This window comes from Biomphalaria glabrata, chromosome 4 (genome assembly GCF_947242115.1).
Source record: "Biomphalaria glabrata chromosome 4, xgBioGlab47.1, whole genome shotgun sequence".
Classification (NCBI taxonomy): Eukaryota; Metazoa; Mollusca; class Gastropoda; family Planorbidae; genus Biomphalaria; species Biomphalaria glabrata.
The window spans coordinates 33,125,111-33,269,289 of NC_074714.1; the positions used below are offsets into that span (position 1 = coordinate 33,125,111).

Consider the following 144,179-nt stretch of genomic DNA (forward strand, 5'->3'; position numbering starts at 1 on the left):
CAAGAAACAGCTCAAGATGCGCACGACAATGACTTCATTCTCCATGTTGAACATGACTTTTACTTAGATGTACAAGTAGTAGAGAGCATCAACCTTGAGTACTGGGTCACCTTGATCTCTGGTTCTTTTCCTGATTATCTCTTTCTTGATTATCTCTTTCTTGATTATCTCTTTGTTATGCCAGTTTTGAAACGCTTTGTTCCCTCTGACATTTTTTGTTTTAAATTTCTATAAACAGTTCCTTGATGGATGAATTATTTTTTAATTAATTCGTAGGTTCGAACTGGCAACTTTAAATTTTGTTAGTTTCTTACATTTGTTCTACTTTTGAACTGTATTTTGAACAATATTATATCAAATTATTCTTTCTTACTGTCCATCTGTCTGTCTGTCTGGTAAAAGGTTTGATCCCATTCTGGGATCAAGTTGAATCTTTGCACAATTATTCATTGAACCTGACAAGACATGAATCAATAAAAAAATAATAAAAATTAGCTAATTAATTTATTATTTTTTTATATCGAAATAAGGAGAATAAATGCTACTTAACGAGAGATATGAATGTATTTATGGATTTAATCTCCTTATAACGTTGTGACACTTTTTTGTCTCCCATTTCTCATTCTCGAATAGAGCTGAAATTTGGAATATTTATTCCTAGTCCATGACAATAAACAAATCAATCAAAAATGTATCAATTAGTCAATCAATTGGAATTAATTAATTAATTTTGTTTTATGTAGCAGAAAGAGAACAGACACATGACATTTTCAGGTAAATGACACTAATTAGCGGTTCTTTCAGAGCTTTTCCCCCTTTTGCTTATTTGTTGTTGCACTTCAGCCTTCAGTTTGTTTCTAAGCTCCTAAACGTTCAATGTCTGTCTCTGATGACGTAAAACACCAACTTTTGGATGACTGCTTGTTCTGTCTTTTGAGATCACCTGTTATAGTATTTAGAAAAACACACACTTCATTGCCATCTTTGCCAAATAGGCGGTCTGTACGTGTAACCAGGGGATTGTTCTCATAATGTTTAATAGCATCGCATTATGTCTATAAACACCACTCTGTGTTGGCTACTTAAAAAGCAAATGGTAAAGGACTCACCGGGTCTGTAGGGTGATAAGTAATCCGACACCTGGCGAGGTGCTCAAACTGAGGTCACCCATAGAGATTTAGTCCTTTCCACTACTTCAATAATTAATAACACACAATGACCAATAGGAAGTTTCCTTTTAAAAAATTTTTTTTATTGTAAATGACAAAATATTTCAATAGATAAAATACGATGAAAACTTTACATTTATAGCTCTAGGTCGTTAGGGTTAGGTGTCAATATCTCTCACTTTGTCACATTTTTTCTCTCTATCTTTTAACATCTACCACTCACTCACTCACTCACACTCACACACACACGCCAGTATTATTGCATTCGTTCCAGCTTCCTCCTCCAAGATAAAACTAAAACAATTCCCTGTGAGGGACACACAGAGAGTGTCTTCACGTCAGTCAAACTGAAGACGAAATGAAACATTCAGTTTTCTAATACGTTTCAGTCGCCCATTATTACCGCTCCTAACATTTAGCAACTTAGGGCCACCGCCAGGCTTCTTTCAATGCTAGAAATAGTCTTTTGAAAAGTAACAAAACTTAAAAAGTGGCTACAAGTAAAAATTCATTTCATTTTAAGTAGACATTAGCCATGTCTGAAATTTTAAGAAATAATGAATAGTTGTAATGTGCCATGTAACTTTTCAAACGATGAAGTTAAGTATACCCGTCCTTTCCTATTTCCCCCCCTCCCCGATATAGTAATTCCTATAAATTATTTTGATCATTTAAAATCATGGACCCACAGATCCTCCTAACGTGCGGCCTTTCTTTAGAGTTGAATAGAGATTATATTAAGAGTTAGATTCTAAGCTCAATGTACTCACGCCTTCCTATAACGTATGCCTTCTCCTAGAGTCATGTCACCATTAAGGATGCACATCCTAGCACTAGGTGTATACATCTAGAGTCATGTCACCATTAAGGATGCACATCCTAGCACTAGGTGTATACATCTAGGAATACATCACCTAAGTTTATATCAAACTCAAAGTATAGAATGAAACAAACAGGGCAGAAGAAATTACATCACTCATTAGATTACAAAATGAAACAAGGAAACATAACCAATAATAAACTAAATGAATTCATTTTTCACGGTTATCTGTCTTACTTTAAGTAGTTGACAAATAAATCTTATAATAAAACTTATAAATTCGTTTTGCTCGGCAAATATAAACGTATAGACAAAAAAAAAAGGTAGATAAATATTTATAGACAACACTAATAAACATTCAAAATTCGTTTTAACCTATCAATGGTTGGAACATCACATCACTGAGAGTCTGGTGTTTTAACCAAATCATTCTCCAGTTGAAGGTACCTGCTTTAAATTTATTTTCCAACAATTATCTTCGCTTTTCTTCTGACCCCCCCCCCTCTCTCCTCCTCCGGAATGTTTGCCAATCCATGGCTGACCTTTTTTTTGATCAAATCAACTGCTTCCTAATGAACCAGTAGCAGACACTTGAGTCAAATTTCCTGACTAGGATTCAAGGCATCAAATTCAAAGACCGCAGCACAAACCAAGAGATTAGAGACAGGGTTACTGCAGCGATTGGACCCCATGATGACCTGCTAACTATCGTAAAAACAACGCAAGCTAAAAATCTATGGCCATATTACAAGATCTTCAGGGCTCGCTATGATCTTCCTTCAGGGAACAGTACCAGGAAAAAGAAGAAGGGACAGACAGAGAATGCGATGGGAGGACAACATAAAAGAATGAACGGGCATGCCATTGAATGAGGTTCTAACTAAGGCAAGGGACAGGGAGGAACGGAGAAGGACGGTCGACGAATCTTGCGTGGTGCCCCAACGGTCCAGCAGACTAAGGGATAGGCAAACAAAAAAGGTGAAAGTAAAAGGTCAAGGTTGTGCTTTGTTAAACGTAGACTTCCGTTGTTTAAAACAACTGCCAGGAATCAGAAACGATGCAGAGTTCTAGGGAGAAAAGAAATGTCCCCCAGTATTTAGGGTTCGCAGACCAGGTGCTCTACTTTGTAGGCTGCCAGGTTCGCAGACCAGGTGCTCTACTTTGTAGGCTGCCAGGTTCGCAGACCAGGTGCTCTACTTTGTAGGCTGCCAGGTTCGCAGACCAGGTGCTCTACTTTGTAGGCTGCCAGGTTCGCAGACCAGGTGCTCTACTTTGTAGGCTGCCAGGTTCGCAGACCAGGTGCTCTACTTTGTAGGCTGCCAGGTTCGCAGACCAGGTGCTCTACTTTGTGGGCTGCCAGGTTAGCAGACTAGGTGCTCTACTTTGTAGGCTGCCAGGTTCGCAGACCAGGTGCTCTACTTTTGTAGGCTGCAGGTTCTGTTTACTTTGTTATGAGCAGTCATTCAAACGTAATCCATGCATTCTAAACTGTCGTTAGTATGTCCTAGAGTCACTAGTGACATTGATGATCACAATTCAAGTCAATGAAATGAATAATTATCACATATCTTATGCAAATACTTAAAATGAAATAAGATGATTAGTTATGAATACCTCAGACATCCCAAAGGTATATATTGTCAGATATTATTGTACATAATTCATAAATTATCATGTCTTATGATTTCAACATGGAAATAACAGTAACATAATCATACAAAAACATATGCACCCAGTAGCTCAATGTAGTTGTCACATGACATTTAGTTTTTATATCACATGTCATGTAACTTATATATCATATGTCATGTAGCTTACATGTCATGTAGCTCAGAAATCATTGATCATTAAATAGATAGGCGTTATATTTACAAGCAAACTTAAATGTCCCTCATAGTCAACTCAACAAGCAGGAGATATGATTGGAATAGTTTCCTTCCAACTCTACATCTACGGAATGATTGAGACAAATCAGTGTCTCTTCAATCACATAACATTACATCTAAATATTTGCTTAAATCTACTGCTACTAATAGAGCTGCAATGTTTCGAAATTCATTTGCAGTAAATAAAATTCATCATTAGTTGATTACTTTAGCTCAGTGTCTACCTTAACTCAGCTCTTAGAACACACAAAAGATTGTATTTATATGGGGTTTAAAGATGAACTTGATTTGACTTCATTTGACAGTGTATTTTTTTTTACACAGTTGGTATGTTTGCATCAAATCAATCACATCGAAGTCTAGTCTAAATATAAAAATATGTAATAAAATTGCAGTTTTATGTGTTTGTAAGGTGTTCAAAATTTAAGTTTATCTCAATCCAGGAGTTGTGTGTTTGTATTTGTGTGTTTAAGAGCAGGTAACATTATTTATTTTGTGTTTATTTTTGTGTAAAACTCATTGAAAGACAAAATTATAAGTGGGCCATCTCATCGAGAGACAGCCTGTTTGTTCCATAAGGTCAACTTTGACATAAATTAAAGACCGTATCAATTAGCTGTAGCTCAGTTTTAAAGTCTGGTGTCTGTCTTATGAGGTGCTGGGTCGGTTATATCTTTTTCGTAGCCCAAGTTGTCTTTTCCTTTTTTACCTCCCTTGAACAACTGTTCCACTTCTTCCAGAGATTTGTTCTTGGTCTCAGGGACAAAGATGATGGTGAAGAGCATGCCTAGGAAACAAATGCCAGCAAAAAGCCAAAAAGCACCTGCAAATAGAAAAGATGCGAATGAATACAATTGCCATTGAATTATTTTAAAAAAAAGTCCTTATGTCTGTCACATTTAAAAAATGCTGCCACCATGAAATAAGCCATTTCGTTATTCAAATTTCCTTCCAATGTAAAACGTAATCATTATTTTGGTGGTCTAGTCTCCTGACGTGTAAGAAAAAAAGTTCCTCTTTCAAACCTTGCCATCTATAGGGCAGATGGTGTTAAGGTCAACTGTTCTTTGACCAACAGTTAACGAGCAGTGTGTCATGTGACCAGCACAACAATCAACCGCCTTTACTTTCCCCTACTAAAATCAGGTACCCATTAGAGTTGGGCGGACTTAGGGCGCCCTAGAAATTCTGAAATTCAAAATCATAGTTTTCACCAAGATTCAAACCCAGGACCACAGGTTTGAAAGCCAAGCGCTTAACATTCACCTTTGACGTGTAAATATGTCTACACAATTATATTTTAGTTTACTTGATTCTAGCAAACAAACATGTTGCTTTATTTCCTCTAAAGAATGTCTCCACAAACTTACCATATTTTGTAATTGTTTCGGTCAGAGTTAAAAAGAAGAGTGACACAATGAGATTACAGATCCAGTTACATCCGGTGGCTATCGAGTTACACGTACTTCTGGCCCAGTTAGGGTAAATCTCAGAGTTGATAGTCCACGGCATAGGACCCAGGCCTGGAGAAAAGCAGATTCAAACAAAATGAATAGCACATTTTAAGACTACATGAAGTACACTACAGTTGACATTATATATTCAATTTCAAGTTTTGGATCTAGAGGTAGAGTCTAATAATTTTTTTTGTATTGCGTTTTGAAAATGTAGAACTACATCCCAAGAACTTAAGAAGTTGGTTTACAATTGCATGGCGTAGTTGTCCTGAATGATCCAAAAGGTCTGTACTTGGAGAGAAAGTGTAATTTTTACCAGGGAAGTACAGGAAAGCACATTTGCAATAAATAAAATTCCATATTAGTTGACAACTTAATTCAATTCTTAGAATACACATAAAATTTGTGTTTTTTTAGGGTTTAAAGATATACTGAATTTGGCTTCCTTTGGCAAAGTATATTTACTATCAATGTTTACTAGCTAAAGTACTGGAAAGTACAATTGCTACTAGGGAAGTACTTGTTTTTATTTGAGAAAACAGTCCTTGTAATCCCAACAAATTTCCATAAGGATCAACAAACAGTCTTAGACAAAAGTACAATATTGACTAGCAAAGTTCTTAAACGTCCAATGTCTACTGAAGGAATACTAGCAGATAAAATGTCTACTGAAGAAGTACTAGCAGATAAAATGTCTACTGAAGGAGTACTAGCAGATAAAATGTCTACTGAAGGAGTACTAGCAGATAAAATGTCTACTGAAGGAGTACTAGCAGATAAAATGTCTACTGAAGAAGTACTAGCAGATAAAATCTCTACTGAAGAAGTACTAGCAGATAAAATGTCTACTGAAGGAGTACTAGCAGATAAAATGTCTAACTTAGTCAAGTTCTTGAAAATGCCGTGCTTCTAGAGTACTTAAAAGTGCCGTGTTTCTAGAGTACTTAAAAGTGCCGTGTTTCTAGAGTACTTAAAAGTGTCGTGTTTCTAGAGTACTTAAAAGTGCCGTGTTTCTAGAGTACTTAAAAGGGCATTGTCTATTAAAGAAGTATATGGAAGAGACACGTTGGCATATAAATTCTTAGAGAATAACTTTTTCATACATTAAATGATCACATGTGCGTACCTGGGGCAAATGCCAACACGAACAACGCCAGACCAATCACCGCCATGGGCGTGAAGTCTGTAGGGCAGTACCCGTGTGACCAGGTGGTGCTAGAGTTTCGTAGAGTGTCATTGTTTATACACCTTCCATATTCGGCGCCTTCATCGGCCTTGTCCTTGTTTGCTAACACGCAGCTTCCATTGGAACCATGACTGTCCACGAAACAGAAACCACACTCTGTTTTCTCAATGCACTGTTCACAATTACTGGAAAGAGAACAAGTCTCAGATTAGATAACCAGCTGGTATCTTGGTGAAACTGTGACAACAAAACAGACAAAAAAAAGGAGTTTGTGGTGACAGGAAGTTTCCACACCAACATACATGGATAGTTTAGAATGAGACATTTATTTATAAACTGTTGCCAACTGCAAGGACTCATCTTCGCCTTGAACAAAATAAATGGAATGAAATACTGGTATAGAAAGCTCTGTGTAGATAAATTGACTGATTAAAGGTCCAGTTTGAGTTCTGTTAGATGGTCACGGTTTGGTAGGACTTAGGTTAACAAAAGTAGCTCTAACAGTTAAGTTTCAACCTACCGTCAAGAGGTGTAGAGACAAACTTGAGAGAGGACAACTCAGTGATAACACAATATAAACTTACCTGAAGTGGTTGGAGCTGTAGTTGCTACATTGATCCTGAGCTAATGTTGAGTTGGGATAAAACTCTTTCATACTCAAGTCCAAGTCTGGAGAGAAGTTGGCGGACAGTTGAAACCCCACAGCCAGAACTACAAGGGCGGTCACCACACCTGTGGAAACATTGACCAAATATTAATGTACGTTTTACAAAAGACTGGGTAACAAACGCGTGTAGACACAAACAACTTAAGGTTGAAATTGAGACATAAAGGGTAGACACAAACAACTTAAGCTTGAAATTGAGACATAAAGGGTAGACACAAACAACAGTTTGCGGTGGGTTAATAAGGAGAGACACATCGAATTGGGACTTGGAAGAAATTGAGATCTTGATCAGATCCTGTGGGTACAATGGATTTTTTTCTCGAGGCCAACTGTATCATAGCCTTTGAGAAAGCAAATATTTTGTAAGGGAAAACTAAATCATGTTTTGTTATGAAGGAATTAAAATTTCTTGTGCAATGGTGCAACTAATGCTATTCATAACATACTGTTGTAAACTTGTTCCCCCCCCCCCCCCCTCCGACTGACCATTTTTTCCTCGAGAGAACTTTTTGAGTTTTGTTTATGCTTTGAGGAAAAGCTGACCTGAGCGAGTGTGTTGATGTGTGGAGTTATGAGCGACTGTGTTGATGTGCGGAGTTATGAGCAAGTGTGTTGATGTGCGGAGTTATGAGCGAGTGTGTTGATGTGCGGAGTTATGAGCGAGTGTGTTGATGTGCGGAGTTATGAGCGAGTGTGTTGATGTGCGGAGTTATGAGCGAGTGTGTTGATGTGTGGAGTTATGAGCGACTGTGTTGATGTGCGGAGTTATGAGCGAGTGTGTTGATGTGCGGAGTTATGAGCGAGTGTGTTGATGTGCGGAGTTATGAGCGACTGTGTTGATGTGTGGAGTTATGAGCGAGTGTGTTGATGTGCGGAGTTATGAGCGAGTGTGTTGATGTGCGGAGTTATGAGTGAGTGTGTTGATGTGCGGAGTTATGAGTGAGTGTGTTGATGTGCGGAGTTATGAGCGAGTGTGTTGATGTGCGGAGTTATGAGCGACTGTGTTGATGTGCGGAGTTATGAGCGACTGTGTTGATGTGCGGAGTTATGAGCGAGTGTGTTGATGTGCGGAGTTATGAGCGAGTGTGTTGATGTGCGGAGTTATGAGCGAGTGTGTTGATGTGCGGAGTTATGAGCGAGTGTGTTGATGTGCGGAGTTATGAGCGAGTGTGTTGATGTGCGGAGTTATGAGCGAGTGTGTTGATGTGCGGAGTTATGAGCGAGTGTGTTGATGTGCGGAGTTATGAGCGAGTGTGTTGATGTGCGGAGTTATGAGCGAGTGTGTTGATGTGCGGAGTTATGAGCGAGTGTGTTGATGTGCGGAGTTATGAGCGAGTGTGTTGATGTGCGGAGTTATGAGCGAGTGTGTTGATGTGCGGAGTTATGATCGCTGATTTGTCGACGGAGGATTATTTTGTCTTGCATCAGTTTCTATGACTCCAGGGATCTGTACATTGGATCAGGAGAACTGTGAAATGATTTCTGTTACTTGGAGTATTGACTGTTCATAGTGGATTGCGCTTCTGTCTCTTTGTGTTCAATATTCTCATCAATACCGCTATATTTGTTTCATAATGCTGTTCATATGCTGCGTTTTTTGGGTTAAAAAGCCACACTTTATTTATAAAACAAATATGTTGGCTTATTATCATGTTCCAAACAAAAAAAAGTAAAGATCCGTTCACTTTTTTTGTTACATTTTACATTAAAGTGTTAAATGTCGTGGTACCAATCCATTAGAACAAAGAGAGCCCTAACGTAGGTAAAGTTACATTTTTCAACCTTATTTTGGGGGGCAGGAGGTGTGGGTTATTTTCTTAATTTTGTTTTGGCGGGCCGGATAGAACCACGTCGCGGGCCATGGGCCGTACTTTGGGCATCACTGATGTACATAATTAAACCTTACCAACATCGGACAATACGTTTTACTTTTCAAAACTCTTTATATTTAGACAATGGAGATAACTAGTCTAGAGGGTGCTGTTTTGATTCCTAATGGTTTCTTTTTGTTGATACATTATCTCATTAAAGTTCTGAAAATTAGTTTCTGGTAGTAAATTTCAATAAAGTTATCCTCGATAATAAAGAATTCATTGTCTGTCTCCTTAAATAATATCATCCTTTTTAAAATTATTTGCACTTTCTCACTCATAACTATAACAAGGAAAAAAAGAGAGAGCTTTGAACCTTAGCTTACTAATACAAAACATAATGTAGTTATATACTCAAAAAAAAAATAAAATCTACACCTTTTCTTCTTAGTGTATTAGAGCAAAGAGTCAGGCAGTGAAGGTCCCTTCCCACTAGCTTTACACATGGCTATGAGTAGGAGGTAATCATTTTTGTTGAAGAAACATCTTTCAAGTTATGTCTTACAGGCTAAACGGCAATTACCCAAGTAAAGTAAAGTATATAAGTCTATTATCTTGTCAAAAGACTTCCTGCTCTCACCTGCAAAACTGCCAATTAAAAGTTTTTTCCTACCAAGTCGCTCCACTAGTGCCACACCAGCTATTGTAGCTAAAAAGTTGATACCATTAGGTACAAGAACCAACCAGATGGCTACGTCTGCCGGGAAACCCGCCATTCGTAGAATAGTGGCGCTGTAATAGCTGCAAAATGTGAATAAACATTGAGAGCTAAACATAAGATTAACAAACAAACAAAATCAACAAATATCGACATGGCTTTAAAATAGTAATTTCTACTTCTCCCCCTCTCTCTTTCACACTCTCACAGAGTAATTTCACATCATTAAACAAGATACGCCTCTGAAACGTGCGTCCAAACGTACGCATCAAGTCTGCCTCCACAGGTGCGCATTAAAGCTGCTTTAAAAAGGTAGGCATCATAGCTGCTTTTAGATACGCCTATGAAACTTGTGTCCAAAGGTACCTGTAAGTCTGCCTCCACAGGTACGCATCATAGTTGCTTTAAAAGGTACACCTATAAAAGCTACCTACAAAAAGTACACATCAAAACTGCTTATAACAGTACGCCTCTGGAAGCTACCTCCGCTCGATGTTTCTTAGAATACTCCTGGTAGTGGTGGACACATTAGTTGAAAGACTCCCAAGTTCCTCTTGACTTCTCTTTATGTGCTTTCTTTCAAGAGAACACATTTTGTGCTTTCACTGTGTCTCTCTTCAGTATTTAATCCTTGAGTCATCCGTATTAGAGTTCAAAGTTCACAAGTTTTCTGTGTCGATGTTTTGAGGACACTGCGTTTTTTTTTTTTTTTAGAAAGTTGTTTTTATACAAAATGGTCAAATTTGTTTGTTAGTGGTTGCCTTTGCTATAGGAATGTAATCCTCCATGGACAGCATTACCTACCTGGTTCACGTTGTCTAGAAACTAATACAGAGTACCATATACAAAGGACAATAAGAGAAACAGAGGTGATGATTAGAGAGAGATGATAATGGAAAAGAGAGAAAAGAGGAAACAGAAAGAGAAAGCTGTAAAAAGAAGGGGTGTATGAGAATGACAGACAAAATGGTAGAAAAAAAAGATCAAGATCTGGGAGACAGTAAGAGCTTTGTAATGTCTTAAGAGTTCTCACCAAGACTTTTGGAACTCTAGGTCCACAGAAAATCGCCTTCATTGGGAGGTAAATACTTGACAATTCTGAGGATACTTAGAGAACTGTTGGCGGGGAGGAGAGTGGAGATAGAGAGAGAGAGAGAAAGAGAGAGAGAAAACAGTAAAGAACTTACATAACTGTGTTGATACCACACAACTGTTGAAACACTTGAAGACCACATCCTATCAACATGGCTTTCAAGACATGGGGGGTCTGCAAAACACGCATTAAAACAAAACCTGAAAAAAAATCGAATCAAATTAATTAAAATTGTAAAAAAAAAATCTAGTTTATTTTCACGTAAGAGGAAAGTTAATCAGCATTCACTCAGAACTATGACCTAGGGTCAGCCTTGATTGCTGACCTCTGCTTCAGGTCATTGATCCACTAGCAAAGAAATCTCTATTTACCTGACTGTTTCCTACTCTCCTCAAGAGCTTCCTGGATTTCTTTCACCTCTTCGTTGACGTCATCTTTCCCACGGATCTGACGTAACACTTTCCTGGCTTTCTCGTCCTTTCCTTTGGCCACCAGCCAGCGAGGTGACTCCGGCAGGAAGATGAAGCCTACAAACTGAATGATTCCTGGGACACCAGCAAGACCCAACATATACCTGATGGGATAGAACAATGACAGTGTCAGTGACTTCATTAATGTGATAGAGCAATGACAGTGTCAGTGACTTCAGGGATGTGATAGAGCAATGACAGTGTCAGTGACTTCATTAATGTGATAGAGCAATGACAGTGTCAGTGACTTCAGGGATGTGATAGAGCATTGGCAGTGTCAGTGACTTCAGTGATGTGATAGAGCAATGACAGTGTCAGCGTAGAAAATGTCAGTGATGGGACAGGACTAAAGTGTCGATATCAATACAAAGAGTGAACAAAGAATTGCTTTACAACAATGTTTACAATATTACAAGTCTAGATTTAGACTTAAAGATTATATTTATGATTACATGTATAGTATTATATCAATTCTAACGCAATATAAAGAGAAACTAGTAGACACATTAGTTAGAAAATATAGCAATTAGAAAGTATGTCTTAGGGATATCGTAGAAGACTATTAGATTAATTTGAAGAAACCATTCGCTCATTTTTAGCTCTTGAATGCACAGAACATTGAAAGGTCCAAGGACTTACCTCCAGCCCTCAGGTTTCATACTATTGAACCCACCAGCGACGACACTGGAGATCAAAATGCCTATGGTGATGAACAGCTGGTTCAGTGTAACAAGGCGACCTCTGATACTTGACGGTGCAGCTTCTGCTATATACACAGGCACTGTCATGGAGGCGAAGCCTTAGGGTAACAAAACAAAATAATAATAATAATAATAAAATGTATTACATGACTGATCCCAACGAATTGATACAATTACACGAATATAAGCATTAATCCAAACAATGACACGGTTCAAAGGTATTAAACTAATTGTCAACTGAAGCCAGAGACATTTCATTTCCTTGCAAGACAATGTCACATTTTACGTGTCAGCACGTTACAACTAGAGACTCTTCAATGACCGAAGTTTTTAAACCGACTCTTTAGTCACATAGAGCGACATGTTCTGACTCAAGGAGGTTACCAGTGGACTAATCTTGTAGTGTACGAGTTTTCTATCACAGGTGAAACAATAATAAATTCTACAAAGGCAGAAGATGTATATTACTCTTTCCATGGGCGTAGCCAGGATGTTTTTTCGGGAGGGGGGGGGTTTGGTAGGAATCCCCTTCCCCCGCAAAAAAAATTCTTGTGTTTGTGCGTGTGTGTACATAATTAATCCCTTCATTCTTTCGAAAGACGTTTATTTTACCCTAGAATAGGTTCTTCCTGGAGTTAGTGGAAAAATTGTAGACCCCCCGTCATCTCAGCAAGAGGGTCTGGGGGAGCGCCGCCAAGCACTATTTCCAGTATTAAAAGCCAACAAAATTCATATTCTGAGGTATCTACAGTGCATTATCCTGCTATTAACAAGTTTTATTTTAATGTGCTATTCTTACTGACTTAGATACTCCCGCGTCGTTTGGCGCATTGGGCGGTAAGCTGTTTCCACAAAAATCTGTCGCTGGCAATGTCTGAAGCCTCTTCCCACCTGCTTTGAGGACCTCCATGAAAGTGTAGCGCTGAGTTGTACTCAAACTCAACCTCCCTTGGCTTGGCGACGCTCTTAGAATTTTGAGAGTGTAATTTGCTTTTTTTTTTATTTTGAAGAGGTATATTTTTTAGCTTCAAACCCCGCTGGAGGGAGGTTATAACTCAAAACCCCCTATGACTACGATCGTAGCACTTTGAGTGTGTAATTTGATTTTTTTTTAATATGGAAGAGGTATATTTTAGCTTCAAATCCCGCTGAAGTTTAAACTCATAGCCCCTGTTACGTGCGCATGTTAGTGTAAATGTGAAATGGTGCGAATGCGTGTTGAAAGGAGAAGTGGAACCAAAATGGAGGAATATGAACAAGAAAGTGTTTTCAGTGGTTATAAAGATTAAAGTATTTATAAATTGTGATTTAGTCGTTTTTTATGTTGGTGTATCGCTAAAGGGTCTCAGCATATAGGAAGACGTAACAGCCCCTTTGGCTACGCTCATAGATTTTTTAGTGCACTATTCGCTTTATTTCATATTGAAGGGGTAGTTTTTAGCTTAAAACCCCTCCGAAGTATGTAATAGCTTTTTTGTATTGAAGAGGTGGTTTTTTTTTAGCTATAAACCCCTCTGGAGGGGGTTTAAACGCAAACCCCTCTTGGCTACGCTCATCATCACCATCATCATCATCAAACTCCATTTGAGTGAGGGCTTGAGAGGCTTAAATCCTTTCTTGCAAAAGCCCTGGACAGACACACTGCTGTCTTGCGTAGTGCATACACGTCTCCATACAGGAGATCAGCAAGTCTGGGGCAGTCAAACAGAATATGAGGCACGGTTTCCTCTTCTTCCCCGCAGCGGGGGCACCGTGAATCGAAATTAGGCAATAGCCGACTGAAATATGCGCCAACAGGACAGTGGCCTGTCTTGCACTGTGCTATAACAGCCTGCTCAGGCCTAGACAGCCTCCACCACGGGGAAGTGCAGCCAGGGCGCCTCATGCGCTCTCAGACTCCACGGGCTTTTTGGGACTTGTCCCAGAACTCAAACCACTTTTCCATTTCTTTTTTTTGAATTACGCTCATAGAATCTGGTGACTGATGTATGGATAGTGGTATATTGAAGTGGGGGTTTTATCGTAAATTTCGGAGGGGGTTTTTTAAATCAAAATTTTTCTTATCTATGCTCTTGGACATTGGGATTCTCGTTCGCATTCTTTTTTTTAGTTTTGTTTGATAGAAGAGAGAGATTTGACTGCCCCCTGGTAGGTGGTTTTAAATTCAAAATCCTTTTGGCTGCATTGGGGCAAGGGATGGTTAAGTATCAAAATCTCACCTAAAATAAATAGAATCAAAGCAAAAAATCAATTACTTAACTCCGATCCCCTCCTGCGGGGGGGGGGGGGGATTTCATTTCTCCATTTCCACCTAGATCTTTAGCCTAACAAAATCACAGATATATTAGAATTGCATTATGGTTTTCAAGCACTGTTAAATCCTTCAAACTTCTTAAGATTATTTTTACAAGTTCATGTCTGGTTTCGTGTCATGTATCAGTTTTAGAACCCCTGTAATATTTGGTGACTAGTAGTCACTGAACTAGTCCGTGCTAACTGCACGAGATTTTTCTCCTGGTCGGATACTGACTACGAGGTGGACATTTTTCAGTTGATCTTGGACTCTTAGAAAGAGAGGAGCGTTGTTATCTCCTCGAGTAGAAAGTATAAGTAGAAAGTGATTATTATGTAAGTTCTTCCTTTGGATGTATAATTTGTGATGGCTGAAGTCGCCAATATCTTTTGTGATCTATATTTTATATGTGAATAAAAATCATGTCTGCTAAACTGGAGTCTATTAATGATTCTAAATGTTGTGGTCGGTGAGTCCAGCATGTCAGTGTTCTCACGTACCTGCAAATCTAGTGCGTGTGAGAAAGTATTTAGTTAACAAGTCAGAGAACATTATAGCAGTACCAGAAGAGGTATCTACAACACACGACATTCGCGTTATCACGCCTGCAACAGGCTCTACTTATATCATTTACACCATTAACATTACCAATTATTAAATCTTGGGCTGGTGTATCTAAGATAATAACCAGGCTGTGACACTTCGTCTCACCATATCAACATTTTTGTTTGCTTCTGAACTCACCGATGCCAGCTCCAACTACGATTCTGCCAACTAGCAACATTTGTTTGTTACTGAACTCACCGATGCCAGCTCCAACTACGATTCTGCCAACTAGCAACATTTGTTTGTTACTGAACTCACCGATGCCAGCTCCAACTACGATTCTGCCAACTAGCAACATTTGTTTGTTACTGAACTCACCGATGCCAGCTCCAACTACGATTCTGCCAACTAGCAACATTTCTTTGCTCTGCGCAGCTCCCATCACGACTGCACCAGCCACAAACACAAGGGAAGCAATCATGATAGTGATCTGAAAGGATACAAACACAAGGGAAGCAATCATGATAGTGATCTGAAAGGATACAAACACAAGGGAAGCAATCATGATAGTGATCTGAAAGGATACAAACACAAGGGAAGCAATCATGATAGTGATCTGAAAGGATACAAACACAAGGGAAGCAATCATGATAGTGATCTGAAAGGATACAAACACAAGGGAAGCAATCATGATAGTGATCTGAAAGGATACAAACACAAGGGAAGCAATCATGATAGTGATCTGAAAGGATACAAACACAAGGGAAGCAATCATGATAGTGATCTGAAAGGATACAAACACAAGGGAAGCAATCATGATAGTGATCTGAAAGGATACAAACACAAGGGAAGCAATCATGATAGTGATCTGAAAGGATACAAACACAAGGAAGCAATCATGATAGTGATCTGAAGGGATACAAACACAAGGGAAGCAATCATGATAGTGATCTGAAAGGATACAAACACAAGGGAAGCAATCATGATAGTGATCTGAAGGGATACAAACACAAGGGAAGCAATCATGATAGTGATCTGAAAGGATACAAACACAAGGGAAGCAATCATGATAGTGATCTGAAGGGATACAAACACAAGGGAAGCAATCATGATAGTGATCTGAAGGGATACAAACACAAGGGAAGCAATCATGATAGTGATCTGAAAGGATACAAACACAAGGGAAGCAATCATGATAGTGATCTGAAGGGATACAAACACAAGGGAAGCAATCATGATAGTGATCTGAATCTGAAGGGATACAAACACAAGGGAAGCAATCATGATAGTGATCTGAAGGGATACAAACACAAGGGAAGCAATCATGATAGTGATCTGAAAGGATACAAACACAAGGGAAGCAATCATGATAGTGATCTGAAGGGATATAATAAGAATACAACTCTAATAATAATATTAATAAGGTCTTGTTTCAGTTTAAAAATTAAGGATGTGATAACATAAGCATAAACTCAGATGAACAAATAAAATTAAAAGATTTATAAAATGTCCAGTCACCATTCTACAGCTTAATGCATTGGTTAATTCTCTATACAAATATTATATTGAAGAACTGCATGTGGTTATATTCTCTCATTGGACCTTACGAAGACCGGGGCGTAGCTAGAAATTTTCCATCGTTTGGGAGCCCTAGGGCTGGACATCTTTGTGGGCCCCTGCATTTTGCATACTACTTAATTTTTAATGTAAAAAACACTCATTTGGGGGCCCGGGGGCAATTTCAAATTCTCCCCTCCTCCCCCCACCCTAGCTACGCCACTATATGAAGAAGTATTTTATTTCGCTCAAGAACCTGTTTCTAGACACCAGTCATATAAAGAAATAATGATTGTAACGGAAGCTAACTATATAGTCAGATTAATACCAAAGTTTACCTTTCTGCCCAAGTAATCACAGGTGAAGCCAGCAAATAAGGCAAAGATGGCGGCGGCGCCCACAGTTCCACTGACGATCAGCTCCTTCCAGATTGTATTTAAGTTGTAGTAGTCCCCAATCATCAGCATGGCGCCAGACACAATACCTAAAGGGTTGGGGGTTAAGATGGTTGACAATGAGTGATTTGTTGAGGTGAGGGAGATAGCAGAAAACAACTAACATCATAATGCACTGATGCCTCAACCTTTGTTGAACTGACTATCTCAGAACATTTTTACTTGCGTGTCAAGGGCGGCATCATCGCTACAAAATGACGCGGCCTCATTATTCTTGCTAGCAAGAGTTTTAAGAGCTGGACAGCACCGAGCCACGGGCCCAATGTCAGTGGTTGGGACATCACTAACAGAATGAAAGTAGACATCTTGATTGTGTGCTCTCCCCATGCTGAACTTGCACACTTCCAAATGGAATTTATTTACAAAGCTTATAGCAACTCACTCGGTCTGTCTGTCTGTCTGTCTGGTAAAAAGTTTTGTACACGTTATTTCTCCGACATCCAATCTGGGATCAAGCTGAAAATGTGCACATTAATTTCTTTTACCAGACAACACAAGAAAAAAAAGTTAATTAGCTATTGGTAATAAATTATTTTGGTATCTCGAGCAAGGGAGAGAAATGGTACTTGATTGAAGTGGTGGTAGTTACCATTTAGAAAATGTTTCGAAATCCTAGATAGGAAATAATTCACGTCAATTGATTTTAGTCATCTGATGTACATTTCAAGAGATGGATTTTGTTTTTCTTGTTTCTGCTTTTGTCTTTAGTTTTTTTTGTTCGTCTCTTCTCTCACTGGCCAATCCCAGCATTCAAACAGGTCTGTTGACCTCTTCAGATTATTTTTTTTTTTGAGTTGTGAGGTCACAGAAGGAAACATTCCCATTCTTCTGCTTCAAAAATTAGGTCAAGATAAGACTAAAGGTAAAAAGTAAATTAGATCAAGATAAGACTAAAGGTAAAAAGTAAATTAGGTCAAGATAAGACTAAAGGTAAAAAGTAAATACACCGTCATTAAGGTTATAGGAAGAGAAACAAGAATCCCCTCACAAAATACATTTCTGGTTACATTTGACATTATTGGATTAATATTGCATCAAACTAATGCAAATAGTTTCCGGAGTTAAAATTCATTCTAGCTCATTCTCTCTCTCTCTCTCTCTCTCTCTCTCTTACGCCAATACATATGGATACAAACACGAGTAATGCGAACATTTCTAGATTTAATTGAAAAAGGTTTTTTGAACGTTTTTCTAAACTATTTACTACGCAATAGAAAGGGAGAGAATACGTAGAAAGGGGAGAGAAAACAGTATATACTTTGTCATGAAAAGTTTGTTATCTCTCAAGAAAAATAAAGACTTCAACTTTCATTTAAATTTCATTACATTTTGTCTTTCTTGGATACTGCAAATCTTTAAGTTCTATGAAGTTATTGGAAAACTGTTACCATAGAAACCTGAGAAAGCAGCGCAGTAATTGACAGAATGATCCAATGTGATTAGAATGTGGAAATATTAAATTCTAAACCAAGTAATCAGACTAGCTTCAGACCATGTCTCACTAAACTCGTTTTTGATCTTTCAAAGCCTACTGTTGGCATATGTATGCAGACTTACGTAATGGATTGATGTTTAGCAAAATAATAATGTATTCACTGTTGATGGTCCATTTTGTTGATGAGTATATATATGTTACTGGTGCATGCGAGTCCATATGACACAACAACAGAATGAATCAAGAATATACTTAATAACGCAGGCTGATAACTTCAACAATTTAATAAACAATAAAAAGGGCACAGTCCTCTGTCGTCGCTAGCCTAGCGTCGTCCTCTTAGGCGTCTTGTCCGTTATTCTTTTTGTTCATCAACCTACTCTGTTCTTACTCGTCACATTACTTAGGAAAAACCCGATTCACATCAACTTCTACGCATCTTGTGTCATTACATATTTCCTCCCCCCTTTATCAAAAAAAAATTTTGTCAATTTTTTTTTTTTTCAGTCTAAAACACTATCCCTACTGTCATGTCTGTACAATATATATGGCCAAAATTTTGGGGAAAGACAAAACAAACATATATCTTGATCTTGATGGACATCATCATGTTTCCCATCTTCATCAGTTCCTGGTAAAATTGTCCATGTTCCTATGTCACAAAGTTCACACTGTAGTTGAATGTTGACACCAAGAAAACAATATGTACAGTTCCAATACAGTTATTGGTAAGAAAATATCCGGTATACAGTGTTCTAATCATCACTCATGTCATTGACGATGAAATAGTATAGTACAGTGTAATAGTTTCACCAACTAATAGTACTAAGTCCATCAAGACATGTATACAGTCCCCATACGACGATGCCTTTGTCGATTCCACAGACATAAAACAGTTTTTCAGAGTAAATACACATGTATATAGTCCACATACGAAGATGCCTTTGCTGACTCCATAGGCATAAATCAGAGTTTTTCAGAGTAAATACTGTCATTGGCTAGATCTATATGTTCATGGCTGGTCGCCTCACATCACACCAAACCCTACCTGTCAGACAAAATGTAATATTTGTGTCAAAACAGCTTTCCAAATTATTCTACTTAACTTTTTTGTTGGGTACCAATAAGTATATTTTCTCTCCACTTACCATTTCCAAACTGACCTAGCCTTTTACTAATGGATGATAATGATTATATAAAAAAAATAATGACTGTAGATGATCATACTTACTTTAATTTACACCTTTGACTTCAATTATTGAAATTTTATAATTATCTCCCTTGATTTAATAAAATTCCCAATTTATATTTTACTGAGTTATCTTCCTTTAAAGGAAATAAAATATATATAGTCCATATATAAACAACTTATTCATACCCATTGACTAGAACATATACATATATATACATGCATAAACAAATCAAAATGAATAATCATTATTTACAACAGTTTATCTCACTGTAACTCTTGACAACATGTCAGCTACAATATTAATTTCTCCCCTAATAGCCTCCAATTGAAAATTATATTCTTGTAAAATTAGAAACCACCTGTATAATCTACCATTTTTAATACTTTTTTCTTGCATAAACTTAAGAGGCCTGTGATCAGATAACAATATGAATTTGTTTCCCAGTAAATAGCTTTCCAACTTAGTTACAACCCAAACAACAGCTAAAGCCTCCTTCTCTATGACACTGTATCTCTTCTCAGTATCAGATAATTTCCTACTTACATAAATTATTGGGTGTAATTTATCATACTGTTGCATCAAACAACCTCCTATAGCACTACCAGAAGCATCAGTAGTGACATAGAATATTTTAGAAACATCCGGTAATCTCAATATTAAATTTGTAGAAAAAATATGCTTAACTTTCTCTATAGCTTCTACACACTTTCTATTACAAGTCACTTTTCTAGGCTGTCCTTTCTTTAATAACTGGTTTAATGGATCAACTATCTCTGCTAAATTTGGTATGTATTTTCTATAATAGTTTATCATCCCTAGTATTGATTTAATCTGTTTTTGTGTTGTTGGTATTTCTATTTCTAATATCTTCTTTACATTATCTTCAATGGGACTGATAGTATTATTTTTAACTCTATGTCCTAAAAATGTGATTTCTTCTAAGCCTATCTCTACCTTTTCTGCTTGAACTGTTAGACCATTTTGTTTAATTAACTCAAAAATCTCCCTAATTCCTTTTAAATGTTCTTTCCAATCCTCATGAAAAATGCATATATCATCTAAGTAACAGATTACATTTTTTCTATGACCTATAACCGACATCATCATCCTATTAAAGGTAGCTGGAGCATTTATAAGCCCAAAGCTCATAAAGTTCCATTGGAATATTCCATAAGGAGTGATAAATGCAGTATAAGGTTTAGCTCTATTGGTTAAAGGAATTTGCCAATATCCTTTTGTCAGATCGAATTTTGTAAATACTTTAGCATTGGACAATTTGTGTAATATGTCATCAATGTTAGGCATAGGGTAAGGATCAAATTCAGTTATTTTATTTAACTGTCTATAATCTATGCATAACCTTATATCCCCATTCTTTTTCTTTGCTATAACTATTGGTGAAGCATAAGCTGAATTGGATGGTTCTATTATTCCTAGTTTTAATAAGTTGTCTATTTCATCTTTAACTTTTCCCTGTAAGTGTAATGGAATCCTATAAGGCTTCATGAAAATAGGTTTGTCACTAGTTAACTTTATGTCATGCTTTATGATATTTGTTTTTCCTGGCAAACTGGAAAAAATTTCTTTAAAATCACTGATTACATTTATTATGTCTTTTGTTTTTTCTGGAGATAAATTTTCTAAATTCAGTTTTTCCCATGTTTGATTATCTTTAGTTTCTAGTATAGGAATATTTTTAATATCATTTTCATTAGTTTCCTCATTGATTAAAACAATTAAACATTCATCTACTTGATTTTCATTTTCCACAGTTTCTGTATCTAACTTTTGAGTTTGATTTTCATTGTTTACTTCTGTATCCAAATTTTGAAATTGATTTTCATTTCTCTCATTGTATAACTTCAAATTATTTATATGATATGTTTTTATTTTTCCATTCATATTAATCTTATAGTTTACTTCACTTGTTTTATTTGTAACAACAAATGGACCCTTCCACTGTTTTCCTAATTTGTTTTTTAAGTCAATTACCAAAAGTAATACCTTGTCTCCTACCTCCAATGTTCTTAATTTTCTTTTTTCATTTAAGTTCTCATGTACTGTTTCTTTATATTTCATGTTATTCTCAAAAGCTTCCGCCCATATTTGTTTTAAATCTAAAGCTGTTTCATTGTCATTTTCCTTTTCTATTTTATTTAAGATCAAACTTTCTTTAAAAATTTGTATTTCATCCCTAGGTTTCCTTCCATGTACTAACTCATATGGTGAAAATTGAGTTGCCTCATGAATATTATTTCTAATAGAAAATAGAACAAAATTAATATATTGATCCCAGTTTTTCTGATTATTTTCTACAATTTTAGCTAAGGATCTTTTTATAACACCGTTAAGGCGTTCACAAAGCCCGTTGGCTTCCGGGTGGAATGGCGATGATTTAATGTGTTCTATACCATATTTTAATATCCATCTTTTAAATAACTCAGATGTAAACATAGAAGCATTGTCTGATAGTAATGTTTTTGGTATCCCATGTCTGACTATGAACTTTTGATCTAAAGCATTAATAATATTTTCTGTGTCTATATTGGATAATACCACTGCTTCAGGATATCTACTGAACATGTCTACTATTGTCAATATGTACTTATTATTATGTTCTGTTTTAGTTAAAGGTCCTATGATGTCTATTGCTATTTTTTGAAATGGTTTATTTGGTTCATCCATTGACTGTAATGGAGCTTTACCTAATTTACCCTTAAGTCCCCTTCTTTGACACATATCACATGATCTTATGTATTTTGATATGGTTCCTTTCATTTTAGGCCAAAATACTTGAGTTGCTAAATTTCTAAAACATTTCTTTATACCTCTATGTCCACTTAAATTACTGTCATGTGACAAAATCATGACATCCTTCCAATACTTTTGTGGTAAGACTAATTGTTTTATTTCTCTATCATTTATTTTTGTTTTCCTAAATAGTATTCCTTCTTCTATGACATATTTCTCCATTGGGTTATTATTTCTCCTGTCACTAATTCTGTCATATGTTTTCCCAATGATGTTATCTTGTTTTTGTTCTTGAGCCAATTTGTTTATTCCTTTCAATTTTTCTGTTTTCATTTCTTCAGTTCCATCTTTCTGTTTTTCTGCTTGCGTTTCGTCTTGTTTTTGACCTTGTATTTCAACCTCTTTCTCTTTATCTTCTTCACCATTAACTATTTCATCATTCATATCAATAAGTTCCTGAGTTTCTTGTTTTGGCTTGTTCTTAGATCTGGTTATTACCATATTACTAATGTAATTATCTGTTTCAGTATTCCTATTCTGCTGTAACCTTTCATATTTCTTTTCCCATGCTTCAATTTCCTGTCTTGAACATTCCTTCAAACCTGTTAAGTTTCCAATTAACATATCATGTCTCATGTTAGGCATGGCTACTCCCTCACAATGGCCAGTGTAAAAAGGTGTCTCAATAAACACTTTAAATACTTTAAATTCCTTTATACTGCCATCTGCCAACTCCACTTTCCTTGTATATCCCCTATAATATTGCGCCTCAATGAGATCAGCCCGAACCACGAGTGTGTTACAGCCACTATCTCGGATTGCCTTTATTGGAACATTGTTAATAAAAGCTGGGTAGAAAGCAAAATTGTTTTTATTTTCCCTAACAAAAAACACTCTGTCAGAATCTCTATTTTTATATTCCCTGCTTTTACTCCTATTGTATGTGTTATTATTGTAATTGTTGTTGTAATTGCTGTACCTATTCCTACTGTCTGCTCTGTAATTATTTCTACTATCTGTCCTATTGTAATTATGTGTACTACTTGATCTATTATAATTATTCCTACTGTTTGACCTGTTTTGTGTTCCCCTGCATCTCATAGCCATATGTCCTTTTTTCCCACATCTATAACATGTAACCTCCCTGTTGTTTGACCTATCTCTACTATTGCTATATCTAAAATGTTGGCTATCCCTACTTCTATCTCTACTTCTTTCATTGTTTTCCTGTGTATATCCCACTAGATCAATATTTTTTTTATCTTTACATGAAAAAAGGTTGTTGGGATAGGCATTTTTATATGTTCTTATTATCTCAGTAACATCATCCAAAACTTTGGGATTCCTTTCTTTGATAAATGATTGTAATTGAGGGTCACACTTAGCTATAAAATTATCAAGCAATATAAAATTTTTTAATCCCTCAAAGGTACTGTCAATCTTCTCAAATCCCAGCCATTTATTAAAATAGTCTTTTTCCAAATTTATAGTGGTTTGTGGTTCTATCTGATTGGAAGGTGTGTTTTCAAAATATTTTTTTCTGAATGTGCTGGCATTGTGTCCATATGCATTCAGCAATTCCTTTTTTAAAACTTGGTAGCTATTTTGTACGGTATGATTATGGTTTTGACAAATTGTAAGAGCTTGCCCTTGTACAAAGTCTAACAAAATTTGAGACCACTCTTCCTCCCTTATATTACAATTAACCATTTTAATTTCATATCTCTTTAGGTAATCTGAAATGCAATCTCTAGCCTCCTGAAAGGGTTGTAGTTTTTTCCTCAACCAATGGTTGTTATCACTTGAAATATTAGTGTTGTTTGTATGATTATTACTATTATTGGTTTCAATGTGATTGTCTGGGGCACTGGTAGTATTAGTATTAGATCTATCATTAGTATTATTGCTATTAACTTTTTGTTTATTTTGTTCAGCTTCAATTCTCAATTTCTCAAGATCATATTGTAATTTCCTATCTGCTTCTTCTTTTATTAATTGTGCTTCCCTATCTTTTTCTTTCTCCCTTATCTGATCAATTCTATCTCTCTCTATTGTCACCATTTGCTGCACATAGCTAGTTAGGTCCTTTCCTTTAAGTTCTAGCTGTTTAGCCTCAGCAATAATTTGCTGGCGAAAAGTCTCCATATAATCAAAGTTTGGAGCTGTTGCCATTATGTTTATTTTATTTTAAACAATGTCTCAATATAGTTTTGATATGGCCTCCCTATTGGCCTAAATTTAGTCACAATTTAGTTTTCACAAAAACTCACTTTCAAATACTTCTTGTAATATATATATATTTATATATTTAAATACCTTTGCTCAGTGTTATATCAACAAATATTACCTCAGTGGACTTACTCACAACCACAATACTTGAATACAACTCAAAATTTTATATCACCTTAATTCAGTGGACTTACTTTAGACCACATAAACAAATATCAATACCTCAATACTTAATTCAATGGACTTACTTCTTGCCAATAAATACCCCTAGGACTATTCTAGTCACTAGTCTAGATCCAATACAACTTCAATACAACTTCAAATAGATAAATCAATATTATACCTCCAACAGTAAATCACAATCCAGTGATACTGACAAAAAATTTTATTCTGACCAATTAGACTGTGTTTAAACACATCTATAAAATAATGTCAACCGATTAATCGGGACAAAAGATCTATATATAAATAATTACTCCTTAGACTCAGTTGTCCTCAGGATAAAATAGATCTAAGGCTCTCATAGGTATAACAATTTAGTTAATACCTGGAAACAATCTAGAATTTATAATCTAGATTAAACGTGGCTTACCTTATCTACTTAAGATAAAATTACTAATATATAATAAGAATAGTGTAAAATAAACGTAATAAGACACAAAAAAATAAATCTATTCTAATGAGATGAGACTTTTTAGAGGAAGTATACACTGAAAGAGACAAATAAAGATAACTTCACTTGACTTCTAAAAAAAAATAAAATGTACGTGGATACGAACAAAACAAGACAATCTAAACAATCATTGAGACTTTATTAAATGGAGCAGGTCCACTTTCTAATGTGTCCTATAATGACGCCCTTATCAGGCAACCTGCTCTTAACAAAGATCTACTGTCCCTAATAGACTTAATTTAATAATAATGGAGAGAAAAAATAAACTTATCTTTAGTTAGATCCCCTTTGTTCAGTCCACGGAGCTACAACGGTCAGTTCCACACAAGTTCCCCACTGTCTTTGTCTTAGGCAAGGCAAGGTGTGCTCCCACAATGGCTACTCGACAGGCAGTACTGAGTTAGGCCAATCTCTCCTGTTGCTGCCACAGTATGGTACGGTTCTCAGATAAAGTCCTCTGGTAGGGTTCCAAGGTTCCGGTTCCACTTGATGATCTGTTGGTGCTGGCTTCTGTCTTCAGGTCAGGAACATAAGTCAATACTGAGACAAGCTGGTGGTGCTGTCTCAAGAGAGGTAAAAAAAAATGACTAAGTCCAACTCTCTCTTTTGATGAATATAAATTAGTCAACTTTACAAGTTGAATAGATGGTCACGCAGTGTGGTAGTAGGGTATACCATCACTCGTGTGTAGATTAGATTGCAAGCTCAGCAACACTGCAACAGTCAATTAATAGCTTGAAAAACAAACCTGACAAGGTGACTCGATCCAACGGTCAGCTTGTAGATACTAGATATGTAGACTCAGGTGACTTCCCGTACTCATAATAAACAGATAAACCTGACAAAATGAGGTATCTTCACTCTTGAGGTATAGCCTATAGATAGAGGTATACTGACGACGGACTGCCCTAGATCACTTCAACGGACGAAATAGTTCTGGATTCAGACACAATAGATATAGATCTAGTCAATATAGATCCAAGTTCAATCTAAAAATATCCAACATGGCTGACAAAGCTAGACGCTGGTAACGGTTTCGAATTTTCTCTAATAGAAAGTCTAGATCCACTGGAACAAAGATGCCAAAATCCAGCTGCAGTCCAGATAATTAGCACAGACGTAGGGTAGATCTAGTAGAAATAAACGAATGTTAATCCAGTACTTCTCCAGTGTACTTCGCCAAGTGTAGAATTGTAGATAGATATATCCAGAACACGAAGTTAACTAGATTGTAGATCAAAATGACGCCCTGGCCGTCGTGGGTCGCCACATCTGTTGATGGTCTATTTTGTTGATGAGTATATATATGTTACTGGTGCATGCGAGTCCATATGACACAACAACAGAATGAATCAAGAATATACTTAATAACGCAGGCTGATAACTTCAACAATTTAATAAACAATAAAAAGGGCACAGTCCTCTGTCGTCGCTAGCCTAGCGTCGTCCTCTTAGGCGTCTTGTCCGTTATTCTTCTTGTTCATTATCCTACTCTGTTCTTACTCGTCACATTACTTAGGAAAAACCCGATTCACATCAACTTCTACGCATCTTGTGTCATTACACACTACATCTTGGAAAAAGTTATTTAACGCTTACTTTATAGTGTAAGACATTTGAAGCACATTACTGAAGAGAATACATCTCAGCTGTGCAAACAAAATAGAAGATGTTTCTATTCGTGTGAATTGATAAGAAAACATTTTTCTTTTTCAATTCAGAAGCTTATTCTAGTTCAGACCCAAAGCAGTCAAAATAGAGTGTTTTTAAAACGGCAATAAAGTCCTATTTGGGGAAGAGGCTGCAGATATTGGTGAAGACCGATTTCTAAGAGAGCTTGCCATCCTGTAGGCCAAACGGTACACGAGGGTATAAGTTAGAGTAAGTCTTCACATTCTATATTCATATGATTTAGATCACATGTCTGATTTGCATAGAAATCAACGAAAGTATTTAAAACCCTTTGTTCTCTTAGACTTGACAGCAGCTCAACTAATGTGTTGCGCACCCTCTCCGAGTGGACTTGACATCACTGTAGACCCTGTCCAAGTGGACGTGTCATCAGTGCACACCCTTTGTAAACAACTCATGAACTCGAGATGAGCAAACATGGCGGAATAAGTAGTGAAACAAACATGGCGGAATAAGTAGTGAAACAAACAAAGCTTTTTGGTGCATCCGGTGTACAAACTAAGAAAGTGTCTTACAAAACAAAGAAATAGTCTTACAAAACAAAGAAATAGTCTTACAAAACAAAGAAAGTGTCTTACAAAACAAAGAAATAGTCTTACAAAACAAAGAAAGTGTCTTACAAAACAAAGGAAGTGTCTTACAAAACAAAGAAATAGTCTTACAAAACAAAGAAATAGTCTTACAAAACAAAGAAAGTGTCTTACAAAACAAAGAAAGTGTTTTACAAAACAAAGAAAGTGTCTTACAAAACAAAGGAAGTGTCTTACAAAACAAAGGAAGTGTCTTACAAAACAAAGGAAGTGTCTTACAAAACAAAGGAAATGTCTTACAAAACAAAGAAAGTGTCTTACAAAACAAAGGAAGTGTCTTACAAAACAAAGAAAGTGTCTTACAAAACAAAGGAAGTGTCTTACAAAACAAAGGAAGTGTCTTACAAAACAAAGAAAGTGTCTTACAAAACAAAGAAAGTGTCTTACAAAACAAAGAAAGTGTCTTACAAAACAAAGGAAGTGTCTTACAAAACAAAGAAAGTGTCTTACAAAACAAAGAAAGTGTCTTACAAAACAAAGAAAGTGTCTTACAAAACAAAGAAAGTGTCTTACAAAACAAAGGAAGTGTCTTACAAAACAAAGAAAGTGTCTTACAAAACAAAGAAATAGTCTTACAAATCAAAGAAAGTGTCTTACAAAACAAAGAAAGTGTTTTACAAAACAAAGAAAGTGTCTTACAAAACAAAGGAAGTGTCTTACAAAACAAAGAAAGTGTCTTACAAAACAAAGAAATAGTCTTACAAAACAAAGAAAGTGTCTTACCAAACAAAGGAAGTGTCTTACAAAACAAAGAAATAGTCTTACAAAACAAAGAAATAGTCTTACAAAACAAAGAAAGTGTCTTACAAAACAAAGAAAGTGTCTTACAAAACAAAGAAAGTATCTTACAAAATAAAGAAAGTGTCTTACAAAACTAAGAAAGTGTCTTACAAAATAAAGAAAGTGTTTTACAAAACAAAGAAAGTGTCTTACAAAACAAAGAAAGTGTCTTACAAAACAAAGGAAGTGTCTTACAAAACAAAGAAAGTGTCTTACAAAACAAAGAAAGTATCTTACAAAATAAAGAAAGTGTCTTACAAAACTAAGAAAGTGTCTTACAAAATAAAGAAAGTGTTTTACAAAACAAAGAAAGTGTCTTACAAAACAAAGAAAGTGTCTTACAAAACAAAGAAAGTGTTTTACAAAACAAAGAAAGTGTCTTACAAAACAAAGAAAGTGTCTTTCAAAACAAAGAAAGTGTCTTACAAAACAAAGAAAGTGTCTTACAAAATAAAAAAAAGTGTCTTACAAAATAAAGAAAGTGTCTTACAAAATAAAGATAGTGTCTTACAAAATAAAGAAAGTGTCTTACAAAATAATGAAAGTTTCTTACAAAATAAAGAAAGTGTCTTACAAAAGAAAGAAAGTGTCTTACAAAACAAAGAAAGTGTCTTACAAAAGAAAGGAAGTCTCGTACAAAAGAAAGGAAGTGTATTACAAAACAAAGGAAGTGTCGTTAATCTATGTTCTTAAAACGTTCAAACATTTTTCTTTGTGACCATTAAATTTGACACAATCAACATTTGTTCGGCTCTTGTGTTTGTCACTTTGATTTATCTGGCGACATTGAAGGGGACTCTAGCGTCCTAGACATTGGTTCAGTTGATCGCAGACCTCTCCAAAAAGAGAAGACACTAAAAAGCACACCAACGGACTGTTGCAAGTGTAGTCAACCTTTTGTTCAATAGAATTCCTTTTACTTGATAAATAGATGTAACACTTTCAATGTATACTGACAGTTGACAAAGTGCTTTCATTGTTCCATTGATACGAACCTACCCGCTACAATTATACTGTGGAAAAGCGAGTCTCAAACTGTGGAGCAGAGTGCAGAGAAGGAATGGGGGGGGGTGCAAGGACAAAATCTGTTTTAATTTTAGTAATACTAAGGCTTGCCTTCGAGTCCGAAGATTAATGAGGATTGCAGTATTTCCCGCGGCTACACTGCCACATGAGCGACCTACATACTTTGCCACATTCTGCGCAGACGTAACCATTTTCCGCCGGTGGTCGATTTAGATTTTCTTTTCGCTTTCATTGTCACAAGAGAGCAACTGGCTGCAGGCGCTTGGAACGAGAAAACTCGAGATCAATTACAAAGGTCAGGGGATACAAATTTGAGGCCAAAAAGACAAGCCAAGGCCGAGGTCAGATGTAGACGGGGTTTCCATTATAGTGTTATTATGAATCCATGTTTATGTATTGACCAATATAAAACAACAACGTTACTAGTAATCTTTAAAGAAATGAATTATTATATTTAGAGCTATGGTTGTATCTTTTAAGTACCGAAATCATTTTATCCTTTTTTTTATTTCGAAGAGAACATTTCAACAACGTATATCCATTTCTCTTGGTACATTCATTTCTCTTGGTATATTCATTTCTCTTAGTATATCCATTTCAACAAAGTATATCCATTTCTCTTGGTATATCCATTTCAACAAAGTATATCCATTTCTCTTGGTACATTCATTTCTCTTGGTATATTCATTTCTCTTGGTATATCAATTTCAACAAAGTATATCCATTTCTCTTGGTATATTCATTTCTCTTCCTATATTCATTTCTCTTAGTATATCCATTTCAACAACGTATATCCATTTCTCTTGGTATATTCATTTCTCTTAGTATATCCATTTCTCTTAGTATATTCATTTCTCTTAGTATATTCATCTCTCTTGGTATATCCATTTCTCTTAGTATATTCATTTCTCTTAGTATATTCATCTCTCTTAGTATATCCATTTCTCTTAGTATATTCATTTCTCTTAGTATATTCATTTCTCTTAGTATATCCATTTCTCTTAGTATATTCATTTCTCTTAGTATATTCATTTCTCTTAGTATATTCATTTCTCTTGGTATATTCATTTCTCTTGGTATATCAATTTCAACAAAGTATATCCATTTCTCTTGGTATATTCATTTCTCTTCCTATATTCATTTCTCTTAGTATATCCATTTCAACAACGTATATCCATTTCTCTTGGTATATTCATTTCTCTTAGTATATCCATTTCTCTTAGTATATTCATTTCTCTTAGTATATTCATCTCTCTTGGTGTATCCATTTCTCTTAGTATATTCATTTCTCTTAGTATATCCATTTCTCTTAGTATATTCATTTCTCTTAGTATATCCATTTCTCTTAGTATATTCATTTCTCTTAGTATATTCATTTCTCTTCGTATATTCATTTCTCTTAGTATATTCATCTCTCTTAGTATATTCATCTCTCTTAGTATATTCATCTCTCTTAGTATATTCATTTCTCTTAGTATATTCATTTCTCTTAGTATATTCATTTCTCTTAGTATATCCATTTCTCTTAGTATATTCATTTCTCTTAGTATATTCATTTCTCTTAGTATATCCATTTCTCTTAGTATATTCATTTCTCTTAATATATTCATTTCTCTTAGTATATTCATTTCTCTTAGTATATCCATTTCCATTACATCAAAACTTCTTATTTTTTCCAAGTGACCTAGCAGCAGGTCTATTCAACTAGAAAGGGCCGTTAGAGGACGTCTTGCTGTACGCGCGGGTGATCTTATGCCAATCGGGCCCATTACGCACATGCCCTGTCTCGAAAGTCCTATATCGGTCCGTGTTTCTCTATTTATTGAACTTGTTTGAACTGCGCTCCTCTTGTCATGCGAAATGGTGCTTTGTAGACGCCTGGAAAATGAATTTCCGAATCTCGTCATGCAAGAAAACGTTTGGCGGACCACGCTGACTGAGCACACTTCCCCAGACCACTAGCTGGCTAAATGAAGACCTCAATGTTTGCTGAATAGTGATTGTAAATAGTGCTATTTAGATTTTGAGATCCCAGTGAGACAGACAAAAAATGCGGAGCCTTTTCACCATTCACAGGCCGTTAAGAACAACTGCCAAGAAAATAAAATCTAATAAATAGAAACAACAAGAAAAATTCTAATTCATTGGTCGCTGGTCAACACATAAGACTTTTAGACTTAGATATTGGCTTCATTTAATGATTTTTTTTTGTATTTTGTAATAGTTGCTCCTAGTGTTTTCTAATGAGCAAATTATAAATGATGTACATCTATGCTACATGTTTGTGTGTGTGTGTGTGTGTGTGTGCGTGCGAGCGTGTGTGTGTATGTGTAGGGCCATGTTTGGAAATGAATAAAAATTCTTCTTATGTCTTTTGGAGATACTTGACATTCATTTATAATCTATTCTAGACACGTTACATTAGAAAGTGTTTAACTACTTTGTACTCGACACATTCCAAGATGTGGTTTTAAATTTTATTTTTTGTATTGTCATTATTAAAACTTAAAATTAATGAAAATGGCGTCAATGTACCTGTATCATATCCAAATAGTAATCCACCAATCGTCGCAAAGCAAGCCAAGTAGTAGACGAAGGCCGTTGGTTTATCCGGTTCTGCATTGGGATCTTTCTTTTTGCTATGGAAACCGTTAACAGCAGCGTGTTCCATGGTCTCCTGGGTTTGTTTAGGGTACAATGGATCTGATTCACAGTCTGGACCGTCAGTGTGAGCACCAGGTAACAGGAGATGCTTTAATCCCTTCAAGAATCCTGAACCAGAAATACTTTTCTCATGTAACGATGTTTCCTTCTCTGAGATACTTCCTCGGCCTACAGAAGAGTTAGAATTTCCGAGCGCCCCAGGGAGATTTTGTTTGGTGGATAGGGTTAAGCTGTTCTCTTTCTGATCACTTGCATGGCTATCTTCTAATAGCGCCGGACTTTCAGTACGCTCAGAGACGGTAAAGACTTGTGTCTCTGGCTTCCCTGTGATGCTGTCCTGTTGCCCTGGGTTTCTGTCTTGTTGACCTGAAGAGATGAGAATCTCCGACGCCGCCGATGGTGGCGATAGAAAATGGATAGTAGTTGGTGGAGGTGTGGACTTGAACTCTGTAACAAAGAAACAACCATTCAACATTATACATAATGGTTTACTATGCTCAATAAAAGGTAGACATAGTGTCATTGTATATCAAAGTTCTGTTTCAGCAAAAATAATGTGAACAACTATTTTGTTAAGTATCATTCAGTAGAAGTAGTAAATCTAAACAAAACTAACTACTAAGCGTAAATGATAATTATGGACATGCACACTCTAAAAACTATTAAAAAAAAAACTTGAAAGTAACAGTGCATTCAATAAAACTAATAAGACAACTACTTATAAACTTTCAATACACTTTATATTTAGACGAACTTGTAATGTTTTCAATGAGTGCGATTACCATGGACGAAAAACGCATGCACAATAAATTTATTATTTCAAGATTGATCTCAATACACCCCAATAAAACTTTAATGTAGCTCGTCCATATGTACTAACAGTTCACAGATAAGAACGATTCCCTATTTTTGTTTCTGTTCCAAATTAAGGTAATTGTTTTAGATGGAACACTATTTGGTTGAAGTAGAGTTACTAATGTTGTATACTAACAGATGTAAGTTCTGAAGCTAAACATTATTAAAAACAAAAGAAAAGAAAAGAAACAATGAATTAAATTTGACGGTCATGCGCAGTGAACTGAAACAAAGTCATACAAAGTTATAGAGTTACAACTTAAACCGAAGCAATTATTACATAAGCGAGAACTATCACAAGAAAATAGGCTTCCCTCTACATCATATACAAAGCCAGAGATTCCCAGAGCATAGATGTTAAAGCAAGAACTTACTGTTGATAAGTAAGACCTAATGCAATAGCTTAATATAGTACCCTAAGAAGCAGGGGTGCGTTGTGACGTCATGTTCCCCAATCCAATCAGCAAGGACCTCTATACAGTCCTATCTTATCATAAGCCCTAAAAAGATTTCGTTTTTTTTTCTTCTAAGTTTATAAAAGCTCATGACTTGATGTTATATGTATTTAAAATAAAAAGGGAACAAACTCTGTGACAAGCTGGATAGACCCAGTCTCATAGCATGAGAGCGTGGTTCAGATCTCTGTTGATTTACTTACAGATTCACATTCAACCCCCCCCCCCCCCCCATTGTTACGTTTATCTGTTCTCGGGTTATTAGTGTGGAATTTATCAAATGTAAAAAAAAGCAACACGTCACACTACGTCATTGATATTTAAAGATCTATATAAATACAATAATTAAATATTCATAAAACGCATCGAGTGTTAATATTTGTTTTATGTACTCAGACAACCCATTCCATGTTATTACCAAATCTGTATTTAAAAAAAAAATGAAGTATAATTTATGTGAAATTCAAATATACTGTTGCTCACAGTGTCATGCACAGTTTTAACCTATGGAGTACAAGATTCCTGAATGGGCCACGATTAAAAGAAACCTGACACATTGCTAAAGAAATCTGCGCAGACGCACACATACACAATAAAGAAGTATCGGGTAATGAGTGTCCAGTCAACCATAACATGATAACTAAAACCAGCCTCGTTATGACGTTAACATGGCGGAAGGGTTAAACCCATAGACATAAATAAATATAGACTGGCCGAAGGAAGTAACTTTATGTAACTTGAAAACATGTATATCTATTGTATTCGGATTTCCGAATGGTGAAAAATTGCATGATCTTTAGTCTTAGAGATTTAAAACAAAACACTAGTGAAAATAATGTAATACTTATATAGGTTACGGCTGAAATAGATATGAATACTTAATTTTTATACTGCTCATAAATGCTGTATAATAAGGTACACAAAATTGCAAGTCACAAATTTTCATTTCATAAAACTCTTTAATCGGCCAGTCTATATTTATTTATGTCTATGTTTCAACCACAAAGTTCTATAGATCTTTAGACTAGACACAACATTTATATCACGATTTCTTCCCTTTGGAACTCAAAGTCTAAAAATATTTTTGAATTTCCGGGTAGAGCCTATGAAACAAAAAAATCTTGACTCTATAGATCGACTAGTGTTCAAAATGACTGACCTCAAATGTTAACCCTTGAACTTCAAACTTTGACAAGAAATGTTGTCCACTCATTTTCGTACAAGCTTGTGACTAAAATTTAGATTCAACAATCAGAAGCGATGTCGAGACGTCAGCCATATTAGTTTAGGATTTCCGCGGAAGACTTGAACAAAATAAATTAATGATCGCAAAGATTTTATAGCTCCTTTGTGTGTGTGTGTGGTTCAGAAAACCGGAATCTGTGTTGCATTTAGATTCTTTACAAAGAATATCACAGGTGAAGAGCAAGTTCCCCGAATCTTTAAAGACGATTTTGTGTCTCTCACTATCGATTTAAATAAGCCAACAAAAACTGTCTCATTGGTCAGTCTATACACTTCTATGTCTCATTGGTCAGTCTATACACTTCTATGGCTCATTGGTCAGTCTATACACTTTTATGTCTCAATGGTCAGTCTATACACTTCTATGTCTCATTGGTCAGTCTATACACTTCTATGTCTCATTGGTCAGTCTATATACTTCTGTCTCATTGGTCAGTCTATACACGTCTATGTCTCATTGGTCAGTCTATACACTTCTATGTCTCATTGGTCAGTCTATACACTTCTATGTCTCATTGGTCAGTCTATACACTTCTATGTCTCAATGGTCAGTCTATACACTTCTGTCTCATTGGTCAGTCTATACACTTCTATGTCTCATTGGTCAGTCTATACACTTCTATGTCTCATTGGTCAGTCTATATACTTCTGTCTCATTGGTCAGTCTATACACTTCTGTCTCATTGGTCAGTCTATATACTTCTGTCTCATTGGTCAGTCTATACACTTCTGTCTCATTGGTCAGTCTATACACTTCTGTCTCATTGGTCAGTCTATACACTTCTATGTCTCATTGGTCAGTCTATATACTTTTGTCTCATTGGTCAGTCTATACACTTCTGTTTCATTGGTCAGTCTATATACTTCTATGTCTCATTGGTCAGTCTATACACTTCTATGTCTCATTGGTCAATCTATACACTTCTATGTCTCATTGGTCAGTCTATACATTTCTATGTCTCAATGGTCAGTCTATACATTTCTATGTCTCATTGGTCAGTCTATACACTTCTATGTCTCAATAGTCAGTCTATATACTTCTATGTCTCATTGGTCAGTCTATACATTTCTATGTCTCAATGGTCAGTCTATACATTTCTATGTCTCATTGGTCAGTCTATACACTTCTATGTCTCAATAGTCAGTCTATATACTTCTATGTCTCATTGGTCAGTCTATACATTTCTATGTCTCAATGGTCAGTCTATACATTTCTATGTCTCATTGGTCAGTCTATACACTTCTATGTCTCAATAGTCAGTCTATATACTTCTATGTCTCATTGGTAAGTCTATACATTTCTATGTCTCAATGGTCAGTCTATACATTTCTATGTCTCATTGGTCAGTCTATACACTTCTATGTCTCAATAGTCAGTCTATATACTTCTATGTCTCATTGGTAAGTCTATACACTCCTATGTCTCATTCGTCAGTCTATATACTCCTATGTCTCATTGGTCAGTCTATATACTCCTATATCTCATTGGTCAATATATATACTTCTATGTCCATGGGTAAAACAAGTTTGAAAAAAAGTGAGTGCAAGACCCTATCCCAAAGTGAGATGTGATGTTCCTTTGAACTAAAAGCATGACATTTGGCTTAACGTTTATTGGAAAACAAATGATTTAAAACTAAAAAAAAACACAACCATCTTTCTCTTGTTATGCTTAAAAGTACTGTATAATGTAGCTTCTTCCAAAGTACCGTATACCTGATATTAATCAAACTATAATCTATCTACTCTTAGAGTACTGGAGACTTGATATCAATGAAACAATAGTCTAGCTACTCCTAGAGTACTGGAGACTTGATATTAATCAAACTATAGTCTAGCTACTCTGGAGATTACATGCAAAAGCTTTTTGTCTTTCTTGAGACTTCATTTTGTGCTATCACTCCACTGGCAGAGGACCGCGGGGCTTATCTTGAAGTATCTCTCCAAGGACTAGTCAATAACCAAACTGTCAAACGGAGCAGGGGTCTGTGTTATATCTAAAGTTTCAGGCTTCGTCTTTGTTTGCAAGAACACGGACCCTTTAGACAAGAAATGAAGTAAAAGACAGCATTGCCTGAAATGGACATGTACAATGTTTTGTTTGCTCATCTTCAAGATCTTTGGATACATGAAGCGCAGGAACATCAAGTAATGTACACATTAAAACCAAAAATACTTTGGTTTATTTTTAAAGATGAGATTACTCTTGTCAAAGATCGAGGTTGCGTTTGGCTGAATTTTTATGTTATCTTTCCTTGTTAGGGGAGATAAGCCTGTCACCAAAGAAAAGATAACTCTGACAAGTGAGTTGAAATAAGAACATTCAGAAAACATAAAAAATTCGGTGAGATAAATAAAAAAAAAGGTGTAGGATAAATGATATTATTCTTAATGGCACATGGAACTTGTTACCAGAAAATGACTCACACTTAAGCATATATTTAAAATCAAGCTTAATGTACGTGAGACTAGTTGTTGTAAGCCCCCACCCCCTCCCCAACTAGGTAACATTTAGTTGTATGATTAGATCAACCGAGTTCTTGCAGGTATCAATGTTTACAGATCAGTCATATGTGTCAGTACTTTGATCAACATGCTACCAAAGGCCATGCTAGTGCAGAGAGTGCAGCCTCCCAGGCATTCCCCCCCCCCTTCAAAAAAGGGGTGGGACAAGTCCCCATGCTAAAAATAATTTAAATAAAAAATTGCATTCTACACAAGCATTAATTAAATGCATTTTGTAAAACAGTCTTCATAAGAAGGGAGGGCCCTTAACATAATTAAACCGGCATTGATTACTTCCCAATCTAAATACATATGAGGACAAGGAGAACGATATTTGTCTGTTGCAGTTACAATTGTCTTTGGGTGTTTAGATCTATAAAATGTCTGTAATTGTACACGTCTCAACTTTTAAGGATATAGATCTATGCGGATGAAAACACCGGGTGTAGCCAGTAGATAAATGTGTTATATTTCCAGACATATGGACGAGGCAGACATAACAACGTTACGTGATATGTATACACCCACTAGCATGAGTTCGCTGATGATATCATTCTAGAGTTGATTTTGTGTTTGAATGTTATCACTACTTGAACATGTCATTCAGCCGTACAGGTATGTGGTGGTCCTAGAGATCTAATCTCAATGTGTGGGGCAGAGATAGCTGGAGAGTTTCTAGGTAGATCACATAAGATCACTTTTCTCACTTTATCTATCACACACAAACACTAGCACATACACACACTCAAGCACCTGCTCAGGTCATCTTGTGAAACAATGAAATACTTGGGAAAGCTTCACATAGAACTGAGGCGTGAAGCCACGCTAAGAATACATGATAACTTCATGCAATTATGGGTTGAGCCACGCTAAGAATACCTGATAACTTTATGCAATGATGCGTGAAGCCATGCTAAGAATACCTGATAACTTTATGCCATGATGCGTGAAGCCACGCTAAGAATACCTGATAACTTTATGCCATGATGCGTGAAGCCACGCTAAGAATACCTGATAACTTTATGCCATGATGCGTGAAGCCATGCTAAGCATACCTGATAACTTTATGCCATGATGCGTGAAGCCACGCTAAGAATACCTGATAACTTTATGCAATGATGCGTGAAGCCATGCTAAGAATACCTGATAACTTTATGCCATGATGCGTGAAGCCACGCTAAGAATACCTGATAACTTTATGCCATGATGCGTGAAGCCACGCTAAGAATACCTGATAACTTTATGCCATGATGCGTGAAGCCACGCTAAGAATACCTGATAACTTTATGCCATGATGCGTGAAGCCACGCTAAGGATACCTGATAACTTTATGCAATGAACTTGACATTGAAGTAAAGAAATCATGAGCACTTTGAGAAGATAAACTGAGACATTCCTATCTAATAGAACAAATGTTTTTTACTATTCACATCATTTCCGTGAATGTTTAGAGATACTGCTTCCATTGTTTAATCGTCGGAATCCAAAACAAGGCTAAATAGAACAATTATTGAAGGTCTAAGAAAGAAAACATCTTAGAAATGGAGTAATCATTGAAAGTCTAAGATAAAACATCTTAGAAATGGAGTAATCATTGAAAGTCTAAGATAAAACATCTTAGAAATGGAGTAATCATTGAAAGTCTAAGATAAAACATCTTAGAAATGGAGTAATCATTGAAAGTCTAAGATAAAACACCTTAGAAATGGAGTAATCATTGAAAGTCTAAGATAAAACATCTTAGAAATGGAGTAATCATTGAAAGTCTAAGATAAAACATCTTAGAAATGGAGTAATCATTGAAAGTCTAAGATAAAACATCTTAGAAATGGAGTAATCATTGAAAGTCTAAGATAAAACATCTTAGAAATGGAGTAATCATTGAAAGTCTAAGATAAAACATCTTAGAAATGGAGTAATCATTGAAAGTCTAAGATAAAACATCTTAGAAATGGAGTAATCATTGAAAGTCTAAGATAAAACATCTTAGAAATGGAGTAATCATTGAAAGTCTAAGATAAAACATCTTAGAATTGCCTTCGAACAATCATTAAGGGTCTAATTAAAAAAAAAACAAGGTTATAAAGACCATTGGTGTGAAACACAAACTCAAAATTGGCTCCCGGCGTGGTCCACCAAGGCAGGTTTCAATATTTTCAGAAAGAATATCAGAATGAAATTCTATCAAAGGCAAATGACAGAGAAGAATGGAGAAAGAAGGTTGACAGATCTTGTGTGGTGCCCCAACGGTCCAGCAGACCAAGGGATAGGTGAAGATGAAGGTGAAGTAAGATGTGAACCTAGCCTGGACTGACTGATATCATATAATGACTATCTTATTGATTTAATTTTTTTTTTGTATAGGGCCAATCTTTTATTCAAAGCGTCATTAAAAAATAAAATACATTTCGTAATTAGAAAAAAAAAAAAGAAAAATCCTTTGTTGGGTATTCATTATTCATATTTGCAGAGATATGGTTCACGAGATAATGGATAAAACTACTTATTAATTGTTGTTTTAAATTAGTTCCACTTATATGTATATTAAATAGATTTTTTCTCTTTGAAAAAAATGTAACCATTTTTATGTAAATGTAGTAGTTAGTATGACAGAACTTACATAACTTAGCAATACATATGTAATTTTTTTTTTAACAAAAAATCTAAAACCGTTTGCATAAATGTATTAAAGATGCTGCAATTGACTACTTCCCTTACTATATAGTCTCTTGTGTTTGTTACTATTAATAGTTAATAAGTGTATTTGTATGAAATAACTGCTTGCAGAGTTGATTTTAAAAATTAAATTTTTCACTTTTAGAAAAGAAAAAAGTTGCCGTTGCATCAGAACTTTGAAAGGTCTAAAATATCATGATGTCGGATTTTCAATATCTTTTCTTGTTTACGATTAAACGGGACGGACGGACGGACAGACATTCCACACAAAACTAATAACGTCTTTTCCCCTTTCGCGGGCCGATAAAAAAAAAGAATCTTAGTATTGCTATGCAGATAAAGTCAAAGACATATTTTGTTCCAGTTCTGATAAAGGCAAACGAAATAACTATAGAAATACATTTTTAGGTGTATATTTTCCTAAATCTTTATTCGAAACTATTTCTAACAGTTTCCAATTAATTTTATTTCAGATTTTCAAACATTAAGGCAAATTCATAAATACTTTTTTTGGTTAGCCGGTGAATACAACACGAGAAATGATATAAGCGAAGTATTAATAAAACATATACATATTTTTTTCTTCACTTTCCCACTATCGAATCACCAATCTAATCTTGTTCGCTGATAGCACAAAGTCATTGTTATCCTTTAGTTGGCAACAGATTTTGTTTAATGTGAGTCTCGGACATTGTTTAGTTTTGGTTTATTTCTTTGCAAATCATTCCGATCTTCCTCTTTTCATTTTCTAACGTTTTTCTTAAGGTTCATGCATATCGCTACCACATTTGTTCGTATTGCTTACTCTTCTTTTTCTCTATTACTGTATTTTATTTTTTCAAGAACGAAGACGAGGTCTTAAAAACAAAAGTGTAAAAACATAAAGCAGGTTACTGTGACTAAACTTTTAGTAGACAATACTCTAATACTGAACATATATTTGGTCGTCATTCAGTTTCCTGTGTCTATACTGTCAAATGTATTTTCCATATCAATGTGTTGTAAAATTATAATTATGTTGTGAAGATCTCTATGTATTTATTTAGTAGATTTAGTTTTCAATTAAGTTCATAGTGTAAAATTACTCTAATCATTTCAAAATTATTAAGTTACTTTTTTAAAATTCTTCTGAACTACCCAGAAACAGGGTCATGCTTTCATGACAAAACAAAATAAGCTAGACAAATGTCCTTGAACTTATGCAACAAGGTCAATCCTAGCAGATCTTACCCAGACAGCATGAAGCCAATGCGATTATGTCCCGTGTTATCAACAGACACTTGGAAAGGTTTGGTTGAAACATTTATCTGACGCCCTTTGGAAGCTTAGCAGCAACTTTTCGATTAGACAGTACTGTATTGTCAAGTTACTGTATAGTCAAGTTACTGTATTGTCAAGCTACTGTATTGTCAAAGTGCTGCATTGTCAAATTACTGTATTGTCAAGTTACTGTATTGTCAAAGTGCTGTATTGTCAAGTTACTGTATTGTCAAAGTGCTGCATTGTCAAGTTACTGTATTGTCAACGTACTGTTTTGCCATAGAACTGTATTGTCATTTGTCAGGTACTGTATTGTTAAAGTATTGTATTGACAAAGTACTGTGTTGTCAAAGCAATCTATAGTCAAAGTATTATACTGTCAAAGTAATTTGTTGTCAAAGTTATATATGGCCCCCTTAAGTAACTATGGATCATGTCAAAGAAATGAGATGAATTCCTGGGATATAGTTGTGGTCGGAAGATGTCGCCCACACATCAGTTCCCCCCTCTCTTTTCAGATGATGTATCCAAAGAAACGGCAAGTGCCCATACACTTTGGGATTAGGGGCGTCGCAGGCTCTGCCACGATGTCAAAGTACTGTATTGTCAAAATACATAAGTGACTTAAACGCCCATTAAACTTTTATAGCTATATAAATGTGGCCATTAATTTAGGAGATGAAAGCATAGAAATGTATTTAGTCATAACTAAAAAACAATCTCCACCAAGTTATAAAGTCATTACAAATGTTGGATCTAGGATGCACACAATATTTCCATAGATCTGTAGAACGGGGGGCGACACAAATAAAACTAGGAGCTCTGTGTAAGACGAACTAAAACATTCTTCAGTTGTCCATGGACATTGTCCTACATAAAGACAACATTTCTAAACAGATTTTTTAAAACCAATTTGTTGGTGTTTCCGTTTCTATAGAATAGTTGTGTGCACTTTTAATATTATAACTGCCAAGCTCTTTCGACAATTCTTATTTATAGGACTAGTGACACAGTGATATTTCAACATGGTGTTCAAGACTTTGTTTATACATTTCTAAATAAATATCTCTCCCTTTTCATTTTGTTATTTTTCTGTAGGTTCCATTAAATTGCCACCACATTTCTTTATATCGCTTCCTTACTTTTTTTTTTTCTCTCTCTCGATTTCTGCATTGGACAATGCATTTCATTAAAGTTTACAGTTTTAAAATTAAAAAGCAAATTAGTTGGATTCATTTTTAAATCACCAATGAAATTAATCTGAATTTCTTAGAATTTGAACTCACAAAAATATAATCTTGTAATAAAAGTGAATATCACAGTAAATAACAGAGATGAAAGATCCATTGCTAAGTAAACACTGTAAAGTAAACATCGCAAAGTAAACATTGCAATTTAACACTGGTAAACGTAGCAAAGTAAACAATTTAAGGTAAACATTGCAAAGTAAACACTGCAAAGTGAATACTGTAAAGTAAACTCTTTAAAGTACACATTAAATATAAAGTAACCAAAATGAAGAGCGACTTTGAACTCACTGAAGTTTGTAGTGATACTATCCAAAGAACTGATGAATGTTAGGCCCTAAGTAGTTAATGAACTCGGAGATCTAGTTCTTGTTATACACAATGTAACAAGCTCTACTTCGTAGGAGAGACAAGCCAATACAGTTCATTAAAAAAGTAGAAGATTGTTTTCCTCTTATCTCAGACACATTCTGATACTGAAACACGTCATCTATCAGGCGGAGACAACAACATCTGAAAGTTGGATTGTCTTCAGTGTTAATATGATTACACCTTAAATCAAAACAAACTTTTTACAAAGCTTTGTCGGTCTGGTAAAAAGATTGCACAATTATTTCTTTTACCTGATAAGACAAGAATCAATAAAAACAGATTGAACCATTTGTCCATTAACTTTTGGTAATTAATTATTTTTTGTTTGGTATCTCGAACAAGGGCACGGAGTTGTACTTGACTGAAGTGGTGGTATAAGCTGAATTAGTCCCCTTTATAGGTCATCGCTTTAAAATCAGTTTAAAACAAACAAAAGATAACTAATAGATCTTCTATTTTTCATAAGCACCTTACTAGCAGAGCGGTTAGAATGTCGGCTTGAGGAGGCTTCTATTTCCGGTCGCTTCCCCCCCTCATTTTACATTATATGCTTTTAAAAAGCAACCCAGATATTCCTTTCTGTCCCCCCCCCCCCAATCGTCCCAACCGTTCCAGATAAGTGATACATCATAGTGTAGTGAGAAACAGGAACAGGAAACAGGAACAAGATATAAGTTATTTATTATGTTTTTCTCTTCTATTAAATATATTTAATAACAAATTAATAAAAACAATTTACAAATATCGTCAACTTTTTGAGTTGACATTTTGATATCGATGTTAACATTGTATATCTTCCAGTGTTAACATCTTTGTGACGGTGTCAAATATTTCGTCAGTTTTATTTGCTATTAAATCAATCAATGTCTCTATCAATAATAGTAATACCTCAATCAATAATAGTAATGTCTCTATATATCAATGCCTCTGTTAATAGTAATCTATCTACAGAGCCTAATGCTGGGTCAAATGAAGCAGCGATTGCACGAAGGCATCTACATCCGGTTTCGTTCTGAAGGCAATGTGTTCAATCTTCGACGTCTACCATCCCATACAAAAAACAAAACAAAACGAGATGGTCATAACGGAGCTTCTCTATGCTGATGATTAGCCTAGCCTTATTATTATTATTATTATATTATTATTATCTACAGGGCAGATGATGTAAAAAGTTATCGTTTTTTTATGGCCGAACATTTTTCGAGGGTGTCAACGAACAACCGCCTTTGCTTTCCAAAACTAATGTCAGATTCTCATCAGAGAATTAAAATTCTTAAAATTCAAAACCCCAGTGTTCACCAAGATTTGGACACGATACCTTTCGGTTCGGAAGCCAAGCGCTGTGGCGCCCCCTCCCACCCCAATAATGTCGGTTTGGTTTATTTCTTTAACTGTGGCTCAAAGTGTTGTCGTCTGCAAGCAGTATGAACTCGGACCAAAAAGCTCACGTAATAGCGTGTTACATAGTTCAATATCAAACTTACGAATGTTTCTTCTTTAATGGCATTTGTTTGTTAAGTCATTCGATTAATAACTGATGGAACTGACCAGTGTCAAGATTTATATCAAACAATTATTAGTTTAAAGGAAAAACAAGGTTACAAAGACAGTTTGTGTGGAAACACAAACTCAAAATGGGCCCCCGAAGTGGTCTACCTAGAGTCTTGACTAGGATTCGAACTTCTGTTTCCAAATGTTTTATTAAAGCTCTCCATACTCCATATATTCATTTAGCGTACACTTATATTTTTTAAAATAATAATTATTAACCTTATCCCTACATTCAAAATGATTAACCTTATCCCTACATTCAAAATGATTAACCTTATCCCTACATTCAAAATGATTAACCTTATCCCTACATTCAAAATGATTAACCTTATCCCTACATTCAAAATGATTAACCTTATCCCTACATTCAAAATGATTAACCTTATCCCTACATTCAAAATGATTAACCTTATCCCTACATTCAAAATGATTAACCTTATCCCTACATTCAAAATGATTAACCTTATCCCTACATTCAAAATGATTAACCTTATCCCTACATTCAAAATGATTAACATATAAACACAAGGAGAGAAACTCAAACAGATTTTTGTCTTCTGACAAACTTAGAGGCAAGTCGAAAAACAAAATGTCTTGACCTACTTTAGCACTTTAGATAGTGAGCTAGCTACAGAGTACAGATGTATACAAATGTCTTGACCTACTTTAGCACTTTAGATAGTGAGCTAGCTACAGAGTACAGATGTATACAAATGTCTTGACCTACTTTAGCACTTTAGATAGTGAGCTAGCTACAGAGTACAGATGTATACAAATGTCTTGACCTACTTTAGCACTTTAGATAGTCAGCTAGCTACAGAGTACAGATGTATACAAATGTCTTGACCTACTTTAGCACTTTAGATAGTCAGCTAGCTACAGAGTACAGATGTATACAAATGTCTTGACCTACTTTAGCACTTTAGATAGTGAGCTAGCTACAGAGTACAGATGTATACAAATGACTTGACCTACTTTAGCACTTTAGATAGTGAGCTAGCTACAGAGTACAGATGTATACAAATGACTTGACCTACTTTAGCACTTTAGATAGTGAGCTAGCTACAGAGTACAGATGTATACAAATGTCTTGACCTACTTTAGCACTTTAGATAGTCAGCTAGCTACAGAGTACAGATGTATACAAATGTCTTGACCTACTTTAGCACTTTAGATAGTGAGCTAGCTACAGAGTACAGATGTATACAAATGACTTGACCTACTTTAGCACTTTAGATAGTGAGCTAGCTACAGAGTACAGATGTATACAAATGACTTGACCTACTTTAGCACTTTAGATAGTGAGCTAGCTACAGAGTACAGATGTATACAAATGACTTGACCTACTTTAGCACTTTAGATAGTGAGCTAGCTACAGAGTACAGATGTATACAAATGTCTTGACCTACGTTAGCACTTTAGATAGTGAGCTAGCTACAGAGTACAGATGTATACAAATGTCTTGACCTACTTTAGCACTTTAGATAGTGAGCTAGCTACAGAGTACAGATGTATACAAATGTCTTGACCTACTTTAGCACTTTAGATAGTCAGCTAGCTACAGAGTACAGATGTATACAAATGACTTGACAAGCAAGACTTTCCCCTCGCAAATACAAATCAAAATCTCCATTGTCATTTGTCATACAAACTAGACATAGATCTAGACCTAGTTTTAGATCTAAATCTAGATTCAAGATCTAAGTCTAGGTCTAGAACTACATCTAAATCTAGATCTAGAGTTAGATCTAAGTCTAGATCTAGATCTAAGTCAAGATTTAGATCTAGAACTAGATATAGAATCTTGATATAGAATCTACTATATCAAGACTAGAATTTTCGTGTTTAATATTAAAATTACTAGACCTAGGCCAATGTATAAATAGTATATAGCCTTTTGTTACCGGGTAAAGTTGTACTAAGCTGTTCTCATCCGATTCATTTCTTAATGTGATACCCTTTTACATAATAACTAAATCTGCACCCCTAAGGCTAAGCTGTCAGAAGAAAAGCTATTGCCTTAATAATTAAAATTTTGTTCAAATTATCAATAAATTTATAATATTTTATTTATTCTCTTTATTATAAATATAACTAGATCTGGGCTCTATTAAGTCTTATTTAGACTGTCAAGTGTAGGCCCCTATAATGAGGATTTGTCAAAACTACGTGCTATAAAAGTAGTTCGTTTTTTTTTAAACTTTCAACTAAAACGAAGTTCGTATGAAAATTATTTTTTAAAACAACATTTGAATCAGTATATTATTCCATGAGTTAGTTAATAAATGGAAAATCTATTTTATAATGATCCATTGATACTTTTTCCATTGTGATCTTAGATGCAAATTTTTTGTACTGTTTTGAAAAATCTGCTTGCATAGATAATTTTAAAAATTAGACGGTTCATTTTCGGAAAAGAAAATGTAGCCGTTGCATCAGAACTTTGAATGATCTAAAATATCATGATGTCCAATTTTCATTTTCTCTTCTAGTTTCTGAGATCTAAACGGCGCGGACGGACGGACGGACGAACAGACGGACGGACAGGCTACACAAAATTAATATCGTCTTTTGCCCTTTCGGGGCTGCTAAAAACAACTACAAAAGCTAGCTACTACTAAGTGAAGCGTATTTAATGTAGAGTTGTTTAAAGAATGTTTGTAAAATGGTTTTGTTGTTTTCAATTTTCCAAAATTCCTTTCGAGTTGTAGATAATCTATATACCAAACCTCCCGCAGGACGACTGGTAATGGCAGCGGACAGGGTTTGAACCCGGGATCGTCGAGACAACCAAATGACAGTTCGGCGCGCATGTCTTACGATCAGGATTGCGCGGTGGCTGAGTGATTAAGCGCTTGTCTTCCAAAACCTGAGTTCCAATCTCGGTGAAGACTGGCATCTTGAATTTCGGGATTTTTAGGGGGCCTCTGAGTCCACCCAGCTCTAATGGGTACCTGACTTTAGTTGGGGAAATTAAAGGCGGCTGGTCGTTGTGCTGGCCACATGACACTCTGCTCTTTAACCGTTGGCGAAAGAAACAGATGACCTTACCATCATCTGCCGCATGGATCGTAAAGTCTGAAAGAGAGTTTAATAGGATATAAAGTATATGACAGTCCCATGACAAGATATTACTTATGTTTATAAAGTAACACTAGAGTTTTATAGATTGTCTGTTTTATTCATTGGTGCTTTTCATCATTAGTTTAACTAATCCTGTTCAATTGTTAATTATTGTACAATTGATTAAATGAAGTGTACAAATTGATAATTGTATTTCTCGTAAACAAGAAGTTTAATTTACTATAACCTTACCTCCCCTGATTGTCTGACACCTTAACTTTGTAATATAATTATAATGAAATTGATTGGCGTCCTTTTAACAAATATTTTTAGTTCCCAGTGGTGCTTCGTAGAGATGCCATATAAACACAGTCAACTCAGTGATATCCTTGGTTGGAATTGTCCCATACAAGTTTGAAAACGTCAAAATTAATTCAAATTAAAACAACCACACACATATCTAAGAACAAAGTTCAGGGTTTCGATTTTGGCTTTCTTTTGGGCTGCGTACAGGAAAGATGACCAATAGTTTAATAATGACATTTAGAGTTGTCTTTGGACTAAAACTTGTTCTCAGAAGGCCCACCTTTGCTTGTCCTTCGAAGATAAAACTAATTATTGATTATTGAATTGGAGAACTTTTTTTAAGGGCAGATAACTCGTGTTATTTCGTTTTCTTCCGCAGTCAAGGCTAACAAGGACGAGACACGTCACAGGTGGGATGGCATAGAAATGGTGAGCTAAGAATGACGCAGGACTGTCTCAGCGTATTGGGAGAGTTTATATTAACTCCGTGTGTCTGTCAGTCTGGGGGGATTCTTTTACAACTTTTGGCAGAATAATTCATTGTCGATGACAACACATGAATCAATACAGAAATTACCAAATAATTAATCAATTAGACGTAATGGAAATATTTTGTTTAGTATAGAAAAAGGGCAGATAAACGTGCACTATTCAGAGATATGGCAGCGATTGGACGGTGCTTTCCCTTCACTCAAAATAAGTTGTTTTTTTTTTAAAAGTATTTTCTAAAAATATGTGCGTGCTCGTGTGTGTCTATGCGGTGTGTGTGTATGTGTGTGTGATACAAGTTTTGAAATACCTCAAAGTGATACAATGCATCTCAAAGTCCAATCACATACGAAGATTTTCTATTCTCCACAGTCATATGGGTTAGTGATGTTTTCAACCTACGGCCCGTAACCTGGTGTTTTCAAGCCCAGAGAATAGTCTGCTCATTGCTTAGAATGAAAACGCAGAAGCTTATTGGGCGATTTCTTTGTGATGATGCCCGTGAAACAAGTGTCGGAAATTTATTTGGCCTCCGGTAGATAAAAGTTGGACGACCCGGGTAGATAAAAGTTGACATCCCGGGTGATCGAAGATGAGCACATTTCTCATTTCCTATGGACTCGAAGATGACTGTAAAGCCCAATCCTCGCTTTAAAAAGCCGGCTGTGGCATGGGTAGGTTTGGTCAAGTGCAAACAGGCCTGCTTCTTCTCTCAGCTTTTTGCTTGTTTGGTGCTCTTTCACCCTGGCCACTCTTCATTCTTCAAATCTAGAGACTCCGAGACTCACAGCTTCACGCCATGAGGAGCGATCGAGAGCTAGCGCTTCCCAGTCGTGAATGTCGATAACGCATTCATTGACGGAGCTCTTGAGAGTGTCTTTATAACGCTTGTATTGGTCTTCCTACACAACTTCCCGTACAGAAGTCGTTTGGGAAGGTGATTGTCTGGCATGCGGACTACATGTCCCGCCCAAAGAAGTTGGGACCTTACTGTCGCATTGATACTGTTCATGTTGGACAGCTTTGAGATTTCTGTGTCTGGTATGTGGTGGAACCAACGCACCTTATGGGTATATAAGGTTGGACACCAACTCCCCTTATCTAGACTTATTTCTTTATAAACAACTAGGTATACTAAGACTGAACTGGTAAAGATCCTCGGCTCTGATAAGTCCCTTTCAAATAGAGGAGTAAACTATAGAGCTACTCCGCCAGGGACATACAAGTTGGTAAACCAACTAATTTAACGGGTCAAGTATAATTGTACTAGAAAGTGGATATTATGAAGTCTGACACAGCTATTATCTACCTGAATATCTTGCGTATACCTTAAAGATAGCCTATCAGTTCACAGAGAACAGGTTTGATAAAGAACTCAGAACAGTCTTCGTGTGACAAGACATGTCACTAGTCAAACTACACTTAGAGAAAAGTTAGTCAATGTTTAGAACATGGTAACCTAAATACTGCATCAACTGTTTTATTGCTCATTCTAAAATATTCTAAAATATTCATTTAATGAACTCTTAAAAAAAAAGACATAATTTTATGTTGAGACAAAGTAAAATAGTGTCAGCGTCAAGACGTTAGTAACCCAGTAGTAGAAATAAAATAAAACAAGTAAAACTCAGAAAAATGAGAACTTGTTGTAAATGTTTTACATGTTTCGGATGTTCCTTCAGAGTTGAAGATAGTTTACTTCCTAGTCCAAACCTTCCAGAGGACGACGGGGGATGGGAGCAGGCAGGGTTTGAACCCGGGACCATCGATAAATCTGAACGACAGTCCAGCGCGCAAACCGCACGACCACAACATCCACACACACACACACACACAATAACACACAACGATTAAGTGCATGCGAATTAATTAGAAGGAGAAAGGGTCTAATTTGACCTAAATGAAAATGTGGACATTCTTTGAAATGGTCAATAAGTCTTGACTTTCCACACTTCAATGCAGTGAGACATGATCCAACTAACAATGAACAGAATCCTATTCTACAGTTAAAGCAGTTTTCAGTGACCCACTAAAGTTTCCAATGATAGTGAATGTACCAACAGGCTACATTCTGTGTGAGACTTTAGTTACTGATGTAAACAGAAATATTCGCATTGTAAATGTTTTTTCAAGAGGCACCAATGAAGAAGACAAGATTTGTCCATTCTGTGACTCAAAGCTATTAAAAAGCATGCCCGGAAGTGACGCACAACACGATAGGAAGTAGGCCACCAGAATTCAGCACCAGGTGCTTAGAATGGCAGAAATCTCAGCTGGCAGTTCACAGACTTCTTAGGATTTAGATCTGTACAAAAAAAAAGTATGAGCCTTTGTTTCTGTGAGTGTGTGTGGCTAAAGGGATGAGTGTGTGTATCTGTCTGTGTGTGTGTGTGTGTGTATGGCTAAGGAGATGATGACAATGACTGGAAACTCTTGAATGAAATCTCAGTGCATAGCAGGCATAGCGACGTCAAGAATTAGAGGAACGAATGAAAACATGGGATTAGGACAACATTGAATTTGTCAATATTTTATTTTACAACATACATCTATTTCAACATGCATTCATTGCAACAGGGCCGGTCTTAGGTAACTGGAGGCTCTATACGATCTGAATGTGGTGGCCCCAAATAAAATAGAAAATAAAACACCATACTACTAAAATAACGCTATTTCAATTGGTTGTAATTATCAATGTTGACGAGCAATGAAATTTTATAGAGCACTTCCTTGTATTCTCAGCTTTTTGTTTGCAATTCGATGCATTCAACTGGAAATACCGTTTTGACTAACTGATCCATAGAAAGTAACAAGGTTCTTCTAACATAGGTAGTCAAACACGTAGATCTTAACACTTGAGTATGTGTATGTTTGTGTATGTATGTGTATGTTTGTGTATGCATGTGTATGTGTGTGTATGTTTGATATCCCTCCCACAACTGGGAGATTGGGGTTGGTGGGAGCCAAAAATAAAAAAAATAAAAAGTTAAATTTATCTCTTTAATAGAACGAAACTTTTTAACAAATCGAGTAAACAAGTTTTCACAGTATTGTATGTTTGATACTAGCTGGATATGACCCGCGGCCTGCGGGCCTAAGTTTGTGTAATACTTAATACTGATCTACTGGATTGGATTTAGATCTATGTCAGACATGGAGAATACCCAAACGTAATACCCAAACGTAATACCCAAACGTAATACCCAAACGTAATACCCAAACGTAATACCCAAACGTAATACCCAAACGTAATACCCAAACGTAATACCCAAACAGGCCATGTGTGGCTAGCACTCTAACAAAAAATAATCCGAGAAGAGATCCATGAATAAAGATCTTAGTTCACTAACTAAATGTTTCGTTCACTCACTAAATCGATCATTAATCCATTACAATGAAAGATCCATCATATAGTGGTGAGCTGATACTATATGTACATACAATGTAACTCACTTCTTTGTATGACAATTGTCTTTCTTCATCTCTCGCCATCGTCTGCTAACATAACTGTTGGTGAAGTGGGGGGAGAAAAGGAGGGAGGGGGGACTAGTGTCAGACAAAGACGTTATCTGTAGCCTTTGTATTTTAATTTTTTTTTTTTAAATTCTGTTGCTTTATTGTGCAAACTTGATCTGATTCTTTTTTTTTATTCTTTTTTTTTTTTACACGATTACTTTTGTTTTCCCAAAGTTATGAATGAAATCTGTGAATTGAAAAACAATACTGCTTTGTCTCCCCTTGTTCTGTTTAGATTTGCCCTGACTGAGGATTACAAGCAGTATGTTGGTGCTGACCTAATTGAATATGTATGTCGGAATTGAATGGCTAACCAAACAGACATCAAACTGGCTATTATGAAATCTCCTGATATTATGTTTTAAATAGATAACTGATACAATAGGCTACAGAATAAAAAATGCTAGGCTTTTAAAGTTTTATTGATTTGTAGTTTTTATGGTCAACATAAAAAGAAATGCCAATTTAGGTAATGTGAGGTATCAAATGATAAGCTAATGATTTTTAACGCCCCCCCCCCACCCAAAAAAAAAAAACAACACATAAAACAAGCAAAATACGACATTTGATGTGTGTGGTCTGTCTGTCCATCTGTCTGTCAGTCACATTCCTACTAGAAGTAACATCAATCAACACACAGAACATAATAATAATAAAGCTTTTCTTTGAGTCCAGAGATTAATGAGTACAGTTTTTCATGTAGACACGCAGTCCAAGCTGCGACCTACATATTATGCAACACCAAGAGAAGACATAGCCGTTGTCCGCAGGTGGTCAATTTAGGTTCTCTTTTCGCCTTCAACGTCTGTCATCGGATTTTCTTTTGGTCTGAGATGTGTAAGAAATCTCCTGCTGTCTCGTACAGAAGCTGCCTGCTACCAGGAGCTCTCTTCGATGTGAGTTTCAGCAGGTACGATCCATACAATCACGTGACCGAAGAACTTGACATGGAATAGCATTGTTGTTGGCCTCCTTCAGTGGTAGAACGACGAGATGAAAGCCTGGGCAATATGGTCGGAACGATGTCGCCCACACAGCAATCCCCCCCCCTCTCCGCGCAGCTGATGTGTCCAATAGAACGTAATATCGGCCTAAGGGACACCAGCTCCTGAATTTTCCTCAGGGTTGTCTCCCGTGTTTGGGTATAGCCGCAAGGCAGGGGAGGTTTGGATTTAGAGTTTTCCTTCTCTTAGATGGGTAGCCAGCCAAGGCTAACGAGCCTCATCTGCCCGAAGCTTACTGGTTTAGGCGCCAGTTGCTTGCCTTTGCCACTTCTCTTGTCAGTGATAACGGTTCCGCCGGGCTCAGTATCTGAACCAGAAGTGAAGGCCAGGAGTTGGACTGGTTGTCAGAGGCTATTTGAGACGCATGCTGTTGGAAGCATTTTATAGGTAATGATGGGCTTAAAACCATTGCCACTTCCGGCGTTAACAACCAACCTTGCAGTGTACAGTTTGATAAAACAATTTTTTCAATACCTTAGGCTGAATATATTGATCTATTTATGCTAGGTCAGTGTTGTCCAACCTTTTTTTTGTCCTAAGTGACATATCAATTCTGACACACTGACTGCGTCATCCACAAATAAATAAAAATAAATACATTCTACTAAATAAATAACAAAATAACAAAATAAAAAAAAATAAATCAAAGAAATCGTTTAGTTGAAAACCAGGGTGGCTTCCTCGTCATCTAATGTGCACTTGGAAGTGGAACTGTCATCCGGATGGCACCGAGTTCAAACCCTGCCAAAAAGTTGCTATCCTATACAGTTCTGTGGTAGGTTTGAACTGGGACATAAGTTTCAGTTGCTATCCTCTACAGTTCTGTGGTAGGTTTGAACTGGGACATAAGTTTCAGTTGGAAAGGTAAGTACAGAAAGAAATGAAGGATCCTTTGTTTCGAGGAACATTCTAGCACCATTTCAAGGGTCAGATATGGCCCACGGGCTTTGGTTTGGGTATCACTTCATGGAAAGAACTTTGCAAAAACTGCTCTCAAGTGCAGGTTCCGCAATTACAAATTTAAAGTAATGTGCATCTTAGAGAAATAAATAAACAAACTAACAAGAAAATTAAAAAAATACTTAAAAAAAAAACAAAGCTTCCATTAAGCATAGATGTATTAATTAGTTTTTGATCACGCATGTAATTAAATTTGTATTAGATCTAGACTTAAAAAAAAGCATTTATAAAAATATAAAAAAGCCTTCTCAGGCTTCTCAATCCAACACGGTAACCACTCTGCTAGTGGAGAGCCTATGAACTTGGAAGATTGTAGAGTTATCTATTGTTTCTATAGTCTCGTCCTAGTTTTCAAGTAGTGTTCACTAAGACTCTTTACGACGACCTATAAAGGGGACTAATTCAGCTTATACCACCACTTCACTCAAGTACGAATTCTTGAGATACAAAATAATTTATTGCCAATAGTTTATTAACTAATTGTTTATTTTTTTGACTGATTCTTGTTTTGTCCGATAAGAGAATAGTTTTGCAAAATTTCAGCTTGACCCGAGATTTGGGTGTGGGAGTTATAACGTCATTAACGTGTACAAACTTTTTACCAGACAGACAGACAGACAGACAGACATAGTGAGTTGATATAAGCTTTGTAATAAAAATGTTTCCCACCAGCTATGACCTTTACAAATGCACTTTAAGACTTATCTTTCAATGGAAAAATGAGGCTCGAACAGAAAACCTTCAGTAGTATTGTCACTTGTCGCCAACACAGCCTGGTTCCCCCCTTACGGTGGTGTAAACGTCCAACTGATAAACGCGTCAAGTAAAAAATAGAATGACGTTAGTTGCTAAGTAAAGGTTGAGCCTGCGCAGTAGGACCTGGATACCATTGCATTGTAATACTCAGTTATCAAACAGTTTGATTTTTTTTCTTGAAGTTTTTTTTTCTGCTCTTTTAAATTAAAATCAAAGCCATAAGGCCATTACCAGTTTAAACGTAATTCAAAGTTGTCAACACTACAAATATAGAATCGTTTAAATGCCTGCCACATTAGCTTTTCTGAACTGCTGTTAATATGACTATAAATGTTTCACAATTTGAACGAGACTAGCCAACATAGTTATCAGTTGCCGCATTAAACCAATCAGTTACGAGAAAATAATGAGAGCGTAATTAGCAGACGACTAGTTGTGACGTGAAACAAAGTCAATCAAGAAAATAAAACACTAAAACTAAATGGAGACTGTTGACCTGAGTATTCCATTCCACGATCCAGTGAGAACTAAAAATAGAATACCGAGTTGAACTATTTTCAAGTGACTTTAAGGACAATGTCCAGCACTAATTAAATATTAGCCCAGGTGATACTTTTAGCTAATGCAAAACAATTGTCTGAGGTCTGGTACGCTTAAACCGTTTGAATGCTACATTTAATATCGCTGGCATAAACCTTTGATCAGTTGATAGAAGCGTCATTGCATTAGCTTTAGATAACTTAGACTGGAAATAAACAAATTATAAAGTTCTTTTTTTTTTAAAAAAAAGGGAGAGATCAGCTTGAAAGAACATGTCATAAAAAATAATTGGTTACACTGTTCAGCATCACCATCATCTCCTAACTCCATGTGAGCGAAGCTTCAGTCAGGGCTTGAGAGGCTTTTGAAAAAGCATTTTTTAAAATCATTATCCATCCGGTTGAGCAAAACACACTTTTCACTTTTTTTACAAGCGTATATCAATTCACTCTGTCTGTCTGGTACAAATCTTGTAGAGGCTATTTCTCCCTCTTCCTAGAGTCTCGGATCAAGTTGAAAATAGCACAAGTCTCCATTATCGATGACAATACATATATATATATATAATTTACCAATTATTTTATATATATATATATATTTAATTTACCAATTATTTTATCAATTAGTCGTAATTAATTAATTGTGTTTTATATAAATACAGAACTAGCAAAGGGGAGAAAAGCCTTGTGTGGGGAATTAGGTCGTCGGCTAAAAATGTGAAACTAACAGAAGCTATTCTATTTTTTATAAGTAGCCCTATTTAAATAGTTCAGTGGCTAGCGTGCCGGCTTTCAATCATGGAGGTTTGAGACCTCGAGTTCGAATTCAGACCCAGCAACTTTATTGAAATTGATTTTGAAAAGGCAGCACGGAAACCTTCCCCCCAACCTACTCTACTCCCCTCCCTCCCACTGGATCACACTAGACATTGGACTAGATCTCGTACTACGAGCCAGAACTTATGTTCACACTAGACATTGGACTAGATCTCGTACTACGAGCCAGAACTTATGTTCACACTAGACATTGGACTAGATCTCGTACTACGAGCCAGAACTTATGTTCACACTAGACATTGGACTAGATCTCGTACTACGAGCCAGAACTTATGTTCACACTAGACATTGGACTAGATCTCGTACTACGAGCCAGAACTTATGTTCACACTAGACATTGGACTAGATCTCGTACTACGAGCCAGAACTTATGTTCACACTAGACATTGGACTAGATCTCGTACTACGAGCCAGAACTTATGTTCACACTAGACATTGGACTAGATCTCGTACTACGAGCCAGAACTTATGTTCACACTAGACATTGGACTAGATCTCGTACTACGAGCCAGAACTTATGTTCACACTAGACATTGGACTAGATCTCGTACTACGAGCCAGAACTTATGTTCACAGTGCTTGCCTTATAACAACATAAAACCTGGCTAACTCTTTGGCCAATTAAACCAGATTATAATTTGATAGGTACCATAGATCTTTTTAGGACAACTCTCAGGTAGCCCCCCCCCCCCCCCCCCCAATTAATTAGCAATGCAGCTTTGATACTTTCAGCACGAATAATTGGGAGCTATAAATGACAAGCAACCAACAATCACAAACCATACAAAATATTAATTTAAAGCATGATTGGTTCTATCTTTCCATGGACAGAATCACAACAAGTGTACTCTATTGGTATTCTCCTCCATAAAGCAAATCACAGCAGTTGGAATCTAAAAGAATCTTGCTTCCCTAGTGCAAATCAGACAGTGAAAATGAATTGAATCCATCGCTGTCTTACTGGAGACGGACAACGCACAACTCAGTCATTTATTTTGACGCGTAGAAATAATGCTGTTTAAAGTGTGTTAAAGGATAAAGCATACAAAAGGCTTATCTATACCAGGACATAAGTATAACCCAGTCTCTATGTCAACATAGATATATAGTGTGAGTGACAGGTTGTTCCCCCTGTTCAAATACGTTTCCACTTCAGAACATTTCTAGAACAATGAGTTTATCTTGATCCAGGGTTTCTGTAGTCTTCCACTATGTATTTTATAAGTTTTTTTCTTGAGATTAACTTTTATTTGTTAAAGGCTGAGCGAGTCTATCTTTTGAAGCAATTTTTCGTTTTATTGACTGCTGTTTGACAGACAGGTTTTATTTCGTCAATTTGTCATAATATTAATCAGTATAGATGGCACTTGTCAGTGGTAGCCTACGCATATGCTAATATGCTTTTATCCGATATACACAGTTATAAGCACATCTCAACGTTAAGCTATCCATTTGATGAGCGCATCTACACCCAAGACAATGGGCAGGACTACAAATGTTTAAGTGTTCTAGCTTCTTAAAATGTAGGCTTGGCCTGGGTTGGATTGTTCAGCTTATATTTAATCCTATGCTGATGACCCATGGTCTGGAAAACCCTTATTAAAACGAGAGGAGAGGAGGGTTGTATACCTATGCTATGTGGTAGCTTTTATTTGTACAATATTACTGTACCACATTACTGCACTATATTACAGTACCATATTACTACACTATATTACTGTACCACATTACTACAGTATATTACAGTACCATATTACTGCACTATATTACTATACCACATTACTACACTATATTACAGTACCATAATAATGCACTATATTACTGTACCACATTACTACACTATATTACAGTACCATAATACTGCACTATATTACTGTACCACATTACTACACTATATTACAGTCCCAAAATAATGCACTATATTACTGTACCACATTACTACACTATATTACAGTACCATAATACTGCACTATATTACTGTACCACATTACTACACTATATTATAGTACCATAATACTGCACTATATTTCTGTAACTTATTACGTCACTACAGTACTGTACCATATTACTTCAACACAGTTGTTCACCCCAGTACATTTCCACACCACATTAGGCCTATAAGTATGTATGTAGGCCTATGTCTTTTTTCGAATCCTTTCTGAAGTAGTCTGACCTGCACAACAATATACTGTCATTCAAAAACACTAGGAAATAATTCTGCGCACCTAACACATGTGTGTATATGTGTGTGTGTGCTTAATGCTAAGAGTCAATCTCATCTCTCTCTCTCTTTGTTGTGTCTGTTGTATTTATGTGTATTTTTCTGTTGTGTTGTCTTTATATGAGAAAAGAGTCCTTGTAATCACAACAAATTTCCGTAAGGATCAATAAAGATGTCTTAGTCTATCTATCTATCTATCATCTATCTATCTATCTATCTATCTATCTATCTATCTATCTATGTATCTATCTATCTATCTATCTATCTATCTATCTATATATATATATTATTAATATATCGATATGTATCTTATATCTCTCTCTCTATATATATATAAAGGTGAACTACCTGAATTCAAATTCGTGGGCTTAAACCTGCTGAGCCTCCTAAACTAACCAATATGCCAGCGAATTGCTTATGAAAATAGAAGGTTATATAGTTATCTATTTTCAACTTCAAACTTTAAAGCGGCGACTTACAAATAATAAAGGGTTCTAATTCAACTTACGCCACCACATCAGTGAAGTGCAATTTCGTTCCCTTATTCGTGATACCAAAAGAAAAAAAAATTAGTAATAGTTATTTGGTTTTAAAATGTATTCTTGTTTTGTCAGATAAAAGAAATAACTATGCAAAAGTTGGCAAGATAAAAAAACACCTCCAACACCTTACTTTTGTTTTGAGCACATTGATCTTCATTACGAGACATTCAGAGAACTCCAAATACTGACGTGCATCTCAAACTGATCATGTACATATGTTATGCAAGGAGTTTCTCGCTCGTTTTATCACTCTCTCATCAGGGGCAACCTAATCGTGAGCTTGTCTCCCTTGAGGAGGGTCAACTATAAAACCTTTGCTCGTGCATGTTTGGGTATTAACTTCTTAGCTATCACTTCACGTGCCAATTGCTAAGCAATATGTTTCTTCAGTGACACATGTCTAGTGACAAACAATATGTTTCTTCAGTGACACATGTCTAGTGACAAACAATATGTTTTTTCAGTGACACATGTCTCGTGTCAAACAATATGTTTCTTCAGTGACACATGTCTAGTGTCAAACAATATGTTTCTTCAATGACACATGTCTAGTGCCAAACAATATGTTTCTTCAATGACACATGTCTAGTGCCAAACAATATGTTTCTTCAATGACACATGTCTAGTGACAAACAATATGTTTCTTCAATGACACATGTCTAGTGACAAACAATATGTTTCTTCAATGACACATGTCTAGTGACAAACAATATGTTTCTTCAATGACGCATGTCTAGTGACAAACAATATGTTTCTCTCCAAAACATTTTCGAAAGACTTCTCCCCTCACAGAAATGTAATGCAACAACTTAAAATATTGATATTTTGATGAGACAAGGAATGTGCCGCGGTGCAGCCTGGGAAGGGAAGAGACAAGGAATGTGCCGCGGTGCAGCCTGGGAAGGGGAGAGACAAGGAATGTGCCGCGGTGCAGCCTGGGAAGGGGAGAGACAAGGAATGTGCCGCGGTGCAGCCTGGGAAGGGGAGAGACAAGGAATGTTCCGCGGTGCAGCCTGGGAAGGGGAGAGACAAGGAACGTGCCGCGGTGCAGCCTGGGAAGGGGAGAGACAAGGAATGTGCCGCGGTGCAGCCTGGGAAGGGGAGAGACAAGGAATGTGCCGCGGTGCAGCCTTGGAAGGGGAGAGACAAGGAATGTGCCGCGGTGCAGCCTGGGAAGGGGAGAGACAAGGAATGTGCCGCGGTGCAGCCTGGGAAGGGGAGAGACAAGGAACCCAATAGACTATTTGAAAAAAAAATGAAATTTCAGAAACCTTTTGTAGAACGGATATTTGTAGGTATATTAGAAAGAGAGTAGGCGCGGTGGCTGCACAATATTCTCAGAAATATCTGCACCAAGGTCAAAACCTGTTGAAGTCTGGGATTTCTAACTTCAGTATCTTTGGGAACCTCTGAGTCCACCCAGCTCATTAGTTGGGGAACGTTAACGTGGTTGGTCGTTGTGCTGGCCCCATGACACCCTTGTTAACCGTGGGCCACAGAAACAGATGACCCTTACATCATCTGGTCTATAGATCGCAAGGTCTGAAAGGGGAACTTTAATTTTTTTTTATTAGAGAGAGGAAGGGGAAATATTTTGTGAAGTAAACAGAACAACAGACAGAAGGAGGGTCAGATCGTCAGACTGACAGAAAGACAGAAGCAGAGAGGCAAACAGACAGACGAAAAAAAAGTTATGTTGGGAGATAGAGAGGCAGATAGTGAGGGCTAAGGAGAAAGAGACAGAAGAGAAACCAATTAGAAAACAGAAAAAGGGACAAGCTTCCTATTGCACAAATAAATAAATTCACACTATTATGTCATTCAATTTGTTTTGTTTTTTTGCGATAATGTGCAGATTTAAAACTAATTAGATTGATTCTATCGCATCCAAAGATCAATAGGATTGACATGTCTTCATTGATCACTTTCTGGTGTCATTGCTAAATATCTCAACTAGTAGACCAAGTTCAATCAATAGGCCATTTTGAACTCTCTGGTTATCTCCAAGTGACAAGTGAAGAAAATGGATTGTTCATATGGGGCGGAGATATAGAGACGGAATGGGTCTCAAAGTTTGAGCACCTTGAACCTTACGTGTTTATGAAGAGAGTCAGAGAGAGAGAGAGAGAGACAGACAGACAGACAGAGCCAGATAATAGAATCCTAGAGAAACAAATATTGGCAACAGACAGTCTGATAGATAGATAGATAAATAGATAGATAGATAGATTACCACTTCCGGCGTTAACAACCTTGCGTGCCACACAGAAAACGGCGGCTCCTCTACCACCAAAGTGAAAGCCACCTTGACCTGCAATATATGTGGACGGGAGTATCTCTCCAACATAGGGCGCCACAGCCATATGAAAAAGTGTTCAAAATGAACCATAGTCGTTCTACGACTGAAGGAGGCTAATATAGATAGATAGACAGACAGACAGACAGACAGACAGGTAGATAGATAGATAGATAGATAGATAGATAGTAATTTTTTAAATACAAGTTATTTTTAAACTTACACTCTACGACATGCACATTAAAGCATGGACATCGAAGTTAAATGAATACACTTGGCTACAGTTTAATGACTCAGTGAGTAAAAATACAACATATACAAAACAACAACTACCTTAAAATGCACACAAATTCTAATTATTTATTTATTAGACAAACACATTTCTCTGAATTATGAAAGTTGCTAATCTAACCGTCTTTGGCTTTGTCCCACCACTAACAAAACAATGGAGACTTCGGGGGTTAACTTAAGCCAAACTGTCCCCTGGGCCCCCACAATGGTCAGGTTTTCAAAACAAAAGATAAGACTTCACGGCCATCTTTGAGTACTTAGAAAATGACATCACGCGCGTCTTTGGGCGGAAGGGTTCCATTCTTTAGCCTACATCATCTTTACAGCAGTATTACGTCATGCGAATACGTCAGTTTGAGAAGCCTGGGTTGTTGATGAGTTAGGTAAAATGTTATGCCTAAAGTTATAACTTCCAGGTCTGATCACCGCATGGCATAAATAGAATGTTTATCTGTAGATCTACATCGTATGAATGGTTACATTGTCGGAGGGACGAACATGAAACACAAACACACTTAACTTAGAGCTGGTGCATTGCTCGGTAACCAGGGTGATAAGGGAGATAATTACATCACGAAAAGAAAAACTTTTACTTCAAGGTCTTTTTATTCATTACAATTAAATATTAATAACTTCAATGTGGGCCAACTAGATCTGTTATGTACTAGATCTGTTATGTACTAGATATGTTATATACTAGATCAGTGGCGTAGCATACATGGTCCATGGTGCTAAGGGGTTCAATGAACCCAGGCCCACGACCATAAGGGGCCAACAGCCTGTATTCGTAGCAAACAATGGCGCGAAGGGGTACACTGCGCTTGGGCTCAAGTCTCATGACCACTTGCGGTCCAAAGTGCCGAAGTGAACAAATAATTGCACTTGTGTAAAACCTGATTAAAAGGATCCATCAATTTGTCCTAAGCATACACGAGATTATAAATCAAGTTCAAACCATTGTACCCATATTTTCGGCCATAGTCTATGTACCAGCGGTTTACATTGCTTTAGTGTAAGGAACTGCATTCATCGGGTTTACTGTAATGGTAAAAGTAAAGACAACAAAAAGTTCTTCACTCAGATCTGATCTTTCGATCTATGTCGCAGATGACGTAGAGGTCATCTGATTCTGTATCTCACGGTTAACGAGGGTGTCATGTGGTCAGCACAACGACCAACCAACTTTAATTTTCTCCAACTATTGTAAGGTATACATTAGAGCTGGGTGGACTCAAGACCCACTAAAAACTCCAGTCTTCACCAGGATTGGAACCCGGACGTACGGTTCGAAAGACAGGCGCTAACCTCTCAGCGACTCCTATTTTGTAATGGTGGCTAGCCCTAATCTTGCGTTTTGGTGAATATTGATGCCAGATCGTCCCATTCCTTTCTCTGCATGCTCATAAAACCATTGATAGTATTACATTGATAGTATTACATTGATAGTATTACATTTATAGTATTACATTGATAGTATTACACTAGTAGTATTACATTGATAGTATTACATTGATAGTATTACACTAATAGTATTACATTAATAGTATTACAATGATAGTATTACATTGATTGTATTACAATGATAGTATTACATTGATAGTATTACATTGATAGTATTACATTGATAGTATTACATTGATAGTATCATATTGATAGTATTACATTGATAGTATTACACAAATAGTATTACATTGATAGTATTACATTGATAGTATTACATTGATAGTATTACAATGATAGTATTACATTGATAGTATTAGATTAATAGTATTACAATGATAGTATTACATTGATTGTATTACAATGATAGTATTACATTGATAGTATTACATTGATAGTATTACATTGATAGTATCATATTGATAGTATTACATTGATAGTATTACACAAATAGTATTACATTAATAGTATTACAATGATAGTATTACATTGATAGTATTACAATGATAGTATTACATTGATAGTATTACATTCATAGTATTACAATAATAGTATTACATTGATAGTATTACATTGATAGTATTACATTCATAGTATTACAATAATAGTATTACATTGATAGTATTACATTGATAGTATTACATTGATAGTATTACATTGATAGTATTACATTGATAGTATTACAGAAATTGGGGGGAGGGGGAGTTTGGTTAAGAAAATAATTATGTGTTCTACAGAAAAAAAAATCAGGGGGGGGGGGACAGATGATGGTGGTCTAGACTTTCTCAACTTATTTAGTTCTTAGAATGCTTCATCCTAGCAAGATGTCTTTCCAGTTCATTCTAAGTAATTGAGTTATTTAATTGTACATTCCAGCTATGGTTCAGCCATAGTTCACATTAGCAACATCTACATAAGCAATGTTATGTACGTCCCTCTAGTCAACACTCTACACATTTGTATTGGAGTGAAGGGAATCTTCACTGAAAGTGTTTTTCAAAAAAAAAAAAAGAACTTAAAAAAAATAAATAAGCCAAATTTAATTTTAAGAATATTTAAGATGATTATATTTTTATAAAAAAAAATAGAATCGTTAATCCACTGTTTGGTAAATGAAGTAGCAATTATTTTTCTAAAGATAGACAGAAATGAGCAAATGTCTAGGGAAATGGTTCGAGCCCTTTTCGAAATACAAGTCCAGTTTCCCCCCTTATTCCTGAACCCATGAGAAGTTGGCAAGCTAATGTTAGTTTTAAAAACAAATCTGTCCTTAAACAAACTTTCCTTAAACAAACTGCCCTTAAACAAATCTATAGTCAAAAGTTTCAAACACAAATGTGAATTATTTGACAAGTTGATAAACTGAGTACATTTACATGGATAGAGAAACTAGAAAAAAAAAATTCGGTATCGTTTGAGACTATTCTAGCAATGTGCCAGGTAGGTCAAGAACCTGTTTAGTGTAAATCTTCACTATACACTGTATGTCATTTGTTACCTAGATCTCTTATAGATCAGTTTAAAATGTTATCAGTTAATGGGGGGTGGGCTGGGGACAGGGAAGAACCGATTTATATTTTTCTGCTGACACAGTTATCTGTCCAGTTGATCTGATAACTAAAGATTCTCTCTCTGTCTCTCTCTCTCTCTCTCTCTCTCTCTCTCCCACTCCCTTCTACACTGTGCTAGTGACCAGGCTAGGAAACTAGAAAACTAAGAATAATATGAAACGAATAATCAAGGCAGACGTCGAATAACTATCTATCTTTTAGACTAGTAAATCTGAAGTTAAAAGCAAACAAAAAAAACTAACTAAATATCTACCATATTCTAAGTCTTCACTTATTTATTTTAAATATGAAGTTCAATTTGGCACAGAGCAATATTTTAAAAGCGAGATTATTAAATAAAAGAAAACATCTACCATACTTCAGCAGGTTTGAAAATTGAACCTCAGCATAGAACCTCATTATAGAATCTTAGTAGAGAACTTCTATAGAACCTAGGTATGAACCTCAGCATAGAACCTCATTATAGAATCTTGATATAGAACTTCTATAGAACCTAGGTATGAACTTCATTATAGAATCTTAGTATAGAACTTCTATAGAACCTAGGTATGAACCTCATTATAGAATCTTAGTATAGAACTTCTATAGAACCTAGGTATGAACCTCATTATAGAATCTTAGTATAGAACTTCTATAGAACCTAGGTATGAACCTCATTATAGAATCTTAGTATAGAACTTCTATAGAACCTAGGTATGAACCTCAGCATAGAACCTCATTATAGAATCTTAGTAGAGAACTTCTATAGAACCTAGGTATGAACATCAGCATAGAACCTCATTATAGAATCTTGATATAGAACTTCTATAGAACCTAGGTATGAACTTCATTATAGAATCTTAGTATAGAACTTCTATAGAACCTAGGTATGAACCTCATTATAGAATCTTAGTATAGAACTTCTATAGAACCTAGGTATGAACCTCATTATAGAATCTTAGTATAGAACTTCTATAGAACCTAGGTATGAACCTCATTATAGAATCTTAGTATAGAACTTCTATAGAACCTAGGTATGAACCTCAGCATAGAACCTCATTATAGAATCTTGATATAGAACTTCTATAGAACCTAGGTATGAACCTCAGCATAGAACCTCATTATAGAATCTTGATATAGAACTTCTATAGAACCTAGGTATGAACCTCATTATAGAATCTTAGTATAGAACTTCTATAGAACCTAGGTATGAACCTCATTTTAGAACCTTAGTATAGAACTTCTATAGAACCTAGGTATGAACCTCATTTTAGAACCTTAGTATATACTGTAGAACCTTAGTAAAAAAAAAACCAAGTATAGAATCTCAATATAGAACCTTAGGAGTGAATCTTAGTATAGAAACTCAATTTCAAACCTGAGTAAAGAACAACAGTATGAGCTTAAAATAAAGCCTTTGAGTATCAACAAACACCACTGAAACAAAAACCAACAACAATATAATTAGTCTTAATATGACAAAACCCAACCTTTGTATGGAATCTTCTAAATCAGAATGAGAAAAGCTACACTTGACAACAGTATCCTACACTGGGAATACACATAGTAAGAAAGAGGACAGCAGAAAAGAATGTTTTCTACATGACTTTATCTGAACATTGAAAAGAATTGCAACATTATCGTCTATGACGAATGCGTCACGCGCTTACACAACTCTAAATTCTAGACGGCCATTTACCACTGGCCATCACGGATAATAGCACTCCAGGTGCAAGCCAGTGTCTTTTAGAGACAGTTTTCCAAAACAAATCCTAGACTTGCTTTATAAAGGATGATAATAGAGACAACTGGTCTCGGTTTCTGAGCCTAACGCTGTAGATTTGTACGGTTCAAGAATGTTTTGATTAGAAATCGCTGCTTGAAATGAAGTTTCAAGTTAGACTCTTAATTATTGTAAATATAGGATTTTCAATCGGAAACAGTGACTAGCGTGGATTTCAGCCGTTGCGGTTAGCTCAGGACGTCCTCCCCCCCCCCCCCCCAAAAAAAAAAAAAAAAAATTCCCCACTCCATCACAGAAAGAAAAATTTGCAATAAAAACTGTTAGTTGTTTTTTTTTTTTTCGGTTGTGAGCTGATGAGCTCCATTCATCCATGATTGCACAACTGTAAGATAAGCTCCATTCATCCATGATTGCACAACTGTAAGATGAGCTCCATTCATCCATGATTAGACAACTGTAAGATAAGCTCCATTCATCCATGATTAGACAACTGTAAGATAGGCTCCATTAATCCATGATTGCACAACTGTAAGATAAGCTCCATTCATCCATGATTAGACAACTGTAAGATAAGCTCCATTTATCCATGATTACACAACTGTAAGATGAGCTCCATTTATCCATGATTACACAACTGTAAGATGAGCTCTATTTATCCATGATTACACAACTGCAAGATGAGCTCAATTCATCCATGATTGCACAACTGTAAGATGAGCTCCATTTATCCATGATTACACAACTGTAAGATGAGCTCTATTTATTCATGATTACACAACTGTAAGATGAGCTCCATTTATCCATGATTACACAACTGTAAGATGAGCTCTATTTATCCATGATTACACAACTGCAAGATGAGCTCAATTCATCCATGATTGCACAACTGTAAGATGAGCTCTATTTATCCATGATTACATAACTGTAAGATGAGCTCTATTTATCCATGATTACACAACTGCAAGATGAGCTCCATTTATCCATGATTACACAACTGCAAGATGAGCTCAATTCATCCATGATTGCACAACTGTAAGATGAGCTCCATTTATCCATGATTACACAACTGCAAGATGAGTTCCATTTATCCATGATTACACAACTGTAAGATGAGCTCCATTTATCCGTGATTACGCAACTGAAAGATGAGCTCCATTAATCCATGATTACGCAACAGTAAGATGAGCTCCATTCATCCATAATTACGCAAATGTAAAAAGAGCTATATTCATCCATGATTACACAACTGTAAGATGAGCTCCATTTATCCATGATTAGACAACTGTAAGATGAGCTCTATTCATCCATGATTACGCAACTGTAAGATGAGCCCCATTCATCCATGATTATGCAACTGTAAGATGAGCTCCTTTCATCCATGATTATACAACTGAATGATGAGCTAAATTCATCCATGATTACGCAAATGTAAATAGAGCTCCATTCATCCATGATTACGCAACTGTAAGATGAGCTCCATTTATCCATGAATAGACAACTGTAAGATGAGCTTCATTCATCCATGAATGCACAACTGTAAGATAAGCTCCATTTATCCATGATTAGACAATTGTAAGATGAGCTTCATTCATCCATGATTACACAAATGTAAGATAAGCTCCATTCATCCATGATTACACAACTGTAAGATGAGCTCCATTCATCCATGATTAGATAACTGTAAGATGAGCTCCATTCATCCATGATTAGAAAACTGTAAGATGAGCTTCATTCATACATGATTACACAACTGTAAACTGAGCTCCATTCATCCATGATTAGACAACTGTAAGATGAGCTCCACTCATCCATGATTATGCAACTGTAAGATGAGCTTCATTCATCCATGATTACACAACTGTAAGATAAGCTCCATTCATCCATGATTAGACAACTGTAAGATGAGCTCCATTCATCCATGATTATGCAACTGCAAGATGAGCTCCATTCATCCATGATTAGACAACTGTAAGATGAGCTCCATTCATCCATGATTACACAACTGTAAGATGAGCTTCATTCATCCATGATTGCACAACTGTAAGATAAGCTCCATTCATCCATGATTAGACAACTTTAAGATGAGCTTCATTCATCCATGATTACACAACTGTGAGATGAGCTCCATTCATCCATGATTAGACAACTGTAAGATGAGCTCCATTCATCCATGATTAGACAACTGTAAGATGAGCTCCATTCATCCATGATTAGACAACTGTAAGATAAGCTTCATTCATCCATGATTAGACAACTGTAAGATAAGCTCCATTCATCCATGATTAGACAACTGTAAGATGTGCTCCATTCATCCATGATTATGCAACTGTAAGATGAGCTCTATTCATCCATAATTACGCAACTGTAAGATGAGCTCCATTCATCCATGATTACGCAACTGTAAAATGAGCTCCAATCATCCATGATTATGCAACTGTAAGATGAGCTCTATTCATCCATGATTAAGCAACTGTAAGATGAGCTCCATTCATCCATGATTACGCAACTGTAAAATGAGCTCCATTCATCCGTGATTACGCAACTGAAAGATGAGCTCCATTAATCCATGATTACGCAACAGTAAGATGAGCTCAGTTCATCCATAATTACGCAAATGTAAAAAGAGCTATATTCATTCATGATTACATTACTGTAAGATGAGCTCCATTTATCCATGATTAGACAACTGTAAGATAAGCTCTATTCATCCATGATTACGCAACTGTAAGATGAGCCCCATTCATCCATGATTATGCAACTGTTAGATGAGCTCCATTCATTCATGATTATACAACTGAATGATGAGCTCCATTCATCCATGATTACGCAACAGTAAGATGAACTCCATTCATCCATGATTACGCAAATGTAAAAAGAGCTCCATTCATCCATGATTACGTAACTGTAAGATGAGCTCCATTCATCCATGATTATGCAAATGTAAAAAGAGCTCCATTCATCCATGATTACACAACTGTAAGATGAGCTCCATTCATTCATGATTACGCAACTGAAAGATAAGCTCCATTAATCCATGATTATGCAACAGTAAGATGAGCTCAATTCATCCATGATTACGCAACAGTAAGATGAGCTCCATTCATCCATGATTACGCAACTGTAAAATGAGCTGCATTCATCCATAATTATGCAACTGCAAGATGAGCTTCATTCATCCATGATTAGACAACTGTAAGATGAGCTTCATTCATCCATGATTATGCAACTGTAAGATAAGCTTCATTCATCCATGATTACACAACTGTAAGATAAGCTCCATTCATCCATGATTAGACAACTGTAAGATGATCTTCATTCATCCATGATAACACAACTGTGAGATGAGCTCCATTCATCCATGATTAGACAACTGTAAGATGAGCTTCATTCATCCATGATTACACAACTGTGAGATGAGCTCCATTCATCCATGATTAGACAACTGTAAGATGAGCTCCATTCATCCATGATTACACAACTGTAAGATGAGCTTCATTCATCCATGATTGCACAACTGTAAGATAAGCTCCATTCATCCATGATTAGACAACTTTAAGATGAGCTTCATTCATCCATGATTACACAACTGTGAGATGAGCTCCATTCATCCATGATTAGACAACTGTAAGATGAGCTCCATTCATCCATGATTAGACAACTGTAAGATGAGCTCCATTCATCCATGATTATGCAACTGTAAGATAAGCTTCATTCATTCATGATTACACAACTGTAAGATAAGCTCCATTCATCCATGATTAGACAACTGTAAGATGAGCTTCATTCATCCATGATTACACAACTGTGAGATAAGCTCCATTCATCCATGATTAGACAACTGTAAGATGAGCTCCATTCATCCATGATTAGACAACTGTAAGATGAGCTCCATTCATCCATGATTACACAACTGTAAGATGAGCTTCATTCATCCATGATTGCACAACTGTAAGATAAGCTCCATTCATCCATGATTAGACAACTTTAAGATGAGCTTCATTCATCCATGATTACACAACTGTGAGATGAGCTCCATTCATCCATGATTAGACAACTGTAAGATGAGCTCCATTCATCCATGATTAGACAACTGTAAGATGAGCTCCATTCATCCATGATTAGACAACTGTAAGATAAGCTCCATTCATCCATGATTAGACAACTGTAAGATGAGCTCCATTCATCCATGATTAGACAACTGTAAGATGTGCTCCATTCATCCATGATTATGCAACTGTAAGATGAGCTCTATTCATCCATAATTACGCAACTGTAAGATGAGTTCCATTCATCCATGATTACGCAACTGTAAAATGAGCTCCAATCATCCATGATTATGCAACTGTAAGATGAGCTCTATTCATCCATGATTAAGCAACTGTAAGATGAGCTCCATTCATCCATGATTACGCAACTGTAAAATGAGCTCCATTCATCCGTGATTACGCAACTGAAAGATGAGCTCCATTAATCCATGATTACGCAACAGTAAGATGAGCTCAGTTCATCCATAATTACGCAAATGTAAAAAGAGCTATATTCATCCATGATTACACAACTGTAAGATGAGCTCCATTTATCCATGATTAGACAACTGTAAGATAAGCTCTATTCATCCATGATTACGCAACTGTAAGATGAGCCCCATTCATCCATGATTATGCAACTGTTAGATGAGCTCCATTCATTCATGATTACGCAACTGTAAAATGAGCTCCATTCATCCATGATTACGCAAATGTAAAAAGAGCTCCATTCATCCATGATTACGTAACTGTAAGATGAGCTCCATTCATCCATGATTATGCAAATGTAAAAAGAGCTCCATTCATCCATGATTACACAACAGTAAGATGAGCTCAATTCATCCATGATTACGCAACAGTAAGATGAGCTCCATTCATCCATGATTACGCAACTGTAAAATGAGCTGCATTCATCCATAATTATGCAACTGCAAGATGAGCTTCATTCATCCATGATTAGACAACTGTAAGATGAGCTTCATTCATCCATGATTATGCAACTGTAAGATAAGCTTCATTCATCCATGATTACACAACTGTAAGATAAGCTCCATTCATCCATGATTAGACAACTGTAAGATGATCTTCATTCATCCATGATAACACAACTGTGAGATGAGCTCCATTCATCCATGATTAGACAACTGTAAGATGAGCTCCATTCATCCATGATTACACAACTGTAAGATGAGCTCCATTCATCCATGATTACACAACTGTAAGATGAGCTTCATTCATCCATGATTGCACAACTGTAAGATAAGCTCCATTCATCCATGATTAGACAACTTTAAGATGAGCTTCATTCATCCATGATTACACAACTGTGAGATGAGCTCCATTCATCCATGATTAGACAACTGTAAGATGAGCTCCATTCATCCATGATTAGACAACTGTAAGATGAGCTCCATTCATCCATGATTATGCAACTGTAAGATAAGCTTCATTCATTCATGATTACACAACTGTAAGATAAGCTCCATTCATCCATGATTAGACAACTGTAAGATGAGCTTCATTCATCCATGATTACACAACTGTGAGATGAGCTCCATTCGTCCATGATTAGACAACTGTAAGATGAGCTCCATTCATCCATGATTACACAACTGTAAGATGAGCTTCATTCATCCATGATTGCACAACTGTAAGATAAGCTCCATTCATCCATGATTAGACAACTTTAAGATGAGCTTCATTCATCCATGATTACACAACTGTGAGATGAGCTCCATTCATCCATGATTAGACAACTGTAAGATGAGCTCCATTCATCCATGATTAGACAACTGTAAGATGAGCTCCATTCATCCATGATTATGCAACTGTAAGATAAGCTTCATTCATTCATGATTACACAACTGTAAGATAAGCCCCATTCATCCATGATTAGACAACTGTAAGATGAGCTTCATTCATCCATGATTACACAACTGTGAGATGAGCTCCATTCATCCATGATTAGACAACTGTAAGATGAGCTCCATTCATCCATAATTAGACAACTGTAAGATGAGCTCCATTCATCCATGATTACACAACTGTAAGATGAGCTTCATTCATCCATGATTGCACAACTGTAAGATAAGCTCCATTCATCCATGATTAGACAACTTTAAGATGAGCTTCATTCATCCATGATTACACAACTGTGAGATGAGCTCCATTCATCCATGATTAGACAACTGTAAGATGAGCTCCATTCATCCATGATTAGACATCTGTAAGATGAGCTCCATTCATCCATGATTAGACAACTGTAAGATAAGCTCCATTCATCCATGATTAGACAACTGTAAGATGAGCTCCATTCATCCATGATTAGACAACTGTAAGATGTGCTCCATTCATCCATGATTATGCAACGGTAAGATGAGCTCTATTCATCCATAATTACGCAACTGTAAGATGAGCTCCATTCATCCATGATTACGCAACTGTAAAATGAGCTCCAATCATCCATGATTATGCAACTGTAAGATGAGCTCTATTCATCCATAATTAAGCAACTGTAAGATGAGCTCCATTCATCCATGATTACGCAACTGTAAAATGAGCTCTATTCATCCGTGATTACGCAACTGAAAGATGAGCTCCATTAATCCATGATTACGCAACAGTAAGATGAGCTCAGTTCATCCATAATTACGCAAATGTAAAAAGAGCTATATTCATCCATGATTACACAACTGTAAGATGAGCTCCATTCATCCATGATTACGCAAATGTAAAAAGAGCTCCATTCATCCATGATTAGACAACTGTAAGATGAGCTCCATTCATCCATGATTACACAACTGTAAGATGAGCTTCATTCATCCATGATTGCACAACTGTAAGATAAGCTCCATTCATCCATGATTAGACAACTTTAAGATGAGCTTCATTCATCCATGATTACACAACTGTGAGATGAGCTCCATTCATCCATGATTAGACAACTGTAAGATGAGCTCCATTCATCCATGATTAGACAACTGTAAGATGAGCTCTATTCATCCATAATTACGCAACTGTAAGATGAGCTCCATTCATCCATGATTACGCAACTGTAAAATGAGCTCCAATCATCCATGATTATGCAACTGTAAGATGAGCTCTATTCATCCATGATTAAGCAACTGTAAGATGAGCTCCATTCATCCATGATTACGCAACTGTAAAATGAGCTCCATTCATCCGTGATTACGCAACTGAAAGATGAGCTCCATTAATCCATGATTACGCAACAGTAAGATGAGCTCAGTTCATCCATAATTACGCAAATGTAAAAAGAGCTATATTCATCCATGATTACACAACTGTAAGATGAGCTCCATTTATCCATGATTAGACAACTGTAAGATAAGCTCTATTCATCCATGATTACGCAACTGTAAGATGAGCCCCATTCATCCATGATTATGCAACTGTTAGATAAGCTCCATTCATTCATGATTATACAACTGAATGATGAGCTCCATTCATCCATGATTACGCAACAGTAAGATGAGCTCCATTCATCCATGATTACGCAAATGTAAAAAGAGCTCCATTCATCCATGATTACGTAACTGTAAGATGAGCTCCATTCATCCATGATAATGCAAATGTAAAAAGAGCTCCATTCATCCATGATTACACAACTGTAAGATGAGCTCCATTCATTCATGATTACGCAACTGAAAGATAAGCTCCATTAATCCATGATTATGCAACAGTAAGATGAGCTCAATTCATCCATGATTACGCAACAGTAAGATGAGCTCCATTCATCCATGATTACGCAAATGTAAAATGAGCTGCATTCATCCATAATTATGCAACTGCAAGATGAGCTTCATTCATCCATGATTAGACAACTGTAAGATGAGCTTCATTCATCCATGATTATGCAACTGTAAGATAAGCTTCATTCATCCATGATTACACAACTGTAAGATAAGCTCCATTCATCCATGATTAGACAACTGTAAGATGAGCTTCATTCATCCATGATAACACAACTGTGAGATGAGCTCCATTCATCCATGATTAGACAACTGTAAGATGAGCTCCATTCATCCATGATTAGACAACTGTAAGATGAGCTCCATTCATCCATGATTATACAACTGTAAGATGAGCTTCATTCATCCATGATTGCACAACTGTAAGATAAGCTCCATTCATCCATGATTAGACAACTTTAAGATGAGCTTCATTCATCCATGATTACACAACTGTGAGATGAGCTCCATTCATCCATGATTAGACAACTGTAAGATGAGCTCCATTCATCCATGATTAGACAACTGTAAGATGAGCTCCATTCATCCATGATTATGCAACTGTAAGATAAGCTTCATTCATTCATGATTACACAACTGTAAGATAAGCTCCATTCATCCATGATTAGACAACTGTAAGATGAGCTTCATTCATCCATGATTACACAACTGTGAGATGAGCTCCATTCGTCCATGATTAGACAACTGTAAGATGAGCTCCATTCATCCATGATTACACAACTGTAAGATGAGCTTCATTCATCCATGATTGCACAACTGTAAGATAAGCTCCATTCATCCATGATTAGACAACTTTAAGATGAGCTTCATTCATCCATGATTACACAACTGTGAGATGAGCTCCCTTCATCCATGATTAGACAACTGTAAGATGAGCTCCATTCATCCATGATTAGACAACTGTAAGATGAGCTCCATTCATCCATGATTATGCAACTGTAAGATAAGCTTCATTCATTCATGATTACACAACTGTGAGATGAGCTCCATTCATCCATGATTAGACAACTGTAAGATGAGCTCCATTCATCCATGATTAGACAACTGTAAGATGAGCTCCATTCATCCATGATTAGACAACTGTAAGATGAGCTCCATTCATCCATGATTAGACAACTGTAAGATAAGCTCCATTCATCCATGATTAAACAACTGTAAGATGAGCTCCATTCATCCATGATTAGACAACTGTAAGATGTGCTCCATTCATCCATGATTATGCAACTGTAAGATGAGCTCTATTCATCCATAATTACGCAACTGTAAGATGAGCTCCATTCATCCATGATTACGCAACTGTAAAATGAGCTCCAATCATCCATGATTATGCAACTGTAAGATGAGCTCTATTCATCCATGATTAAGCAACTGTAAGATGAGCTCCATTCATCCATGATTACGCAACTGTAAAATGAGCTCCATTCATCCGTGATTACGCAACTGAAAGATGAGCTCCATTAATCCATGATTACGCAACAGTAAGATGAGCTCAGTTCATCCATAATTACGCAAATGTAAAAAGAGCTATATTCATCCATGATTACACAACTGTAAGATGAGCTCCATTTATCCATGATTAGACAACTGTAAGATAAGATCTATTCATCCATGATTACGCAACTGTAAGATAAGCCCCATTCATCCATGATTATGCAACTGTTAGATGAGCTCCATTCATTCATGATTATACAACTGAATGATGAGCTCCATTCATCCATGATTACGCAACAGTAAGATGAGCTCCATTCATCCATGATTACGCAAATGTAAAAAGAGCTCCATTCATCCATGATTACGTAACTGTAAGATGAGCTTAATTCATCCATGATTATGCAAATGTAAAAAGAGCTCCATTCATCCATGATTACACAACTGTAAGATGAGCTCCATTCATTCATGATTACGCAACTGAAAGATGAGCTCCATTAATCCATGATTATGCAACAGTAAGATGAGCTCAATTCATCCATGATTACGCAACAGTAAGATGAGCTCCATTCATCCATGATTACGCAACTGTAAAATGAGCTGCATTCATCCATAATTATGCAACTGAAAGATGAGCTCCATTAATCCATGATTACACAACTGTAAGATGAGCTCCATTCATCCATGATTAGACAACTGTAAGATGAGCTCCATTCATCCATGATTACACAAATGTAAAAAAAGCTCCATTCATCCATGATTACACAACTGTAAGATGAGCTCCATTCATCCATGATTAGACAACTGTAAGATGAGCTCCATTCATCCATGATTACACAAATGTAAAAAGAGCTCCATTCATCCATGATTAGACAATTGTAAGATGAGCTCCATTCATCCATGATTATGCAACTGTAAGATGAGCTCTATTCATCCATGATTACGCAACTTTAAGATGAGCTCCATTCATCCATGATTACGCAACTGTAAGATGAGCTCCATTCATCCGTGATTACACAACTGAAAGATGAGCTCCATTAATCCATGATTACGCAACACTAAGATGAGCTAAATTCATCCATAATTACACAAAAGTAAAAAAAGCTCCATTCATCCATGATTACACAACTGTAAGATGAGCTCCATTCATCCATGATTATGCAAATGTAAAAAGAGCTCCATTCATCCATGATTACGCAACAGTAAGATGAGCTCCATTCATCCATGATTATGCAACTGTAAGATGAGCTCCATTCATCCATGATTATGCAACTGTAAGATGAGCTCCATTCATCCATGATTATACAACTGAATGATGAGCTCCATTCATCCATGATTACGCAACAGTAAGATGAGCTCCATTCATCCATGATTACACAAATGTAAAAAGAGCTCCATTCATCCATGATTACGCAACTGTAAGATGAGCTCCATTCATCCATGATTAAGCAAATGTAACAAGAGCTCCATTCATCCATGATTATGCAACTGTAAGATGAGCTCCATTCATTCATGATTACGCAACTGAAAGATGAGCTTCATTAATCCATGATTATGCAATAGTAAGATGAGCTCCATTCATCCATGAATACGCAAATGTAAAAAGAGCTCCATTCATCTATGATTACACAACTGTAAGATTAGGTCCATTCATCCATGATTAGACAACTGTAAGATGAGCTCCATTCATCCATGATTATGCAACATTAAGATGAGCTCTATTCATCCATGATTACGCAACTGCAAGATGAGCTCCATTTATCCATGATTGCACAACTGTAAGATGAGCTCCATTCATCCATGATTACACAACTGTAAGATGAGCTCTATTCATCCATGATTACACAACTGTAAGATGAGCTCCATTTATCCATGTTTAGACAACTGTAAGATGAGCTCTATTCATCCATGATTACGCAACTGTAAGATGAGCTCCATTCATCCATTATTAGACAACTGTAAGATGAGCTCCATTCATCCATGATTATACAACTGAATGATGAGCTCCATTCATTCATGATTACACAACAGTAAGATGAGCTCCATTCATCCATGATTACACAAATGTAAAAAGAGCTCCATTCATCAATGATTATGCAACTGTAAGATGAGCTCCATTCATCCATGATTAAGCAAATGTAACAAGAGCTCCATTCATCCATGATTATGCAACTGTAAGATGAGCCCCATTCATCCATGATTACGCAACTGTAAAATGAGCTCCATTCATCCGTGATTACGCAACTGAAAGATGAGCTCCATTAATCCATGATTACGCAACAGTAAGATGAGCTCAGTTCATCCATAATTACGCAAATGTAAAAAGAGCTATATTCATCCATGATTACACAACTGTAAGATGAGCTCCATTTATCCATGATTAGACAACTGTAAGATAAGCTCTATTCATCCATGATTACGCAACTGTAAGATGAGCCCCATTCATCCATGATTATGCAACTGTTAGATGAGCTCCATTCATTCATGATTATACAACTGAATGATGAGCTCCATTCATCCATGATTACGCAACAGTAAGATGAGCTCCATTCATCCATGATTACGCAAATGTAAAAAGAGCTCCATTCATCAATGATTATGCAACTGTAAGATGAGCTCCATTTATCCATGATTAAGCAAATGTAACAAGAACTCCATTCATCCATGATTATGCAACTGTAAGATGAGCTCCATTCATCCATGATTACACAACTGTAAGTTGAGCTCCATTCATCCATGATTACACAACTGTAAGATGAGCTCCATTTATCCATGATTAGACAACTGTAAGATGAGCTCCATTCATCCATGATTACACAACTGTAAGATGAGCTCCATTCATCCATGATTAGACAACTGTAACATAAGCTCCATTCATCCAAGATTAGACAACTGTAAGATGAGCTCCATTCATCCATGATTAGACAACTGTAAGATAAGCTCCATTCATCCATGATTAGACAACTGTAAGATGAGCTCCATTCATCCATGATTACACAACTGTAAGATGAGCTCCATTTATCCATGATTAGACAACTGTAAGATGAGCTCCATTCATCCATGATTACACAACTGTAAGATGAGCTCTATTCATCCATGATTACGAAACTGTAAGATGAGCTCCATTCATCCATGATTACGCAACTGTAAGATGAGCTCCATCATTCATCCATGATTACACAACTGTAAGATGAGCTCTATTCATCCATGATTACGCAACTGCAACATAAGCTCCATTCATCCATGATTACACAACTGTTATATGAGAGTCAATGGTAGTTCAACATTTCTTTGTTTATGACATTATATCAATAGTTATTACGAGTTTTAGAATAACAGATTAATAAAATTTGAAACAATTAAATACATTTTTGTAATAGGCTTTAGACATTGCTAAAACAGATTTACATTATACCCGAGTTTTTCAAACTTTTACTATTGAGGCGTCCCCCCCCCCGAAACAAAATGTTACGCTTGACACTTCTTTGTTAACTAATTAATAGTGGTATATATTATTATAGTGGTGTATAGTATCGACCCCTGCGGACAATGGTTATGCTTGCCCTGGGTGTGGCAAAATATGTACGTCAAATCTGGGGCTGCGCAGCCACGGGAACTACTGCATTCCTCACTAATCTTCAGACTCGAAGAACAAGATTTATTATATTATAATAGTGATATATATTATAATAGTGGTATATATTATAATAGTGTCTGTGTGTGCCATAGTGGTATATATTAGCCAGCAGAAGCATGTTTGGGCATTTAACTACTGTCAATGAGGCCCGCAACCCCTCACCCAAGACTTTTCGAAGTCACGAAGGTCACGACTCACCCCTCCCCACTCAGCTTAGCGGAAATGCAATGATTCCATATCGCTTTGACATCAGGATTCCATGTATTTGAAATGATAGAGGTAAAGGCTTACAGCAGCGCTAGTTCAAATGGTAATACTATGTACTAAGCATTACATTACAGTTTGGTGAAGACTCTAGGTGGACCACTTCGTGGACCGATTTTGAGTTTGTTTGTCCACACAAACTGTCTTTGTAACCTTGTTTTAATTGATTCGTGTTTTGTTTGGTACAACAAATAATTGTGTAAAGTTTCAACTTGATTCGAGAGAGAATGTCTGTGGGAGAAGTAACGTCTTCGAAAATTATACTAGACAGACAAACAGACAGACAAACAGACAGACAGAGTTGACATAAACTTTGTAAAAATATTTAAGAACATGCCTATGTCACACCATCTTCTCACTAACACACTAATTCAGTAATAAGAGAAAAGATGAACAAGAGACTCACATTCAATGCTGTTATTTACTGAAGTTTAACGCGCTGGCACTGAGCAGAGAGTGAGAAGCTAGAGACCAAACAAAAACAAAAAACTCACCTTCAGTCAAGGCGTGAACAGATGCAATGAATTGATCAGCCCAAGACAAACTGATATTCTCATAATGGGAAAACTTGGGGAGGGGGTGGAGAAGGGGAGGATGTGTCAACAATGGCCATGCAAAAGACGAGAATGTTGTGATCTGGACACAATGACCACTACAGTAGCAGATTGGCTGGACACATTGACCGAACAGCGCTTCCGCTTGACGCAGTCCTAACAGGGTAAGGGTGAGAGAAATTCTTGTCTTTTGTTTTGTTTTTACTAGAGAGAGAGAGAGGATATGATCCTCAGTTCCATGGCATGAACCAAAGTCTGTGCTTCTCTTATTCAATATAACGCTTTTATTTTAACTTTGTATTGTAGAGATATATGTATGTTTTTTAATTTAATTATCTAATTTTTTTTACCATTTAAAAGTAATTTCTATCCTAGAGGAGTAGAATAGATTTCTGACGCTCAGTATGTGAGTTAAATATGTCTCTACCTTTGTATCTACTTTATATTAAAACTCTTTTTAAAAACTGTCACATTCAAATGAGTTTTCACCAAAACAATATAAAAAATTAAAAAAAAACATTTTAAGAAGTACCCTTACTCAATTATACCACAATACACTAGATATCATTAAAACGAACAGATTTTGTTTTTAAATAACACACTTCGACATAAATCTTTAGAGCTATATTTTTCTAAATAATTTTCTTTCAAGTATAAATACATTTATCCTACACTGACAATGTCTTTATAGAGACGGGAAAGTAAGTACATGGTTAGTGGGCAATGAATATTTATACTAGAAAAGAATGTCAGTCTTTAATTAAAGACAAATCTAATAATACATGAGCGTAAAGAGACTCGCTTTATACATTATCATCATCACCAACAAGAACAACATTTTCACCACCACCACCACCACCAGCCTCGTCATTATTATCATCACCATCATCATAATAATTTTAATCCTCATCGTCATCATCTTTACCATTTATAATCACCATCTTTTAACTATTATCATCATTAACAATCGCCAGAGTAATCAAAGACATCGCCTTGATCAATATCATCCCATCACAATTACCGCCAAATCATATTCTACGACCGTCATTAGAGATCGTCAGCCTTGAAATAAGCTTTCATGTCATATCTTCTAATATATAAAGCAGAAAGTAAGGTGTATATGTGTGTATGTCCTGCATAGAAATCAAAACTGTTTGACCAATCTTGATACAAATTGACATAAAGGTTCCTTAGAACATGGCAGAGACCGTAGTGTATATGTAATGTCCCTCCCACACCCGGGGGGAACCAAAAATAATAATAAAAAATAGCTAAATTGATCTCTATTTAAGAAAGAAACTTTTTAACAAATCGGGTAAAACCGTTTTCACAGTATTTTCTATTGAATATGAATATGTCAACTTAACCGGCAAACCCATTTTCACACTCTACTTTTATTTTCGTAGCGAAAGAAAAAACAACAACTGGCTAGTTCTCCAATAAAGGAACACTACATAAAACGTCAAGAAACAAAATATAAAACATGAAAAGCATAAAACATATTTTTAAAAAATATCTCGTTAATATACAACTTATAGAGCAATTCGTTGTCTCTTGATCCCTAAAGAAAGTTTGATTTTTTTTTAAATGGACTTTTTTTTACCCAGCCTCATGTAATCCCCTCCCCCACCCCTTCCAATCCTGGAGTAGTGAATGTATAAATCTACTCAACTTTATACAATGACATTCATGGGTTTTTAGATCTAGACTTAGACGGTAATGCGCTAAATGGTCCATAGCATTAATGTATGCAACTCTTGAATGAATGACGTCTACAAGCGGAAATATCCGAAGAGACGTTCAAGAGAAATAGTTTCGTCTTCCCCCTTCAGCTGCATCTATCCCTTGGGGCACCCCACAAGATCTCTAGACCATCGTTCTCGTTTCCTCTCTGCCTTTTGCCTTGGATAGAATTCCATTCAATGACAGACTTGTCCATTCTTTGATGTTGTCTTCTCATCACTTTCTCTGTACTGTACTGTAAAGAAAGGTCTTTACGAGCTGGTTTTTTTTAATCTCTTCATTTGTGATGTGTTCTAGGTCTAGTCAAAATTAAATGTATTTGTTTTTATAACTTGAAAAAAATTAACGGTCAAATTAGAGTTTTCTCAGTGTGGTCGATGAGATATTAATTCTTTTCCCAACGATTTACAGCAGCTATCAAGTTTCTAGGAAAATGGTTAAAGCCGTCTTCGAGATCCGTAGTCAAGTTTTTCCATTAAGTTATGAGTTGAATATAAGTATTATAAATACTTTTTAAAAAAAAATTCTACATTTACAAAGGTATATCTAAAAATGTAGAAGTATTTTTCCCTTTTTGATGTCAAGCAAAATAATTATTTATCAATAATTATTTGACTAATTGGTCAATTTTTAATTTATTCATCTTTTGTTAGGTACAAAAAAAATTGTTTAAGTTTCCACTTGATCCTAGAATGGGTGTGGGGGAAGTCACGTGTTGAAAATGTGTACCAAACAGACAGACATCGTCAGTTGATAGAAGCTTGTCATAAATGCAACTAGATCTCGAGATAGAAAATTGGGTTTAGTTTGTTGAAAATGTGTACAAACATTTTTTTTTCGTTCGATGTAAAAGCCCAGGATATCTGTGTTGTATAAAGTGACTATAGGTCGATGACCTCAGACACTGAACATTGGATAGTGACTATTGTGCAATGACTGGACACAAATAAAATGCAACTGATGCAACATAGGCAGTTTAAGTTCTAGGCCTGGTGTTACTGCTCCGACTTAGGAAAATGTTTCATAGTCAATGTTCCACAAGGAAACTTCCAAAGGAAATCTTTCCTGGCAAACCTTTCATGAGCTACTTTCGATAGACAACAACCTATGTGTAACCTTCCATAGACAACCTACCATAGACAACCTGCCATAGAGAACCTTCCATAGACAACCTACCATAGACAACCTTCCATAGAAAGCCTTTCAGATGCTACTTTCTATAGTCAGCAATCTATATGTAACCTATCCTAGACAACCTACCATAGACAAACCAGAGTTTTCACCGTGGGCCAATGCGGTTTTAATTTTTCCCCAAAGAAATACATAAACTTTTAAATTTCCAGGAAAATCGTTACAAGCGTTTTTGAAATCCGTGTCCAGGTTCCACCCAGTGTCCAGTTTCACCCAGTGTCCATGTTTCACCCAGTGTCCAGGTTTCACCCAGTGTCCAGGTTTTACCCAGTGTCCATGTTTCACCCAGTGTCCAGGTTCCACCCAGTGTCCAGGTTTCACCCAGTGTCCAGGTTCCACCCAGTGTCCATGTTTCACCCAGTGTCCATGTTTCACCCAGTGTCCAGGTTTCACCCAGTGTCCAGGTTTCACCCAGTGTCCAGGTTTCACCCAGTGTCACGAATCAACATTTTATTTGGAAAACGAATAAGAAGCATTGTAAAAACAAAATTGTTTTGATTTCCAGATTTATGATGAGGAAGCGATAAAGAGTTTGTGCTGAGAAATAGATAAAAAAAATTATGTTGAGTAAGAGTTTGTGTTGAGCAAGAGATACAGACAAGAGAAAGGCCACACACATAACCACGTGATTTGACAGTAGGTTTGCTCACAAACACACACACATAAACGCACACGCACACAATACACACACTCACACAAACACTTCCTTAAAACAATAAATTAATGCAGGGCCAAGGATTGAAGGAATCAAGATTTCGTTTAGCGTTACATTGATACAATTATTGTGTAGGCATGTACAACCTTTGATGCAGACCTCCATCCCTTCTTGAAATAAATAATTGATGACAAATTCAGTTTTCGTACTAAAGATTTGTCAAGTTGTTGAAAATCTAGCGCCTATAGACTTTGAAGCTCATTCACTAGTAGCTAGAGAAGTTAGTACTCCGCTTTGCAGTAGTCTGCGATTGATGGCTCAAGTGATCTCATGTACCGGTGAAAGATGTTTTGACAGAGACCATAAATGCAAATGTTTCGTAACGAGTTCAACAAACAAAATGGTACTCATCTCCTGGATCTCAAACATATTGGTTGAATTAACAATATTGTTTAAAGCCCATAGTTACCTTCATGGCCACCAATAGAAGCGCCCGTGTCAATACTGCCATAATAGGAGCGACTGGATGCGTTTTTACTATCTGTCGTTGACTTATGTCCATTACTGGTACCATCTTTATGGTCATCTGGCTGGTTGGTGTCCAGCAAATGACGGCGATCATCTAATTGTAAAGAAACAATTGAATTGTAAAAAAAAAATATTTAAAAATAATCATCTAAGGGACATAACCCTTGTAATTATATTTCCATTTCTCGATATTAATTATATCCCTTACACGGGGAGTCTCAGATTTAAAAAAAAATGTAGATGTAGATCAAATACTTGCCCATGATTAATGAATCTCGTGTTAAAGCATCACTCACGAAGGACTTTAGAAAGCACGTGACCTGGATTTCATAACAAATAGAAAAGATTGAAGTACATATTTAATGTTCTTTGTAATTGAACAACATTATACATTAATTACTACTTTTATATTGTTTATGCCCTACATACTTTAGCTTCTAATTATTATACTATGTCTGTAGTCTAGGGAACATTCTTGGTCTAAGTAATTATGATTAAGTTATAATAAAAGTTATAAGGAGAAAGGCAGGCGTCGAGAAACTAGTGTTCACAGCAGATCTAATTGTGTGTGGATGTCTGCATGAGCACAAGGGGATGGAATCGCATTGGATGTCATATGATTGGAGCGTCATTTTAAAAAAGGCCAATATAAGGATCGAACGTTGGACATGAGCGTTATTATCGCGACGCTGTTTTCAACTTTGGTGTCCGTTTCGAGAGTTACATCTTTTGAGTGGACCAACTGTTTCTTTCTACCCAGACATATGAAGACAATTTGTAAGAAGACAAATGTTGGGACAGACTTTTAAACTATCAATTCAACTGAAAAAGTTGTTAAATGTATTTTCTAGCCTAGAGGTGTGTCCTGTGAACTGACATGTCAATGGTCGCTAATTACAACGGACGTTGTTTTAATACAATCTAGGTCGTGAAATCACTAAAAGTTTGTTGAGCAAAGTCCTTTGTAGGGGAAAGATGATGTAAAGGTCATCAGTTTCTGTGGCCTACGGCTAACGAGGGCGTCATGTGGCCAGCACAACGACCAACCTCCTTTACTTTTCACCAACTATTATCAAGCAACCATTAGAGTTGGTTGGAATCTGAGGCGCCCTAAGAATCCCAAAAATTCTTAGATTGAGTAGAACAAAAATGAAGTGAAGGATACAAACTGGAGTCATTTCTTCGTTGTTCTTTAGTTCGATACTCTAACGATGAAATGATTCACATTAGGTCGTGCTCTACTTATTTATTATACGATGAAAGTTTGTTATGGATAAAGAGAAGGGAGAGAAAAAAAAGGGGGGGGGGCGTTTCATTGCATTAAAACAGATACGATAATTCACGGACTAAAAGTATGTTGAGGGGGTATCTTAAAAATGTAGTGCTTTTATTGGAAGTTAAAAAAAAAGGATGACATGTTCCGGCATAATAAAGACTATACAGCCTGGGAACGGGCGTATCCGGTGGGGCTATCTTCCAGTCTGAAGGAACACTGGAAACGTCAACAGAAAGAACATGTTGCAAGTTGGTCACAAGGAAAACTAGTTGACCGGGGGCGTGCCGCTAGTTTACAGGGCCGACCTTAGGCCACTGCAATCTATGCGACCGCAGTGGGCCCCGCACTTTTATAGGACCCGCTCTAATTTTAGGTGTATAAATTATTAAATTAAACCATTTGATAACTTATAACAGATTTCCCGCAGCCTCCTTTCGATTTAACATTAAGTCCCGAAATCTCCTGAAATTGCAAAATATACGAAAAAGTCCTGGAAATATCCAGAAATTAGTAAAATCTTTCGAAAACTCATACAAATCTCCAGAAATATATAGACGAAAATTGTCATTTTGGGGTGTCATTCAATATTGAAAACGCCAATAAAAAAAAAATAGCATTATGCAATACCCGCAATTGTGGAATCTAGTGAAAGAAGCTTCTCGCGCCTAAAACTAACGAAGAATTACTTGAGATCAACAATTCTCGTAGATTGATTGAAACATTTGATAATTCTTGCTATTGAGCGTAATCTATGTAGGAAATAGAATTTTTATGATAGACTGTATGACTTCGCTACACGCAAGGCTCGTAAAACAATTCTGTACGTAGTAAAGAATGAATAAAATGCTAAGACAAATTGATTTTCTAATACAAACTCTTAATTTTCACTTATTATTCGTATCCCAACCCAAACTTGGCCCCGCGAAATCCATTTCTTGTTTTCTCGTGGACTATACGCTGAAATAAGAGAGTGATCTTTCCTTTACTTCTTCTTCTCGTTTAAACTATTGAGGGAAGAAGAGAATTATATATATAGATATGTGTACCACTTATTTTCGTTACATTTTAGCTTTCTCATTGTGCTATAATCCTATCATTTGTCTGGGCCAGTTGGGAAAAAGGGAGGGAACAAAGGGGGGGGGGGTATTTTGGTGAATGTTTACATGATCGTTTTTTAAATGCATCAAAAAATTCACTCGGGGTTTAAAATTCCTCAAGGGGACTAATTCAACTTAAACCAACACATCTGTCAAGTACAATTTCTTTTTCTTGTTCAAGATACCAAACAAAATAATTAATTATCGATAGTTAATTAAATAATTGTTTGATTTTTTTTTTATTGATTTTTTTTGTGTTGTCAGGTAAAAGAAATAATCATGCAGAATTTCAGCTTGATCCTAGACTGGGTGTGGGAGAAATAACGTGTACAAACATTTGACCAGACAGACAGAGGGAGTTGATATAAGCGTTGTAAATATAAACAGGAGCTGGACAAAATAAACTCGAGCTGATCTAAGTAGAAATCTTCGCCAGTCCTTACCAAAAAACCAAGCTGACCTATTTTGACTGGTGTTGCATGGATGTCAAGCGATAATGACATCTAATCTCAGAAGTCTTATTTAGCACAGTAACCTAGATATCAAACGGACCTAATTACATCATTTATATTTTTATCTCTGTTGGCATAATGGCTTGGAGTGTTTACACAATATACAAGTGTGCGTGTGTATGTGTGTGTGTGTATGTGTGAGCAAACGTATTCTCAAAGCTTCTCTGAAGGCGTTCAGCATAGACCCTGGCACCTGGGAGACGCCAGAAAAGAAAAGCCCTCAGCCCCCTGGATGACAAAGTGGTCATCATCGAACCACGATGGAAGAACTATATATATATATTCTGATAAAGCTCATTTTACCGTCCTGAAAAATAAACGAAAACTCAAATCACTCAGTATTGGGGTTTTTATTTTTCTTTATTTCTTTATTTTTCCAGCCTGAACTGAGGGGGGGGGGGGGCTGCCAAATGTAACAGGAAATGTTTCTTTGGATCACTCCAATTTCAAGAGAGGGGCCATGGGCCCCCCATGAACCCAGGAGTGCGACCCGAAGAGGAAAGTCTGATGCTGTTACAAAGCAGCTAAACAAACAAAAAACAAAGCACGAGAGACAATAGTGACTGGTTCTAAACCCAACACTTCATTGGCGTGGGAAACTGTTCAGCTCCAGAATCGACTTGTCAAGTCACATGAGATTTAGATGGAGCTCAGAAGAAACCAACTGGGCACATCAAGACAGAAGGAGCCATACAACAGGAACCAGAACCTGTGATTCAACTGGACACATCAAGACAGAAGGAGCCATACAACAGGAACCAGAACCTGTGATTCAACTGGGCACATCAAGACAGAAGGAGCCATACAACAGGAACCAGAACCTGTGATTCAACTGGACACATCAAGACAGAAGGAGCCATACAACAGGAACCAGAACCTGTGATTCAACTGGACACATCAAGACAGAAGGAGCCATACAACAGGAACCAGAACCTGTGATTCAACTGGACACATCAAGACAGAAGGAGCCATACAACAGGAACCAGAACCTGTGATTCAACTGGACACATCAAGACAGAAGGAGCCATACAACAGGAACCAGAACCTGTGATTCAACTGGGCACATCAAGACAGAAGGAGCCATACAACAGGAACCAGAACCTGTGATTCAACTGGGCACATCAAGACAGAAGGAGCCATACAACAGGAACCAGAACCTGTGATTCAACTGGGCACATCAAGACAGAAGGAGCCATACAACAGGAACCAGAACCTGTGATTCAACTGGGCACATCAAGACAGAAGGAGCCATACAACAGGAACCAGAACCTGTGATTCAACTGGGCACATCAAGACAGAAGGAGCCATACAACAGGAACCAGAACCTGTGATTCAACTGGGCACATCAAGACAGAAGGAGCCATACAACAGGAACCAGAACCTGTGATTCAACTGGACACATCAAGACAGAAGGAGCCATACAACAGGAACCAGAACCTGTGATTCAACTGGACACGTCAAGACAGAAGGAGCCATACAACAGGAACCAGAACCTGTGATTCAACTGGGCACATCAAGACAGAAGGAGCCATACAACAGGAACCAGAACCTGTGATTCAACTGGACACATCAAGACAGAAGGAGCCATACAACAGGAACCAGAACCTGTGATTCAACTGGACACATCAAGACAGAAGGAGCCATACAACAGGAACCAGAACCTGTGATTCAACTGGGCACATCAAGACAGAAGGAGCCATACAACAGGAACCAGAACCTTCACTGGCAGAGATCTCTGGTGACCTTTTCTTTCTGAGCAGGGACAGACTACCACTCGAATTGTATTATGTGTCACATTCTGAATTCTATACAACGAGGCTGGGTCATTGTGACACAGAGTAGGACATGAATTTGGGGCGTTCAATGTTGGTAAACGTTTATCAGAAGTAATTGTTTTTATTTTTTGTTTTTGTGTGAACGACCTGAGGCTATCGTCCATTTTTCTAACCCCAGACACTGTCTGTGAGAATCTTACATTTCCAGATAGTACGAATGAAAAGTTTTTCTATTGAGCAGGTAGGGGAGGTGGGGCGAGGATTATTCACACCTGTCTGTTAGAACTATTGACACACCTATAGCCTATAACGACACACATACACACCTGTCTGTTAGAACTATTGACACACCTATAGCCTATAACGACACACATACACACCTGTCTTTTTTAAAACATCGACACACCTGTAGTCTATATACACACACCAGTCTGTTCAAATCATTGACCCATCTGTAGTCTATGTACAATACATCTAGTCATCTAAATCAGTACTAGTCTATCTGACTTACTATTAGTTTTAACAACTAAAGTAGACGTTCTTCCTGTCACTGGCTTCTCTCGATATGCCGCCATCACAGTTTATTACAAAATGATCAAATGTTGAGTCAGCTCAATAAGTTTCGTTTCACCCGCCAGTCTCCGCTAACAAAACAAAGTGTCAGGAGACTTAGCCTGCAGTGTACATTCAATACACAAGCTTACCTCATGATGTTAACACATTGAAAGGGAATCAATATATTTCTCAATCACAACACACAACACTTTAACACACATACACATTGTGTCTCTAATATAAACGTGTAGTACGCACAGAAATCCGTCACGAATCACGAGACAGGAACACACACAACAAACAAGTGTGTAACAGCTACACGGGAAGCTGTGTGGGTGTGACGTGTAATAATTTTCCCGGATTTGAGACAAGAGTTATTCACGTGATGGGTCAAAGTATCAAAAGGAAGGAAATATTTGGTGGTCTCATTACTCACACTGTGTGTGCGTGTGTTGTGTGTGCATGTCACTTCCAAGTGTACTCACGAGTGACTGTGCCGCATGATGTTTGGTGTGTTATAGAGCTATACAAGCAGACACTCATACATCTACTGACTTGATCAATAAGTTTCTTGTGAAAAGAAAGAGAGGGCTGGTCAAAGGGGGGGGGGGGGGGCTATCCAGGTGTGAAGGGATGTCCGTCTAAGGAATGTAGGTATATATGTAGATAGGCTATATGAGCATTGGGGGGGGGGTGCGATTTCAAATTGGTGCCAATTCATAATATATTGCTATCATTTATATTCCTTTAACTACGCCACCAGTCTTTTGTTTATAGGTCAACATACCAATGCGTCTCAATACCTTTGCAATATCTAACGAGTGCTTAGGGTACTCAATCAGGGTTAGGGGGGGGGCACTCAACATAGCTACTGATTGCAAGGGAGGGGGGAGGCTCCACGCTAACCGTAAATGTTATACTTGAAACTTAGCATGTAATCCCAATTCGGATGCCAGCCTCAACAAGATAGATCACACTTTCATACAGAAGCGTCAAACTGTTCTAGTGTGTTGATAGGGAATTTATCACGCAACATCGGGTAAACACGCACAAACATTGGTCACAGAGCTAGCTATATCGCAATGGGCAGTCACACATAAATGTCCATTGACCCGGCTACATCGAATGATGTCATCATAAATAAATGTTTACAGACCCAGCTTGTGAGATCTCAAAGAAATGGTCACATTGATATTGCATATAGACCAATACCAGTCACATTTTATGCGATGTATGAAGATAATGTACTCAACAGAGTGTTCTACCTCCACTACACACCACACGCTAAACATGTTTGACACACCACAAACTAAACATGTTTGACACACCGCAAACTAAACATTTTTCTAGTGAGTAACAGCTATACAACTTAAAAAGGGGGGATTTTCAAATTCTCCCGCTCTCTCCCTCAACCCTAGCTATGCCTCTGTATAAAAATGTTACAAAAACTTTCCGTTGTTGTTCGCATTAAGTGACGCACATCGTAAGAGAAATAAAGAAAACAAGATTTGGGAAGTTTAACTACAGCCTGCTTCTTTGGGATAGCTGATGTATGTAATACATAGTATTGTTATAACTCTGCCATGCACACTGCCATCCAGGCGAGAGGAGGTAGGATTTGATCACAATGGCATCTTTGAAACAACTAGACCAACTCTTAGTTAAAGAGCTTAGGCAGGAACTTCGTTACCGATGTCTGAAGCTTGGTAGTAGCAAGGAGGTGCATACAGCTCGTCTGATCGATGAAGACGAAGTTCCGGAGACCTATCTATTTGAAATTAAACCGGATATTTATGAGCTCATTGGCAAGATACATGAAGGTATTGATGCAATGTGTGAACAAATTAACATGGTGGGGAACAAGGTAGATAAAATGGTGTCACAAACAAAAGAAGGAATAAACTCGTTGGTGAAGAAGCAGTTGCCTGTAGACTCGTTGGTGAAGAAGCAGTTGCCTGTAGACTCGTTAGTGAAGAAGCAGTTGCCTGTAGACTCGTTGGTGAAGAAGCAGTTGCCTGTAGACTCGTTAGTGAAGAAGCAGTTGCCTGTAGACTCGTTGGTGAAGAAGCAGTTGCCTGTAGACTCGTTGGTGAAGAAGCAGTTGCCTGTAGACTCGTTAGTGAAGAAGCAGTTGCCTGTAGACTCGTTGGTGAAGAAGCAGTTGCCTGTAGACTCGTTGGTGAAGAAGCAGTTGCCTGTAGACTCGTTAGTGAAGAAGCAGTTGCCTGTAGACTCGTTGGTGAAGAAGCAGTTGCCCGTAGACTCGTTGGTGAAGAAGCAGTTGCCCGTAGACTCGTTGGTGAAGAAGCAGTTGCCTGTGGACTCGTTGGTGAAGAAGCAGTTGACTGTAGACTCGTTGGTGAAGACGTTGCATGGTCAGGACTGTGACTGCACAAACAGCGGTGACGGAGACGCTGGGGATTGGAGCGCTGTCTTTGGCTGTGTTGTGGGCAAGTCTTGTGGGCGTGACTTTCTAGACGAGAAACGTGACAACGATTGCTGCAACGATCTCAACGGGATGCTTCAAATCGAAACGAAAGAAACAAATGAAGAAACCAGGGAAGTCTGCTATGTGCCTGAAGATTTTGTTCCTAATGTTTCTACAACAAGTACCTCAATGAGCCGAACAGATCAAAACAATGTTGGGTCTGCGTCTAAGCTTGCTGCTGTGGACTTTAAAGACCTCTGTTTATCTGTCAGTACCTTTGATGAGAATTCAAACCATGAAAGCCTGAAGACCGTTTCTGATTCCTTGCCTTGGATGTCGTCGGGTGAAATTACGAATACGGGCCCCAACAATGGCCGAGACAGAAACAACGAATTTGACTTTGGCAGCGGCATAAGAGAGAACTCGATGCCTAGCAACTGCATCCAGGCGATTGACATGAACTGTATATGCGGCGCCCTGCGGGGTCAGTGCCCATGCCGAGAAACCCAGCTACAAGATCTGAACTTAACAGAAATGTGTACTTTTGCCCACATCAGTGAGAGTGACTTGAACGGTTGTGAATTATTTCCAGCGAAACCTGATGTAGTGGTGGATGTCAACTGGCTGACATCAGCGACTATCGTCATGAGGTCGAAGCAGCGACCACGATATCTTCTCAAGCGTAGACTGGCCAACTGGAAGAAGAGGAAGCGACGGCCGCGGAAAACTGCAGATGGTTTCGTGGGCAACAGGCACCCTTACGTCTGTGGTTCCTACCGATCGACCTCCAACTAAACTGTCAAACCTCCACTGCACTGTTTCTTTTCGGGACGAAAAGCTCTAAGAAGGGGAAGTGTTATATCTCTGCCATGCGCACCGCCATCCAGGCTAGTGCAGAAGTTGAGCACTATTAGACACTAGGCTAGGAAGGATACTTACATTAGAAAGAAGAACGATTTCCGCCCAAGTCTAGAGCCGAGATAAAGATGCTGTGCTCAAGGCAGATGTCCTATGTGTTTGTCATTTCTCCATGTAAATAAACATCTATATCTCGTAGAATTGCCTCCCTTAAGTTATAACAATATGCTAACATCTAACATTGTATATGTCTAGTGATGTTCGGGTTTAAGTGAAACAGATTGGAAGTAAGTCATACATATACAAGAAAGACAACTGGAATTAAACAAAAGTGTGTCGGCTGCTGGGTTGACCTGTTGGACAGGATCCAAGATAAAGTGTATCACATTTAATAAGTTAATGAATACATATATATGTATATATATATATATATATGCTTGTATTAAACTTTAATTGCTCTATTCGAGACGACAGGTGTACAAACACTATATACTCAAAAGCAGCTTCCCTCTAAGGGGAGCCACTAGCAACAAAAATTCTCATCCTATTGTTGGGTATGAAATCAAGAGCTTTGCCTCTTTCAAAGAAGAAATGTTTATAGTGTTGTTGTGTGCTAGGCCAACATTTGCACCCAAGTGTGAACTTATTGTGCTAATCAAATGTCACATTTATTAATTGGGTCTCGCAGATTAATCATAGAGGCTGTAACAGGTGTCGCGTGCATGTCTGTGCACCAAGTTACTCCCCCCCCCGCCACTTGTCAACAAGAATGAATGAGTCAGAGTGCACTAAGCATGCTGTTGGAGGATGAACGTTGCATCAAGGTTGCACAAACTCAGAAGCGGATCCGCTCATGGACATGGAATATTCAAGCCATGGACTTGTTGAATTGTCTAAAAGAAAACGGTTTGAATGAATCATTCAGCGTTGGTGTTCACTTGAAAACAAACCGTACAACCTGATATCGATAATGAGACGTTTGGCTTTTATTTACTTTCTTTTGCCCGAAAGGAGACATCTGCTTTTCAACAGCTTTTCCAGTTTTTTCGATACCACTGCCTGGTCGTGTGATATGGGCGCTGGTCTGTCGTTCACACTTCTCGATGGTTCCAGGTACATACCCTGACCGCTGCCATCCCCCGTCGTCCAGCGGGAGGTTTGGTTTAGGAAGTAAATTATCTTCAACTCTGAAGAAACATCCGAAACATGTCAAACATTTAAAACAAACACTTAAATGGGACAGACCGAAAGAAGACACAAAACTAATTGCGGCTTTTCATCTTTCGAGGGCCGCTAAAAAAATAAAGTTATTTAAGACTTTTGGGGACTAACAAAGCAAGTCAATGCATCTATCTTGTATTTAATGTTAAATCTTAATAAAATTAATATATCTGCTTCTACTAGATCTTCTTTTTTGCTGCAACTCTATAATTAAATCCGGCCCTGCTACTTTGGACTGACCAACAACTCGACCAAATCTTCTTTGTATTAACCAACAAAAGTTTCCCTCGACCAGATCGACTTTTATATTAATCGAAGAAATTACAGGTGTCTAGACGACTAGAAAGAATATAGGCGACGCTGAATAAGCAGAAAAGTGTAGGGACTTACCACATGGCCTGGTGTATGTAAAGTCAATAATAAGTTCACTCAGAAGTCCACACTTTGAACTATCGAAGAAAAATCATCGATACTTTTATCACCAACTTCAAAACATCAAAGTCAATTAGAATACGAAAATAAATCTAGAAGTTCAAACCGCGGTTCTAAGTCTGGGCAAACAAGGGGCAACGTGACAAAAGTTGTACCGTGGTTCTCAGTCTGGGCAAACAAGGGGCAACGTGACAAAATTTGGAAAAAAAATGGGGAGACTTTCAACATAGTTCTCCATAACAAGCAATAAGTACTGGCCTATGTTATCTTATATAATACAGACGTTACTTCAAAAAAGATGATTACGTCCTACGCGTCATGCATTTAGTCATGCATATTAACCAATGACTTAAATTCTGCCAAGTCACTGGTTTTCCTGGCTAGCTCAGGCAACTCATTCCATGCTCTAATAGCACTAGGGAAGAAGGAGTATTTGTACAAATTTGTCCTAGCATATGGGACGAGGAACACTGGCGGATCCAGGGGGGGGGCGGTAGGGGCGATCGCCCCCCCCCCCACTTGGCCGACCCCCCCCCGAAGGGGGTGGGGGCGGACGAATTTTAGTATAGAATTCACACAATTTGTATACGAATTTATTACTTATGTTAATAATATATACTAATTATTTATATTTCAACCTATTTTTAGATTATTTCGCCCCCCCCCTTCTAGTAAAGTAATTTGGCCGATTTGGTAGGGTCGGGAGGGGGCGATGGCATCAATCCGCCCCCCCCCCCCACCATAAACTTTCGAGTGGGGGGGGGCGGTCCTATTTATTTGTAGAAATCACAGCTTGCTAACAGAATCAATTAAATATCTATATGATTAAAACTTTTTATTGGTATTTTAACAGGTCTTTATATTATGTCGTTCATCTTTGGCCGATTGGAAGGGGAGGAGTGAATACCTCTACTGCCCTTCCCATCTAAACCCTTTGATTGGGGGGGGGGGGGCGGTCCTACTTTTATGGAGAAATCATAGTATGTGAACAAAATTAGTCGAATATCTATATAATATAAATAGATGGAAGTGCGATACATGCAATCACCTTCACCCCCATCGGACAAACCAATACTTTTTCTTTTTTGTATTATAGTAAGAAATTACAAAATAAAAAAAAATCTGTCACTAATATAATTTATATATGCTATAAAGTAAATTATTATATCGAGTCGCCCAACCCCTATTCTTTAAAGCAAAATGCAATCATTAGCAGAAATTATAAAAAGGAGGGAGGATTAATCGTTTTCATTTTACCGCCCTTCCCCTTTCCAGACAGAGTTTGTGTAATTTCACATGAGTTTATCATAACTATTTTAAGAAAAACTTTGCTTTGGAAAAGTTAGAATTCAAACAAAATTTTTCAATATATCAGTCACGGTTGAGATGAGTTCAAAAGCCAGATAATCTTTTCCTAGTCGACTTTTTCAAACCTTTACTCTATCTCATATTTTGCTAGTTAAATAAATTTAGGACTATAACTCACAATTTATGCTTACATTTTATTGAATATTATTAATCGAATATTTTTTTTTCGGCGGCGATCCTCAAAGCCTTAATCTAAATATGTTGGGTATCTTATCTTTTCAATGAACAAATCGGTTGTATTTGCAATGCATTAAGGGACTACAAATTCATATTAGAATATTTGAATATTTTTCCAAATTATTCAAAAAGCCCTTTATAATAGAATGAATAATGAGCTGTAGGTCAGGAGAATGCGTTACTGCAGTGAAGAATGCCAAAAAACGCTTTTAGCGTTGAGGCTTCGCCCCGAACTTCACTGATGAATAATAAGCTGTAGATGTCAGGAGAATACGTTTCTGCAGTGAAGAATGCAAGAAAACGCTTTTAGACCACTAATAAATAATGAGCTGTAGATATCAGGAAAATGCGTTTCAGCCGTGAAAAATGCAAGGAAACGATTTTGGCGTCGGGGCTTCGCCCCGAACCCCACTGATAAACAATGAGCTGTAGATGTCAGGAGAATGAGTTTCTGCCGTGAAAATGGAAGAAAACGCTTTTTGCGTCGGGGCTTCGCCCCGAACCCCACTGATAAACAATAAGCTGCAGATGTCAGGAGAAAGCGTTTCTGCAGGGAAAAATGCAAGAAAGCGCTTTTGATTGTCGGGGCTTCGCCCCGAACCCCACTGAGGAAACTTACAGCGCTTTCCCAGACCCCCAAGCGTGTAAGAGAAAGGCCTCAACATGACTTTTTTTATTTCCTGTTTTTTTTTTTCGCGAAGATTGAGAAACAGTCTTATTTTATTCTCATATATCGAATATAGTATATATATATATGCTGTACGCACGTTTATGCATAGGGTTAGGGTTTACTGGGCGTTAGGGTTAGGGTTTGGAAAAAAATCACCCCCACCCATCTCCAAAGTTCTGGATCCGCCAGTGACGAGGAATGTGCCTTTATCTTTGTGTCTTGCAGAGTATTTTATTAAATTTTGTTTTTGTATTTGAAGATTATTGTTCAGTGTTTTATGTATGATTGCTACTTACTTTTGAGCCTTCTGTCCTGAAGGCTTTCTAAATTTAGTGATTTTACTAAAGGTGTTACTCTAGTCAAATGTGAATATTCGTTTGTTATGAATCGCACTGCTCTATTTTGTGTCTGTTCTAGTTTCTTAATGTTTTCTTGAGTTGAGGGGTCCCAGACAGAGTGTACATATTCTATTATGGGCCTAACCAAGGTTAAATAACATTTTAGTTTTATGTTCATATTTGATTTATAGAAATTTCTTTTAATAAATCCTAATGCTTTGTTTGATTTTTTTGTAGTTGGCGTATATGACTGAATATTTCGATATATTGCTAATTAGAATAATGTTTGTTTATTTTAAATTTCTTAGAATGACATGTATAGGAACTGTTTATTTAGCTTCCATATCATAATAATCTGAAATATAAATAATGCATACATATATTTAAGATGAATATTTCACACATGCATTTTTAGATAAATACAATCTATATCCATCCCGGGACGGATAAATCGCTCCGGCGGTCCGTAAATTGTTATTCCTGTATACATCGATAGTAAAAGGGATAAAGTAAGTATTTAGTTGAACCATGTACCAAGATATCAGAATTTAGTTAAATTTTTTTAAATAGTTTTCCTTATTATCTCCCCTGAGACTTATTTTTTAAAAATTTACTTTTAAAAATAGTTTTCCTTATTATCTCCCCTGGCACGTTTTAAAGGAAGGTCTCCCCACCCCCAACCCAAACAATGTTTAAAATTCTTCATTACTATAGTATTAGTCCAAAGAATTCAACAATGCCAACAAGTGGACCATAGTTCTCAGAGATGCAGCTGTTTGTTTTTCTTTGTACTTTTGATAAAGTTTAGTTTTATGACTACTACATTGTAACCGGTAATTTATTTTTTTTTGGCGACTGATAAATTTTGATTGATTATTATTGTTGATAATAATAATATTATTTAATAATAATAATAATAATAATAATAATAATAATAATAATAATAATAATAATACATGACATTGACAGACTCACTAGAAAATTACTAACCAAATTTCGATGCCTACACCCCAAGTCATCCACCATAAGGTTATACCTGCCCAGGAAGGATGGAGGTCGTTGATTGCAGAACATCTTCAAATTGTGTAAGATGCAAGTTTTAAAACTACGATCAAAACTGCTCGCCTCCAGTAATCATCTAGTTTCCTTCCTACGCAAATATGACTCTGAAGCGACCCCTCTGAACCTACGCAAATATGACTCTGAAGCGACCCCTCTGAACCTACACATTGCTGATGTTAATGTCGGTTTGGACGACGTAGGGCATGAGATTCGCGAATGGGAAGAAAAAAACCTCCACGGAAAATTTCCGGCTTTATTAGATGGGGACAACATGGACAAGGCTGCTTCCTTAACATGGCTCAAAGCAGGTCATCTCTACCCTGAAACAGAAGGCTTTGTTACAGCAGTACAGGACAGAGAAATCAGGACAAAAAGTTTCGAGAAGCATATCCTGAAACTCAATGTTGTCGACAAATGTCGAAAATGTGGAAATGTGGGCGAGTCGATTGAACACATAATGGCAGGATGTCCAGCCCTATCAGAATAAGCCTACCTAGGTCGCCATAACCAAATTGCAAAGTTAATACACCAACACCTGGCTTTGACGTACAATTTGATCGGTAAGGACACTCCCCCTTATTATAAATACTCTCCGCAAGAGGTTCTCGAGTCTACTGAACATCTGCTGTACTTGGATAGGCCTATTCTGACCGACAAAACGGTAGATTTCAATCGCCCGGATCTTCTGTTCGTTGATAAAAAAGAAAAAAAAACGCTACCATTATCGACATCGCCGTACCACTGTCTCATAATTTAAGAAAAACTGAGATAAAAAAACAAAGAAAATATGGGAACCTAGGCTTGGAGATTAAGCTTCTGTGGAAATAGTCCAAAATAACAATATACCCGATTGTTATATCAATCGAGGGGATAATAACAACAGTCCTCACAGACACCTTCAAGGCCCTTGGCATTCCTAGGAACATCCTCGCTGCCGTCAGAGGGCGGTACTGCTGCAGACCTGCCACATCACCAGAAAATTCCTCAGTGGAAACTGTTAAAGGGACTACGATGAATTTTGTTTCTCTTTAGCGAAACTCGATCCTGGCAGCGCCAGAGAATGATTACTCGTTCATTTCTAACATAATTATAATATAATAATAATAGTAACAACAATTCTACATTGGTATTACCACATCGATGTAGAAAGTGTTATTGATATATACTGAACAATTCATTAATAATAATATAATAATAATAGTAACATTAATTTTTATATTGTATTACCATCTGATGTAAAAAGTCTTATTGATATATACTGAACATTTCGTATCAGAACTGGTCATAAAACATTTGTTTATTGGGTTCATTTTCAGGTGTAACAAATGTGTGTGGGGTAGTAATCTAGAGACAAGTCTTACTAGACAACATTCGAAAATTAAACAAGATTGGAAGGATTACTTAAACCATTTTTTTTTCTGAATTCTATCTTTGAATTATTCTACAATGTTTTCTTGTTGTAAAAAAACATTTTCGCACTTTAAAAAATTTGGTTCAATAAGTTTTTAATGAGAGCTACAAGTTTTCACTTCATTGAGGTCACGTATAAATAATTTTCTATTTTTCTGACATTAAAGGAAATGACTGTAAGGTTTATACATTTTAAAAATTGCTACTGTGTTGCAAAACTTTTGTGTATCTTATTACGTCATGAACTTGATTCTTTTTAAAAGAATTCTTTTAAAAAACGATTGAGTCTCTCTGGAAGAAAAAATTGAATTTCACTTTCAGATAGTTACAGCAGACGGCAGTCCTCATGCTACACTTGTGAGTTAAAAAACAAATTGCATTTACGAAGTGTCCTTCATATCTTCTAAATCTTTACATTTTAAACATGTATCTTCCAAAAAGTACCTTGGTTTTGACACGTGATCCATATCACGTGACCCTATTTATTTTTCTTCCCTGATAGGAACCTTATGTTTGAAAGACTTAGAATGAATGTACACAGTTTGCATTATCCCCAAACAATTTTGTTGTGTAACTGTCTGGTGCCCCATCTGTTCACTAGCAACGCTTCTCATCCCCCACCTGGGCGCTCGGGTGGGAAACAATCGTCTAAGAAAACCATCAGACCAACTGGGAAGCAAAACAGAATCCCCGTCGGGTTTCTCAAAGGGATCAAGCTCCTGGCAATAGCGGGGATAAAAGAGAAAAAAAAAAACCCGTACTAATCCACACGCCGTTCCTGCTTTATGGCGACACTTGCACGGCTGATATGGTATCAACTTGCACGGCTGATATGGTATAAACTTGCACGGCTGATATGGTATCAACTTGCACGGCTGATATGGTATAAACTTGCACGGCTGATATGGTATAAACTTGCACGGCTGACATGGTATAAACTTGCACGGCTGATATGGTATAAACTTGCACGGCTGATATGGTATAAACTTGCACGGCTGATATGGTATAAACTTGCACGGCTGATATGGTATAAACTTGCACGGCTGATATGGTATAAACTTGCACGGCTGACATGGTATAAACTTGCACGGCTGATATGGTATAAACTTGCACGGCTGATATGGTATAAACTTGCACGGCTGATATGGTATAAACTTGCACGGCTGATATGGTATAAACTTGCACGGCTGATATGGTATAAACTTGCACGGCTGATATGGTATAAACTTGCACGGCTGATATGGTATAAACTTGCACGGCTGATATGGTATAAACTTGCACGGCTGATATGGTATCAACTTGCACGGCTGATATGGTATCAACTTGCACGGCTGATATGGTATCAACTTGCACGGCTGATATGGTATAAACTTGCACGGCTGATATGGTATAAACTTGCACGGCTGATATGGTATAAACTTGCACGGCTGATATGGTATAAACTTGCACGGCTGATATGGTATCAACTTGCACGGCTGATATGGTATCAACTAAACTATACACAGAGAAAACTGGGGGCGAGGTCCAAAAAGTCTTGGGAAACGAGCCATTGGAAAATTGTAACGAATTTAATATGCAATAGATCCGACATGCCGGTGAAGAGGAGATTCCATGGGGTTGGGCAACCTTTTTTCTATCGAGGGCCGCATAAAATAATTTTGGGAAATGGGGGCCGCATATATATATATATATATATATAATATATAATATATATACACATATATCTTATTGTCACTTTACAATTAGAGCAATTATATATTCATTATAAGACATTAGTTAGGCCAGGTTCACATCTAACTTCACATTCTCTTTGTTCTGTGCACCGCTGGGGCACCACACAAGATCTGTGAACCTTCTTTCTCCATTCTTCTCTGTCATTTGTCATTGATAGAATTTCATTCTGATGTTTTTTTCTGAAAATATTGAAACCTGCCTTTTTACCAGCCTGGGTGGGCCACTTCGGGGGCCGATTTTGAGTTTGTGTCTGTCTCCACACAAACTGTCTTTGTAACCTTGTTATTATTGTCTCTTTACATTACATAACAACATTTCACCACTAGCTTAATAGTTATTATCCTTGTGACTGCTGTCAAATTACATCGACCTGTTCTTATACTTGTTTATTAAAAAAAAATATTTGTTCAAAGATGTCTGTGTGGACCCAAATAATGTGAACGTTTAGCAGCAAAGTTTTTTTAAATTGTGGAAATACAGCTTCTGGCACTCATAAAACTCTCTTTTAGATCATAATTTACTTGGAAGTATGTCCGCTGGAGCTGAATCTGCTTCTGCATTAAATGGTGAACTGAGGGTAATGAGAATTTGTTCCAAGTTCTGGACGTCTTACAATTTGCTTTCAAATCCCACAATCAAGGAACCCAAATAAGTCTTCTATTTTTACTACCATTTCACTACAAAAACGTTCACCTTTCAGCAAAGCAAAAAGTCTGTTTTCGCTATATTGCCTGGAGAAATGGGAAAACTTTGTTTCAAAAGATTTAAAATGCACATACATTTCATGTGCAAACCAATGAAACTACCAATTGTTATTTCCCTAATGAAAAACATGAAGTCTGTTTTCAACTCTTCATTAGAAATATTTGCAACAAAATCACTTCAAAGTCCTTCAAGGAACATAACGATGTCTTCCTTGTGATTCCCTATCCTTCTCATCACCTTGCCGCCCAGGCTAAGCCAGCGGATAGTACTGTGGTACCGAACATCGGAATGTTTTGTTTTCCTATCTTCAAAGTCCCCTAGTTCTGATAAGTTTGATTACTGAGATAATTGGGTCAATAATATTTTTGATAATTAATATAACTTTGCACAAACTTTCCCGTTTAGAGCTTATTGTTAGGATATTGTTCTTTAATTAATTAAAAACCTGTTTTTCTTAGTCAAAGCATCTGTGAGCACACCTAATTTCTGTAGGTGTCCATGGGCCCCATAAAACACTCCGGCGGACCGCATGTGGCCCGCTGGACGTAATTTGCCCACACCTGGCCTAGATTTTCAATAGGTGTAGTCTCAGATCTTAAAATAATAAAATTAGTGCCATTTTAAAAAGATCTTGAACCAAGTAAACAACAGACATGTACGCTATGTGCGCCCTCTGTAGGCTGTTTGATTGTATGTTCTTTAGTTTAATACATTTAAGTGACGTCATTGGTGACGTCATCGGTGGCGCCATCGAGATCATCAGTGATTCTTCGCCCACGCAGGACTCTGTCTAAGGAGTATCCATAAGGTGCGTTGGCCAGACCACATACCAGACACAGAAATCTTAAAGCTGTCCAACATAAACAGTATCAATGTAGTTCATTTGCCAGACAATCGCCTTCCCAAACGACTTCTGTACAGGGAGTTGTGTGCAGGAAAGCGCTCCCAGGGAGGCCAATACAAGCGCTACAAAGACACTCACAAGAGCTCCTTCAAGGAATGTGATATCGACATTCACGACTGGGAAGCACTAGCTCTCGATCGCACCTCATGGCGTGAAGCTGTGAGTCTCGGAGTCTCCAGATTTGAAGCAAGAAGAGTGGCCAGGGTAAAAGAGCGCCGAATCAACAAAAAGCTGCCGGATTTTTAAAGCGAGGATTGGGCTTTACAGTCATCTTCGGGTCAATAGGATATGAGAAATGTGCTCATCTTCGATCACGAAGGAGATATATATATATATATACACAGGACGAGATTGTGAGTTCAAAATACGTGGCAACATTTCTAGTCGAACGTGTGTGACGTCAATCAAGTGGCGTAGATGAATTTTACGCTGGAGAACATTAGCCAGAGTAGTTACTTTCTACCAAAAACATTTACCAGTTAAGTTACCTACTACCAAGAACATTAGCCAGTTAAGCTACCTACTGCCAAAAACATTAGCCAGTGAAGCTACCTACTACCAAGAACATTAGCCAGTGAAGTTATCTACTGCCAAGAACATTAGCCAGTTAAGCTACCTACTGCCAAAAACATTAGCTAGTAAAGTTACCTACTACCAAGAACATTAGCCAGTGAAGTTACCTACTACCAAGAACATTAGCCAGTGAAGTTACCTACTACCAAGAACATTAGCAAGTGAAGTTACCTACTACCAAGAACATTAGCCAGTGAAGTTACCTACTACCAAGAACATTAGCCAGTGAAGTTACCTACTAACAAGAAAATTAGCGTGTGAAGTTATCTACTAACAAGAACATTAGCCTGTGAAGTTACCTACTAACAAGAACATTAGCCAGTGAAGTTACCTACTAACAAGAACATTAGCCAGTGAAGTTACCTACTAACAAGAACATTAGCCAGTGAAGTTGCCTACTAATAAGAACATTAGCCTGTGAAGTTACCTACTAACAAGAACATTAGCCAGTGAAGTTACCTACTACCAAGAAAATTACCTAGTGAAGTTACCTACTAACAAGAACATTAGCCTGTGAAGTTACCTACTACCAAAAACATTAGCTAGTGAAGTTACCTACTACCAAGAACATTAGCCAGTGAAGTTACCTACTACCAAGAACATTAGCCAGTGAAGTTACCTACTACCAAGAACATTAGCCAGTGAAGTTACCTACTACAAAGAACATTAGCATGTGAAGTTACCTACTACCGAGAACATTAGCCAGTGAAGTTACCTACTACCAAGAACATTAGCCAGTGAAGTTACCTACTACCAAGAACATTAGCCAGTGAAGTTACCTACTACCAAGAACATTAGCCAGTGAAGTTACCTACTACCAAGAACATTAGCCTGTGAAGTTACCTACTACCGAGAACATTAGCTAGTGAAGTTACCTACTACCAAGAACATTAGCCAGTGAAGTTACCTACTACCAAGAACATTAGCCAGTGAAGTTACCTACTACCAAGAACATTAGCCAGTGAAGTTACCTACTACCAAGAACATTAGCCTGTGAAGTTACCTACTACCGAGAACATTAGCTAGTGAAGTTACCTACTACCAAGAACATTAGCCAATGAATTTACCAATTACCAAGAACATTAGCCTGTGAAGTTACCTACTACCAAGAACATTAGCTAGTGAAGTTACCTACTACCAAGAACATTAGCCAGTGAAGTTACACACTACCAAGAACATTAGCCAGTGAAGTTACCTACCACCAAGAACATTAGCCAGTGAAGCTACCTACTACCAAGAACATTAGCTAGTGAAGTTACCTATTACCAAGAACATTAGTCACTGAAATTACCTTCTATCAACAACATTAGCCAGTGATGTTACCTACTACCATAGACTATATATATACAGGAATGCCAACTGTGCGCACCACGCCTATATTATTCAATTAAATAAGTCCCTTACACCGAGGCGTCCTTGGTTGCAGTGTAGTGTAAGAGGAATGACTTCCGGTGAATTAGTTTACTATAGAAAGAAACCATCACTAAAGATAAACACTACTTTCAAAATATTTCTTAGTCATAATTTTGGTAACAGTGCGATAGACTGTGACAAGTCAAAAACTCGCTGTCAGAGTCACTCAAATTTATCACAGCATTAATTATAATTTTTCTTTATTTTTTTATTTTATTTTAATTATTTCCCCATCCTACCCCTAAATTCTTCACCCGCACCACCTTTTCCGCTCCAGGCTAGACTTAGTTGACCACATTGGAGATAGCTTGGCCACGTCTTTCGATTTATCTTCCCTTGACCGGGGCAAAGATACACACAGACTCTTTGATCTTATTGGCAGGATGTCTGACAGCCGCAGTGGACACCACCTTGTGTGGAATGCAAGTCACTCTCCCCCCCCCCTTTTATCCCACGTCTCTCTTTGATCTAGGAGATCACGCGAACCAGCACGCCCATTGACCTTTCAAATGTGCGACTCCCATCTCAAGTCTAATTCACCCACGTGTAAGATAATTCTTAGCCTAGGACATTTCCTGTTTCCGCCCGCCTTTTCCAGGCCTATATAAAGTAGCTCCAAATCAAATCAGACCCTCTTATTTCTCATTGTCGTTGAGCTATCGAGTCTGGACTACTTCATACATTCTTTCTCCTAGAGGAATACATGGTGGTAAGCTGAACTTAATCACAAGTTCCATCTTAATTACTTTTGTGCTATTTCCACTGGATATTATCATGCGTAGTTTATTATTTCATTTATATTTAATTAGTGCATTGTGTATTTCTCACTGTCGTAAGTAGAAAACATGAACATGGCCTATGTATATTTTATGTATTGCATTAATTTATTAATGCTACGTTGCTCAATTGATCGTTGATGCAACCATGTATATATTTGTACACCTTATTTTATTTCCTTTATCTCGGTTGACAGCCTTGATAATTTTACTATCGCACTAATACTGCGCTTAGAAAGGAGATATGAGTTATCTCCCCTGTATTGAATTATCTCCCCTGTAGCCATTTCACTCTAACGAGAGTTGCGCCGCTTGAACGAACACCCTCTCCATTCAAGCGCGCTCCATTGTTCTCGATCGACCTATTTTTTTTTTTTATTTTTTTTTTAGACTGACTCACTCACAGACTGAACTTCTATCACCCATTATAGGCCTATAGGCTACCTAAGTAGTAAATATCACTCTCAAAACTGTATTGATTCTTTCATTATTCGCTTATTTAACTCATATTAATAGTATAGTATACAATGTAAAAAGAAATTGTCAAATGTGATGAAAAGAGAAATATATTATCCAAGCTGGCATTATCATTCAAACATCGTGAATGTCATAAAATAAGTTTATACCGGAAGTACCTCATCTCAAATTGTGGAGTTGAACGAAACTTATGCTTAGTTACCCTTAGTGTTGGCAGTCCTGTATATATATAGTCTATGCCTACTACCAAGAACATTAGCCACTGGAGTTTCCTATTACTAAGAACAGTAAAGTTACAGTAAAGTTACCTACTACTAAGAACATTAACCAGTAAAGTTACCTACTACCAAGAACATTAGCCAGTGAAGTTACCTACTACCAAAAACATTAGCCAGTGAAGTTACCTACTACCAAGAACATTAGCTAGTAAAGTTATCTACTAGCAAGAACATTAGCTAGTGAAGTTACCTACTACCAAGAACATTAGCTAGTAAAGTTATCTACTAGCAAGAACATTAGCTAGTAAAGTTACCTACTACCAAGAACATTAGCTAGTAAAGTTATCTACTAGCAAGAACATTAGCTAGTAAAGTTATCTACTAGCAAGAACATTAGCTAGTGAAGTTACCTACTACCAAGAACATTAGCTAGTTAAGTTACCTACTACCAAGAATATTAGCTAGTAAAGTTATCTACTAGCAAGAACATTAGCTAGTAAAGTTATCTACTAGCAAGAACATTAGCCAGTGAAGTTACCTACTACCAAGAACATTAGCTAGTAAAGTTACCTACTACCAAGAACATTAGCTAGTGAAGTTACCTACTACCAAGAACATTAGCTAGTGAAGTTACCTATTACCAAGAACATTAGCTAGTGAAGTTACCTACTACCAAGAACATTAGCTAGTGAAGTTACCTACTACCAAGAACATTAGCCTATGAAGTTACCTACTACCAAGAACATTAGCTAGTGAAGTTACCTACTACCAAGAACATTAGCTAGTGAAGTTACCTACTACCAAGAACATTAGCTACTGAAGTTACCTACTACCAAGAACATTAGCCAGTGAAGTTACCTACTACCAAGAACATTAGCCAGTGAAGTTACCTACTACCAAGAACATTAGCTAGTGAAGTTACCTACTACCAAGAACATTAGCCAGTGAAGTTACCTACTACCAAGAACATTAGCTAGTAAAGTTATCTACTAGCAAGAACATTAGCTAGTGAAGTTACCTACTACCAAGAACATTAGCTAGTAAAGTTATCTACTAGCAAGAACATTAGCTAGTAAAGTTACCTACTACCAAGAACATTAGCTAGTAAAGTTATCTACTAGCAAGAACATTAGCTAGTAAAGTTATCTACTAGCAAGAACATTAGCTAGTGAAGTTACCTACTACCAAGAACATTAGCTAGTTAAGTTACCTACTACCAAGAATATTAGCTAGTAAAGTTATCTACTAGCAAGAACATTAGCTAGTAAAGTTATCTACTAGCAAGAACATTAGCCAGTGAAGTTACCTACTACCAAGAACATTAGCTAGTAAAGTTACCTACTACCAAGAACATTAGCTAGTGAAGTTACCTACTACCAAGAACATTAGCTAGTGAAGTTACCTATTACCAAGAACATTAGCTAGTGAAGTTACCTACTACCAAGAACATTAGCTAGTGAAGTTACCTACTACCAAGAACATTAGCCTATGAAGTTACCTACTACCAAGAACATTAGCTAGTGAAGTTACCTACTACCAAGAACATTAGCTAGTGAAGTTACCTACTACCAAGAACATTAGCTACTGAAGTTACCTACTACCAAGAACATTAGCCAGTGAAGTTACCTACTACCAAGAACATTAGCCAGTGAAGTTACCTACTACCAAGAACATTAGCTAGTGAAGTTACCTACTACCAAGAACATTAGCCAGTGAAGTTACCTACTACCAAGAACATTAGCTAGTGAAGTTACCTACTACCAAGAACATTAGCCAGTGAAGTTACCTACTACCAAGAACATTAGCCAGTGAAGTTACCTACTACCAAGAACATTAGCTAGTAAAGTTATCTACTACCAAGAACATTAGCTAGTGAAGTTATCTACTACCAAGAACATTAGCTAGTAAAGTTATCTACTACCAAGAACATTAGCCAGTGAAGTTACCTACTTCCAAGAACATTAGCTAGTAAAGTTATCTACTACCAAGAACATTAGCTAGTGAAGTTATCTACTACCAAGAACATTAGCTAGTAAAGTTATCTACTACCAAGAACATTAGCTAGTGAAGTTATCTACTACCAAGAACATTAGCTAGTGAAGTTACCTACTACCAAGAACATTAGCTGGTGAAGTTACCTACTACCAAGAACATTAGCTAGTGAAGTTATCTACTACCAAGAACATTAGCTAGTAAAGTTACCTACTACCAAGAACATTAGCTAGTAAAGTTATCTACTACCAAGAACATTAGCTAGTGAAGTTATCTACTACCAAGAACATTAGCTAGTAAAGTTATCTACTACCAAGAACATTAGCTAGTGAAGTTATCTACTACCAAGAACATTAGCTAGTAAAGTTATCTACTACCAAGAACATTAGCTAGTGAAGTTATCTACTACCAAGAACATTAGCTAGTGAAGTTACCTACTACCAAGAACATTAGCTAGTGAAGTTATCTACTAGCAAGAACAATCAAATGTTTTAAGAGATGCTCTATCCATATTTAAAAAAATGAAATAGCCATTAAAACATTACATTTATTGTCTGCAGTTTCTCGTTTCGTTGAATACGAGTCTGATATTTTATTAAATAATAATAATAAAACAACAATATGTCTATTCAATTGGACAACCCAAATGACGGCATACATGAAAATAATAACACGTGATTGTATTGCCGTGAGTCGTGACACATGCTGTTAGTGATACTCTAGAGTAGAATCAAAGAACCTAGACTTCACACAATACTCAAAAAACCCTACAAATAAGGCATGTTAATTAAACTGCTCCAGGTAGATGTATTTATAGGCTAGTGGTCAGTGTTCTAGGTACCAGACTCATTTTGCCTTGAACCTTGAACAGCAGTAAGTTGACTTAGTCTAGAAACGCGTCTTGGGTAGGACATATTTTTCTATTACTATAACTTTAAAAATTATTTGTTTAAGGAAAATATAATTAGTCTTGTACATTGATGAATGTAATTGTAGATTAGCAGCTTAGGGCATTCTTAAAAACTAGTTCAATTTGTAAAAGTAGTGATTTAGATAGTTCTGTATCCCCTTCTCTCCGTTTTATAGGAACACCTTTTTAAAAGGTTATCACTTTAAAAGAACTGTAAATCACTACAATAAGTATAAGACAAAGACATTACCATTGCTAAATGTAAAACAAAAGTTTATAGTGGACTAAATGATCAAATAAAAAACTCAATTTCTTAAAGTAACAACATGATAACGCGAGAGCAGCAACCTTTGTTTTAGTAGAACTTATCAAATTAGTAAAATACTAACATAAAGTAAATAAACATAAAATCATGAAACTAGTTTACATATGAATGTTTCCTGATTATTATCTGTCCAAAAAAATATTTCACCAAAGTAATAGAGAAACTTTAATCAGCAGATCCGAATGTCACAGTGAAAGATAAGCGAGGCATATAAAAAGACAAAGTAAATAAAAAACAATGGCGCCGCTCGTTTTGTCTGCTGTTTTCTTCATGTTCCTGGAGTACGCCTATGGAATCAACGTCGCCGCCTTTAATATCCAACATTTCGGGGACACGAAGGTAAACGAAGTGGGACGAGACATCGTCCGGGTGCTGGCCAACTACGACATCGTTTTAATTCAAGAGGTCAGAGACATGGACCAGTCCTCCTTGAACACACTGAAGGACTTGCTGGGCTCCAAAGTATGGGACTATGTGTCCAGCGACCCCATAGGAAGGGGCACCTACAAGGAGCAGTATGTCTTCTTCTACAAGAAGGCAGTGGTGAAGATTCAGGGCCAGTTCCAGTACGACGACTCTGCCAGGGATGTGTTTGAGAGAGAGCCTTTTGCAGTGAACATTCAGTACAACTCGCCCAAACGTGGGAAGAATGTGAACGTTGTTTTGATGGGTATACACACAAAGCCAGAGAAAGCTTTTGTGGAACTGGAGGTAAACTTAACACTTTTATTTTGTTACATTATAAGCAAATGTAGTAGATAAAGACGGATCCAGTAGTACTGGTCCCTTTAAATGAACTTTAAAATTGTCGCGAAGTAAACTTTAACCTTCGCGTCTTCTTTTATAAACACTAGCCGGATATGAACAGCGGGCCTTAGTTTGTATATCACTGGTATAGTGCCTTGTATTTAAATCTATGTCAAACATGTTCCCTTAACACTTTTCTAATGTTCACAGGAAAATAAAAACACTCTAAAGATTGGGGTTTACCCGTTCAACCGACCTATTCATAGCTAATAGAAAATACTGTGGAAATAAGTTGACCCGATTTGCTAAAAAGTTTCATTCTACAATGGAGACACATTTTTTTTTTATATTCATTTTTTGGTTCTTTCTTGTTGTGGAAGTAACAGGTAACATATATCCGCCGTGATCTAAGGAACATACATACATACACAGTTATTACATACATAGATACATACATACATACATACAAACATACATACATACATACATACATACAAACATACATACACATAATGTTGTAAATCCACTCCCGAGCCACACTGATGGTGCGCATCAGAGCGCCATTCAACACAAGTAGTAGACGGCTGGTTTATTCAACAGGAAGAAGGACTGTTGTGGATGCGGCTAAGGTTATGGGTGTCTGAACAGTCTGGGACTAAGTTCTGTCCTGTGTGATACTAGTGAACTGTTTGGAAGACCTCGAGCGACTCTGGGAAGTGTGTCGGTGGTCTGTTCTGCTGTTCTGGTATTAAGTAGGACTCTTAGAACTTAAGACATTACTCCGTGTGATTTTAAAAAGCGGAAGTCTTAGTCTAACTGTTTGTTGATAGCTTATAATTAATGCATCGTTTGGTATTACATTCTTCCTTTCGTTGAGTGTCTGCCTTAGATCTATAACAATGGTGTCTCGGAGTGGGATTTGGGCAGCTCAACGAAAGGAAAGAATGACAACGCTGAGGAAGCTAGACGAGCTGATCTACAAATAGTTGAAATAGGAGCTCCGAGCCAGAGAGCTGAAGATCGTTTGGGCCAAAGAAAAGATAAGAGCACGTCTTGGACAGGAGCTGGTTGATGAAGGGGAGGATCCTGAGACCTACCTGTTTGAGGTAGAACCAGATATTGGTGAGCTCCTGATCACCATGCAGGACCCGTTACGAGAACAGGGCAAAAAAATATGTACCTTGCAAGATTCGATAAATCATTCGATGGACAAACTCATACGTAACGTGCAAGGCCAGATCGAACCTTTGTTAGAGAAGTCCAACATTATTCAACAATGAACCGTCACCCATTCAAGACTGTGGCCTTACTGAAAATTACAAAGAAGGCGTCGATCTTAACAAGAAGTACACAGATGAACAGAAAGTGGCAGTGGAAGTAATAGGAGAAGTCTGCTATGTGACTGAAGGTTTTGCTGTATCTGCTATGAGTGCCACAACTTTGGGCTTGCGTCCGAGCCTGTCGCTTTGGACCTTAAGGACCCCTGTCGATCTGCCAGTGCCTACGAGGGGAACTTGAATTTTGATTGTTGCATTCAGGCGGTAAAAAAGAACTGTACATTCGGTGCTTCACTAAGAGAATGCAAATGTCAAGAAACCCACCAACAGGATCTGAAACCAGTGGACTTCGATACCTCTGTTTTCACCAGCGAGAGAAGCCCTGAAGGTGATTAGAAGAACCCTGTGAGACGTGATGCAGCAGCTAAAGAAGCCCTGAAGGTGATTAGAAGAACCCTGTGAGACGTGATGCAGCAGCTGATGAACTTTTGCACATCAGACGTTATCCACGTGCCCTACAGGCATGTCTTCCAGATGCTGCTGGCTTTGTTGAACTGTTTAATAACCTGACCTCCTGGGGGCCTCCTGCTAAATTGCAAAGCATTCACCGAGAGAGTCTGCTGAAGCAATGTGTAGAACCAGCGGTCTTGATGACCACTGCCATGACATCCACTGCCTCGATTCTTGACATGAGGCTGCCGTCGGTGGAACAAGCGGATCTAGAACTTTAGAGTGAGGGGGGGGGAGATTTTTTTCCAAACCCTAACGCCCAGTAAACCCTTGCCATAAACGTGATTACGGCATATATATATATATATATATATATATATATATATATATATATATATATATATATATATCTGAGCATAAAAAAACAGTGTTCCTCAACCTTCGGAGAAAAAAAATCCCTAAAAAGTCATGTTGAGGCCTTTCTTTTGAAATTCCCCGACGCCAAAATCGTTTTCTTGCATTCTTCACTGCAGAAACGCATTCTCCTGACATCTACAGCTCATTATTCATCCTATTTAAATAATGTTTTACTTGAAAAATATTCAAATATGAATTTATAGGCCCTTACTACATTGCAAATAAAACGATTTGAAGATATCTCACATATTTAGATAATGGTTTTGAGGGTTGCTAAGGTTGCTCTAGTGTGTAACTGTTCTAAAGAAGAGCTTTTCTGTTAATATGTATGAAAGTGTCCATTTCTTGTCGTATATAAATTATAATAATTTTAAAAAAAATTATTGAGTAGAAATATTAAAATTGTATCGAAACCACTCAAAGTATTTTTTCGTACAAAATGAAAAATAACATCAGATAGACTACATAATATAGGATGGCTGCCTGGTCGTGTGTTAGCGCTTTGGACTGTCGTTTAGTGGTCTCGATGGTCCCAGGCTAGAATCCTGTCAAATAGGTTGTCATGCTCCGTCGTCCTGCGGGGGGTTTGGGCTACGATGAAATTATCTTCATGTCAACGAATATCCAAAACGTGTAAAAACAAAAACAAAAAAAAAAAAAAAAAGAAAAACCTCACACTTGTACAACCTTTAATCAGTAGCGTAGCAAGGTACCCTTTTTGAAGCACCGTTAAGAGATTCATGTCTGTCCAACTCAGTAGAAAGTCATGACCTCGCGATACATTTTGTAATTTCTTTGAAGAATTAGAAGAGTCGTAGGTGGCACCTGTGTTAATCATCATGGGAGGATAATTCAATGAAGTGTATTCAGAACATTTCTTTAAAAACAAAAATTGCTAATGGAATGAGATCTAGTTTTTTTTTCCAGAACTATATGAGTTGCAAGGTCATCTGATGACCTTTGATATCGAAGCCGAAATAGCTCAGTTAGGAGAGCGTTAGACAAGATCTAAAGGTCACTGCGTCGATTCCGGCTTTCGGCACAATATTTTTATTTATTTATTATTATATTTAGGGGGTAAAGAAACAAAATGATGACGTCCTTCCGGTTTCATTTTTTTTTTCTAAAAGTTTAAATTTAAAACAAGAAAAACAACACAAAAATCACTTGAAAAGCGTAATTGTATGAAATAGTTTGAATCAGTCATTTGATTAAATTAGTAATAGATCTAGACAATCAATAATACATTTTTGCGATCAGAAATATTTTACAAAGCTTATATCAACTCACTCTGTCTGATGTCTGAATTATACATTATAGAATAATTATTTAACGAGTTGACCCGCGGCGTAACATACGCCGCTATTTAGTGACGGGTGAACACTTCCTGAAAGACACAGTTGTACAAATGGGTTGGGTTTGGGCAAACGACTGTGTGCGCATGCTTGGAAAGCGAGGAAGGTGCGGTTGCGGGCGGGAGGAGGGCTAAAGAGTCTGCGTGCGTGCGTGGTGTCGCGTAAGGTTGGGCGACATAGAGACTTGTTTTCCCACCCCACTTTTATTCTCGCAGATGCGCTCTCTGTCGCCGCGAAAGTTTGTACGCGTTATTTATCCGACACCCCCCAGGTCAAGATGAAATTTCGCACAATTAAATCATTTACCTGACATCACAAGAATCAATAATTAAAAAGAAAACAAAGAAAAAAAAAACAATTAAGTATTGGTAATAAATTACTTTTTTGGGGGGTATTTCAAACAAAGGAATGGAATAGTACTTGACTGAAGTGGTGGTATAAGCTGAATTAGTCCCCTTTATATTAAGCTGCCGTCTCATGCTTAGTGAACACAAAACATGAAATAGAAACATACAATCTTCCATGTTCATAGACTCTCGCTAGTAGAGTGGTTACCGCGTTGGCTTGAGAAGCCTGATAAGACTTTAACTCATCAACTCAAAGTCGGCACGTTACTATTTTATTTATTTATTTGTATAAATGTTTTTTTATTGTTAGTCTACATCTGTTTCGGCGCGGTGGCTGAGAGGTAAAACGCTTGGCTTCTGAACCGGAGGTCCCAGGTTCGAATCCTGGTGAAGACTGGAATTTTTTATTACGGAGTCTTTGGGCGCCATTGAGTGCACCCAGGTTTAATGGGTATATGTAATGGAGAAAGGAGCCATGCTAATCTACTCTGTGTCGTTCCAATTGAGTATATGTACTGCCATAGATGGTACTGCCATAGATGGTACTGCCATAGATGGTACTGCCTATACGAAATTAGGATTATTAGTTATTATGTATGTTTTGTAATATTAAGTAGTGAATTGTTATTTTGTATATTTCTAAGACATTAAAATTAGATATAGTTTAAATTATTTACATATCAAATTCATAGCTACTTTGAGTTTTTCATACCACAAAACTATAAAATATATCTTTTTAGATAGTTTTTGTTTTAAATATGATGACGATCATACGCACTTTATAGCACTGCAAAATTAACTATTCTAAGTTCTTCCGTGTGGAAAAAAAAAGAAGTTTAATAGAGTGAAAGTATTCGATTTGTACTGTTTGATGTCATAAGAATTGAAAAGTAAATGAGAAACTAACAAGTGGAAATAGAGTTGATACGAAGATGAACTGCTAGGCATTGAGATACTGTTCAACTTATAGTAAGTCTTAGTTATTTAGTTTGCAATGGGTACGTTCAATGGAGGTCCTTGACATTGGTTTGTTTATTGTCAACATTTCAGGTGAAATATACATTTTAACATTTTAATACTTTTACAAATGACTTGTCTCTATCTCCTAGGCTCTGCCCACCGCTATGACGCTTAAAACTGTTTTTAAATGACTTGTCTCTATCTCCTAGGCTCTGCCCACGGCTATGACGGCTTAAAACTATTTTTAAACGACTTGTCTCTATCTCCTAGGCTCTGCCCACGGCTATGACGGCTTAAAACTAGATTCAAATGACTTGTCTCTATCTTCTAGGCTCTGCCCGCAGCTATGACGGCTTAAAAATATTTTCAAATTACTTGTCTCTATCCCCAGGCACTCCCCACAGCTATGACGGCGGCTAAAAGCTACTTCTCCAAAGCCGCAGGCGTCATCGCCATGGGAGACTTCAATGCTGACTGCAACTATGTGAGTGACGCCCAGAAGGCTTCCCTGGCTATCTTCAACCAGAACGCCAGGTACCGCAGCCTGATCCCTGACACGGCCGACACCACCACCTCCACAAGCACCAACTGCGCCTACGACAGGATCGTCATCGAGGGCAACAGTGACATCGTCGCCGACTCTGCCAGGGTCTACAGATTCGACACCGATCTGGGCATTGCATTTGACAGGACTGCAGCGATCAGTGACCACTACCCAGTGGATTTCAAATTGCAATAACATGTGATTTATGGATCGGATATAATGTCGACCACAAACAAATAAAGTCACTGAACGACTCCTTGCCTCTGTGTCTTTTGATTTGATTGATTTCAAGTGTTCCAGTTCATTGGGTCGTATTTAACTCATTACCTCAAATGCATTCAAAGTATTTTGATACTGTAAAAGTCACACGTGAGTTCCCATTGTTCTGTTTGTGCCCCATATTGCAGGCCCTCGCTGGATTTTTGGTGATGATGATGATCTTTCTTTTCATTCTTCTTTCGTTATTTTTTCTCTTTTTTTTCCCTGTCTCATTCTCTTTCCCACTGCCTCACAATCACGTGACCAGGTGTGCTTCCTTGGTATTGTAAGGTAAAATGAAACAGTGGTGGCAGAATGGTAAAGCGCTTGAGTTTAAACAGAGAGGTCTAAGTCTGAATCCCCTGAATCCACACCACTCTAATGAGTACCTGACATTAGTTGGGGAAAGAAAAGTCGGTTGATCGTTGTGTTAGCTACATGACACCCGCGTTAATGGTCATAGAAACAGAAGACCCTTGACCTTTACTTTATTTGACCTATACAATGCAAGGTCAGAAATGGGTACCCTATTAAACACGATTGAGAGTTTGATTTCCGTAAGTCTCCAAGACACATCTCCTCAAATAGAGTGTCTGTACTTGACACATTCATGGATACATCATACTTATGGTGGCAGTAGTGGTCTGATGGTTGTGCAGAATGCGCTCTGGTCCCGGGTTCAAGTCCTGCCCGCACCCATCCCCCGTCGTCTGGCGGGAGATTCGGGGCAATAAGTAATTATCTTCGAATTTGAGGAACACCTGAAACCTGTAAATCAACCAAAACATCTATTGGGAAATATGGAGCATACTATTTTGTAAAGTTTGTTTAGAATATAAAATACTGTTTTGAAAATGTCATGATTATATATTTACTAAGCAATATTATAAATGCTTTTAATGAAGTCTTCGAAATAAGGTTGAGGCACCCCAACGGTTTCCCCCTCCGAAGCGTCCACTTTCCTAACTGCGGTTCAGCATCCACTATACCTAGAAGTCAATGTGTCAATGTTTGTCTACACTTGGCTTGATTTCAAAGCTAATCATTCGCTTCTTCCCATTCACCTGTCCAACTTGGCTTCTCTTTACCCACCAGATATTGAACATAACACAGACTTGGAGACGACCACACACACACACACACACACACATACATACCTACTACGTCATTTAGCTGCTATTGTTTCTTTTGTTACGTGCGAGTTGTACAAAGTCTATCAACTAGTTAGCGTCAGTGAACCGGAACCAGGTTGACCTTGAAATTGTAATGGCCATTTCGCAGCTCCGCCCCCACTGAAAACAAATGTGGTACAAGTTTGTCAACTAAGCAAAGACTTCCAAATGTTCCAAGACGCTCTAGACATGTACATTGAAGACAGACATTACATTGAAGACAGACATGTACATTGAAGACAGACATGAACATTGAAGACAGACATGTATATTGAAGACAGACATTACATTGAAGACAGACATGTACATTGAAGACAGACATGAACATTGAAGACAGACATGTATATTGAAGACAGACATGAACATTGAAGACAGACATGTATATTGAAGACAGACATGAACATTGAAGACAGACATGTACATTGAAGACAGACATGAACATTGAAGACAGACATGTATATTGAAGACAGACATGTATATTGAAGACAGACATGAACATTGAAGACAGACATGTATATTGAAGAAAGACATGTATATTGAAGACAGACATGTACAATGAAGACAGACATGAACATTGAAGACAGACATGTACATTGAAGAAAGACATGTATATTGACGACAGACATGTACATTGAAGACAGACATGAACATTGAAGACAGACATGTATATTGAAGACAGACATGAACATTGAAGACAGACATGTATATTGAAGACAGACATGTATATTGAAGACAGACATGTACATTGAAGAAAGACATGTATATTGAAGACAGACATGTATATTGAAGACAGACATGAACATTGAAGACAGACATGTATATTGAAGACAGACATGAACATTGAAGACAGACATGTATATTGAAGACAGACATGTACATTGAAGAAAGACATGTATATTGAAGACAGACATGTATATTGAAGACAGACATGAACATTGAAGACAGACATGTATATTGAAGACAGACATGTATATTGAAGACAGACATGAACATTGAAGACAGACATGTACATTGAAGACAGACATGTATATTGAAGACAGACATGTATATTGAAGACAGACATGAACATTGAAGACAGACATGTACATTGAAGACAGACATGTATATTGAAGACAGACATGAACATTGAAGACAGACATGTATATTGAAGACAGACATGTACATTGAAGACAGACATGTATATTGAAGACAGACATGAACATTGAAGACAGACATGTATATTGAAGACAGACATGAACATTGAAGACAGACATGTATATTGAAGACAGACATGTATATTGAAGACAGACATGAACATTGAAGACAGACATGTATATTGAAGACAGACATGTATATTGAAGACAGACATGAACATTGAAGACAGACATGTACATTGAAGACAGACATGTATATTGAAGACAGACATGTACATTGAAGACAGACGTGTATATTGAAGACAGACATGTATATTGAAGACAGACATGTATATTGAAGACAGACATGTACATTGAAGACAGACGTGTACATTGAAGACATACATGTACATTAAAGACAGACATGTACATTGAAGACAGACATGTACATTGAAGACATACATGTACATTAAAGACAGACGTGTACATTGAAGACATACATGTACATTAAAGACATACATGTATATTAAAGACATTACTTCTTTCCTTATCAAGTAGCTGTTGTTACACAGAGAATCTGTGCAAGTTTCAGTTTTTACATTTGTTTACAATTTTATGATACATAACATCATAAGAGGGTGTTAACCTCATCTGTTTCTTAATAAAAGTGGCCCCGCTAAATTTAAGGAGGGAGAGGGCGGTACTTACGGCTGACGACCGTTATAAAAGTGGCGACTCTAGGCTATACACCACAATATTAGTAAACCAGTGGAGAGAGAGGAACCGTTTTAAAATGCGTTTGTCTCTACATATTGCGGCCAACTTGTCTAAATTAGCTTGGCTCTCCACTGACAGAATACCAATTAGAAGGATTAGTACTTTCCCTCCTTGGAGGAGAATGCCAGCACCACAAATCAACATGTCCCTTATAGGACAGGAGGGAGCCACCAAGAGACATACATCAAAATTTGGGATCCTACCCATCAGATGCCATTTTCTGCTAGACCGACATGTCGGTATTGAGGAAGCCCGATAGATGTGGGTATGGGGCCCTTAAAGTCTACCCTGACCGGTAAGAACCAGATCGGCTCTCTGGTCTATGCCGGTCTTGGCTGCATGCTTCATGGACTGAATTAACAGAGATAACTCGGGCATAGTTACAGCAGACGTTCTCATGATACACTCGTGAGTTAAAAAAAAACACTTCTGAGTTATTAAGTGTCCTTCACATTTTCTAAAATCTATACATTTCAAACATTTATTTTCAAAAACATACTTAAGTTTTGACATGTGATCCATATCACGTGACCCTATTGTTTTTTTTCCCTGATAAGAACTTTAAGTACAATAGACTTTTACTTGGAATGAATGTACACATTGGCTTAGTCCCCACCAAACAATTTCATTTTGTAAACATCTTTTCAATGGCAACATTTCTCCTCCCCTACGTGACGTTCGTGTGGAAACAATCGATAGAGAAGGCAATGAGACGAACTGGGAAACAACAGAATCCCCGTCGGGTTGCCCAAAGGAACCAAGGTCATTGCAATATCGGGGATAAAAGAGAAAAAACCCCGTTCTCATCCACACACCGTTCCTGCTATATGGCGGACACTTGCACGGCTGATATGGTACAAGAAGAGACAACTTGGGGCGAGGTCCACTATGTCTTGGGAAACGAGCCATAGGAAAAAGGGATGTAACGAAGGGAGATTCCATGGGCCTCGAATTTCAAGAGGTGTAGTCTCAGATCTTACGACAATCATACATTTAGTGCCATTTTAAAAAGACCTTCATCCAAGTAAATTAACAGACATGTACGCTATGTGCGCCATCTGGAGGCTGTTTGATTGGATGTTCTTTAGTTTAATACATTTGATTTATGTCATTGGTGACGTCATTGGTGACGTCATCGACATCATCAGTAACTCTTTGCCTACACACTGGACGTGCTGGTGAGTTCAACATTTTTTTTCAAACGTTTGTGACGTCAATCAAAGTGGCGAACTTGAATTTTTTTTATGCTTGAGAACATTAGCCAGTGAAGTTACCTACTACCAAGAACATTAGCCAGTGAAGTTACCTACTACCGAGAACATTAGCTAGTGAAGTTATCTACTAGCAAGAACATTAGCCTGTGAAGTTACCTACTACCAAGAACATTAGCCAGTGAAGTTACCTACTGCCAAAAACATTAGCCAGTGAAGTTATCTACTGCCAAGAACATTAGCCAGTTAAGCTACCTACTGCCAAGAACATTAGCCAGTTAAGCTACCTACTGCCAAAAACATTAGCCAGTGAAGTTATCTACTGCCAAGAACATTAGCCAGTTAAGCTACCTACTGCCAAAAACATTAGCCAGTGAAGCTACCTACTACCAAGAACATTAGCCAGTGAAGTTATCTACTGCCAAGAACATTAGCCAGTTAAGCTACCTACTGCCAAAAATATTAGCCAGTGAGGTTACCTACTGCCAAAAACATTAGCCAGTGAAGTTATCTACTGCCAAGAACATTAGCCAGTTAAGCTACCTACTGCCAAAAACATTAGCCAGTGAAGTTATCTACTGCCAAGAACATTAGCCAGTTAAGCTACCTACTGCCAAAAACATTAGCCAGTGAAGTTACCTACTGCCAAGAACATTAGCCAGTTAAGCTACCTACTGCCAAGAACATTAGCTAGTGAAGTTACCTACTGCCAAGAACATTAGCCAGTTAAGCTACCTACTGCCAAGAACATTAGCCAGTAAAGTTACCTACTGCCTAGAACATTAGCTAGTGAAGTTACCTACTACCAAGAACATTAGCCAGTGAAGTTATCTACTACCAAGAACATTAGCCAGTGAAGTTACCTACTACCAAGAACATTAGCCAGTAAAGTTACCTACTGCCAAAAACATTAGCCAGTGAAGTTATCTACTGCCAAAAACATTAGCCAGTGAAGTTACCTACTGCCAAGAACATTAGCCAGTGAAGTTACCTACTACCAAGAACATTAGCCAGTGAAGTTACCTACTACCAAGAACATTAGCCAGTGAAGTTACCTACTGCCAAAAACATTAGCCAGTGAAGTTATCTACTGCCAAGAACATTAGCCAGTTAAGCTACCTACTGCCAAGAACATTAGCCAGTTAAGCTACCTACTGCCAAAAACATTAGCCAGTGAAGTTATCTACTGCCAAGAACATTAGCCAGTTAAGCTACCTACTGCCAAAAACATTAGCCAGTGAAGTTACCTACTACCAATAACATTAGCCAGTGAAGTTATCTACTGCCAAGAACATTAGCCAGTTAAGCTACCTACTGCCAAAAACATTAGCCAGTGAAGTTATCTACTGCCAAGAACATTAGCCAGTTAAGCTACCTACTGCCAAAAACATTAGCCAGTGAAGTTACCTACTGCCAAGAACATTAGCCAGTTAAGCTACCTACTGCCAAGAACATTAGCTAGTGAAGTTACCTACTGCCAAGAACATTAGCCAGTTAAGCTACCTACTGCCAAGAACATTAGCCAGTGAAGTTACCTACTGCCTAGAACATTAGCTAGTGAAGTTACCTACTACCAAGAACATTAGCCAGTGAAGTTATCTACTACCAAGAACATTAGCCAGTGAAGTTACCTACTACCAAGAACATTAGCCAGTAAAGTTACCTACTGCCAAAATCATTAGCCAGTGAAGTTATCTACTGCCAAAAACATTAGCCAGTGAAGTTATCTAATGCCAAGAACATTAGCCAGTGAAGTTACCTACTACCAAGAACATTAGCCAGTGAAGTTACCTACTACCAAGAACATTAGCCAGTGAAGTTACCTACTGCCAAAAACATTAGCCAGTGAAGTTATCTACTGCCAAGAACATTAGCCAGTTAAGCTACCTACTGCCAAAAACATTAGCCAGTGAAGTTACCTACTACCAATAACATTAGCCAGTGAAGTTATCTACTGCCAAGAACATTAGCCAGTTAAGCTACCTACTGCCAAAAACATTAGCCAGTGAAGTTACCTACTGCCAAAAACATTAGCCAGTGAAGTTATCTACTGCCAAGAACATTAGCCAGTTAAGCTACCTACTGCCAAAAACATTACCCAGTGAAGTTACCTACTGCCAAGAACATTAGCCAGTTAAGCTACCTACTGCCAAGAACATTAGCCAGTTAAGCTACCTACTGCCAAGAACATTAGCTAGTGAAGTTACCTACTGCCAAGAACATTAGCCAGCTAAGCTACCTACTGCCAAGAACATTAGCCAGTGAAGTTACCTACTGCCTAGATCATTAGCTAGTGAAGTTACCTTCTACCAAGAACATTAGCCAGTGAAGTTATCTACTACCAAGAACATTAGCCAGTGAAGTTACCTACTACCAAGAACATTAGCTAGTGAAGTTACCTACTGCCCATAACATTAGCTAGTGAAGTTACCTACTGCCAATAACATTAGCAAGTGAAGTTACCTACTGCCAATAACATTAGCCAGTGAAGTTACCTACTACCAAGAACATTAGCTAGTGAAGTTACCTACTACCAAGAACATTAGCCAGTGAAGTTACCTACTACCAAGAATATTAGCCAGTGAAGTTATCTACTACCAAGAACATTAGCCAGTGAAGTTACCTACTACCAAGAACATTAGCTAGTGAAGTTACCTACTGCCAATAACATTAGCTAGTGAAGTTACCTACTGCCAATAACATTAGCTAGTGAAGTTACCTACTGCCAATAACATTAGCCAGTGAAGTTACCTACTACCAAGAACATTAGCTAGTGAAGTTACCTACTACCAAGTACATTAGCTAGTGAAGTTACCTACTACCAAGAACATTAGCTAGTGAAGTTACCTACTACCAAGAACATTAGCTAGTGAAATTACCTACTACCAAGAACATTAGCTAGTGAAGTTACCTACTACCAAGAACATTAGCTAGTGAAGTTACCTACTACCAAGAACATTAGCTAGTGAAGTTACCTACTGCCAAAAACATTAGCCATTGAAGTTACCTACTGCCAAGAACATTAGCCAGTGAAGTTACCTACTACCAAAAACATTAGCCATTGAAGTTACCTACTGCCAAGAACATTAGCCATTGAAGTTACCTACTGCCAAGAACATTAGCCAGTGAAGCTACCTACTGCCAAGAACATTAGCCAGTGAAGCTACCTACTGCCAATAACATTCAATGTTTCCAGCGATGCTTTATTCCTATTAGAAAAACGAAATAGCAATTTATACATTACATTTATTAGCTGCAGTTTCTAAGGAAAACATACCAGCAAACAGAGCTTGGCAGGTCTTAGAGTAGAACCCCCAGGGAACAAGACGTAGAGGAAGACCCAAAAGAACATGGCGTTGCAGTACACTGAAGGAAGCCGTGAGGACCGGAAAGAGCTGGGAAACCATAAAAAAAACAACTAGCAAGAGACCGTGGAGAGTGGCGTGCATTTGTTGAGGTCCTATGTTCCATGAGCAAGCCAAAGGAATGATGATGATGATGATTAGCTGCAGTTACTCGTTTCGTTGATTGCGAGTCTGATATTTCATTAAATAATATTAATAATAAAACAACAACAAACGGTCTATTCAATAGAAAAACTCAAATGACGTCATGCGTGAAGAGAACACGTGATTGTATTGCCGTGAGACCTGACAGGTGCTGTCAGTGATACAGTGAGTAGAAGTAAATGTAGACTTTACACAATACTCATAAAACCCTACAAACAAGACTTTATATAGGCAGGTGGCGTAGGAGCAAATAAAGTCAACCGATACCTACTGCGTCAGGTAGATGTATTTATAGCGGTCAGTGTTCTAGGTACCGGACTCTTTTGCCATGAATCTTGAACCTTAAACAGCAGTACGTTGACTTAGTCTAGAAACGCGTCTTGGGTAGGAAATATATTTCTATGACTAAAACTTTAAAAAATTATTTGTTTAAGGAAAAGACAATTAGTCTTGTACATTGATGAATATAATTGTAAATTAGCATCTCAGGACATATTGAAATAGGCCTACTAGTTAAAATGTTTAATTAAAAGTTGTGAATTAGATAGTTCTTTATCCCCTCTTCTACGTTTTATAAGAACACCATTTTTTAAAGGACCATCTCTTTAAATGAACTGTGAATCATTACTATAATCATAAGAGAAAGACATTACCATTGCTAAGTGTAAAACAGAAGCTTATGGTGGAGATCTAATAAAAGACTCAATTTCTTAGGATAACAACATCATAACGCGAGAGCAGCAACCTTAGTTCTTATATTCTAAAAGAACGCATCAAATGATTACACTATTAAGTAAATAAACATAAAATCATGAAACTGGTTTACATATGGATGTTTCCTGATTATTATCTGACCAAAAAATATTTCACCAAAATAATTGAAAAACGTTAATCAGCAGATCCGAATGTCACAGTGATAAGAAAGATAAGAGAGGCATATAAAAGACAAACTAAATAAAAACTGATTTCAATTCTCTCAAACAATGGCGCCGCTCGTTTTGTCTGCTTTTTTCTTCATGTTCCTGGAGTACGCCCATGGAATCAACGTCGCCGCCTTTAATATCCAACATTTCGGGGACACGAAGGTAAACGAAGTGGGACGAGACATCGTCCGGGTGCTGGCCCACTACGACATCGTTTTAATTCAAGAGGTCAGGGACGTGGATCATTCCTCCTTGAACATGCTGAAGGACTTGCTGGGCTCCACAGTATGGGACTACGTGTCCAGCAACCCCGTAGGAAGGACCACCTACAAGGAGCAGTATGTCTTCTTCTACAAGAAGGCAGTGGTGAAGATTCAGGGCCAGTTCCAGTACGACGACTCTGCCAGGGATGTGTTTGAGAGAGAGCCTTTCGCTGTGGACATTCAGTACAACTCGCCCACTCGTGGGAAGAATGTGAACGTAGTCTTGCTGGGTATACACACACAACCAGAGAAAGCTTTTGTGGAACTGGAGGTAAACTTAACACTTTTATTTTGTTACATTATTTAAATAATGTAGTAGAGATAAAGAAGGGTCCAGTAGTGCCTATAATATCTAAATCAACATTAAGTTTGTCGCGAAGTAAACTTTAACCTTCGCGTCTTCTTATGTAAGCACTAGCCGGATATGAACAGCGGGCCTTAGTTTGTATATCACTGATATAGTGCCTTGTATTTAAATCTATGTCAAACATGTTCCCTTAACACTTTTCTAATGTTCACTGTAAAATAAAAACAGACTCTAAAGATTGGGGTTTATCCGTTCAACCGACCTATTCATAGCTCATATAAAATACTGTGGAAATAGGTTGACCCGATTTGCTAAAAAGTTTCGTTCTTCAATAGAGACACATTTTTTTTTTATATTCATTTTTGGTTCTTTCTTGTTGTGTAAGTAACAGGTAACATACGCTACCATCGTCGCCGTGATCTAAGGAACATTGAAGTTAAATTTTATCAAGATTGGTCAAAACATATATACATATATAACATACATACATACATATTTATTACATACATACATACATGCATACATACACTGCTTTATATATCAGATTACATATGACGTGATTAAATTATCTCAAATAAACCGACCCTCCTCCATCGCTGTCACTAGTATATTGTATTTGCTATTACGTTGTTATATCAAGACCCTCCTCCCCCTCTAATATCAAATACAATCTTTAGTAATAAATAAATCTAAAAAGGAAAGAAAATTTGTATCAGGGACGTACGACTTTATAAAGAAGAGAATCAAATATGACGCCAGTTTTATGTAATTCCTTAGGCTTTTATTCTTTGGCATGAATATGTTGCGAGTATTTAAAGAAAGACTTTGTTTTTTGTATAATTTACAATTCACAATAAGCTTGTATGAGTTTTGAGCTCAAATACTTATTCCACATCTTTTAACGATCTTTGATTTGTCTATTGTATTAAGAATCTTTGGCCTATTAATCTCATTCAGAATGGAATTACGTTAAATTAAACTACATAAAGTTAAGAGTAGAACTCTTGTAGCGTTACTAGAGTGGGTATCATCCGGTGCGGACCTCACCCCCCTAGTGACGCCACTGTAGAGCTCTACTTCATTTTCATCTCTTCTCCCCATATTAAATTTTTCAAAAGTTTCATACAAACTTTATAACTTAAATATGAAGTGCTTTTTTTAAATATTATTTTTCGAAGACAATTCCTTTTTTTCCGGGGGCAAAACTTAAAATCCCCTTAATCTAAATTAGCTTTTCTTAATATGTGGATCGCATTTTTGCTGACGGGAGCCATGTGTATCTTGTTTTTTTCCTAGGGAAAAAATCGGTTGTATTTGCGATGTAGTAAAAGCCTATAAATTATTATTTAAATAATTATTAAGTAACAACATTCAAAAGATTTTTTAAAATAAATTAGACATTTTAATATGTACCCACTAAACCAATCTACCCGCGCGGTTAAAATAGTCGCAGGGCATCTCACTATCACTCTGGAACTTCTGTTGACGTCTGCTGACCATGGCCATTGCAGTGCTAAAGAACAACAAAGCACCAGGGCTAGACATGGTATCAGCAGAAATGCTTAAACATGGGGGACAGTGCATTGTTAACAGGATGACTGATCTCTTAAATCTCTGTTGGCGAACTTCAAAAGTCCCTAAGGACTGTCAAAAAGGAGTGATTGTAAAGCTTCCAAAAAGCGTTTGATAGTGTCCACCGAGAATCACAATGGAAAAAGAGAATATGGCATCCCAGAAAAATTCGTCCAGATCCTACGACACCTATACAGCCAGTCTAGTTGCTGCATTAAAACATATGAAGGAACAACCGAGTTTTTTAGCACCGAGACAGGTGTGAGACAGGGGTGCATCTTATCTCTCTTCCTTTTCCTCCTAGCCATCGACTACATAATGAGGACGGCAATGAACCAGGCTGCCTTTGGTATTCCATGGCGTGAACAAATCCGAATAACGGACTTGGACTGATGACGTTGCACTACTCGGGGCTACAAATAAAGGAAAACAAGAAATGACGGAGAGCCTAGATAGAGAAGCACCCAAAATTGGCCTCCGCATAAACTTAGATAGGACCACAATTTTTTGAGTGGGATATAAGGCAAAAGGTGCCCCGTCAGACTTGGCGAGTCAAAGCTTAAATAGCTGGACAAATTCACTTACCTTGGCAGCACCATAAAAAACGATGGGAGTGCCTACCATGATGTTGCGTGCCAAATAGGAAAGGCAGTGAGCATTTTCCAAAGGCTGCAGCCTATTTAGACAAGGCAAGCCATTGGACTCGAGACAAAAATACACATTCTCAACACAATTGTCATCCCAACTGCAACATATGCATGTGAGACATAGAAGTCATCTGTCAAAATTGAGAAAAGGCTAAATGTGGCTCAACAAAAATGGCTGAGACGGATTTTGGGAGTCAGTTACACAGATCGGGTCTCAAACAAGGAAATCCTATGCCGAACTGGGAGTCGAACACTTAGTAAGATTGTGACAGAGCGTCGCATGAAGTTTGTGGGACATGTTCTACGACAAAATGAATTACGTATACCAAGAGTTGCGATGACATGGAGGCCAGTACGAGGAAAGCGCAAAGAGGGACGTCCTCTTATTACTTGGCGCCACACCTTCATGGAGGACCTCAGAACCGTGGACACCAGGTGGGAGGAGGCTTCATACATTGCCAATGACAGATCTTTGTGGAGTCAGATTGCTGCCCAATGCGCAGTCCAGCGCGGGAGGACCAAAGTCTAAGTAAGTCTGCTGACCATAACGGGCATATAACAAGAGGTTTCGCTTTACATAAAGATATTTCGATAAATATGCCAAATAAAAACATAACTACGCTACACGTGCATCACGCTTGAGTAGCAGCTTTTATGAACTGTAGATATCAAGAGAATACATTTGAGCATGTAAGATTGCAAGAAAGTCATTCTAACCCAATCAAAAAGTTCTGGATCCGCTAATGAAACAAATAAGTGCCATGCGATCTGTTGGTATAAAAAGACAGCCATCATCCCATCCATTACTTATATATTCAGTTTGTGTAAAACACAGAAGTTCGAATCTTTTCTAATTCAGTTATTTTTTTGTTAAAGAAATTAGTTCCAGCAGGACAGCATCTATAAATGTGCAGATCTTTCAATACAAACAATAAATAAACGATTTTGGATTGAGTCGTGTCCTGTCATCGACATTGAATAATTGTGTCAAAATTCAACTTGATCCGTGGATGGGAAGTGGAAGAGAAAAAAGTGTCAAAACGCAATAAGGGGATTTAATCCATATTTACATCCACATTTCTCATTATGTAGCATTTATTCCCCTTATTTCAATATCAAACAAAATAAATAATCACCTTTAATTAATTAGCTAGTCAATTTTTTTTATTGATTTATGTCTTGTCACGTTCAAATTGATTAAAGATTTAACTCGATCCGAGAATAGAAAATGCGATAAAAAAAACAACAACATTTGTAAACCTTTTACTAGAAAGACGAATTTAGACATTGACAGACAAGCTGACAGACAGAGTGAGTTGGTATAAACCTTTTAACAAGCTATTAGTTCGTATCTCGAGGAGCTAAGGTTGCTCTAGTGGTGTAACTATTCTAATGAAGAGCTATTCTGTATATATGAAAGTGTCGCACATAATCATTTTTTTTTTAAAGTTATTTATTGAATAGAAATATTAAAATTTTATCGAAACCACTCAAAGTGTTTTTTTTTTTTTTTTTTTTTTGTAAAAAATGAAAAATAACATCAGATAGACTACATAACATAGGATGGCTGCCTGGTCGAGTGGTAGCGCTTTGGGCTGTCGTTCAGTGGTCTCGATAGTCTAAGGCTAGGATCCTGTGAAAAAGGCTGTCACACTCCGTTCTCCTGCGGGAGGTTTGGGCTAGGATGAAATTATTTTCATCTGAACGAATATCTAAAATGTGTAAAAAAAAACAACAAAAAACCACTAACACTTGTTACTGACTTGTAGGCCTACAACCTTCAATCGGTGGCGTAGTAAGGTGCCTGTTTTTGAAGCACCCTTAAGAAATTCATGTCTATCCAACTCAGTAGAAAGTCATGACCTCGCCATACATTTTGTAATTTCTTTAAAGAACTGCAAGAGTCGTAGGTGGCACCTGTGTTAATCATCATGGAAGGATAATTCAATGACGTGTATTCAGAACATTGTTTTTAAAACAAGAATTGCTAATAGAATGAGATCTAGTTGTTTTTTTTCAGAACTATATGAGTTGCAAGGTCATCTGATGACCTTTGGTATCGAAGCCGAAATAGCTCAGTTGGGAGAGCGTTAGACTGAAGATCTAAAGGTCCCTGGTTCGATCCCGGGTTTCGGCATTCTTTTTTTTTTTTATTATTACTTATTATTATATTTAGGGGGTAAAGAAACAAATGCTAACCGTCTTTCCAGATTTTTTTTTCTAAAAGTTTATATTTAAAACAAGAAAAAAACAAAAAAAATCACTTTAAACGAAAACATCTTATTCATAGTTTGGATCAGTCATTTGATAAAATTAGTAATAGATCTAAAGCAGTGGTTCCCAGACTTTTTTGTCTGGTAGACCCCTTGCCATGTTTTCTGGTTTTAAGTAGACCCCCTACTTAACTTGTATTGGATTTTTGCAAATCCATGAATAAAAAAATAAAGCAAATTTCTAATTGTAGTGAGTTAAAGGGTTATTCAATCAATTAATTAATTTGCCTTATGTATCATTGTAAAAGTTTTCTCAAAGAGCAGTTTCTCGAGTATTTCTTGATCTTTCACGTGTGGCTCAAATATTGTTACGCAGAACTGTTTCCACTAACAGGAGAAGGGGTGAAGGTGGGTACCTAGTGAGTACCTAAACCAGTCAGCTTTGTGCAGGAAGCGCTCATTAGAGGAGGTAGGCTAAGAGTCTGCGTGCGTGCGTGGTGTCGTGTATGGATGGGCGACATATAGACTTGTTTTCCCACCTCTCTTTTTTTTTCTCAGCCGCGCTCTCTGTCGCCACGAAAGTTTGTACGCGTTATTTATCGGACACCCCTCGGGTCAAGATGAAATTTCGCACAATTAAATCTTTTACCTGACATCACAATATTCAATAATTAAAAAAAAAAAAACAAAGAAAAAAAAAACAATTAAGTATTGGTAATAAATTACTTTTTTTTTTGGGGGGGGGGTATTTCAAACAAAGGAATGGAATAGTACTTGACTGAAGTGGTGGTATAAGCTGAATTTGTCCCCTTTATGTTATGCTGCCATCTCATGCTTAGTGAATACAAACATGAAATAGAAACATACAATCTTCCATGTTCACAGACTCTCGCTAGTAGAGTGGTTACCGCGTTGGCTTAAGAAGCCTGATAAGACTTTAACTCATCAACTCAAAGTCGGCACGTTACTTTTTTATTTATTTATTTGTATAAATATTTTTTTTATTGTTAGTCTACATCTGTTTCAGCGCGGTGGCTGAAAGGAAAAGGTCCTGGGTTCGAATCCTGGTGAAGACTGGGATTTTTAAAGTCGGGATCTTTGCGCGCTTCTGAGTCCACCAAGCTCTAATCGGTACCTGACATTAGCTGGGGAAAGTAAAGGCGGTTGGTCGTTGTGCTGGTCACATGACACCCTCGTTAACCTTGGGCCACAGAAACATATGACCTTTACATCGTCTGCCTTATACATCACATCATTTGTTTTTGTTTTTATTGTTTATAGTATTTTTTTTAAAATAATAAACATTAATTCATGTTCTTGTCCACTATCCTATCCTATAGTATTGAGAGTATACATTCCCCTCCTCCTTAAACAAAAAAAGGTTTTCATAATTTTGACTATTTCTTGAACGCATATTTTAAACTATTTATGCCGACCTGGTCGTGTGGTATGTGATTGGGGCATGGCGTCTTGATAGTTCCGGGGAGGTTTGGGCTAGGACTAATCTGAAGGCACATCCGACACATGTAAAACATACAAACATCGAAAGGTCAGAGTCTTATTGAAGACAACGATATCGCTGTGCCCACTACTCAATTATAGGCAATGTGTGCTAAACGCGCAGGATGACATTCTTCAGTGTTCTCTTTTCTTACAAAGCTTATATTAAGTCACTCTGTCGTTCTGTCTGTCAGAGACACATTTTACACTTTTTTGTCTTCCCATTGTCTTAACAATATGAAGCACAATTATTCATTGTGTGTGACTAGCAAAAAGTGAATCATTCAAAATAATTAACCAATAATTAATCTATTAGTGGTAATTAATTTTTTTAGAATATAGAAAAAGGGAGTTAAACCTTGTAGTATTGAGAAATAAGGCATTGATTATGCGGTTTTTCTGCTTGGAGAGTTTTTACATAAAAAAATACGTTTGAAAACACACACACAGACAGACACACAGAAATTTGATATGAATCATTCTTTCTTATGACATAATAAAATAAACAATGAAAATATGTCGTCTGAGTTAAAACGACCATCGCGCCAAAAAGGCTGCGCCAAAGTGACCTACTTCGATTTGCTGTAGTTAAGTGATTTGCTGTAGTGAAGTTCCTTGGCTCGATCGTGTGGCTTATAGCGTTCACTTATGCACACATTTCTTTCTTATTTCAATATAATATGTGACATGGGTGGGTTTGGTCTTCTCTCAGCTTTTTGTAGGTTCGGCTCTCTTTCACGCTGGCCACTCTTCTTGCTTCATATCTCGTGACTCTCACACTTGCAGCTTCACGCCATGAGGAGCGATCGAGAACTAGTGCCTCCCAGCCGTGAATGATCAGACTCCTTGAAGGTGTTCTTGGCCCCCCTAGGAGCGCTTTCCTGCACATAGCTCCCCGTACAGAGGAAGTTTGGGAAGGCGATTGTCTGGCATGCGGACTACATGTCCCGCCCATCAAAATTGGGACCTTTTTACTGTGGCATTGATGCTGTTCATGTTACTGCTGAGACAATAATGACTAGCCACATAGAGAAAACTAGTTTGACCGTTATCAATCTACAGAATCTACACAGTAAAACAAAAAAAAACAACTTTTTTTTAAAGAATAAATGTAAATATATCATTTGGTTTGGATCAGTCATGTAATTAAGTTTGTAATAGATGTGGGGATTTTAGACCAGCAACAATAAATCTGTTCGATTTGAAATAATTTTTAGCAATGTCTTTTAGCACTATGTCATGCTTTTATGATCCTTTCACTTATCTGGAGGAGGGGGGGGGTGTAAATGTTCCATTTTTTAAAATCTAGCATTCATTAGTTATTAAGGTATAAATAATCGCTCTATAAGATGTATAAAGGAGGTATTTATAAATATTTATCTATTATACATTTATAAATGAAGCCGTAGAACTTGATTTTTTTCGTTTTCTGTCTTATTGTCAATTGAAGTGCTCCAAAACATCTGGTACGCTTTACAAATGTGCCTGTCATCCTTGCGCAGGGGCCATGCTAATCTTCTCGGTATCCTTCCTATTGAGTACATGTACTGCGTATATATATTTTTTCTTTGAACAAAACTAAATACACTTTTTTATTATAATATAGACAACATGATATGAGATAAAATAAATGTAACAGACTTTAGTAATAATATTTTTTAAACAAAATCACTACACTAACACAACCTTTAGTCAGTCTCGCGTTCTGGAGTCGTCTGTAAGACCGCTGACAGCCGTTTATCTTGCATCATTCACAGCCAAGCGCTAACATCTTCCCACCGTCACCATAGAAACATACATACACACCCTCCATAACACCTTTGGAGCTATGTGGCGCTCCTAAAGGGACGTCGTAAACTATAAACAAATAAATAGATAAATAACAGCTTTCTCAGGGATTTGGATTCGATACGTGAAGGTAATTCACTACGCTCCTATGTAAGTTTGTAGCACCAATTTATTAGCAATTGCTTATTGTGCACAAGTTAGCTGAATTATACATTAGCGTTCGCGCGTAGCGGGTTTAAACATTACTATTTCAGCTGTTGATTTATTAGTGTTTCAGCGATGGACATATTACTGTTTATTGTAAAAATATCCAATAACAATAAAACGTCTTCTTCCACCCAACAAAAACGCAGGTGAATAATACATTTTAAAATTTTAAAACTAGTTTCAAATGACTTGTCTCTATCCCCAGGCACTGCCCACAGCAATGACGGCTTAAAACTATTGTCAATTGACTTGTCTCTATCCCCAGGCACTGCCTACAGCTATGACGGCGGCTAAGAGCCACTTCCCCAACGCCGCAGGCGTCATCGCCATGGGAGACTTCAATGCTGACTGCAACTATGTGAGTGACACCCAGAAAGCTTCCCTGGCTATCTTCAGCCAGCACGCCAGGTACCGCAGCCTGATCCCTGACACGGCCGACACCACCACCTCCACAAGCACCAACTGCGCCTACGACAGGATCGTCATCGAGGGCAACAGTGACATCGTCGCCGACTCTGCCAGGGTCTACAGATACGACACCGATCTGGGCATTGCATTTGACAGGACTGCAGAGATCAGTGACCACTACCCAGTGGATTTTAAATTGCACTAACATATGGATATGATTTAATGTTGACTAAAACAAATAAAGTCACTGAAAGACTCCGTGCCGTTCAACTGTTTCTTGTTCTCCTTTTGCTTTGATTGATTTCAAATGTTCCAGTTCATTGGGTCGTCCCGAACTCATGACCTCACAGGCACTAGTCCTCTCTCTCCTTATTAAAGATACCATCGTTGAGTTGACCCCATCAAATTTGATTAATTTTTGGTTTTATAAACTTGTATTTGTGCTGTATAAAAAGAGCATACATGCTCCTATAATTCTATACCAAAAGTAACGTTGCCTGATTGAAGCCTTAACAGGTAAGAATGTATTAATGTGAACAATGAACAATTCTGTCATGTCAGAGATAAAGAGCTAAAAGTATTTTGAGAATGTAAATGTTTTAGTCACGTCTGAGTTCCCATTGTTCTGTTTGTGCCCCGTATTGCAGGCCCTCGCTGGAGTTTGGTGATGATGATGATCTTTCCTTTCATTCTTCTTTCGTTATTTCTTTCTCTTTTTTTTTTCCTCTCGCTCTTTCCCTCTCTCACAATCACGTGACTTGGTGTGCTTACTTGGTGTTGTAAGGTAAAATAAAACAGTGGTGGCAGAATGGTAAAGCACGCCAGTCAAAGCTGTTTCCGGGCTGCGGCCGCTGAACATATTACAGCTACTAGGACACAGGAGAGAGTGGGGACCAAGAGTGAGCCAAGCTACCCTCAGTAGAGAGTATGACTACCTTCCACTAAAGGTGCTACCCCTCCTAGATACTCCTTGTTAGTAATACATAAAGCACTGAACAATAAACTTAAAAAACAAAAACAAATACAGTCTAATAAAATACCAAGAAAGACACCAACAAAATAAAGGCACGGTAAAAGAAACTTTAAAAAATCCTAAAATTATTATGTTTAGCGAGCAAAAGAGTTTAGAACTCTCAGTTATTGTGGGGAGGGGGGAAGTCGTGTTTTACTAAAAGTTTAATACTAATGAGGCTCTCCAGATGTTACTTTTATTTAAGGCTAACAGTAATAGTAACAGTAAGTAGTGTAATGTCTTTTTACAAGGAAAACATATAAAAGAGAATTTATTTTTTTTACAATTTAAAATCATTCTTCATCTTCTTTCTCGTTTTCCTATCATTGAATCAGAGGCCGATTTAGGGCCAGTGTAGCCAGGGTAGGAGCCGACACAGATTTCAAGGTATACAAAGTTTAAAATTAAAATATCCATAATCCATAATCCATATTCCATGTTTAAAAAGGAAAAAAGTCGAGATTATATTTGAAAGTTCTCTCATGCGTACACTCTCACTAACCGTGGACCAGAGAAACACATGTCCTTTACATAACCTACAGATCACAAGGTCTGAATATAAGTTTTTTTTGTTTTGTTTTACCTATGCGTCTTCAGCTTTTTGGTATATTTTAACAAGTTATTCTTTTAAATTAAAATAAAAAAAAATAGATCATTAAAAAAGCAGGAAAAAAAATCAAGGAAAATAATTATAACAAAACTTGTTATGAGGACGCCTCCGCCAACATTAGTTGAGAAAAGAAAAGTCGATTGATCAATTGGGCTAGCTACATGACACCCACGTTAATGGTCATAGAAACAGAAGACCTTTGACGTTTACATCATTTGACCTGGTCTGAAATGGGTACCATATTTGTTTTAATTTTATTTATGTCAAGGAATGGAATTCCTCCACCTCACTAAAAGTAATCCACCTCATTGGCTTTAAATTAAATTGGCTTTAAAAAAAACAACAACTTCTATTTACGTTATTTATTTTTAATCTCTTTTTTTATTTTGACTTTAATAGTTGTATTTTTTGTTTCAACTTTTTAAATAATCATTAAACACGATAGACAAGATCTCCTCAAATATCTCGTCTGCACTTTCATTTTAGCAATTACAAATTCAAGGATACATCATACTGTTACAAATGAACAGTGATAAGTAGAGGTCAACGTGTGACCCAGCGAGATGACACAGCAGCCAGTGTTCTCTGGAATCTACGCGTAAAAACAAAGACAGGATGTGACGTGCCCTCACGTGTTGTTCCAGAGGACGAACTGATCTACGAAGGGGGCAGTGTTACAAATGAACAATGACAGTTAGACGTGTGACCTCGGCGAGATGACACTGCAGAGGTGTTCTCTGTAATCGACATGTATAAACAACGACAGGATGTGATGTTTCCTCCCTTGTTGTTCCAGAGGATACTAGCAGTGTTTTTGCAACAATGGACAAGCGATTATGGACTCTATATAAGCCAGAGAGTTAATGTGAAAGTCAGTCCTGAGTGAGTCGTCGGTACTGTTGTCTACTGTGCGGGACAGTAGAAGAGAGATGTGTACGACTCGATGCAAGTTAACTAGGGTAGAGTTAACTGGAGTGGACTACAGTCGTTAAAAAGTCTAAACAGCGAACTACAGTCGACTTGAGCCGTTACAGTCGATACAGTCGATGTAAGACGTGTACGGCTCTAATTCGGTAGACTTGAATACGACTTGGTTCAGCTTTGAGAGACCTGGAGCGACACTGGGAAGTGTGTCAGTGGTCTGTTCTGTGGAATACGGCTCGATGCAAATTGAGAAGAGATGAATTGCAACGAAGTGTATAGCTAACTGTAAACTGACAGATATTGTACATTCTTCTACGCTACATGTTACAGTAACGAATTGTTAGAGTTAATAGTCATTAAAAGTATATGAAACTGAAAGTTTAGTCGTCAAGTTCTTTGCAGTGTTTTATTTGTGTGCCTACTAATACATTTAGCCAGAAGATTCAGAAATACGTAACAATACTTATGGTGTCAGTATTGATCTGAAAGTTGTTCGGTATGCGCTCTGGACTGTCGTTCGGTGGCCTCAATGGTCCCGGGTTCGAGCACCCATCCCCTGCCCCACCTACGGGAGATTTGGGGCAGGAAGTAAATTATCTTTAAATCTGAAGGAACACCTGATACCTGTGAATGAACCAAAACACCTGTTGGGAAATATGAAGCATAATATTTTGTAAAGTATGTCTAGAATAGAAAATACTATTTGGAAACTATGTCATGCTTATATATTTACTAAGCAATAGTATGCATGCGTTTTAATAAGTCTTGGAAAGAAGGTTGAGGCACACCAACAGTACCTACCCCCTAAGGTCTCCACTTTCCTAACTGCGGTTCAGCATCCACTATACATAGAAGTCAATGTGTCAATGTTTGTCTACACTTGGCTTGATTTCAAAGCTAATCATTCGCTTCTTCCCATTCACCTGTCCAACTTGGCTTCTCTTTACCCACCAGATATTGAACATAACACAGACTTGGAGACGACCACACACACACACACATACCTACTACGTCATCTAGCTGCTTTTGTTTCTTTTGTTACGTGCGAGTTGTACAAAGTCTATCAACTAGTTAGCATCAGTGAACCGGAAACATGATGACCTTGAATTTGTAATGGCCATTTCGCAGCTCCGCCCCCACTGAAAACAAATGTGGTACAAGTTTGTCAACTAAGCAAAGACTTCCAAACGAACGAGACACACTAGACATGAACATTGAAGACAGACATGAACATTGAAGACAGACATGAACATTGAAGACAGACATGAACATTGAAGACAGACATGAACATTGAAGACAGACATGTATATTGAAGACAGACATGTATATTGAAGACAGACATGTACATTGAAGACAGACATGTATATTGAAGACAGACATGTATATTGAAGACAGACATGAACATTGAAGACAGACATGTATTTTGAAGACAGACATGTATATTGAAGACAGACATGTATATTGAAGACAGACATGTATATTGAAGACAGACATGTATTTTGAAGACAGACATGTATTTTGAAGACAGACATGTATATTGAAGACAGACATGTATATTGAAGACAGACATGTATTTTGAAGACAGACATGAACATTGAAGACAGACATGAACATTGAAGACAGACATGTATATTGAAGACAGACATGTATATTGAAGACAGACATGTACATTGAAGACAGACATGTACATTGAAGAAAGACATGTACATTGAAGACAGACATTTATATTGAAGACAGACAAGTATATTGAATACAGACATGTACATTGAAGACAGACATGAACATTGAAGACAGACATGAACATTGAACACAGACATGTACATTGAAGACAGACATGTACATTGAAGACAGACATGTACATTGAAGACAGACATGTACATTGAAGACAGACATGTACATTGAAGACAGACATGTACATTGAAGACAGACATGTACATTGAAGACAGACATGTATATTGAACACAGACATGTACATTGAAGACAGACATGTATATTGAAGACAGACATGTACATTGAAGACAGACATGAACATTGAACACAGACATGTACATTGAAGACAGACATGTACATTGAAGACAGACATGTACATTGAAGACAGACATGTACATTGAAAAAAAATGTATATTGAAGACAGACATGTAAATTAAAGACACACATGTATATTGAAGACAGACATGCACATTTAAGACAGACAATTATATTGAAGACAAACATGTATATTGAAGACAGACATGAACATTGAAGACAGACATGTACATTGAAGACAGACATGTATATTGAAGACAGACATGAACATTGAAGACAGACATGAACATTAAAGACAAACATGTACATTAAAGACAGACATGTATATTGAAGAAAGACATGTACATTGAAAAAAACATGTATATTGAAGACAGACATGTAAATTAAAGACAAACATGTATATTGAAGACAGACATGCACATTTAAGACAGACAATTATATTGAAGACAAACATGTATATTGAAGACAGACATGAACATTGAAGACAGACATGAACATTGAAGACAGACATGAACATTAAAGACAGACATGTACATTGAAGACAGACATGTATATTGAAGAAAGACATGTACATTGAAAAAAAACATGTATATTGAAGACAGACATGTAAATTAAAGACACACATGTATATTGAAGACAGACATGCACATTTAAGACAGACATGTATATTGAAGAAAAACATGTATATTAAAGACAGACATGTATATTGAAGACAGACATGTACATTGAAGACAGACATGTACATTGAAGACAGACATGTATATTGAAGACAGACATGTACATTGAAGACAGACATGTATATTGAAGAAAGACATGTAAATTGAAGACAGACATGAACATTGAAGACAGACATGTACATTGAAGACAGACATGTACATTGAAGACAGACATGTATTCTGAAGACAGACATGTATATTGAAGACAGACATGTACATTGAAGACAGACATATATATTGAAGACAGACATGAATATTGAAGACAGACATGTATTTTGAATACAGACATGTATTTTGAAGACAGACATGTATTTAGAAGACAGACATGTACATTGAAGACAGACATGTATATTGAAGACAGACATGTACATTGAAGACAGACATGTATTTTGAAGACAGACATGTATTTTGAAGACAGACATGTACATTGAAGACAGACATGTATATTGAAGACAGACATGAACATTGAAGACAGACATGTACATTGAAGACAGACATGTATATTGAAGACAGACATGTACATTGAAGACAGACATGTATATTGAAGACAGACATGTACAGTGAAGACAGACATGTATATTGAAGACAGACATGTACATTGAAGACAGACATGAACATTGAACACAGACATGTACATTGAAGACAGACATGTACATTGAAGACAGACATGTACATTGAAGACAGACATGTACATTGAAAAAAAAATGTATATTGAAGACAGACATGTAAATTAAAGACACACATGTATATTGAAGACAGACATGCACATTTAAGACAGACATGCACATTTAAGACAGACATGTATATTGAAGACAAACATGTATATTGAAGACAGACATGTATATTGAAGACAGACATGTACATTGAAGACAGACATGTATATTGAAGACAGACATGTACATTGAAGACAGACATGTATATTGAAGAAAGACATGTAAATTGAAGACAGACATGAACATTGAAGACAGACATGAACATTGAAGACAGACATGTACATTGAAGACAGACATGTATATTGAAGACAAACATGTATATTGAAGACAGACATGTATATTGAAGACAGACATGTACATTGAAGACAGACATGTATATTGAAGACAGACATGTACATTGAAGACAGACATGTATATTGAAGAAAGACATGTAAATTGAAGACAGACATGAACATTGAAGACAGACATGAACATTGAAGACAGACATGTACATTGAAGACAGACATGTATATTGAAGACAGACAAGAACATTGAAGACAGACATTAACATTGAAGACAGACATGAACATTAAAGACAGACATGTACATTGAAGACAGACATGTATATTGAAGAAAGACATGTACATTGAAAAAAACATGTATATTGAAGACAGACATGTAAATTAAAGACACACATGTATATTGAAGACAGACATGCACATTTAAGACAGACATGCACATTTAAGACAGACATGTATATTGAAGACAAACATGTATATTGAAGACAGACATGTATATTGAAGACAGACATGTACATTGAAGACAGACATGTATATTGAAGACAGACATGTACATTGAAGACAGACATGTATATTGAAGAAAGACATGTAAATTGAAGACAGACATGAACATTGAAGACAGACATGTACATTGAAGACAGACATGTACATTGAAGACAGACATGTATTTTGAAGACAGACATGTATATTGAAGACAGACATGTATATTGAAGACAGACATGTATTTTGAAGACAGACATGTATATTGAAGACATACATGTACATTGAAGAAAGACATGTATATTGAAGACAGACATGTACATTGAAGACAGACATGTATATTGAAGACAGACATGAACATTGAAGACAGACATGAACATAGGAACAAATTTAATTCTTGATCGGTGAGTCTTTCAAAATTATTCATTATTTTTTGTTGCAAAATTCTTTTTTTTTGTTGCAAATATTTTGTTACCGAATTCTTAGGTTGGTGTATAATTATTATCGAAATTCTCTGCAGCCTTCTTATAAAACGTCTTTTCTTACCACGTATAACCAGGGGCGTAACTAGGGATTTGGGGGCCCGGGGGGATTGACCTCGTTGGGGGCCCCTTGCATTTTGACATATGACATGAGATAATGTACGCAAAAATATATAAGCTGTTAAGACCTCTGCGCGGTGTTGATTCTTGACAATCGGTCTAGTGTAGATCTAACTGTAGGTAACGCTGAACTCAACACTTCAGTAACACCGGCGAAAGGCCGAAACAATCAAATATGTAGTCGACGCTTATATGTTGTTCTAACAATATGTTTAATACTCAACAGGGAATCGTCCGATGTCAATAATGTCGTACTCAAGTCTACTACTTTACAATAAGCGTCCTCCTTCTAGCGTCGTTTAGAGCGTTCTTCTTTTTTTAAAGATCTGTCACGTCACTTGTCGCTATCATCACTATCGGATACAGACCTGCGCCTCCTACCCGAACTCGCAATCTTCTGCTCAGACTGTTCTGCCCTACTCCAACAGTCTTTAGCGATGTGCCCATGTTTATGGCAGTTAAAACAAATTCTGTCATTTCTAGGTTTATTTCGCTTCTTGTTGCCATACCTGCTTTTCCAACTTCTAACCTGTTTGTCAGAAGCGGCTCTGACACCTGCTACATTTCCAAGTAAAACATCTCTAGATAACCTTGGCATGGCTACACCTTCGCAATACCCTGTGTATAATGGAGATCGAAGGAACACTTTGCATGCTTCGAACCTCTTAACTGCGCCGTCTGCCAATCTGACTGATTTGGTATAGCCTAAATAATCCTTAGATTTCACTAATCCCCCTCGAACTGCGAGTGTACTGCTAGCTGTGTCCCGGATCACATTTACCTGTTTATTATTTATCATGCCTGGATATAGTTTAAATCTATCTTCCCCACAATCAACGTAATTAATTTCTTCATCTGGTTCACTATGTCCACTATCACGATCCCTGTCTTGGATGCTCCTTACAAAATTAACCCTATCCGGTGGCCGATTATCCCTCGCTTGTCTACGGTTTCCTTGATTACCTCTCCTATCACTAGTGCCACTATTATCCTGTGTATTCCTATTGCCAGCTCCATTCCCTCTATGTTTCTTACACTGGTATGCCATGTGTCCCTTTTCCTGACAGTTAAAACATGTAACATCCCTAAAGTTTCGATCATCCGCTTTAGGTCTATCTATTCTCCTATCATAATCCCTATCACTACCATCATTTCTCTTTACATAATTTACCAGGTCAATGACTTTTTTATGGTCGCTAACTGAAAGTGGGTTGTTTGGGTAAGCATTCTTAAAGATCCTAATAATTTCTACCAAGTCTTCAATTACCTTAGGGTTTCTTTCTTTTACAAAAGACTGCAGCTGAGGGTCGCACTTATTGATAAAGTTATCAATCAGAATAAAGTTCTTCAACCCCTCGTAGGTGTTCTCTACATTCTCGAATGCGAGCCATTTAGTGAAGAAGTCTTTCTCTGAGTTGATAGTTGTTTGGGGATCAACTTGGCTGGATGGGGTGTTTTCGTAATACTTCTTTCGGAATGTTGCCGCGTTGTGCCCGTATGCGTTTAGCAGTTCCTTCTTTAGCACCTGATAGCTGTTTTGCATGGAGTGGTCGTGGTTTTGGCAAATCGTGAGGGCTTTCCCATGTACGAAGTCCAACAAGATTTCGGACCACTCCTTCTCCTAGACATTAAACTTTGCAAGTTTAATTTCAAAGCGTTTCAGATAGTCGCCGATGTCGTCCTTGTCTTCCGCAAAAGGTTGGATTTTCTTCTTCGTCCATGCGGCGCTACTATGGCTTTCTATGTTGGCACTATTGTTGCTGTTTCCTTCGGTGGGCACACTTACACCAGCCTCTATCCTCATCTGTTCAACTTGAATTCTCACTTTTCTGTCCGCCTCCTCTTTCTTCTCCCTCTCTACCCGTTCCGCCTCTCTAACCTTTTCCCGTTCTACACGGTCTGCCTCTTCTTTTTCTTTTTCTCTGGCTCTCTCAGCTTCTCTGACTCGTTCCCGCTCTCTGCGGTCTGCCTCTTCTTTTTCTTTTTCTCTGCCTCTAGCTTTCTCTCTCTCCAAGCGTTCTGCTTCTTCTTTTTCTTTTTCTCTGCCTCTAGCTTTCTCTCTCTCCAAGCGTTCTGCTTCTGCCGCCACCATCTGCTGTACATAGGCAGTTAGTTCTTTGCCGCGCAGTTCTAGTTCTGTCTTAGCTTCATGAATTAGTTTTTTTCTAAATTCTTCCAGGTCGTAACCTGAAGTAGTTGCCATATTACCTTTATGTTACTTTACCTCGCTTTTTATTTAAATTATCTTACACACAGGCCTAATAGCTTCTATTACCTATGTTCTATAAATCAAATAACCTTTTGAGGGTAACCTCGCTCCGCGCCTTCCTAATATCTCTTGATTCAAATAAATTAAATTCGTCACTCTACCCTCGGCGTCTAGACTACCAAATCCGACATATAATAACTTCTGTACTCTCCAAGATACACTTAGTATCCTTGGTACCAGTGTGTAGGCTACACTCTGACCCGACTGAATACGCTGTGCGACACACGCACACTCAACCGACTACGTGTTACTCACACGAGTCGCCGGTAAATAGACCAACCTGTCTATTTACAACTACTAAAATTTACAAATGGGCAATCAGGCTTCACCTCGATTGTTCCCCAGATCTAGTCTAGATTACGCTAGATCTTAGTTGCTTCTTACCTGCTTTCACAGCCAGGAGTGTATATAACTTACTCATACCAATAAACTATGAAATTAAACCTAAATACGATAAACACCAAACTATAGCTCTAGTTCTAATGAATGAGACTTTCGTCTGACAGTAAGACTTAAGACGGGAGTATTACAAACAATTAATACATGACGTTACTAAAAATGATTAACTAAATGATTCACATTCACATACAGGACGAATTAACAGCTAAACGTATATCTGGACCTCTTGCTAGATTACACCTAATTTTAAGGATATCCCCAATCCACCACGATTTAACCTGGTAGTGATAATCTAGCGAGTGGTCACTTCCCTACAGACTCTAATTATTCTAAGGAGAAAGTAGTTAAATAACACTTGACTTATCTGTCTAAGAAGCTGCGATAACTCCACAGTCAGTCTCGGGTCCACTCTTCCTACGCTACTGTCTGTCCCGGCGGCAAGGTTCACGGCGATGTCTTCTCTAGCGGTGAGATAAGGACAGCGAACGTTTCGGCTCTCCAAGGTCCTTCGGTACTGGTCTGCAACGGCTCCGGTTCTTCGGTGGTACGGCGTCTGGTTCTGGTTCCAAGGCTGGTACGGTGGTTCCAGGTGGTCGTCTGTCCAAAGTGAAACTGGAACGGTCCAACAGTTGACCCAGCGATAAAGTCAAAGTCCAGTGCTAAAATACCGGCTATCTGGCTATCTAACGTGTAGCACAGATTCAGCCGAGACGTAGATCAGATTAGCACTACTGTACTTCAGTGCCGTAGGCAGTAAGATGGCTCCTACGTCAAAAGTTCTTTGGCGTGACCTCAACGGTCGATCTTGGCCTTGCAGAGGTGACCTTCACGTTCGTTCTCAAGATGCCGGGCAGGCGAGCGATATCTCTTCAGTACGGCTTCGACAGGACGGTTTTCTTCCCTTCCACAAACTGTAGCCTTCTCGATACCGAACTACAGGCTTCAGTACGATGCCCCAACGTATGGGCGTTTACAAATTACAAATGTAGATCTAGATCAATATTTCGTTACCTCCTAGGTCTACGAGTCCAGGATCTCACTGGCTTTCCTTCGCCGACGTGGCTGTATAATCAGGGTCTAGCTGCAGACTAGGCCGATGACGTAACTTCTGCCTCCTCCTAACAGAGGGCTTCTATTCTTCTTGATGTTGCTGCCAGTGAGCTCCGAGTCAGGGGTCGCCACGTTGTTAAGACCTCTGCGCGGTGTTGATTCTTGACAATCTGTCTAGTGTAGATCTAACTGTAGGTAACGCTGAACTCAACACTTCAGTAACACCGGCGAAAGGCCGAAACAATCAAATATGTAGTCGACGCTTATATGTTGTTCTAACAATATGTTTAATACTCAACAGGGAATCGTCCGATGTCAATAATGTCGTACTCAAGTCTACTACTTTACAATAAGCGTCCTCCTTCTAGCGTCGTTTAGAGCGTTCTTCTTTTTTTAAAGATCTGTCACGTCACTTGTCGCTAATTAAAACTTTACCCTATTCCCGAAACAAATAACTAATTCCTAACTACTTCCTAATCATGTCATAACAAGCCCAAAAAAATAATCATGAAGACTCTTTTAATGAATAATGCCGTTGTTTATTAGTTAAA

General features: G+C 37.3%; 3 protein-coding genes and 2 non-coding genes across 11 annotated transcripts; 3 read left to right on the top strand and 2 right to left on the bottom strand.

The window, feature by feature from the left end:
- Positions 1 to 1,230: 1,230 nt before the first annotated feature.
- On the bottom strand, positions 1,231 to 88,936 carry LOC106061847 (proton myo-inositol cotransporter-like). 4 transcript variants are annotated; one of them, XM_056027411.1, is made up of 15 exons: positions 88,745 to 88,935; positions 83,640 to 83,700; positions 83,322 to 83,474; positions 79,204 to 79,467; positions 31,734 to 32,309; positions 16,713 to 16,858; positions 15,196 to 15,307; positions 11,917 to 12,076; positions 11,179 to 11,381; positions 10,902 to 11,007; positions 9,637 to 9,797; positions 7,103 to 7,250; positions 6,459 to 6,703; positions 5,246 to 5,398; positions 1,231 to 4,698 (listed from the first exon to the last, which is right to left on the bottom strand). In XM_056027411.1, the coding sequence occupies exons 2-15, from the start codon at positions 83,641 to 83,643 to the stop codon at positions 4,505 to 4,507; spliced, it is 2,625 nt and encodes an 874-aa protein (XP_055883386.1). In that variant the 5' UTR covers positions 83,644 to 83,700; positions 88,745 to 88,935; the 3' UTR covers positions 1,231 to 4,504. The 4 variants fall into 4 exon arrangements, with proteins under 4 accessions (XP_055883386.1, XP_055883385.1, XP_055883383.1 ...); XM_056027410.1 differs by having other exon boundaries at positions 88,552 to 88,935; XM_056027408.1 differs by lacking the exon at positions 83,640 to 83,700 and having other exon boundaries at positions 88,552 to 88,936.
- A 19,146-nt stretch (positions 88,937 to 108,082) lies between these two features.
- Positions 108,083 to 114,937, top strand: LOC106073246 (deoxyribonuclease-1-like). Of its 4 annotated transcripts, none has more exons than XM_013233750.2 (3): positions 108,083 to 108,224; positions 108,760 to 109,297; positions 114,531 to 114,937. In XM_013233750.2, exons 2-3 carry the CDS (start codon positions 108,824 to 108,826, stop codon positions 114,876 to 114,878), a joined length of 822 nt encoding a protein of 273 aa, XP_013089204.2. In that variant the 5' UTR covers positions 108,083 to 108,224; positions 108,760 to 108,823; the 3' UTR covers positions 114,879 to 114,937. The 4 variants fall into 4 exon arrangements, with proteins under 4 accessions (XP_013089204.2, XP_055882946.1, XP_055882945.1 ...); XM_056026971.1 differs by having other exon boundaries at positions 108,115 to 108,224; positions 108,763 to 109,297; XM_056026970.1 differs by having other exon boundaries at positions 108,144 to 108,256; positions 108,763 to 109,297.
- Positions 114,938 to 123,046: 8,109 nt separating this feature from the next.
- LOC106073245 (deoxyribonuclease-1-like) lies at positions 123,047 to 132,808 on the top strand. Its single transcript, XM_013233749.2, has 2 exons — positions 123,047 to 124,179; positions 132,408 to 132,808. Exons 1-2 carry the CDS (start codon positions 123,706 to 123,708, stop codon positions 132,753 to 132,755), a joined length of 822 nt encoding a protein of 273 aa, XP_013089203.1. The 5' UTR covers positions 123,047 to 123,705; the 3' UTR covers positions 132,756 to 132,808.
- Trnaf-gaa (transfer RNA phenylalanine (anticodon GAA)) lies at positions 128,499 to 128,571 on the top strand. Its single transcript has one exon. It is a non-coding gene; the product is annotated as a tRNA-Phe (tRNA).
- Positions 131,605 to 131,706, bottom strand: LOC129926106 (U6 spliceosomal RNA). Its single transcript, XR_008777797.1, has one exon. It is a non-coding gene; the product is annotated as a U6 spliceosomal RNA (small nuclear RNA).
- Positions 132,809 to 144,179: the final 11,371 nt, after the last annotated feature.

What these genes read in the sequence shown, in the direction of transcription:
- LOC106061847 (XM_056027408.1), bottom strand. Translation starts at nt 88,615, where the DNA reads ATGGCGGCATATCGAGAGAAGCCAGTGACAGGAAGAACGTCTACTTTA. An exon ending in TGTTCACGCCTTGACTGAAG is followed by an intron (nt 32,310 to 79,203) that starts GTGAGTTTTTTG and finishes TCTTTGTTACAG; the next exon opens with AGTTCAAGTCCACACCTCCA. An exon ending in TACAGCTCCAACCACTTCAG is followed by an intron (nt 6,704 to 7,102) that starts GTAAGTTTATAT and finishes TTCTCTTTCCAG; the next exon opens with TAATTGTGAACAGTGCATTG.
- LOC106073245 (XM_013233749.2), top strand. Translation starts at nt 123,706, where the DNA reads ATGGCGCCGCTCGTTTTGTCTGCTTTTTTCTTCATGTTCCTGGAGTAC. An exon ending in AAGCTTTTGTGGAACTGGAG is followed by an intron (nt 124,180 to 132,407) that starts GTAAACTTAACA and finishes CTCTATCCCCAG; the next exon opens with GCACTGCCTACAGCTATGAC.
- LOC106073246 (XM_013233750.2), top strand. Translation starts at nt 108,824, where the DNA reads ATGGCGCCGCTCGTTTTGTCTGCTGTTTTCTTCATGTTCCTGGAGTAC. An exon ending in AAGCTTTTGTGGAACTGGAG is followed by an intron (nt 109,298 to 114,530) that starts GTAAACTTAACA and finishes CTCTATCCCCAG; the next exon opens with GCACTCCCCACAGCTATGAC.